Source organism: Coloeus monedula, assembly GCF_965178545.1.
Source record: "Coloeus monedula genome assembly, chromosome: 3".
Classification (NCBI taxonomy): domain Eukaryota; kingdom Metazoa; phylum Chordata; class Aves; order Passeriformes; family Corvidae; genus Coloeus; species Coloeus monedula.
In genome coordinates, this window is record NC_138783.1 from 2272199 (window position 1) to 2416377 (window position 144179).

Genomic DNA, 144179 nt, shown 5'->3' on the forward strand with positions numbered 1-144179 from the left:
ATTGTTTTTCCTCTCTGCTTTCTCCTGGCTGATGGCCAACGTGAAGGCCCCAGACTCCACATCTGGGGCGATGTCTCACATTGCCTCGCTTGCTCTCCCCAGCAGAACAGAAACAATGAGACCAACAAGGCTGGGGACCACCCTGCCTGAGATCTTCTCCTACAAGGGTTTGTTTTTTGGTTTTCTTTTTGCTTTGGTGTAATCCTAAATTCAGAAGCTTTTGCCTTCACAAGAAAGAGATGCTCAAAGTCCAGAAATCTCCACTGGTTCATTGAACCAAAGCCATTCCAGTCACTTGAAGTTTTAAAAGCAGTTTATCACATTCGTAATAAATCTTTGTTATTAGTGCAGATTAGCTCTTGTTGCACAAAAGTAATAAATAAAAACATCTGAGGAGCAGATGATTCCCTTCAGCCCTGGTATATAAGGCGAGGACTCAGTACTCTCAATTGCACAGACCTCAACTTTGTCCCTCTCTGCTTGGCTGCAGAGATTTTTGAAAATCATAAAGAAATGAAAAACCTGCCAAAGGGAGTTCAGAACCTCATGTTTTCTCCAGCAGATGTATTGTCCCAGCACAAGCCTGCTCTGGGTTCCAGCCCTGAGGACAAGAAGGCCCATAATGACCTGGATAATAGATATGAGAAGGGACCAGGGAGGTTACGAATAATCTTCCCCTCAGTCAGCTGCACAGCCAGCCCTCCCTTGGGACTCTGCAGGTGTTTGGGTGACCCCTAGATTTGGGAGGGTTGCTTGGTTTGCTTGTTTCTTTCTAAAAAGCTTTAACACTTCTCAGCAATTTCGAAAGATGGTTTTGTCAACCTTCTGAGGTCATAACTCTTAATTTCTGTACAATAACTGGACTCTGAAATAAAATTCACAACAAAATCCAACCATTTGCTCTTTTCCCCATTTCTGCATTTTTCTCACTGTATCCTACAGTCCTGCTTCTATTATTTAGTGCTTTTCACAGAGAAGTGAACAAATTATTAAAGGAGTTGTTTCGTGGGGTTTCCAGTTGGACTCAATGATTTTAAAGGTCTTTTCCAACCGAAATGATTTTATGGTTTCCATACCCCATAGCTTTTTCTCCTGAACACAGTAACATTCTGAGCCAGGATCCAGGCCCCTCTGATGACTGCGTGGTATCTTACAAGCTGAAGATGATATCAGAATTTCATAATGTTGCTTACCCTTCTCTTTTAATAAAACTAGCTGGATTTCTTGCCTGATGAAAATGGATGGAAAACACAACCTTTTACATAGGTCTTAAAATGTACCTTTTCTGTGTGGCTCTAACAGTGAGGGCCTGAATGGTGAGGCAGCCTTTACTCTATGTCCTATCCTAAAAACTCCCTCTCAGGTCTCTTGTAGGCTCCTTTCGGGTTCTGGAAGGTGCTGGAAGATCTCCCCTGGGGGCCTTCTCTTCTCCAGGGTAAATAACCCCAACTCTCTCAGCCTGTCTTCACAGAAGACATCTTCTTTCAAAGAGTGCAGTTTAGTATAATGGTTTCAATACTTAAATTGTTTAAATAATTTACCAAGGGAAAGAGAAAGCAAGAAAAAGACCAATCTTTTAGAAATGCACAACAGATGCACCGGTGCATGTTGGGACTGAGGCAGAACAGACTGGGAGCTGTCATCACCCCTCAGAGCCACATTCCTTCCCCAGCTCATGTGGCCCACACCTGGGACACACTTGGGAGGCTCCCAGGTTCAAAGCAAATGCTTCTACCTTTGTTCCTGCCTGCAAGTCTTTTTAATTTCAGCATTTTCACTCCCTGTCATCACTGTCCTCTTTCACTAGGAGTGTCTCTGACCAAATACCAAGTCATGTTGGAGGGGATTTTTTATTTATTTGTCTGGTTTTTAGTATATAGAAACTAATGGAGATGTTTTGTTTGTGAGGCATTTTCAGTTTGTGTGGTTGGGTTTTTTATTATTCAGGTCACCCATCAAAATAAATATTAAGAACTAGAGCTAAAAGTTACATAAAAGTCACAGTTGGAGAAAGATGAGTGGAAGCCTGAGGACTCTTGGCAATCCCTGGACATTTGTTACACTGCAGGATGACATTACATTGCAAATTTTTCTTTAAGATGATGTGAAAATAGTAACAAATAATTGCACTAAAAGTGTGTGGTATAAAGTGCAAACAGATTTCGTCTTTATGATTAAATTTCCAGCCCAAATGTGAGTAAAGATAAAACTGAGTCACACATTATTCATTTACCCTTGAATTTTACTATTTTATTAAATATTTATAGACATGACTGAATTCCCATCAAGCGCATCATTGATGCAACGCTGAAATTAATAAAATACTTTGTCCCTTTTTATCCTGATTAGTCTCTACATACTTTTTCTCACTAATGCACCATCAGAGCTGCAGAACTTCTCGTGAGCTGCTGAGTCACCAACAGCTGAAATATCTCCCACAGGCTGCTCTTGAGCAGCATAAATCTATTTTTCCTTTATGGATAAGACAAATTACACAAGAATCTGACAGACGTCCTTGCACTACGAGGACTTTGAAGTGGCAGCACAAATATTGGACAATAACTAAACCATCAAGAGATGAGGTCAAAAAACATTAGGGAAAGGTCTGGTCCTGACAGTGCTGGTCTGCAGTGGGGCTGTACCCATCCAAAAATGCTGCCACTTGGGGTGGACAAAGTGTACTGCAAAGTTCGTTTATATTTGAGGCAAACATGTCCTGGACTGCATGGAAAGCTGCAAGGCTGACGTACAGAGATTATCCCTGCTGATAAAAGAAGCACTCAGGAACATCACTAATTATCCCAAGGAACAGAAAGGAAGATCAGTACGGCTGAAGTGGGAAATTCCAGCTGGAAAACTTGGCAGCGCTTTGCTTTTAGTTTTACTCTACTACGACCTAGTGCTGGTACAAAACAAATGTCAGCTTTCCCTTCTTGCTCAAAAACAGGAAAAAAAAAAAGGGTTGGAAAATACTCCTAATTGCTAAGGAGGTATCTAGACTTTAGATAAAATGTGCAATCAGATTCAAAATAGAGGGTTTGAAGTAAAAACACAAGACTGTACAAACAAAAAAACGGAACCCAGTATTTGAAATGAAAATTGTCCACTATTAATCAATAAAAAAAGTTTAAAAAATAAAAGTGGGAAAGACAATGGAAATAAAGAGAGATATCTACAATTAAGGTGCACTTTAAACCTATGATTAACATTATTGAAATTCAGGATCTTTCAAGTGCCACTGGAAAAGGGAAAATTCGAATGACAGGAGAAAAAAACAAAAGCCAAACAAAACTCATAATGGAAAGAAAGGGAAAACAAAAATTATGAAGAGAAAAGGAGTAGTAAAGAAAATCCTGTCTGCTCCTTCTGGCCAGGACAGCATGTGGGGTGTTTCAGTGGGAACACTAAACTGGAGAACAGCATTCCTAAACCTCAGCAACACCTCTACAGTACTGTAAAATATTGCCCTGGAGCTTAGGGAAGGGAAAAACAAAAATGAATCCATGATTGACAACACTGACATTGTCTGTGTAAAACAGAAGGTCAGACTATAATCCACAAGGTCACTTGAATTGTCAGACTTGCTTTTAATGCAAAATCATTGCCTTTAATGTAATATAAACTGATATTGCAGCAGGCATCACAGGCATGATGGGCTGCTCTGTATCCACCCTGTTGGTGGTTAACAGTGACCACTGAAGCAAGACCAAAGAATGAAAACCACTTGCAATCCTTCTGCTACAATCAAGACAATGAGCCAAGGCAGAAATGCCACAAGAGGACTGCTCAAGTTAAACAGGATTGGGGTCAAGTACCTATAGTACACTGATTTTTTTTTTGCCTGGTGTCTGAGAGAAGATGGGATTGGTGTAGCCTAAAGCAACTGTGAGTGTTGCTAATGCCAGCAGATACCAGGCAGCTGAATTCCTAACATGAACACCATGAAAAATGTCCTACAACACCACAGACACAGCTCATGTGCCTGAACTGGATCCACACTGATTTTCATGCTCTACCTCAGTCCAGGAAACTACAGAAATGGGCAGATGCTCAGGAACCCAGATTACTGAAAGCTCAAACTAGGCTAAATTAGGCAGATTTTCAGCCTTTGCAATGTATGAGAGAACACGAAACAGTCAGTGACCTATCTCTGCCTATCTGATTCTGCCCAGTGGGTACCATTTGAATCCAAGACTTAGGTCAGCTTCGCCTCTCTTTGTGGTAAAGAATTTTCACACTCGACCAAATGAGAAGAGGTGCTGTACTCTAAAAGATGTAACTCAGTTCAAATATAAACACACACATCTGGCATCTAAATATCCATTTCTAGTACCTGACTGCCAAAATAGCTCTATTTGAATACCCAGGGCTGAACTTTGCCCTCAGAGTGTGTTTCCCTCACGGTGTATCTCTCTGCTTACACAATAAAGCTGCCAAAAAATGTGTTCCTGATTTTCGTCTCTGTCCAGACCACATCTGAAATATATTCTGTCTACCTAAGTAGATGCTGTTAAACAGAAATGCAAGGAAGACAACGCATTTCCCTGCAGCTGCCTCGCTGGTGAGAACACCATCTAGAAACAACAAAGATGCTACATATTTATGTTCACAGGAGGAGGAAAGAGATTTATAGTTTATTTTTGAATTTAGTAAGCACTAAATTGCATTAGTAGCAAGCTTTGATTGCAACCAGACAGTGGCCTGGATGATTCACATCCCTAGAGTTGTTTTCTGAATCTCTATGCACCATTCCTTGTTCCCCAGGATAGGTAAACCCCCTCACTTTATAGACTTTATTGCTGTATCTTACTTGCTAAATTCAGTAATAATGAACCTGTGCACCATTCATTTTGAAGTTTAGTGATGAGGTTCATAGCAGTTGCTTGATTTTTTGCCACAGAAGTGTTCCTTGAATGTCTTTATTATGAAAAGGAGAAGGGCAGTGCTTTGGATTAAATGAGCCAGATCTTCAGCTGTGGAAGGATAATTTTGTTCCACTCCAGTGGGACAATGCTGTTTGAAAGCCAATTCCCCTGACCTAGAGGATCTTCCCTGATTTCATCTCTCCAGTTGGACTTTTCCAGCTTGTAGTTAAGTATTCACTGGGTACCAGGGAAACAAAGAATAAAGAAAAAGGGGAAAAAAATAAGCCCTTTGTAGAGGTTCCAATCCTCTGATCCAAGGAATATTTAATTATTTAGGCAAAATGGAAATGCTTTTCTGGAGGGGCTGAGAGGGTTGTCCCATGGTGGTTATGGACAGAAAAGAGAAAAAAAAGAAAATGGACAGAGGAAACCCAGTGGATCTCTACAGGGAAAAGAGGGGCCTGCTTAGCTCTTTCAAACAACATAGTTACACTCACCACATGAGTTAAGAAGGAAAGGTGTAGTTCAACAGCACATTAATTATCTTTAACTAGAGGTTTAGTATTCCTTTAAAATTATTGGCTTATCTTATTATTCAGGTGGTTATCTGTTGCAGTGGGGATACTGCAACATGCATATATCAAACCAGGAGTCCCGTGGAAAGGAAATATCTATGGACAGACAGATTCTTGCTAGATGTTTCAGAGATGTTTATTTCCCCAGCCGCATGGCCGGAGCTCTGCCCAGGAACTGTTCCAGTCACCGGACCGAGGGTCCTTCTGCCCGCGCAGGGAACACAAACCAACCCATGGGAACGAGGCTGAGCAGGGGCAGGGAAACCCCGTGTCTGTGCCCTCAGGGCCCCTCTGCGGGGGCTGCATGGCAGGGGAGGGACCCCAACAGTTATCAAGGAAAGAAAGCAATGGGAAATTCATGAGATTTAAGGTCGAATAGCAAATTAATTGTCTTTAACTACATGTTTAGTATTCCTTTAAAATTGTTGGTTTATCCTATTATTCAGGTTGTTATCAAGGACAGAAAGCAATGCGCAATCATTCCTGCCCCTGCAATAATTACAGGGTACTTGCTGTGATGGTTTGTCCTGAAATTATGCTGCACAAACTTTCCTAATCTTTAACAAAGCTACAAAAACCTGAGGGCAAGGTTCCCTAAAAAGAAGGTGGTGTTTCTGGCACAGGGATGTTTTAAAGCAGATGAATCAGTGGTGTGGCACACACTGTGTACCTTTCCCAGGAACACGGGCTGGCTCCAGCTGCTGGGTCAGAGGCACAGGGCAGCTCTGATAGGAGCAGATGCCTGGAGGATGCCGCAGCAGCTGCGCCTGCCGTGGCTCCGTGTGCGGAACATCTTCCCGTGGCTTCCCAACGCTGGGCTCCCAAGAACCCAGGGGCCTCTTCAAACAAGGCTGGAAGGAGAGAGGCTCGCGAGTCAGCTGGCAGCTTCTCTGCATTTTTGAGCTAGCCTGGATACAGCAGAGGAGAGCTGAGTTTGTGCTGTGTGCCTGACCCCTCTCAGCCAAGTTCAGAGCAGTGTGAGCTATCAAATGTGACAGGCTCCTGGCAAGCAGCCGCAGGCTTTTGGCTGGGATCTCTTCCAGGCCCAGCTGGGATCAATTAAACTAAATAACAGTTCTTGCAATAACTAGTTCCTACCTCATTCTTCAGAAATTGCTTAGTGTTCAAATGTAAATACTGTTAAGTTCATACCTTGCTCACCCTTCCCCCACTTTGGATAAACTGACACCTACAAATCCAAGATTTTTAGAGCGAGCCCTTAAAAGCTGAATCAGGAAGGAACATGGCACGTGCAGGCCTGCATTCTTATATTCTGGTGTGCCATCATGAAATCCATCCTGCTTATCCAACATCCTAAATATGAATAAAACCCCCACCACACATTTATTTCTCTAGACTTTATGTTAAGAGGAGGAGTTGTTATCCATAACTGATTGGCAGACTGGTCCAGCCAAACTGTTATCAAAGCCTGCCTTAAAATTTTGGAGTAATTGTCCAAAAAAAGCCTCAGTTGTGCTGTAACTCAAGCGTCTGCAGGACAAGGTAATGGCCACATTAGAGCAAGGAGCATTTAAAATCAAAATCAGCTTTTCCAACTGATTTTACTACTGTACAGAGATTTGCTGTGAGCAACATGAATAATCCATTTCAACTTTTAAAATTATGCAAACCAGCGTAACTGGAACAAACATATCAATGTTTTTCATTGTGAATGAAAACAAGAATTATTTTCCACTCAATTATTAAAAACAAACAACAACTAATTTTTATAATCCAGTAATCTCCAGATCTTTCCTGAGAGGAGCCTGTGTTAAAACTATGAATCATAATAATTACTTTCTATGAAGCCAGACAGTATTTGCACAGCTTTAAAGTCCCTGATCATTCTCTCATTTACAGAGGAATACAGCTCTCTACCCAAATAAAAAGAAATAGAATACTTTCTTTTTCATTTTAATGAATTTCACGTAGTTTTACTTGTTAGATTTCCAAAACCTAATGTAACAGTAAGAAAGCACTTGTTCTGCTAAGCATTTGAAAGCAGTTGGATCATTCAGCTCCTTAAAGGCCCTCGTGAATGGAAGCCAAGATTTTTATGATCCTGCACAATGTCCAGTACTACCCTGGAATACTGTGCTGTTTTGTCATTGCATTCCTTTAGTAATGACTCTCCCCACCAAGTATTCTCCCCTTTTTTGAGGAGCTGGAATAACCTCCCTGGCCTGGGCTCTCTCCACCACATCGTGCTAACCTGACAATCCTCCCAAGGAGCCTGCAGGGCTTCTTCAAGCAGTCCAATTTTAAACACTGTTCCATTTTACAAGTAGAACTTCTGCAAATAATGTCTTGCTTTAAATACACAGTATGGATAGAAAGGCTGGAATGCCATTTAACTTCAGAAGTAATTCCTCAGAAAATGGCTGAAGGCACCAAGCTTGTCAGTTAAGTCCCTCTCTCTAAAAATATCAATAGACATGACATTGCAAGGTCCTAAATTTATTGGTTTTACACCACCTTGGAGGAAATGCTCATTTCTCTAGAATTTTTTATAGTTGCCAGTACAGAATGGTTCAACAAGAAACTTCATGGGTTAAAATCCAGAAAATCACTTCTGCCTCACAGGAGGAAGCAGCATTTGAGCCTAGTCTCCAGTATCAGCACATTTTAGTGATACCATTCCACCTACCATAGCCTGTCTGCTGGTCCAAGTATTTATTTTAAAAACCATTTAAAAAAAATCACATTCCTTTGTAAAGTAAATTCCTATTCCAGTGAATTTTCCATTGTAGGACACGGCATGCAAAGTCAGTCACCCTTCTAAGGGGAAACCTCTGCAGTGAATTTGTGGGGAAATCTCATCACTACAAAACAATTCACCTGACAGCAACCAGGGAATTCAGTCCCTTATTTGTCACCACAGAGGGAATCACCCTGGAAAGAGACCCCAGCTCAGGGCTGTGCACACCACACCACCTCTGCAGCCTCCTGTGGGATCTCCCAGCTGGGCTGAGCTGCTCTGTATCCCCCAGGGAGGGCAGGTAGAGCAGGAAAGGAGAATTCCAGAAGCATGGAGGGCATGGAAGGGCTTTCTGTGTTGGGGAAGGAGTGAGAATGGCAGAGTTCAGGAAACAGAGCGAGACAAACAAATGGACACCCGTGTGACAGGGGGAAAACAAAACCATATGGGCTTCGAGCACTGAAACACAGATCTGAGATAGCCAAAACAGATCGCTCAGCTGTTTGAAGCATTTAATAAGTTATTATTAGGGTACAGCCAGGAACCATGGAGAGGGAAGGGATTAGATTCTGCTGCAAATTACCAGTGATCACAGAGTGTAACACACTTACTCCAGATTTTCAAAACATGGGAGTGTGTGGGAATGGGGAACAGGGGACAGGGGTGAGGAAATGTGAGAGGACTCAATTCAGGGATGCAGAAATATGCAACAAGTCATCTGCAGTTCACAATCAAGACAGATGGACAAATGAAAAAGGCTAAAACAGTGTGGTAATACCCAATAAAGATGAGAAGAGAGAAATTCAAGGATGGCCCAAGCTACACCTGCTGGGGAGGCTTCTGGAAGATGGGGTGAGGAGGGAGAGGCAGAAACAGCAGGGGAAAACCAGACAGAGAGCAATGAAAGGAGTAGGAATTGTTCAAACCACAGCAGAGCTTCCTCAGACCAAAGGAAAACCAGAAAAGCTCTCAAGCCACTGGGCAATGTCAAGCCAAAGCAGTGCTTTACCTAAGGGAGGTATTGACAAGGAGGCTGGAAATAAGTTGGACAGTTATGGAATACTGCGTATCTGTGGAAAGCAGCTCAACAATATTTTCTAATTAATGCCATCTGTATTGATCTATGTTCTACATTAACTCTTCTAATAAAAGACCCACACGTCACCCTCAATAAAGCAGTGTCAATAATCTCACCGGGTATTTTTATATATTTGCTTATAAAATATTGTTTACGAAAGCAAGAATTTATTTGATTTTAGTATTTGTGCTCTTAAGGTGGAAAATACAAGTCCTGAGTAACAGTGTTTTATTTTAAACATGAACCAGCCAACACAATGCCAAAATACCTTCCTGAATAGCTAAGTGTAGTGTAACTTAAAACATCAGAACCAGAGTCTAGTGGAAGGAGGCAGGTTCCATACACATGAAAGGTATCTTCTGAAATTCCCTCAAAGCCCATGAAGTGCAAGCTGTATTGAAAAAAAAAAAAGATTACAAAACTAAACTAAAATAAATCCATATTTTAGATTAATTTCTTTAAAAACCAGATTTGCTTGTGTAAGATATCTTCAGTGTTCAGAAAAGAATTAGGAGAGAATAGTCAAACATAATCAAAACAAAATAATCACTCTGCTGCACACATATCCTCCCTTTAAGAGGATAGGGGACAACTATTAAAAAATCCTTTGGGAATGACTCAGGTGCCACAGAGGTGAGAGCAGTGCACAAATAAGAGTAGAACAGAAAATGCATAAATTGGGTGGGAATTAAGGATTTGTTTCTGCAGCCTCCAGAAAATTAAAGAGTATTAAATATAAAAGCTTGTAACAAGAAAAGTGTGAGACACTGGCTGCATCGCAGAGGGGAACACACAGATGACCAGGAGTCTTAACCTGAAACTCTGTGACAGCTAAAAAACCCTCAGGAAGTCGGAGTTCCTCTGCCTTTCTCACAGATTTTTTTCATACATTCTCTGTAAAATGTAATTCTGCAGCAATGAGTATTAATTATCAATGCCCTGGTGCTCTAGATAAATAATTTCGTAAGTGAGTTCATAAATAACTGTATCATTATCAGAATAAATCAGTTATTCTGATATGTAACATGCTGAATGTTAAATAAGCCAGACTTTTAAAACATATTCCAGTATTTTTCAACTGGAGTGCAAGTGTGAAGCTTTTTTTCCCCAGAAGTCCTAAGCTCCAAATTCATCTTGACATCTATGGTGACAAAATGAGCAGGGATTTGTTTAAATCGCTGTTTCTCAGTGTTAAGAGGCTCTCATCCAGAACAGGTGGACTCCCTGCAGCATTGCAAGAGACAAAAATATATGACACTGATAATATAAACAGGCGGGTGTTCTAGAATTGAAAAATGTGATTTTTTTTTGCTAAACTTCATTGTGGCAGTGGTGCACCTTCAGCTGTTCAGCTGGTGAAAGTACATTCAAGCTGACACTCACCATTTTACCCTAAAAGTTTTATTCCAGAGATGTTCTTTAATTATTGATGGTTATTACCTATGGATGTCTCACTTGTTTCACTAGTCTCTGGATGTTTCTCTTTTTCATTACAAAAACACAGTAATATTCCTGCTCTGATGGCCGCCTGGAATCCCTGAACATTTCCAGAACACAAACCTGGCTATCAAAACATAGCCACAAGTGCTCTTTAGTGAGCAATAAAATATTCCCAGCATCGGCACTGGATCCAAGCTTTTATACACAATTACAGGATCAAATTGCTGCAAGGCACAAGATATGTTCACAGACTGGCTGGGGCTGCCTCTGTCTGTGAACAGCTACTGGAAATACACCTGGAAGTAAGGAAACACAGGCACTTTCACAAATAAATAAATAAATAAAAAGAAGTTGAAGACTTCTTTGTGAAGCTCAAAGCAAAGTCCTGTCAAAGCCATCAACAGCTCTAAACAAGTATCTTCTTTCCTTTCATTAATAGCTAATTTTTTCATTTCCTTAATGCTATACACTGGAAATAAGTATTTATTCCTGGGAAGGGACTGAAGTATTGTCCTTAAAACACTCAGATTTTTTTCAACTTGATGAATTTATTTCAGTTCTACACCTTTAGAAAGTGAAGAAGTAAAGCTGAGCAGTGGAAGGTATTTCCCAAACAGCATCTTTAGCAAGTTTGTCAATGAAGTACTAACTCTCAAATTGATTCTGAATTTCATGTCTTCATGTTGCTGTTGGATACACAAAGTTACCCCTAAATCCATCAGGATGGTAAAAAACCATGGGGAGATATTCTCAAACGTAAAGAATAATTTTCCTTGGCTGAAACATTTCTCGGAATTCCTCAAAAAGTTTCTTTTTCACATTAATGTCAGATATATGATTCCCAATTGTTTTCAAAGACATGGTGCTTAATCTGTGTCTCCCTCTTCCCCAGCTGAGTGGGTATAGGACCTTTTAGTGACTTAAAACAGGAGTGGAACGACCTAAACAACAAAACTCTAACTGAATTATCAGCACTGAGATAACAGTGGCACATGGATTGTTACTTTCATACTAGAAATACAAGATTTTGGTGGGGTTATTTTGAAATTAAATTGTATCATAACTTTCGAGGTGTGAAAGTTTCCTACCCTTTTTCACTTTAATAAACTGAAGATTTTAATAGAGATCTTTTAGCAACACATGCTGTACTCTGAGGGTGTGAATATTTCCTGACCAGCCAAGTTTACATCCAGCTCACACAGGAAGCTCATAGGCTTCTTTAGCACTGAAATTTAGCTAAAACTGATTAATATTAATAAAAAAAAAATCTTTAGGACATCTGTTCTACACAGTAAAGGGTCATGCTTTAGGGGAAAAAATTTAGGCTTGAATTCCTCATTTAAGATGAGTAATTCTTCAAAGATCCTAAGTATCTACAAATCTCAAAACTATTTCCTTCTCACACTCTGGAATGGAAACCGGTTTCTTTTAGTAGCCATAATATAAAATGAAAACCTAATTTTACGTTGCATTAAGAGCATTGTAAGAGTGACCATCTTGGTATCAAAAGGGAAGTATTAGGAAAGATAAAAGCAGAAAAAAAAAAAAAAGAACCGATTATATATATCCCAAATATATAACTTAAGAAAAGGCAGCATTAGGCTGCCTTGGAGGCCCTGCCTGCAGCTGAGGGTTTGGCTCTGTGTGAGTACAGACACACATCAGTGTCTTTTCTGCTGTACCACAAACGAAAAAAGAACAAATCACAATCCAGGAAAAAGTTCTGAAAAACTCAGGTCAGGAAGGGTGGATGAGGAGGGACAAAACTGTAACTCTGTGATTTTAATGATTTTCTTCTTTTTTATTGCCTGAGCTGTTTTAGATGCATAACCTATTTTCTCAGATCCCATCAGCACTATATTTCGATATTTTACAGAGTAATCAAGCTGGGATCTCAGCGTTATCAACAAAATGCCGGCTGAAACAAATCCATCAGCTGTAAAATATGCTTTGTGTTTAGCTGGGCAAACTAAGTGACTCTGGAAAATAAAAAAGAAAAACAAATAATTCAGTTTGCAATCAGATCTGTGGGGCACCTCAGATATCTCTGGTAGACTTTACTCACCACCATGAGCTTAGAAAAAAGGCATTTGTCTAAAGCCTCTTTGCAAAACATAACAGAAAAACCTGAGCAGAGCTGAGTGGTTTCTGGTGTTGCCCTTATCCAACATTATCTGTTTGTTTCACCCCACAGCTTTCTCTTAGGATCCCAAGCAATCATCCAGGTTAAGCTTCCCAGAGAGGTTTCAAAGACAGTTCTAACCATTTTGCTGTCTCTTAATATGGTGGGGGTGTGGTTTAATTTTCATTTTTTTGGTGCTGACTACAGTTGGAGTCTCTCAGCACAGTTCTCCTAAGGGTGGGAGAGTGGTGCTGCAGTAGAGGACAGGCACAACTTTTTCACAACCCTGTCACCCCTCACATCCTCTTCCACTTTTTGTCCCATGGCCCAAACCTGTGGGGAGGAAAGAGCCACCTTGGAGCCTTATGAGGAGGACTCAAAACAGTCATCTCGGAGTGGAGGAAGTGACATTTTGATATTGCACTTTAGAACCTTAAATCCCACTAAAATGCCATTAAAGGTGTTCAAATAATTTATTAGAGCTGGTCCTACAGTATATTCTTTCTTATTTAGCGGTTCTCCTGCTGCCTTTCCAAAAGGAAAGTGAGCCTTATTTGAAAAGGGAGCGATTTCAGATAGACCAGGGAAGGACTTGCTTTTCAAACATTGTAAAGGCAGCTCTGCAGTCCAAGCAGAGGTTTTGGCAGAAGCCTGATGCAGTGGTAATACTTCCCAATCCAGACTTTTTTTCTTTAATGGAAAATGATGGAAAGTCCTGCTTTAACAGGATTCAGACGCTGGCTCTTGGAAACAGGATTTGGTAACCAAAATAAAAAATATCTCAGAAACTTTAATGGCCTCCTTCACTAAAGCCTGGCCAAGTACTTGCATTTAATAATTGAAGCTATCAGTTTACTTTTAAATAGTGGATCTAAACCCTCTCTCCAAAACACAGACACAAAATCCCCTTGGCTGCACTGTCTGTAGCCAGAATTTGGGGCAATATATTTGTGAAAATGAGATATAGTGATGGCAACAAATAATTTTGTCATTATTTTTCATAATGGTTAGAAGATAAGGTGACAGCTGATAATCCTCACATCCTGGTGTCAGTGTGGTGCTCATAAATGTTTACAGGTGTCAATGAAACCACCGTAACCTCAGGTACCTGCTGGAGTCCCCTGAAAGGGCTTCATCAAGGACCCTGTATCAATCCCCAGCTGTTCCCATGAAATCCCCGGAGCTTCCTGAGAGATGAACTAAAACTTTGCCTTAGACCAAGCATATCTTACCAGATAAACTCAGATTTTGGCTCAGGAGAGTTAGGATCTTGATCCCCAGCCTTTTAGAGAATATCTCTACTGCTGTGCTATAAAATCAAAAATATTTGCATTTTCTAGCTGAAGGCAAATTGGTAAATTTTTTGTTAGAACAGCTGTTTCATATTAGTTTTAGAGGGAAACATTAAGACTCGGACATGTGTTGCACTGACAGCAAACTGGCTCAGTGGGTTGTATAAAAGGGCCTGGTGAGAAGTATGGAAGCTGGACCTCACCTCCAGGAAGTTCTTGGGTAAGTAAAGTGGAGAAAGATGAAAAAAGAGGAAAGAACCATTCTGGAGGAGTATGTAACTCCCCAGACTGTCTTTTTTTTCCCCACAAAAAAGCGTTCTCTCCTTCTGGGCCACAGCACTCATTTTCTGCACAGCCTGGCAGGGTGATTTACTCGCTGCATCACCACAAAATCCAATGTGCACTTTTGTGCTAAGTGTGTGGTAAATCCGTGATGGATGCTCTGGAAGCCACAATTGCTACTGCACAGTAACTTGTGGTGTTGGTACAATATGAGATAATAGCAGGGGGCAAAGAGCTGCCTTACGAGGAGGCTCAGCTGAAAATACAGCTTCAGATTTCAGCCCAGGGCCTTATCACTCTATCAGCTCCAGACTGATCATTTTCCAGTCCTACAAAGGCAAAACAAGGCTATGAAATATTGGAAATGGGCAAAATTAACCCTTGCTCGAAAAGAACATCATGAGCCATGCAGAATTCTCATATCCCAACTTAAATCAGGGTTTTCCATGACATATCTGAGAACTGCGAAGTTTAAGAGTGCAGCAAGCAGGTTTGGGGTTTTTTTAGTAAGTTTTCTTCACAATGAGTACAGTTCATGTTCTGTCACCAAATAATTTGGACCAGATTAACCAGCTAATGAAGAAAAAGACAAAAGAAAATATACATGGGAAAAGAAGAGAATCAGCAAAAGCAGCAGGGATCAAATACTTGTCCATTGTAAACCAACACTGACCTAAAGACTTGTATGACGCTACATCACCGTCACCAATCCACTGTGTTTAACCACTTTCATTTGGGGCTGGTTACATTTGTAGAAACCTGATGGATTACTCTGCTGTTCCTATAATTACTCTTACAAGGTTTTCTTGTTCATATTAATAAGCCTACTTTTAAGAAAGGAAATAATGGGGTTATCTTTGTTAAGCCACAAAAGTGGAAGTTATGCAATATTATGATTCCACTTTAGGCCAGCAAGGACTCGGAAATAAGTATCCATCACTAAAGTTAACACCAGATTTTCAGAAGGAGCTGTCTTGTAAAAAAGAAGGGAATTTCTACTCTACAAAGGATTACATCATGTTGACAATCATTACTGCAGTGCAACAGCACAAGCTCATTCCCCACCCCTTTCTCCATCCCACTTTTCTCTATGTTTAATGTAAACAGAAATTTTCTCAAATATTTTGACCATTAAAAAAAATGCAATGATTTCTTCCACGAGTTCAATGTGGAACTGCATCTTCTTGAAATGCTATGAGCGCCCCCAGCTGCACCCTCTTGTCAGGGAGTTGTGGAGAGGAAAAAGGTCCCCCCTGAGCCCCTTTTCTCCAGGCTGAGCCCTCCCAGCTCCCTCAGCCTTGCAACGGCCATAGAATAGGGGAATCCTTTGTGGAGTACAAAGATTAAAGCAGCTTTTATTATTTTTTTGCTGGATTTAATGTCAAAAGACTGTTAAAAGGAATGATTAGTAGGAACAAATTGGAATGAATAAGAAGTCTCCATTTGTTAAACTAGAGCCAAGGAATAGTTTGGATTGCATATTCCAATGCTGTGGGGAAAAATGAAGAATATGGTACAAAGTAATTACTTGGCTTTGGAGGAATGGAGCTAATTGGGAGACAGGGTAGGAAAAAAAGTGATTCAGGGGATAGAGTGAGCATGAAAAATATTTATGCATGAAAGGGAAATGGAAGCAGAGGGCAGAAGGGAGGAGAAAATAGCAAGGCAGGCATTTTGTCATGGAAGATTATCAGGTTTGTCAAGCATGACATCCCTCCCCATGGTGAATTCATGCTGACCACTCATGACTTTCCTGTCCTTCCTGTGCCTGGAAATGGTTTCCAGGATGAATTACTCCATCACCCCTCCATGGACTGGCATGATGCTGTTGTTCCCTGGGTCCTCCTTCTTGCCCTCAGTGAAGACAGGAGTGACACAGTGCTCCAGTTCCTCCAGTCACCACAGTCACGCAAAGATTGCCAAGAGCAGCCTCATGATGACATCAGCAAGGTCCCCTAGTACTTGGGGATACATCCCATCTGGGCCCAGGGATTCATATGTGTCCAGCTTCCTTAAGTGTTCCCTGACCTGGCTGTCTTCCACCAAAGGTAAATTTTCATTCCTACAAATTATCCCCTGGTCTTTAGGGCCTGGGATTGATGAAGTCCAGTCTTGGTAGTAAAGACTGATGGGAAGAAGGAATTCAGCACCTCAGCCTTCTCCATGTGCCGTGTGAGTGGGCTCCCCACCTCATTTAGGACTAGTGATGCAGGGGCACCTTTCTAAGGAGATAAATCGTAACTTGAAAATCTGTTTCAGTTGTAGGATAGAGTAGTAAATATGCACCTTTTATTGTTCTGAGTGCATGATCTATAAAATCTTACAAGACAACAAATCACAAATATTTCATACTGCTTTAAAAAAGAGGCAAATTCAAAACCTAAACTTTCTTTCTTCGCAGCCTTATCATTCCAAACCAGAACAAATGGATAAGTATTTTTGTGCCTGAAACTTTTCTGACTATTTTAACACAGAAACCTCTTGCAGGATCATGTCTCTCCTGGGAATTGTACTTTGGGTGAATTATACCCAGACTTTTAGCAGCCTGCAGTCCAGTGTGCTGCTTGGTTCATCACAGAGGTGTGATCTTGGCACAGCTTCACTGTAAAAATTGTGCTAAGGTGTGAGAACACACGTGAACCAGAGCTGGGCAAGATAAGAAGAGACAGAGGGCAGTTGTTGAAATCCTGATAGTTAGCAGCTTCCAGAGTCCAGAGGAGAAATGCTGGCACGAAAAGGTGTCAAAACTCACAGGGGAAAAAAAGAAAAGAGCAGAGGATGGAATTGATGGAATAGTCTCTACTATTTTGCCCACCTCTCAGAGGAAAGTAGTAGAGACTTTTATTCTCAGTTATCATCATACAATACAGCAGGTGATGCAGACTGATGTCAGACTGAATCACTTGTGGTCCAAGCAGTCAATCCAAAATATTAAGCTGGTTTTTAGTTTTTCCACTGGAGAACAGAAAAAAAGATTAAAATTGAAATTTTTGGACATAAAAAGACGATGCCAGAGATGCTAGATGCTCAGTGAGAAAAAATTTATGGAAAGTATCAGATTTCCTCTAGTTTCAGGGTGGGGAGGCCCTGGAACAGGGTGCCAAGAGAAGCTGTGGCCGTCCCTGGATCCCTGGAATTGTCCAAGGCCAGGCTGGACGGGGCTTGGAGCAACCTGGGACAGTGGGAGGTGTCCCTGCCATGACAGGGGGTGGAACTAAAGAATCTTTAAGGTCCCTTTCAATCCAGACCACTCTATGATTCTGTGGCTCCATGACCTAATTAAATGGATTTAATTGCCCGCCTCACCCCAAGATGGTCCTTCATCCACAAAAGAATGAGGCTGCAGCAGACCAGCTTCAGCCTCCATCACCAAGCCAGCCTTTCCTGGTTCCCCTCATGTAGAAGTCCAGCCTTTCCCACACTATGGCCTGCTGCCAGCAGGGATTTTTCCTGCCTGGAGCTTCCTGACATATCTGGATGAGGCAATTTGGTGCAAAGTGCAAAAAAAGATGTTTTGTGAGGCTGAAATGAATGGCCATGACAAGTGAAAAAACCAGCACATTGCTGAGACTGGTGCAAGGCATTTAATGAGTCATTATTACCTCAGAAGGATTTTCTTGGGGTTCTGGGAAATGAGGAGCTGGGGGCTCATCTGTCAGGATTTCAGAGCTGCAGGTGCAACACTGCCTTCGATAAATGGATTCCTGAAAGTCCTAACTGGAGGAGGACACACCAAATTATAACTTACTGAAGCAGTTGATTAGCCTTTATTTTGGTAAATCAGTGCCCCAGGGAGATTTGAATGTTCTTTCACTTTCTGTGAATGAATTACATCCTTCATGCTAATGTTAAAAATCTAAGTTAAACATTTTACTAAATGTAGCTTCCTGATCCTGTGCTCATGAACAAAAGTCAATTGCAATAATAAATATTGAAGACACATCAGTAGCTTTTTTCCTCATGTCTTAGGCTGAGTAATTTAAAATGCCAAACATTTCCTCTTTAAAACTCTTTCATAATCTTAAGGGATGGGGTGAAGAGGGCAGAACATCAAAATCTTGTTGCACAAAGTGTACTGCAATCTCACTGTATTGATACATATAGTACAGGCTGGGATGACTCAGTCCACCACAGGACACCAAATTTAGGTCACAACAGAAACCAGAGAAGAAGAAAAAGCCCCTTTCTCAGAGACAGTGCTCTACTGATAAAACAATGACTCTCTGGAGAATTCCTCATCCATGAGCCATGACAGCTCAATTTCAATTCAATTTCTATTTCAAGGAGAAATTTCTTTCTGTACTGCTCAGGGGAGTGGTGGAAGTCCTCATTTCCCTGACCTCCCAAGACAAGGGGGCAAAGCATCATCCTCTGCACTCCAGCCCATGGGGCAGTTCTGTGGATACCGAGTCTGATCAGTGCTGAAACAACTGAACAAAATTATCAGCAAAGCATTTTACAAGTTCTGCTGCCTTCCAGATGTAGACTGTCAAAGGCTAAACTCAAAAGAATTTGCTTGAAAATTGCAAAAGACAGTGCACCAGGCCTTCCTCTCAAATTTGAAGGTCCTCCTCCAAACCCCAGAGGTATGAGAGTGATTCTTGCACATTGGTGGAAGAGCCTCAGCTTCTCTGGCCTAAAAAATGGTTAAACCTTTGCCTTCAGAACCTTCAGCCTAAGGCAGAGAACAATCATGGAAAGTTTCAGCCCAACCCATTAACGTCTGGCAAAGCCATAACCAGCTTAAAACAGAGGTCTGTAATTAGAGCGGGTCAGAACATTCTCAGCTAAATGAAATTTCATTGAAATACGCTGCCTCATCCAAGCCAAAACAACATTTTTCAGAGACATATCTGCTTCCACAAGGTTTTTGTTGGGAAAGCTGAGAGGCAAAGCATACTCACACACTATAGCCTGAAGATGAGGTCACTGGTTTGGGATGTATGAGAATCCAGTTGAGGCCCTGACTCACAGAGAGCTGCAGAAAAGAGCACTGCTCTTGCATCACGAATACAAACTATTCAAATGCCACAGCATCTCCCTGGCTGGGTTATCCACAAAAAATGGCTTAGCATGAGATACATGCCTTGATTACAATGTTCAAGAGATTTTATGTCTTCAAGCACCACACACAAAGTTGTATTTTTGAACATTATAGGTTGACCTTAAAGGGATCTGACCAATTCCAGAAGTCTGTGCTTCTAACGGGAAAGTTAGTCACTGTTTAAACTTAAAAGGTCTCATCAGTAAGTGCAGTTCTTGCACAGATCAACAAATACTTTTTTTTAAAACTACAAACCATAAAAAGGGGGAAGAAAACATTAATATTACCAGGTGGAAAATCCTTACTTTTTCATTCTTACTGTTTTCACATTTTATACATGCACATGAAGCAGGCAAAAGCAGAAGAAAATATGTTTGCAATTAAAATGTATTTCATACTGTGGTAGGTCCTCCCATCAATTACACTGAGGTTTGAGGCCTACAACTCTTGTCCGAATAAAGGAGAGAAAATAATTTTTCATTCCTGAAGGTTTAAGCAGGAATTCCCTGCAGTGCTGAGTTGAGCTGATGCAAAGCTTTGCTTTCATGCACTATTACCTGTCTTCAGCTTGTGCAATTACTTTATTTCCCAAACATCAGGTTTGGTGAACACCTGCTTTTTTTGAAGATTATCCAAAGGTTTTTTGACAGAAATGTTGGGCTTACAGCATTCACTGCTCTGTTATTGCACAAGTCAGCAGAAAGGAGTCATGTGACACAGAAGATTGGGATCATATTGAGATAATTCAATGTAAAGAATACTGTGAGCACATATTTTTCTAAACACGTTTTCTCGCTTAAAAGCACAGGTTTTTCTATATTCTTCTTCAATTCTTAGCACATCATTCTCAAAAACATTTAATTTCTGTGATTCATACAGTCTATTTAAAAACAGAAAACAAAACCAAAGACTTAACTTCAAAGAGACAAATAGATGAAGTACTGAAAACCCAGGACTCTCTTCTCAAACCACTGAGATTTGTGGTTTTCCTCCCTGAATATCAAAATTCTGAATTCAAGTGATCAGCAGCTGAGGACTGAATCTTCCAAAAGAAAGTGCAAATTTTTCTTCAATAGCATTTATGGAAATAAAATTCAATGCTTATCAACTGTAGATTTCATCTTTCAGTTAAACTTTTACCGGAAAATCTCTGAAGTTACTGAGGTCACACCTTAAAATGCAGCAGCTGTGTGTTAATAATCAGATTTTGCTAGCTAGGAGAAATAGTACAGTAAATTTTTGTTCAATATTTAATTTAACCTATCAAGAATAATTGCATTAATTTAAATGATGGGCTGTTCCAATTCTCCCCATGGGATGCAAATTAAAATGTTTGAGGTGAAAACCAGAGTAACTCTCAGATTTCAGAAAACAAATAATTCATTTAATATTCAGGTTAATAGTCTCTTGTGCTTCCTGGTGACCTCAAAGCACATTTTAATTTCCCTTTTTTTTTTTTAAGGCCATGCACCCTCACAAAATTCAAACACAGTAAAGAGGAATTCAATATCCTAAGAGCCCTGTGATACCACAAACTTTCCAGAACAAAAAAAAAAAGCAGCTTTCAAATTTTAGCATGCTGAACCAGATTGGTGTGGTTTGCTTTCCATTACTGGCTGGCACTTCTCACATGAAGTGAGGACAATGGATATAAATGAAATCCTGGTGTCAAGCCAATGATTTCCTTGGATTTTCTGGTGATTCCACTATCTCCAGCTGTACCTTAATGCATCCAAACAGGCATCCCTGCTGCTGGCGTTTTCCTGGCTGTCAAGTACTTCCCTTTGCAATGGTAATGATGAATTTTAACAGGGACTATTTCCATTTAATAAACGATTAATCTTAATACATTAATAAATTAAAAATAAAAGGTGAATTGCTATGTAGTGACTAGGAGTATGAAAGTTATGTAAGTGCTAAATATCAAAATTACAATATTTCAACAATCCAAAGAGTTCTCACATGTTCCTGAAAACAATCTGAATTTTCTGACTTAAATTTTCTACCAGACCCTTCTGACTTTGTATCAAAAAGGAGGTGAAAACTCCTTTCACATGCTGAGCACATGCATAAGAAGAACATGTGTTACTTATTAACAGAAGAAAGCATTTATTAAAATCTATCCTGGCTTTTGCAAATAAGATGACTTCATGCACAGGAAAGAGGTGTATATGATAAGTTGTTATTTCAGGGCTGTTTTGAAAACATTAAAAAAGGGGGCTGAAACTATTTTAGATGCCACTTTTAATTCATCTAATTTCCAGAAGGAATTTGACCAGTCACAAAGCAAAGCATTATCTTTGGAAAAACCCTAAGCCCCACTCATTTAAAACCCTTTATGGAATAGTAATGTTTCTAGTTCAATATTTTATGAACTGCAGAAGTGTCAAAAGCTTTTTATGGTTTGCATTGAACATTCTGAAGGTCTATCTCAATTCTCACTGTAAAATGTCAATATTGTCTGGAGCAAGACCAGCAAAGTATCTCTTACTGCCTGGTCTTAATGTTCCAGTCCATTCTGCCAAATGCTAAGAGGAGAATTTGAGAGTAACTCATAGTAGTCACAAACACACAAGTCACTTCATCTTCCACTGAAAACTTACCTAAAGTGAGATATTATATCATATTTTCCTTACATTAATATCCTGCTCAGATCACCATCAGACTATTTCTAACTTGGCTATTTAAATTTTTTCCATTTTATTCGCCACCTCCCTCACCTAAATGATGGGTAGGGTAGGGATTTTCCCGAGTGTTGTAAGGGAAAGCTGAACTCAGCAGAACCTTCCATGCTCCAGAATGTTGTGGAAAGCATAAATGGAAGTGCTTGAGCACAGTCAATGAAGAAACCAGCGAGAAAATGAAGTAAGAATGGGATTAGAAACACAACATGGACCAGAACAACTCAATGCACATATGGACCTGATCCGGACACGGGGAAGAACAGGGTGTGATCAGTCACCTGAAAAGCAGCTGCATTCACTCCCTGCATAGTTCATGTCTCCATGTGCTGGTGACAATCAATGTCTCCTCCTCTTCAGGATGGACCTCCTGAAGGTGTCATGCCACAAATGGAACAAACCAAGTATCTTTGAAAACATCCAGGGCTATGGAATGGCCCCTTTTGCTCTCCAGGCCATGAATTTTCAGTGAGCACATCTATTTTTCTCCTCCACCTATTTCAAGGTAAGCAGAAAATCTTTGAAAGAAGGGCAAGGGTTTTCACGGATGAGCACAGGATCAGACTGGAGTCCATAGTTGTCATTGAAGTCAGATATTGAAGAAAATAGAAGATGACACAGGAGCTGGTTGGTTTTAATGCAAATGCCCCAGGCTATTTTAATGCAAATGCCTATAAAAAAATCTATCATTAACTGCCATCAGTACTATTAGAACGTTTCATTGATCTATGATGAGCTAGCACTGAACAGTACTTACCCTATCCAAACAAAAAATGAATTAACAAAGTCCTGATTCCAAGAAAAAAGACAAATATTTATATCAACTCCTGCTTTTCACTGCAAAAGGGCAGAGTCACTACACTTGACTCTTCCTCTCAGTTTTGCTTTGCAGTTAACCACAGAAGCCATTCTGCACTCACATTGCCTTTATTTTATCTGGCCATATTTTCTCAAACCACGCCCCAGTACACAACTCACTGGTTTGTACAATCAGCTGTGCACTGTAGAGAAATTAGGGAGCGCTTCTCCAGCAAACTAGCCTGGTGAGGGAACTTTTAAGCTAAAAATGCAAAATAATCTTTTAATTTAGCAAACCACTTCATAGGCAGTGCATGGAAATAGACAGATAAAAGACAACAGAAAAATAATGTATATTGAGGGAACAAAAAGTACAGAAAAGTATCCCTCAAAGTCATGTTAAATCCAACTTTTCACTGGTTGAAATGAAGTGAAATCAAGTGATATGGCAACCCCTCATGGCAGAGGGCTGGAATGAGATAATCTTTAAGGCCCCTTTCAACCCAAACCATTTCCATGATTCTATATCTTATTGTTGGGAAAACACAGGTAAGAGATATTAAACTTTTTAAGTGACTTTCTGGAATTCTTTAGCTTTTCCTCTGATTAAATTCAAGTAAATTGCAAATCAACTTTTTAAATAAGTTCAAAGTCTGATTACTCAGTATTATGATTCATTTCCAGTCAGAATATTGTTGAATTAGTGACATGTTATTAGATCACCATATTATTTCACAGTTCAGAAGTTTTCCTCCAAAGATACACAAGTTCTTTCAAATAATAAAAGAAATAGTACATTTGCAAACAATTAGAGATCAAATTATTAACCAATGAATGTGTCAGAGGAGTGCTGGAAGTGCAAGTTGTGCAAAGAAAGGGAATTTAAGAAACAGTGCAGATGAAAACCAAGGGTCTACTGGAAATATCCTCTAAGATATTACTCAGTGCCATGAGAAAAATTCTATTCTGGCTCAAACACTGAGATTGAACACTGCATTAAAAATATGTTCTCCTATCTCTAGTCTGCAGCAAAAGGCAGCTTGGAGCCCTCAGGCTGAGCTTCCTGCTGGTGTAAGCAGCACAGCTGGATTTTCTTCACCAATACTTGCTTCCATGGATTATTTTGTGAAATTCTTCAGATTTTCTAAAGAGAACTGACAGATACCCAGCATTTTCATCACACAGGAAATTCCATTATTGAAACACTTTGTCCTGATATCAAATCAGGACAAAACCTCAAAGTATCCCTTTGGGCTTTTTCACACAGGAAAAACATTCCCAGCTCTGTTTTTAAAAATGCCAACTGTTTGGAGTTGGTTTAGTAAAGAATGTTAATATTTTGTGACAAACTCTCACTGGGAGAAAAAAAATCTACTTTCATGTCCCACATCTCCATTTTCCCTTTTGACTTCCTTGTACGAGTTTGGTTCCTAAAGTGCTGCAGAACTACTTTTCCTTGGTGACTGGATATTGGATGTGCTAACACAAAGTAGTGGATTTTGGTAAGGTGTTTGCTGTACTGCAATAATTATCCTTGATTTTATTAGTAACTAAATAAAGCTGACTACAGAATTCATGAAAACAGTCACAAAATAGTTCAAGACATTTCTTTCTAAATACATAAATAAACTGCTGTTTATATCTCAGCCCAAAATATGCATTAGCTAACTACCAGTACTGCTTCCATGATAATGAGATTTATTTTAACTTAGGCAAGGTTTGACCAATGAATCTACAAAATACTTTATTAATGATGACTTACAGATGTACTGTGCTTCTGAAATGGGCTTTTCCTTTCCACCTATCACCTGTAACTTTATTTATTATTCTCCTGACACTCAGTTTAACTTTTAACTCAGCACATACCTTGCATATGAAACTAAAAATTTTAAGTATCTCCTTTTTGAATATAGTGTTTTGAATAGTTTGCACTTCCAGAATTTCAGTATTTGAAATTATAATATGTGTCAAAATTTACTTTGCAGTCACTACAGCTGTGTTAGGCATAGATTTACAGTATCTGGTGCTTTTCCATTTGGTTGGGAACAGTTTCATCTTGGAGAAGCATAACTATTTAATATAATAATTTAATTTCTTGCCTTCCTAACTTTTCTGAGTTTAACAATATTCTAGATCATTATAGTAACTGTTACTTTTAACAGAATGTGTATTTTGGGAATAAAAATCATAGCAAAAAAAGACCACAAAAAAAATGGGATTTCCAGTATTAAAAACCTTCCTACTTAAACCTAATCCCTGTTAAGAACTATCAGGAATTTTACAGAAATCCTGTTACCAAGAGGGGAATATACCATTTGATTTTTATAGGATCAGATGTATGCTCATTGCATTTGTCTGGTTTTCAAAATTAATTAAAAGTCTTAAACACTTTCCATGAAAATACTGAAGGTGAACGGCAAAGGGAAAGTGAGAAGTTATTCCTGTGCAATGTCATGTCTGCTGTGATGGGCAGAGGGGTTTGGAGAGGTGATTTATTTTATATTTTAGCTTACTGGGCTTCAGTTCATAAATTCGTTCATTTGGCCTTAAAATTTTATCCTGAATCATTTTGCAGTCAGTGCTGTTTATCACAGAATCATGGAATGGTTTGGAAGGGACCTTCAAGATCATCCAGTGCCACCCCTGCCATGGCAGGGACACCTTCCACTATCCCAGGCTGCTCCAAGCCCCAATGTCCAGCCCGGCCTTGGACACTTCCAGGGATCCAGGGGCAGCCACAGCTGCTCTGGGCACCCTGTGCCAGGGCCTCAGCAGCACCCTCACAGGCAAGAATTTTTTCCCAATATCTAATTTAAACCCAGGCTTTCTCAGTTTGAAGACATTTCCCCTTTTCCTGATGCAGAGTCCCTCTCTAGCTTCCCTGTAGCCCCTTCAGACACTGGAAGGTGCTGTGAGGTCTCCACACAACCTTTTCATCTCCAGGATGAACAGCCCAAATTTTCTCAGCCTGTCTCCACAGGGAAGGTGCTCAAGTCCCTTTACCACCTCTGTGGCCCTACAGAGCCCTCACACGGCTCCAGTATCACACAGCACATCTGGAGCATAGAAGGGGCATTGAACAGCAGCTGGACATGAGCTATTTCCTGAGATGTCACCTTCTTACAGTGGTGAAAACCATACAGCGGGCAAGTCAGGATACAGCTCCCTGTGAACAATCCCTAGGGTGAATTGTCATTCCATCATGGGCTTCAGAATCACAGGTTTCTGTGGGTAGGAACTGGTTCTCACCTGATCTCTTCAAACAGCCCAGCACAGGAGCATTCTGATCTTGCTTGGAGTCTTCCAAGCAAAGGCCTGTTGCCAAAAATAGCTAATTATTAATCTCTCCTAGCATGAATTTGAATGACTGAGAATATGCAATCTGGACTAACACAGCAAAAATTCTTTTTTATCTTTTGGTTGTTCTTTGCTCTTATATGCTTAAATAATTCAAAACATAAGTGCCTCCCCTTGTTTCTGACTGCAAATGACATCTGATCCTCATGAACTCACGGAGTGCATGCATGATACTTGCTGTGCCTGGACACCTTCCTTTGAAACATGCACTAACCAAAGATGAGCTCTTATTCTGAGACTAAACAGAAGTTGTGTTCACTTAGTGAACAGGTCTGCATTGGGCAAGATTTGAAGTCAAGAGTCTGGGCAAGATCTCTGGGGTTTTTAACTGAGAACGTTTATCTGAACAGAACAAGAGGAGTACAAAGATACTTTACTGACTCATCACAGCCAGTTCATCCAAGAACAAGGTAAAGCTGCTTTCATTCCACATTTTCCACAGCATTCTTTATACATTACTCCCCTTACCAAGTTTTCCAAACCAAAGACTCGGAAAGAAAACAAAATATGTAGTCACAAAGCACAGCTATTTCCCCCTCCCCAAAACCCCACGTGTTTAGAAGTCATACATGTCTTATTCACAACTCAGGCTGTAATCATAAGAGTGACAAAACTGCAAGGGCCAGGGCAGGAACAATTTTTTAGCTCTCATGTCACACAGCCCAGAGTCATCTGCTGCTGTCAGCTGAAGGTCTTGGATCCCTGGAATTCACCCCTGTGGGCAGTGATAGCAGTGCCTGCCACGCATGTAAAGGTGGCACAACTGTGTCTTTTCCTCCTCAGGATACCCAGAATAAATTGAGTGTCTTATCTTGCATTCATGGGAGATCTGCAGCTCATGGTACTGCCCAGAGCACTCTCTCTTCCACAAACTGGAAATACATGGAATTTTAGATCCAGCTGGCAAGCACAGACTTTGCAAGTCCCGGCTTTTTTTCCCCGGGAAGAAGGGACAGCAGTTCATCTTACACCAACTCTCTACTTCTTCAGGAACCATTTATCCCACTGCCAATTAAATAGATCTCACCAGGTTCCTCTCTTGTCATTCTCACTTCCTCCATAGTCTCCTTCATCTACAAGCAATTTTATGTAACTTACAGTTTTTGTTACCACACTGCTCTGAGTTGGTTCATACTGGCACCAGTGCTCATGAACCACCCATTACTATCTCATCTGGGCACACTGGTTTGTTTTTGGAGTCCCACAGGCAAGAAATGCCTAAGAGTTATTAACTACTATTTCCAGAGCAGATGAAAAGTGTAATTTTGTCCGCAGTCACCTGCCAACTTAGAATTGTCAAAATTGCAAGCAGCTTTTCATTTTTAAAAGTCCACATTTTAATGATAGTCTATTGCAATCTCTGTTTTCCTTTGCAATTATTTAAAAGCCAATTTTCCACCATTCATTCTTCACTTGGCACTCTCTCTTCCAATGGCTGGCACAGAGAACTGTAGTCTTGTCATATAATTTCATTCCATGGGGGCACTCCCAGCTTTATGTTTCATAGCTTTATCTCTCCATTTTGTTTGCTTTTAAGTTGTTATAGGTAAGAAGCACTGTTGAAAAGAGGCAGTATCATAGAACAGCTTCGCCATCCACTCAAGATCATTATGTTATGGAAATAGTAGCACAAAATTCCTCTGGGTCAAGTTCCAGTGGAATTAACAACGAATCTCAAAATAAAAGCAGAGCTTCAAGAAACAGCTGAGCTGTAAGAGCAGAGTTTCTCTGACATTTTGTTATCCAAGACTGCAACTTTTATGACATGAAAAAACAATATAGCCTCATTCTGCCTTCTAAATCAGTCTGGTGGTGTAACGGAGTGCCCAGCTGTACTCATTTCAAACTCATTAATTATATGGTATCTAGTGACTTACTGCTACTTCTTGACTGGTTTATATTTTCTTATATTCATCCAGGATGTCCCAAATGCAACTGCTTTAATCTACTTTCTTCCCTGGTAAATCAAAATTCAAGAGCGGGTCTAACTCCATTGTTTCTCTGTCAAGAAAAATGTCATTTACATGACACTGACATATAGAACACAGTTTTTATTAATGCCATGAAGCATCTTGGATATATATGGCTTTTGTAATGCCAGGAAATAGTTATTGGTTGCCTCTGTAACTGCAGTCATACCACTGTGTTTTCTTACTTGAGTCTCATTGCTCTGTTACCATGATTATTCTTCCCAAAATAACTTCTACAGAATTTTTACTATAATCACAGTGCCCTTCTCCTGACAAAAGCTTAAGCTGGCCACATGCACTGAAATTGGGTTTCTATCTTTGCAGAGAGGAACTCCCTGCTTCATCCCTATTACCAAGTTCAAGGGAGCTCAAGAGTGTGATCCCCCAGCAGTGCCTCATAAAAGACTGCAGAATTAATATTATATCTATTATTGCCCTGCAAGGTGCAGTTTGAGCATACAAGAAAACATATTTTCAGGAATTCCTCTTATAGCAGTACATGTTCTACATAGCCTCAGATGACTCTGGGAAAGAGATGAAAGGTAAGAAAATAGAAACATTTTGCATGGGTGTCTTCACATCCTTCTGCAATTTCCACAATTTTTATCCAGATACCTTGAAACCAATACATACCTACTACAGAGACAGGTGAGGGGAACTTTGCCTTTAGTTTTTTGAGGATCTCACTGATGGTGGGTCACAGGTTTTCTCCTGGCTCTGAACTTTAAACGGGAGTCTCAGCTCATAAAGCATCAGGAGCAATACTGCAACAGCACTGCTGCCTCCTGATGTCAGGATGCAGCGTCCTTCAGACACTCCCCACCCACTCAGCCTGCTGGTACGTGGCATTCCACCCTCAAAACAGTGGCGGATGCTCTTCTGAACAGGTATTTCCATGTCTGGCAGGAGGCTGAGACAGGTTCTTTATTTGTCTTGTTTTTCGCCCGGATGCGAGAGGAACAGACTGTGATCCTGGAGCTGTCGTTTTGCCTTAGAATGTGTCTCAAGCAGCAGAAAACGTGAAAGCAGCAGCTTCCCATTCATCATTTGCTACCCAGACTGAATCCTTGCTGGCTGCCTCATGATCTACAGAGATTCCTACGGAAATGGAAACCTCTGATGACATCGAAAGCTCATTGTGGGTGTGAGAGGCAGCTGGGCCTTCACTGGAGTGCTTTGGAAAGGTTTTTAACATGACAATGCTGGCAAAGCCCCCTTGATATGTCCCCGTTTCACTGACTCTGGGACCTTTTGAGAATTACTTGCGAAGTGTTTAACTCAAAGTACAACAGTTGCAGACATCTGGAAGGCTGCAGTTCTGCTCAAACTTTCCAGTGGGATAACCTAGCCCGGGGAAATCTGCCTTGAGGACTGATTTGCAAAGAAAATAAATTTCAAGCTTCTTTCACTCCTAAAAAATGATACCTAAAACCTTTCTTATTTTACCATGGTCTCTTTGTGGAGTGTCTGCAGAGAAGCAGGTGTGTCTGCTTTATAAAATGTTAATAGAAGTATTTTCTGATTAAGGTATCATCAAATGAAGTCCACACAAAAAAACTGACCCACAGAGATATCACCAATCTACGACACAAGTCAGATACAACTCCTGTAAACAGTGAAACAATATTTTCAGATCAGCGTTTTCTGCAGACACCGCTCACACGAAATCCTGCTTGTTCAAAAGAGCAGCTTTTCTGCAAAAAGACCATTTTAACTTGCCCTTTTAATAAGCCAAGCTGCCTTAAAAGATCAAAGACACCAAAAAGATTGGGAAGGGAAAACTTGTAACAGTTGCAGACAAAATGAGGCTTCTTAGCTTTCACCAAGCCATCAACAGCATGGTTTGAATGTCAAACCACAGTTTCCCCAAAGTGCTTGGAAGGAATACAAGTCTCCTGGGGTCGAACATCAGAACTGGTTCCACACAAAACTCAGGGCAAGGGACAAAAGGTTTAATCTAAAAATGAATTGCCTGCTACCAGGAGGCTCTGTGCCTACATTGCTCCTGTTCTGTCCTCATGTTTCAGCAAATTCTGCAGTACTGTAGTGAGAATATTTTTTCATGCAAGGAGATTAAGCAATCAACAAAGAACTATCATTGTAGTGCAGAACTTCTGAATGACATTTCTTAGAACAATTCTCTGTGGTTGTCACTCAAGTGCCCTGTACTTTGACAAGAGATGTCTGAAACACCTTGTTGAGAAATTATTTGATATCTTTGTTAACTCAACTACACTGTATACAGCTCCTACATTTTATACAGCTCAGCATACTTATGTTACCTAGAAATGATCAAAATTATTATAGAACAGAAAAAATACACTGTATTTCCATTATTCTTCAATACACATTTGAGTTCAGAAGACCTCAAATTAGAAAACTAGAGCTATGAAGCAATTATATTTAAATAAAGTTAAGAAAAATAATTTTCTGCAATTAGCAAATATTTTAGGCATAATCAAAGCTATCCTTAAATCCTCTCAAACACATAGCTGCTTTAAAGAAAATTAGCAGATTTTGCTGATCAAGTTTTTCAGAGCCAAATCCCCATGACAGTCTTCTAAGATACCTCTCATGATGCAACTCATGATGTCAGAAAACTAACCTTATGTTTGGAATTATTTTATCTTACAGAAAGCTGTAGTCAAAAGATAAGAAAAACCCACATTCCTGGAAAAGAACAAAAGAACCTTACATATATACATTTCCTTTATTTTCTTTCTGGAAGCAGCAGTGGCTGATAGTAATTTTTTTCAGGACTTTTGCAGGGATCTGCAGTTATTATTTTTTGCCATGGCTTTCAGATTACGCTGCTTTCATACTTTTCCTACCTGTCAAAGGGTGAGCCTCTTTAATTTGTAACCCTTTTTGTAGCTTATCTCTTGACACTGAACTCACAGAAGTGCCTGTTCCTAATTTCCTCTGCAGTATCTCCCCTTTGTTTGCATCTATAAATGGTTCCAGGACAAAAACAGGGTAAATCTGCCCTGCTTTAAGTGAAAAGAATCTATTTGTATGAGAAACAAGAAAGAGGGGGAGACGATTTACAATGTCTGGGAGCAACAGGACAAGAGGGAATGGCTTCAAACTGACTAAGTTGAGCCAGAAATGCCACCAAAAACTCAGGTGGCTGAGCCACTGCTGCTGAGCATGAACACTTACACAGAGCTGTGCCTGCATCTAATCCAGCCCTGATTAAATATTTAGCAATATTCTCTGGACACTTCTGACAGCCTAGAAAATCCAAGCCAGAAATACAAAAGATGTAGCTGAGCAAGGGAGTGTGGCTGAAGCACAAACCCCAGCACTGGCCAACAAAACAGGCCTAGAGATAGACTGCAGCCAGAGCTTCTAAGAGGAAAAGTATTCCCCTCTGTGGAAATTTTAAGAGGAATTCCAGGAAAGGGAGAAACTGGTCGTAAGAGAAAAGCTGGCCCAGCTGGGCAGCTGCATGATACACACAGGGGCCTCAGGTCAGGTTAGTGGGGTTGAAATACAGGAGGAAATGCTAACTCAGTGCTAATTAAGGCTCTCCTGCACTTTGTCACCTCCCATACACGATTATGAGGAGCAAATATACACTGTAATTGTCACGGACCCTTGAGAAAACATAAAACTCTCCCAGCTGTACAAATGGGACTCAGACAAATTAAATTCACAGGTGATACAATTCTCTCACAGAACAAGCCCCACACTGAAAAGTGACTCTAATTAATCCCTCTGTTTTTAACATGGGCATCTCTCACAACATTAGCTGAGGAGATCTTCATCTTTCATTGCTGAAACGTGAGTAGCAGAGAGGAAGGTGGGGACAAGTTTACCCTGGAGTAACACACCACTTACTAACCACCATGGGCCATGCTCTGACCTCATCTGGAAAAGTCCTGGGCAGCTGATGGCCATGCTTGCCGTGATCATACTACTGCTGGCAATCAAACCAATTAATTAGAAGAATTACTCACAAGTGTCTTTATGATTACAGTAATAATAACTCTTCCAACTTAGACTCTGCATTCTGCTACAAAAATAAATAATACTGCAGCTTCCTTCTGGTTTGACACAGAAGCATCTGGCAAAGTGCTGTTATTTCACAGACACAACCCCCCTTACCCTTATCTGTGTCCACTTAATCTACTGCTTTTTAAATTCCATTTGCATTTCTAATAACTTCAGTGTCAGTTTGACAGATGCAATAGCTTGGTCATTAACTAAAAAATACAACAAGACTTGCCCCAAATCCAGTAAATTCCACTATTATCATGTGCAAAGCTGTCAGTTTGGTTTGGTACACTTATCTCTGGTGTTGGCTGAAGCCAAACACTGAATATTTAATTAGCCAAAATGACTGTGGGAATGCACTTTTTTTTTCATGTAACAAGTAATTTTCCATCCTTTCATAGATGGCATGCATTTTGTGCAGTTTTGCACTCTTAGAAATAGAAAGGAAGTCGTAGGTTTTCAGAGAGACACAGAATGGTACCTCTGGCTGATTGCCAGAGATGGGCAAGACATTTTTACTGAGGTTGCATTTGGCAAAAGCACTCAAGGCACAGTTCGGACCCAAAGAGAAGCGTTCCCCTGTTCCTGTTGATTATTCCTATAAAGCTGTGGTCAGTGACCTGGTCCTCTGCATTAGATGCAGCATGAGGAGATGGAGTGCAGGTGGAGGGATTGCTTCGAAGTTTTGCCCCTCCAGAGCTGTGCATGTCTTCAGCATTGAGAAGAAATGGATTCCTGCTGTGATCTTAAACATGAGTCTAGGGAGCATAGAATCATGGAAGCAACAAAATGGTTCAGACTGAAAAAGACCTTGAAGATCTTCCAAGCCCTCTGACAAGGGCCACATTCCACTAGACCCCACCCAGCCTGTCCCTCAACACTTCCAGGGATGGGACATCCACAATATTAAGGCAGCTGTTCATTGTTTCGACTTCCAGCATCCCATAACTGGTGGCTGTCCAGAGAGGAGCATACATGTCCCAGCCTTGCTCAGAGCCCAGGGCAAAGAGAGCCCTGCCCACCCCGCCCCCTGGGTTTGTGGAGGCCACAGGTCAAGAGTCCATTCCCTTTCTCTCAAAGACACAATTCAAACAGGTCCTGTGCCTCACATGTCCAGCCTCCAGGACAGCCAGGGGTGCAACGGCCCCATTCCCAGAGGAAATCTGATCTCCCCCGGGATATCCAGCCAGAGGAGCCAGGCAGGACTGCCTTCCTGTCCAAATGCCTGTAGCCCAAAGCTGCGAGTGAGTGCTCAAGCTGGAACTAGCTCTTGGTGTGTGTAGTGTAAATCAACAGGGGAAGGCCTACAACAATCTGCAGCACACAATTTATTCTTTCATGGGCTTTTATCTTTCTAGTTCCCTAAGGTAATGGAGCAATTGCAGATAATTATTGCAGAGATTATTATCTAATTCATACTGGGAATCTACCTGACAGATATTATTCATTTGGCCAATGAGCACAGCTAAATTTAATTCCTATCTGGTCTCAGTTCAGTCTTTCAAAATAAAATAGCAATTCCACAATTCTTTGTTGCTACTGGCAAGGTACTGAGAAAATTGATGTGGATAAAATGCCTGTGCTTAGCAGAATTATGAATGTGCTTTACTTAACTTGCTCTCCAAATTAACATTAAAACTTAATGAATGTATTCACACGGAGGTTTTAGAATTAAGAAAACAAGGATGAAACTGTATTTCATTTTTGACTCCTGAAGGCAGAAATAATATTATATTTATCTATGTCTTTTCTACTTCTATTTCCAGGAATTAAGATAAGTTTGGACACTTTCCTCACAATATGTCTTTTTAGTTTTTTCTCAAAAAAATATTTATTTTGTGAATGACGTTTTTATCTAGAAACAAAGCCGCTTTAAAAATTGTATTACAACAGCTATTTTGACTCTATTACCAAGATGACTGATTGGTTTGGCAAGCAGAAGGCTTTTGAACTGATGAATTTACTAAATGTAAAGGATAATTCAATCTATTTTAACAGCTTTCTAATTTTTATATGATAACTATTTTGGGTTACTCAGAAATGTTTACTTAGAACTCTTAAGATGTCCTTGGCTTTTCTTTTTCTAATTACAGTTGTTTCATCGCAAAAGAATTCCTTCCTTTAGTGGGTATAAAGGCTACCCCAAATTCTCCTTTTGCATCTCAACTACGAAATGATGTTGAATTTAAAAGAGCTTTGAACACCCTTCCTTCCTTCCCTCCCTCCTTCTTTCCATTTGAATTATATCCTGATGCAAATTTTATTTTTGATTTTAATGTGGGAGAGTCCTGAAGCAACTGGGAGGGAATTCCCAATGACAATTTTTGCAGCACTGACATGAATTTGGGAAAATGTCAGTGTATCTGTACATTCCAATGCGTACTGGAAGCACATACTACTTACCCATTCTATCAATTAATAAATTAAGTATTTAGTAAATAGGTACACATGTAATGACCTGGAAAAGCCACGTCAGTCTCTGCTTTCTTTACATCACAAGTAACATAACAGTGAACAGGACAACACTTTACACACTGAGTAGAACGTGGTGCTTTGCTGTCCCAGTCTACAAAACACCCAACAAAACCTCTTTTTGAGTGGATTAAGAAGTCGACACACTCTGCTCAGATGCAGTGCTTCACTAAACCCAGCATTTCCTGGCTCCCCACTCCACTAAGCGCATCTTTCTGATGCACATGAATGTGTGTGAGCCCACCCTCCTTCCCAATCTCTTCACCACAGTCAGCAAAATCCTACCCAAACTGCGGCTCCTTGGCACCTTGCCAGTCCCTTGGGGAATGTGTCTTGCTTGTGCACGCTCCCTGTCATCCAAAAAAGGAGGTCTAGCCCCAGAGGCTGCAAGTTTCAGCAAGCAACGCTCCATTTTGGGCTCTGTAAGAGATATTTTACTGTACCTGTTCCTCTCAGTAGCCAAATATTCTACAGGAGCACAGGCCTTGTTCCCCCATTGATTTATTTCTCTTTTTCTATGAATTTTCTTAGTCGGGGTTAAGTACCTCCTCACCGCAGTATTTTAAGGCAGTACGGTTTCTCTGGCTACAATTTTTCCTCATTTCACATCCAAAGTTCAGTGAACAAAACCTGCAAACCACATTGGTTTCTAAGAGCTTTAATAGAGAATTTCACCTCTTCCCCTCAAGCTTGGTGCTCTGCACACTCAAGGTTGTGTTCTCTTTTGACTTATGTCCATGCACTGAGGCATTGCCTTTAAAACCTATGCAACCTATAGATAATCTCTATAATAATATGTATATAACATGCACTGTAAAAACATTCCATTAATAACGTCCCCATTATGAGGTGACAGAGTTTCAAAAGTGACAAAAGTTGTTTAAAAAAAGTCTTGTCTCTAAGCTCCTTTTATTGTCACTGGACAAAGACAGATTTTTGTGTCCTTTAAGATATAATCCTTTATTACCTCTACTTTTGAAGAAGCTTCTCTCTCTCCACTGACTGTACCCTCCCTTTCTCTCTTTACTACTGAAATATTGAAAAGGTTTTTTTTCCTTTCCATTTTAGAATAGAAGTAAACTGTGAATCTTCTAAATGCCTCACATCTGGTTTTTGAAGAAAGACATGTTCTAGTGAGAGGTTATGAGCACAGAAGCTGATCCAAAGGAACAAGGATGTCAGTCTCCTATTCTGCCACTCTGAATTTCAGAATTATGCGTGATCAGCATCCCAAAATCAGAGTGCATCAGGGAAGAAACGGCTCAAAGGGGAGTGCCCAAATGCAGTGTGAAAGCACCAGCATGATGCTCCCTAGTACCACTATACCACTATCAGTTGTAGAGTCAGATTAATGATGATGATTTGGTGTCATGGGGGAAGTAAATCTGTATTTTCAAAGGTTCACTTAGACATTTTTAAATGCAAAAGGCAGAGAGTTTTCATGTTTCACTCACTTCTATCTTTAACCTGGCCTGATATTTTTTTCCAAGCAGACTTGCTTCCAAAAGCACCTGAGGTAATCTGGGCAAGTGCAAAAAGCTCCAGTCCCTCAGCACCCATTAATTCAAAGAGCAGATGAAAAGCCTTACACACGATTTCTGCTGAAGAGCTCCAAAGATTTAGGGGACTCCCAGCTGGGTGGTAACAATACAGCCCAGGTTACTCCAGTGAACATATGACCTACTTATTTCAGCAGTGAAGTGGGAAAATGCTAAACCTTTACCAGCTGCAATGGTAATTTATTGTCCTATTAATATCTGAGTTCCTGAAGTGCCCAGTGCATGTGTAGGTGTGTCCATACGTGCCTAATTTGATACATCTCTAAGTACATATACACATACAGGAAAAATATCCTGTGTATATATACACACACATAAATCTGCTGAATACTTCAGTTTAAAAGAAGTTTGTCTACTCCTAGTTGACACCACTGATAGAGAACAGTCTAGCACAGATTGTATTACACTATATAGAGGACAAGGTTTTATAACTACTAGACCTGTTCTGGTTAAAATTTAGAGCCAGAAACCACCACTGGTTTTATTTTACACAGTTTTGCTTTTGATTTTAGGGAGCTCTTTGGGACAGGAGTGGTGTCATCTTCTATGTTTGATTTCCATATAAACATCCCTGAGCACAAGGCCAGATTTTAAACAAATGCAGGGCTTTGGCATTCCATGGACAGCAGGACTTTGTAGCTGAGCCTTGCACACAGCCAAGCAGTGGTACAAAGACTGAGCATTCCCTCTCCTTATGGGACCAGAACCCTGGTTTAAAAAGACCAAAGCTTGATAAATAACCAGGTGAACAGCTCTCCTTTCTTCGCATGCAAGTGAAATCCAACATTTTATGCCACTAGGAACAGGCAAAGGACAAGCATACGGATTTTGATTTCCATGGCCTACCCAAAGAGTACTAAGTCATTAATTACTGCACCTCATCAACTTGCAGCTGCCAAGTGGCACTGAGTTTGGGAGTACAGGCTGTAACTTCAATTTAAATAATTGCTGTTAGTGTGAAGGCTTTATTTTTTTTTTCCCCCTTTTTCTCTTTTCCAGCCAAGGAGAATCACTCTCCACAACTTCATCTGTCAAGGGCACGCACATCAGGAAAATAAGATGGAAACAATGTAGAATATAATGCAGCCACAAGGGGTTCCAGATGTCTTCCTTCATCAGTTCAAAGTGTTTTAAGTGTGTTTTCTCAGATGCTGTGTAGAGATAAATCAGTGTATTGAACTATGATAAATTGCTTATTGAGTGGAACTACTTTTTTAAAATTCAACAATAACATGAACTTGTAACATATTCATTCATGCAGCAAGGTGTATGAACAACTGCCCATCCCACTGCATCATAAAGCACAAAATTTGGAAAAAAGCATTTATTTAGGAGTGTTCATGTTCACAGCACATTCTGAGCCAAAATGCTTCAGTTTTTCTTATATAAAAGCTCTTGAAGAAGGCTGGACTTTACTAAGAGGGCATTTAAAGGACATGCAAGTGATCAGAGTTTATCCCTTTTGTTGATGCTTTTTTCAATGACTTAAAGACAGAAAACCAACATGGATCTTTCACATGATCTACTTTGGAATACATTTTAAAAAATTTTCTTACTTCCAGTGTATAAACAGTTACACTTTTCTATTTGACTTATGGACTATACAAAGCACTTAAACCGTTTGGTTTTTCTAGTTGAGACCTGAATTCCAGTTTTAATCACCCAGAGTTGAAAGTGTAATGTTCCACACAAACATCTGGTGACAGTGGCAGGAAAGAAACAAGGAGGAAATGAAAAAGCACATGAGACAGAGTTAACGGAAAACCTCCTGAATCACATTTCTTCTAAAATTTAATTTTGCTTTGCACTGGAAGAACCCAAGAGGTATTCTTGAACTGTAAACAACTGTGATTCCAATGCAGCAAAGATGTCCTGAATTTGCTGGGTGTTTTCACCAGAAAATCACATGGACAGGGCAGTTTTCAGCATTCTTACAGCCCTGTTGTGAAATTCCTGCCACACTTCACACGTGAGCATCACATTTACCTCATTCACTCCAGTGGGAATGTGTGACCTTCTTTTCCAGTAGATCACCCTCAGGAGCCCCCAGTCAAAGGAAAACATTGCATTCAGTGGTCTAGGTTTTGCTGATTAAGGCAAATCGCAGTCTGTCCCTCAAGATGATACAAAAATTCTAGATATAAGACACATTAACAGCTTTTTTTGGGCAGTAGGTGAATTCCTTGCAGTGAATTTGTTCTCGGGAGTATCAAATTTTCCTTTTTTACTCTCAACTGCCACCAGCACACTGAAAAACAACAGATGATTACATTTTGGCACCAAATCAGAGAATAAGGACCAATATGTGCTTTGTAGCCTCCAAGGAGCGTTCATGAGATTGAAACCTGAAACTCTCCGCATTTCAGAGTTGCAGCAAACAAAAAGTACTGCTTTAAAGCAGTGACAAATAGTCAGAGACAAAAATGACTAACACAATATTAACCCCCAAAAAGTCAGTGTGAACATCAGCAATTTTGTTATCAGCAATTTGAATTATTAACTCTATCTTCAGAACAACTTAAGAGGTCCCAAATCAGATTTTAGCATTTGGCTGGTTATTGTAACTGAGAAGGTTCAGCCTGGTATAGTGACAGAGGATAGGAAAAGCAGTAGACTGCCCCTCTTTTATAAATGGGACTTGACCGGCAAGGAGACCAAGATGTACAACTCTGGTCATGTGAGACGGTGTCAGAAAACCGACTGCCCAGGAAAATTGAGGATCCCCCATCCCTGAAAGTGTCCAAGGCCAAGCTGGAGCAGCTGGGATAGTGGAAGTTGTCCCTGCCCATGGCAGGGGTGACACTGGATGGTCTTTACAGTCCCTTCCAACTCAAAACCACCATCCACTAATGTAGATAAATTAGTATCAATTTATGGCTTGGTATTCACAAAGGAGATACTTAGCAAAAAACATTTTTCTCTACTGTGTGTTTCTTCCCTATAAACAGTCAAACTTCTACTGTCTGTTTGGTTTATCTAAAGATATTTTTAAAATATTTTTCCTCCTACTTATGAAAAAAAATGATGCTATTGTTTGCCAGAACCTTTGCTGGTAAAACACATGCCCACATCATCATGAAATATATATGACCGGTAAATGATGTGCTAGTGGAAGAAAATATGGTGCTGACGTATAAAATTTAACTGTTGAGTGTTGCAAGATGGAAACACTATCAAATCATGATAATGTTTTAAATTAAAAGAGTTTAGAATCACTGATTAGGCTTTTACTGCATTGACAGAAGCGTCACACATCCCTTTTTAATACTTTGTTAACTGCCTGCTTTGTCAATAGGAAATCACAGAAAAAAAAATTAGTATCAGGAAATGTTTGTTTATAAGATATTGACAGCATTTCTATTGCTAAATATCACAATTTCACTGATAAAGTGTATTCCTAAACTGGTACAGCAGTATCCTACTGTAAACTAAAACACACACCAGGGGAAGCAGAGTATCAACCAACAAAGAGAAAGGAAACACCCCAAACACAGCCTTTTCTCTCTCTCTAGGACACTGTTACCCACTTTCAGAACTACTGTACATCACCAGAAACACACATTTTGTTATGCTGACTTCCACAGCCTGTCACTCCTAGTCTGTTCATGCAAAGCTGCCAGAAATTTAACAAAACATGTATTCATTTGAACTCTGTGTTCCTCCAGCCTTTGTTGGACAAAAAACCACAGCCAATACTACATGTTCCAGCTGCAGGGATTTTTAGTCTCCAAATATATGGGAGGATGACTACAAGTTTAGCACAGACTGAGCAAAGGGGATTGCAGATTCTCCACGTTTAATAAAACAAGACAGCACTGATAAATTATGGCAGCTCTGAATTGTAAGCACAACACGTTGAAAGGTGAGGCTGTCCAAAAGTACCAGCCACTTCCCACATCCTCTCCTCTCCTCGGCAAAGACAAAGTTATTTCCAGCAGATTCAGGCCTTTCTGTGCATCTTGGTTTCCCTCACACATTGCTGGGCCTCAGATCACAACAGGCCTTCAGCACATCCTGAATATTAGTAAAATATATTAATCATTATTTCATAAGCCCACCAGTACAAAGTACCTGCTTAAACTTATGCATGTCTCATTTATTAAAGAAATAAAGGCAGACTCGGGAATATACGTAGGTGGTTTCTGGAGTAAAGGCCTGAGACTGTCACCTCAGGGACCTGAAGAATTTTCCTTCTTCCATTCAAGTTAAATGAACGATGAGAAAAAGGAATTGAGACAAAAAGGAATTCAGACAAAAAGGACTTCAAGGTATGGCACAGGAGGTCTCTGAAAGATTTGGTTTATTTAGCAAGCAATGAAATTAACGTGATGCACCACCATAGTGGTGTCTGCAGGAAAAAAAATATTTAAGACCTGTGAAGTTCCAGTAGCTATTTAGGGTTTTTTCCATTTTTTATGCTACACATTTTGCTTCTACGCAGTAACATCGCACGAGGTTTTTATTGCACCTCCAGTTTATTGCACATCATTGCTTTCAACATACTTATTCCTTGGAGAGGTCTGGGACTTTGTGGGCAGTGCAGCTACTCCTCCCTGCCTAGAACACCCTCTCTGGCAGAATGGCTGGCAAATAATCCCTTCTTAAATGAGAAAGATGACAAATGGAAGGAGAGCCACAAGAGCAAGAGGGAGATGCATGCTGTAAATGTTCACTGAAAAGCTGGGATAGCTCTAGGTGATTCTTGTACTTCCTAAGCTAATGGATAAGCAGCTGACTGGAAAGAACTGGGCATAATGAGCGGAACAAACTACCACAGTTTCCAAATCCCCTCCTGCTGTCAGGCTGCCAGCAGTAGCACTGCTTTCTTTGGTTCAGAAAGACCTGGGAGCTGCACTTTCCCTCCCACCTCTGTCCTCCTGCTCCTCCAGGAACAGCACCAAGGACACATTCAAAACCCAGGATGGAGACTCCCTGGGTTTGGTGACTCACAATGATCCCTGAATATCACTACAGCCTCTGTGCAAGCATTTAGAGCGGGGACAATGCCAGACAGTGTTTCAAGGACATTTAAGTGTCACTCAGGCTCTCTGTGCCCTTCCTATCAAAAACGTGATAAGCTGGCCACTGCCAAGTTGTGAACTGAACTGCCCTCAGTCAAAAATGAGCCACCTTTTCCCTACCTTACTTTCCTCTTGTCTTGTGATCTAGCAAACTTTACAGCTGAGCCATGACAGGCAGGAACAAGAACAAGTCCTCCAAGTTATGCACCAGGGATAACTGCTAAAGTTTATCCTTTCCAGCCCGATCCAGACTATTCTGACACAACAGCTTTCACCCCAAAGACACCTGGCTGCAATGTGAGAACATATTTAGCAATATAAAGCAAAACAGAAAGAAAAAGAGTTCTCCAAAGCCTAAGAAGAAAATCCTACTTGCACACTGCAAACCAGTGAAGCTCCAAAGACAGAAAAATATTTAATGAACTTTGAACATCTGACTCCTTCCAGCGTTATGGAAACAAAGTTGTCATTCCCTCTACAGTCCCTATCACAGCCAAGTCTATCCAGCACTGGAAAAAAATCCGTAGAATGGTACAAAATGAAAGCAATTATATTTCCAGTTGTCACAATATTTTCTCAACATTTTCTCCCTGACAAGCAAGAGAGATTTCTTTCGTACAAGAACTGCTTCCAAAAAGGCAGAGAAGCCAATACTATTAGTTCAAATCATAGTAAATTTAATGTTAAAAGTAGTTCCCACACTCTGAAAGTGGTCAGATTTTTGGTAGTTAGTTAGTTTTTGTTTTGTTTTTTGAGCTAATTATAATGTGGTATAGATGATTATATCCCAAATAATGATTGGAACATCATCTCCTTGAACTAACAGCTATGTGTTGCTTAACACTGCTGAGCACTGATCACAAGGCCTGGTCACACAACTTTCAGTAACTCCAACTTCTCAGCAATTCTGGGGAAACGTTTTCTGACTCAGATAATTCTGATTTTTATCATAATGTGAGACTTAAAAAATGAAACCCCTACGAGAAAAGAACCCAGAAGGACTCTCCAAACAGGGGGAGGATCTACAGTAAACAGATATTTACAGAACTTTAAAGAACTGAGGATAAATTGCTGTCACTGTGGCTCTCTGCAGGAAACACTGCAAGTTTTGTCACTGCTGCTGGTGCACCAGCGCAGTTTTGGATGGATGTTCTAGTCATACAGTCCTGCACGGAGAGCCACACTTCAAACTGCTCACAAGCAACACAGAAACCACAACCTGCCCCGGGTTTAAATAAATTACTCCTAACAACATTTAAACACTTGCAGGGAATGTGATTCTTTCAGGGAATTGCTTGAAAGGATAGCAGTGGGTAATGAGAGCACAATGAGAACCACAGATTACACATATATGGCATTAAACGTTTCCTATATACCTGTAAGAGGAAGATCTCTGAGCACACAGTTTAAACCTGGCACAATAGTACCAAAAAACAAACAAACAAACAAAAAAGCTAAGGGCAATGGAAAATAGTGCATATTTTTATAAAAGTACTATTCCTTTCTGGTTGTTTCCATGTATTGTGCTTCAAGTATGTCCTGGTCAGAGGAGTATTTAATAAATGAGATAAAAATTGTGATACACAGTAACTCCACCACCTTCCTGGACAGCCTGTAAGAATTTGGATGATGTTAACACCAAAGAAGAACTGAACAAATAGCAGAGAATGACAACTCCTTAGTCCAAGCAATAGAGTTAATTTATTATGCTTCCCTGAGCTGCGAACGGCCAACAAAAGCTAAACAAGGATGAACAGGAATAACACGCCATGCCAATACAGCATTAACTGCTTCAGCCTGCTCCAGTCAACCAGAATTTTAAACTATGCTTTATGCTTCCCTAAGCTGCCAAATCTTCTTCATTCCTGAGTAAAAAGGCATACTGAATTTCCAGTATACACCTGCAGAAGTCTAGAAACCCACAGCTCTATCTAGGATTTCATCTCTACCGCAAAAATACATCAATCTTTATAAACAGATTGAAAACCAAAACAAAACAAAAAAGGAGGGTACTCCCCACATGTGCAGCCTCAAATATATTGAAACAACAGCCAGGAAAATGAGTATTACACCTCTGTTTTGCAGGTTTTTCTTCCAGGTACTTTTGTGTCCTGATTTCTTCCAGTTAGTTGCTTTCTGCAAATAAATGAATCAATTACTGCCAAGTGACCATAGCTTGACATGCAGAAAATGTAATCTTTTCACTCCTAGGATTTAATCCTAATGATGAACATAACATACTTGAATCTCTGTATGTTTTTCAATGCATGGAGCTTCCCTGGATTAACACAAAAAAAGCAATTAGATGTATGTGCCATTGTGTAACTGTTTCATATACCAAACATTCATCAATAATAAGGGCAGCTTTCAGTGAAGAAATATAGACAGGTAAAGTGTATTTTTTTTCTGCACAATAATTAGTAGTATTGTGATTTTTCAGTGATACAAATTTAAACACTAGGAAAACAGAACACAGATGCAGAATCAATCTGGAATAGGAGAGAACATAAATATAAACAGTTCTCCCCTAACTGCAGATGAATTCTAGCCATGCAACTGTGTCCAGAAGTCACACAATCTGCTGTTATGACTCTTCTAAATCCTTTTTTAAGGAAAACTGAGAAAGCAGCTCTCAGAATGTCTTAAGTCCTTAAAAACTGTTTTAAATTGATAGACCTCAGTGGAGGAAAAGGAAAGACAAGTCATAAGTGAGGTACTTCAATATTCTCAAGGCTTTTTGTCAGCAAAGCATTTTGCACTTTAGTTTGTGGAAAAGCCAGGGAGAGCTGGTAGGTGTTGTCTGGTCAGTGGCTGTTGTTATTATGGAGCTTGCCCAGGGAGCTGTGGCCCACACCGTGGAATTCCAGCTTAGCTGGGATTTGCTGCTTGCTCTGGATGCTCCTGTTGGTTTAAACTGCCTCTTGCTTGGCCCCTCTGTGTGTCCCCCTCTGGAGGGGTCCATCACACCTCGTGTTGCACTCCAGATGTTGGGCAGCCATCCAGGCTCCTTTACAGCAGGAAAAAGGGAGCAGCATCTCCAGAGGTGACTCATTTCCCACAGCAGACATTTATCTTCCAATGGGATGGGCTGACCTGTCATTGGCACATAATTCTCGCTCGGATGCTGAAGGGCCTGGAGCAGCTCCGTGCCCAGCACAGGCTGAGGGAGCCGGGGCTGCTCAGGCTCGAGAGGAGCCCCAGCTGAGAGGGGCCCTCAGCCCTGGGTGTCCCTGGGGGCAGGGAGGGCTCAGGGCAGGGCCCGGGCTCTGCTCCGGGGCCCAGCAGCGGCACCAGAGCCACGGGCAGGGCCTGGGCCCGGCAATTGCCCTGCACAGGAGGCAGAACTGCTGCCCTGGGCAGGGCCAGCCCTGAGCAGAGATCAGAGAGGCTGTGGGGTCTCCTCGCTGGGGATATTGCAGAGCCCTCTGGACACACTGCTGTGCCCTGTGCTCTGGGATGGCCCTGCCTGAGCAGATGCCCCACTGTGGTCCCTTCCATCGTGACCCATTCCGGGATTCTGTGATTAGTGAATTTCCTTGTCTGCATTATGTTGACACTGATGTGTTGTATTTTACAGAAATAATTTTGGGGGGTTTTTTTTGTACCTTTACCAAAAGCCCAGAGCAATCAGGACTGCTAGAAAAGGTTACTCTCTAAGACACATTTCAGAGGTGGCATTAACGTGTGAGTTCTTAATTTCATTAGAGCGAGCTCCTTTGGCTTCCCACATTTCTGTTCTAGATGTCTGATCACAGGGACCTTTTAAATAGAAAACAGAAGCTTTTGTTCTTCTTCCAGCTCTCAATGCTTTCAAAAGTCAACCACCTGCTGTAGGACATTTGCTTTGATTTAGTATTTGATTTAGCTTGGATTTAAATTTACTCCACCTGCTTATTTTTCTTTTTTTACAAAGCAATAAAGCCCAAAAATTCAGGCAAGTTGTCTAGCAAACCCCTAGGGAAGATATTTCTGAAACTCTTCCTTTCCTTCTCTTGCGTTTTTCTTGATTCCCATAAAGAGAATTATGTAATTGTTTACATTATGATCATTGTGGTGAAGCCATAGTTATGATCACCAGAAGAACAGATCTTTTTTGACATAAATTCTACAAAACTGAAATAGTAATTATTATTTTTTTTAAATCTAAAATTTATGGCACTGCAAGGATAAATGCAAATTTTACTATTTCCAGAACTATTGCCATATCACACACCCACCAAAGAACGCCATGTTTTTTCATTTTGATGGTTTTGTGATTTGTGTATTCTGCCAATTCTCTTCTGTCAAGGAGCAGGGTTGTTCTGTTCCTTCCTTCATCCTCCTGGTTGCTGTATAACCTCTGCCCTCACATATTTTGGTTTGTCTTTCTCTTCACTGACAAGTCCAAAGAATTTCTAAGGTCTACTGCACATGAACTTTGCAAGTTGAAAGAATTTTTACTTCTACCACCATACCACAAGGAAAATCTTCATGACTGATTTTGGATTAAAACATGCTAAAAAAGTAAAATTAATCTTAACAAAGGCATTTGCAGAACATTTGTTCCGGAAGATTTTTTTTTTTTTTTTTATTAAATTCAATAGGTAAATTTTGGTATGCCAGAAGAGTGAAAGGAATAAATAATGAAGTTACAGAATAATTTCCTTTAATACCAGGAACTTCTAGCCATTATTTCAAAGCTCTCTGTTTTTTGAAGAAGTCACTTGCTAATACATATCTGTCCTTTTATGGCTGAATCCTTTTTATGACCTTTGCTATGATTTCAGACTTCATTATGTTTGCCTTCCAAAAAAAAGAAAGCATGTTTTCAAAGGAAGCATAATCACTAATAGAAATAGGTTTCCGTGTTTTTCTGGGAAATAGTTGTCTTTCCTTCACAACATGATTCTATTTTTCTTTTTCTCAAAATCCTTGAAGACCTAAAGTGCTTACAACCCATTTTACAACTAAATCATTTTTCCTTGCTCTGTTAGTAAGCTAAATGACATTAGGCCATGAGTAAATTAGATGGGAATTGAACTGGGAGAGCTGTTTTTCCTACAGTATAAAAGGGATTCTGTGTCTGCTGTGTGCATTTAAACCTATGTGGGACAGGATTTTTCTTCTCTGAACTTCAAACCAGCAGCTTTTTTCGAGAGACATCACTCAGCAATGCAGCTACAAGACTGAATGAAAAAACCAGTCCCTCTCATTTCTGAAGAGTACAGGTCTGTTTAGACCAAAAATGCCAATTAGCAAGAAAATGCCCTGATGATGCAGGAAGGATTGAAAGCAGAACAGTTCCTAGTGAGACATCCGTGTAAGCACACACATACAAAGCTGAGAGAATCTCTACAACTGATGTGTAATTTGATTTTTGAATTCCAACACCACTAGAGCACCTTGGAAAAGAAGCTCTGAGGATAAAAATGCTAAATAAAAATGAGGATAAAAACGGAACCCGTGCAAAACTTGCTGAGGCAGAAGCAGAGCCAGATGCTTTTAGAGAGCTGGGGAGTTTGCCTCCCTTATCTCGAAATGCAAGGCTGCATTATACAGTGCTAACACATGCAAGCAAAACCTTAGAAGAGTGAAAAAACTCACACCTTCAGTCCTGGAGCTGGGCTGGGTGCCACAGATCTATTAATAGAGTTCTCAAAGCCCAGAAGGGTCTCTGCACTGTCCTAGGCGCTGCTCTCAGAGCTGACAAGGTCAGCTAAAACTCCCGTGTGAATTCAGTGACTACAACGACAAGGGCCAAATTCCTCCAGGCACATCTGAGGTACACTGGCATGAGAAAAGTGATAAAAGAGCCACAAAACCCATCTTATCTCCTTCAAACCTGAAAACAACCTTTGAAAGTATATTTTTTTTTCCGCGTTGTGTTCCCTTTCATTTGACCCTCAGCCAAATCACTCCATAATCTCCACAGCTCCTATGAGGAGTAAGTGGATTTACGTCACTGCTTTCCCCCGAGGAAACCAGATCCCAGCAGTTTGCTCACAAGCTTTCTCAGAGCTGATGATCAGGTCACACACAACAAAGAACACCTTCAGATTTTATTCAGATTTCCCCTTTTCCTCCTTTAAAGTTTCTGCTGAGTTTACAGTGTTTTCTTTCAGTAATAATGAACATCTGTGACAGCGGAGGAGCCAAAATAAACCCCGTCAAGGAAATTCTATGTAGTTATGCTAAACAAGTTTTATTCACAGGTTTAAGTTTCGTACTAAAAGGGGTACAGTGTCTTCCCACCCTGACATTACTGAAAGTCATGTATACAATACCAAAGGATTGCCATGTTCTTAAGATGATTTCTCAGTCGTATTGTCCCAGAATAAAAAGCAGTTGTGCAGCTTTCAAGTCATAACAAGGGGCTCAGAGGTTATTGTGTGAAATGCTTCTTTTATCACCATGATGAAAACCAGCCCGTGCTGGGAGGGAACCCACTCTAAGCAATTCAGGCATCAACCATTATCTGGGGCAAGTGTTGACCTGGCCTCAAACAAAATCCTTACAGTTCCCTTTGTTGTTCCCCTCAGTCTCCCTCGCAGTGTTTAGTTAGGATATGCAAATTGTACATGAAAAGAAAAATCACAGGTAATTCACTCCTTTTCCAGCTTCAACAGCTGGAACTGGCAACAAGTCCTCATGAAGTGATGTTGTGCTTAAGCCTTTATCTTGCTGCTTTTGCAATGTAATGTAGATTTAAGAAGGGATCAGTGGTCTGTACAGCTCTGTAATTCCCTCAGAAGTACCAATATGCTTTCCTTTTTTAATGCTTTTAAATGCTTCAGTTCTTTTTGTCCATGATGACCACTTCAGATTTTTAATTCAAAACCCCAAAAACTTATTTCTCATGTCCTCTGTTGCAATATCCAAGAAAAAGAGTCCCAGACATTTCTATGGGCTTTTTAGGAAGAGTCAATGCAGCATCTAAACAAACCAGTTATTATTATTCCTATTTATCGCCAATAAATTGACTTCAGACCATGTTCTTAGAACACAAAAAAACCCCCCAAGAATATAAAGGAGCAAAGGTGTCTCCTACAGTTTCACCTTTCTAACTGCTTTTCAGAAGCAATGAAAACCATGGAAATCCCTTAAATGCTTAGAAATCTCACCCCCTGGTAAATGTAACCTTTCCATGCACTGTCTCACCAGGGCAGAGCTCTTCCTTCTTGCTTTGCCCTCAGTCTTTGCCAGTATTTTGCTCACCAAGGAAGTCTGTTAACAAACGTGTTTCAAACAAGACGGTTTTTTGTGTGCTTTTCTTAAGTTTAAAGAGCTCTTATTCTTATCCTAGAATTCAATGTATCCAAAGAAACCTCTTGCCTCTGACGTGAGGTCTTTCGGAGTTGGTAATGAGAGACCAACCAGAGCAAAGCAGAGAAGTCCATTCATGAGAAGAAATTTGGGGAGTTATTTAACTGAAGGCCAATCCACAAAAAGCAAAAACTGTTTTTCACAGATCTCAGAGGAAAAGACAGAAAAGTCTTTTTTATTGTTAAATGCTACAGAAAGTGTTGATTCAAAATGCTCTCAAGTACTGTGGGAGCACTGGCACAAAGTAATTGTTTCATAATGTATACTAGTGAGTTTAGGTGCTCACCTACAATAATGCTTAGAGACTGCCAAGAGGAACTTATGGGAAAACATAGGAAAAGACAGCTTCTGCCCTCGAGAACCTAAAATATATATTGGAAAGAAAAATTAGGAAACTTGACCTTATGGATAATAATCTAGAATGAGCATTCCACATTACTCAACTTCCAGCAGTTACCCTGCCAGTAATATATACTTGGGGTGCTTTGGTCTATACAAAAGACATGAACAGATGACTCCCAAAGAGTGTTTTATTTTGGAGATTTTTTTCTTTCTTTTTTTTTTTTAAATATTACTTTGTCCATTTAAAGAAAAAAAAATTTCCTATTTAGGATGAACTGAGAAAGTTCCCCTGACACAAAGCCAGCAGTCACTGCTCACTGAAGTTAACAAAGCTGTGGTTACACAAGACAGAAACGAAGCTGAGTCCTCTGACTCTGTTTCAGCCCTGGTTGGTTTTCTAATGAACAAATTAAAAGGTATCATTCTACACCACGCTCGCAGGAAGACTTGTGTGGATTATGTAAACCATAAAATCCACACGTTCCAGAGTATCAGCCAACAGGCCCTAGAGTGGAGGGAAACAATGCCTCTCTTTGAAGAAAGGAGAAAATGAGGACTTTCTGCACCTTTAAAACATCTTAAAATGAAAGCTGAGATTAGGAAGAGAAAAAAAAGGATCCTTCCCACCCCAGAGCTGGCTACTGATGGACGATTGGGTGCAAGGAAGAGCTGCATCATTATCCATAACAAACACAACCCCGCTTTTTGAAATTGTCTTTCAGACCACACCCACAAAAGTAAAGATCTTCGTAATAGGAGAGAAAAAGTGTCATATCTGCTGCAATGCAATTTGACTGAATGAATTCCAGAGATCTGCAATGAAACAACAGAAATAAATGTAACTCTCCCATCTCAAACTCTACCTTTTGTGTATGAAGTGATTGATTAAACTGAAACAGTTAATTTTTATAGTTAGCTCAGTTCATCAGTAAAAGAAAACCTAATTAAAACCAGGCTGACTCCTCATTTAGTTCCTATCCAGAAAAGGATTTAACATTAGGAAGATACTACAGTCATTGCTTATCAAGGCTTTTGTCCTAAACCCCAACCCAATAAAAACAAACAAAACCATTTGATATTAATCTTAATTTTGCCAAGCTAGAGTCTATTGGCAAATGGAAAAATCTCCTACAGGGATGCGTAGAAGTTCCATATATTTGACATGTGGCTTCCTTGAATATCATGTTTTCTAGACCTCCAGTATTGAAATAAATAGATTTAACCTTTTCTGCACAAGCGATAACTGTTTTACTTTGTGGGGACTCCAGCAAACTTGAGGGAAAGGGGGCAAATTTCCCAACACATCCATGAGGTTCCCATAGCATTCCAGCAGGATGTACAGGCTGGAAATGCTAATAATTTCATAGTGGAACAAGAGATGATGCAATTTCAGGGGACTGAAAATGAAATAGGTTTCATGACATATGCCAAATGCCCCCTGGGGTGCATCCCTGGGGTTCATGGAATTCTGTGGTTTTCCTTGTAGTTTGCTTTTAAACAAGACTAAATTAGAACCATGGCTCCTGTAAGGAAATTTGGCATTACAAGATATATAATCAAAGTTGTATTATGTTCTTTAAACTCTCTGCAGAGAGCAGGATTTTAGTTTTTGATAATGGGCTCGATGTTCATCAGCATGCACTGCGTATTATTCTTGGGCCTGTCTCCGCAGTTCTTCTGAAATAGCCATGAGTATGGAGAGTTATTAGGAAAATAGAGAAGAGTTTGAATAATGGTGCTTCAAATATGCTGAAGACATTGCATGGTCCCACACACTCACCCAAGACCAGGATGATCCTGCGGTTACAGGATTAGTTTGGGGATCTCGGAATTTTGTCATGAACTTCTTGTGCAGATGGGATGAAATCATTGGTGCTCTGGGCCTTGATTCTCACCAGGAGCAGCATTTCCTTCTCCCACCTGTTCCCTGTTCATTATCCACATGCTTCCAAGTAATACAGCCTAAAAATATTAAGATCCCTTGGTAGCCAGTGCTGTTTGGACCTACAGAAATATCCCCATGCTGGTCTGGCAAAGGCAAAGTAAGACGAATTTTCAGGGACATTTTCAGGGGGAGGAACTAACACACACAGGAACCAATCTTCAGGTCCAATCTTCATCTTTGCAGTACAAAGCTGGTAATAAGAAAATAATATTCCTTGGATGAATATTAAGGGCATTTAAGCAGCAGCCCAGGAGCAGCAATCCACTCCCGGTCGTTTAGAGCCACAGAAAGACAAAACAGATCTGAGCCAGGGTTAAATGACAGGACAAGCTCTAAAAGATTGGTTTTCATTTTCATATGCTGTTGAGTTCCCTGCTGCTGAATGGCAATAACAGTTGAAGTGGTGAAATATTACGGGAAAAGCCACTCTTGCAGTGTGTCTGGCCCAAGCAAAACCCAAAACGACTGAAAGAGTCAACATTGCTTTTTTTTCCAAAGGAGTGACTCTGCAAATCCAACACATGACATGTGTGTAAGCAACAGGGTCCAAGTTCTGAGAAGCGCTAAGCACCCTCAAATCTCCCCCGACGTAATGGGAATTACAGGTGTTCCCAGCAATGGCAACACCAAGGGTATCAGCACAAGGAAGGATTGTGGGCTCAGGCCTGTTTCCAAGTCAGACCAAATCTCTAAATTCCTCACGACAAAGTTGCTGCTAAGTTAAACTCAAACTTTTCCTGTGCTTTTGTCCCCTCCGTTAGGAACTTCTGCTCCCTAGCAACACAACTGGTGATTCAGGGAGCAAATTATCCCCTTTTCCACATTTCAGTGCTCTGGAAAGCACTGCAAGCTCAGCACTGAGCTTTGCCACGCTGCCTACTAAAGTCTGTGGAAACACTGCCTGTGACTTCCAGAGGGTCACATGAACTTATGTGAGCTGGCAGATTTTTATGGTCAAGATCCTGAGCTGCTGAAAGTTCACATGCTCTGTACATCCAGAAGTTCAGCACAATCTGCCAGCCAGGAGCACCATTTTCATTGCCTCCACACACTATACGTTAAGAACAACCCCCTGTCTGTTAATCATAAATTATTTCCAGAAAAAGTACCTTTGCCTTGAGCTTCTGTATCTCTGTGAGCAATAAAGAGCTCTGCCTTCCCTCTTTCCAATCCCTTAACCCTGAGAGTTACACAGATCTGTCAGACTTCAATCCCTGCAATTTTTTTATTCCTCTAATTCAAAAGAGGTTTCATTGGTAACTTCATGGAAACCCTTCTGCTTCTGACAGAAAAAAAAACATAGCGAAATGTGCATTATTATAGCCAGTATGAATTTACCAAATTACTCCACGACAGTACAACAGAATTGGAAGTTACTCATACTCACTGAGACAACCAGACAACAACTTGATGATGTGTGGCCTCCCCTACACACCTGATAATGCACTCCCTGCCCACAATGTTTTGGCTTTTTCTTTGGAGCAAGCGAACCCCCCCAAAAATTTCATCAATACAGATTAGATTGTGCAAACTTCCATAACCTGAAGGATGTGGTTTTGTGTGTTTTATTTGATTGTTTTTACTGCATGGCTAAACAGTTTTGAAGGTTTTAACCTAGGAGGAGAATAATGTTTTTCATAATTTCCCAGTGTTTGCTCATTTCTAACGTGCTAGCACAGGAAGGACAGCAGTACTGCAAGAAATATAATCTTGGCAGCATTTTCAGCATACCCGACTTATTAGGATTTTCTCAAACACGGCAAATACTTATATTGAATAAAAATTATTGGTGCACAATTCAAATAATCTGATCATGCAATGTTGACCTGAAGTTTGTATTTCCACTTTTACACTTGGTTGCGATTCAGGCTTTTATCACAAAGCGCCTGAGATTTCTCTGTACATTGTAAAACACTGTCCAGTGAGGAACAGGATACCTTGTTTGCATTATTCATAGGACCATTACTTTCTATTGTGACAAATTCAGAAGAGTATACTTACATAAAATTTAAGTATTTAAATATAAATTACTTATGCAGAATGTGGCCCCAGGCTCAGGCCTTAAAGTAAAGCAGTGAAAAGGAACATGCACAAATTGAATTTCATAATGTTTAGAAAATACTCTGAACAGCAGCTACTGAGGGGTTTTTTTCATGTTTATGAAGGAAACTTTCAATCCAAATTTGTTAGCTCTCCTGGGATAAGAGGACAATAAAACAAGGGTCATTCTAACTGTACCCAACTCTTAATTAACCAAGGTAAGTGAAAATTTGCATTTTAAGTTGTATTCTGTACTTTTAGTGCTTTTAAATTCAAGTATCCACAAAAACAAAAGGAGAGTTTGTGTATCACTTCAATTTTAAGGATTTTAATAGAACTTAGGAACATAACTGAAAAAAACTGGCAATCTGGGGCAAAAATCCCATTAATCACAAGGAGGTTTAAAACAGACCTCACCATCAAAATTTTACCGATTCTTCAAATGTCAAAACTGATGTTGGTACATAAGCTAAGCTTAGAAGTCAATACCAGAAACATTTTCGTGTTAATGTGAGGACAGACTGGGTAACCAGCGCAGATTTAGAAAGCCCAGCTGGAGCAACAGGCTGTTAAACACAATAGTATTAAAATAAAACAAAACAAATAGAAACTATGGCAAGGTAAAGTTACAGCTTTTGCTGAGAAAGGAAGTATGCATACATGAATGTTACATAAAAATTAAATAATTTTTCTTTGATCTGTTAACAAGAAAACTAAACAAGCTGGTGGATATTCTCCAAATAACTTCTCATGATTAGAACTTTTTCTGATGACTGAATTCCTTCCCAAAAAGAACAAAGATGGGTCCCCTCTGGGACAGGAGACCTGAAAGCCAGAAATAATCACTGTCTACACATCCTATTGTTAGATGGTGTCCAAGGTTAAGAGTTTTGTAGGACTAAGGACAAAGACCATTTCCCTCAAATGACTTCCCATGAATAGCAACAGGACTGTGGTTTAAGCAGGTAAACACTGTCCTCTTTGGGTTTGGGAATTCTGATTTAGTGTTCTACTCTTGTGGCCTACTGTCCTTCACTCTTCATTTAAAAATCCAGGTTTTAAGAAACCAGATTAAGCCCTAGTGTTCTACCATCATCAGCCAGAAATGAGTGCAATTCACTGGTCTCAACGTATTTTACAGCTGAGAGCTCTAAGAAAGGACTTAATAAGAAGAAAATAAAGCTCATATCTACAGATCACAGACTCTCAACTGTAAATGGTGGGTTCTACATATTTATTTCCCTCTCCTCATCTCAGCCTCCATCAAGAGGACAGGTGAGTTCCATACACAGGAACTGCATGGACCAGAAAATGGCAAGGGAAGTGGCCACCTTCTCCTGGAACTTCAAATTAACTGACCAGGTTTGATACTTCAGAGTTCACCTAAGGAAATCTCACTCTTGGTGAGTTATCATTCAGTGCACATGTCTGACCAAGGCCCTTGGCAGTGAAAAATATTCCCAAACACTTTCAGGAGATGGATGCTATCACTTTACAGTCTCGAGTGCCAAACAATATATTTAAAAAGACGTTATATGCAACTAATTATCAGTCAGGAATGTGAGGTTAGGGAAAAAGGTGTTGGAATGCAATAATGAGTACAGAAAAGGCAGCATTTAGTCTGATAGAAAAATGAACCCACCAAAGGTTCAGTTCTGCAAGGGTGGGCCTAAGTGTCTTAAACACACCACTAAGTTAAAAAAAAAAAAAAAAAAGCTGTATATAATTCCATTTGGAAATTGTTATAAACAGGAAAAACTCATTTATGCAATATGTTCTACATCAAAAGAGTAAAACTAAATTCACAGATGCGTACAGAAAGGATACTTCCATAACCTGTGTCTTCCTTCATACATTTCCTATCTGTTGCCAGTTTCAGGTGTGCATGGACAATTACAGAAACCTTATTTGATGAAAAAGCAATGAAACTGGGAAGGAAACTGTCTTTGTAACAATGCTCAAGCATTTCACTCAAAACTTAGAATTTTAAATAAAAGCCATAGTTTTCCCTTTTGAAAAAAATGCTGAGAATTACAGTACAGATAATGAGGATTTATAATTCAGCCTCATTTTATATAATCAAGTCAAAAGCATAAGTCATCCATCAAGTGAAGAAAACACTACATTTGACTCAAAAAGACACGAGTTCTAAATACACTGCGATTCGCAATATTTAAAATATTTCCAAAAACTATCATAAAAATCTTAATAATACCACTGCCATCAAAAAACCTGTAAGACTTTTCAAGTTGTATTGAAGACGATTAAAGTATTTTAAAACTTTCTGTGAGTCTTGCAAACGTCCAGCCTTTGTTCAGCACAATATTTCAGTGGTTTTTTGTGAATTTACAATACAACAGAGTAACAACAAAAATGACAACAAAGCCAAATCCTTGAGGCCTTTGGGTCTTCACTTTTAGACTAACCTTTAATTGCCTCCTTATCCCAGCAGAGTACACAAATTCAAATAAAAAGTTTCCTTCGTAAAAAATGGACGGCTAATTACTCAACATTTCTCATCAGATATTTTCCTTCAGGCTAAGAAGGTGTTAATTTTTCTGCAGTCTGTCCCAAAAGAAGGCATCTGAGGGGTTTAGCAGCCACTGGGAGGCGGCAGACGAGGGTTTACCCCTCGCGCGCCGACACAAAGAAGCCCGGAGGCCAACGCTGGAACCCCTCTGGAAGGTGGCACTCAGTGCCCAACACACAAGGAAAAGAGGCAGAGCTCCTCACCCAAAGGGGCTGTACCCTTCTGTCGCGGCAGGCACGCAGGCGAAGGCAAAGAAGAAAGAGAGGGGACTCTCCCTAAGGGTTCCACGCACACGCACACGCGCGAACAGGCAGAGACGAAAACGTGAACTGGTAGGCGGGTCCAGGGCTCTTATAATGGGTAGGAAATAGGCGGGGAAAGGGATCTCAGCCAATGGGATCGAGACAAGCGGGGGGATTGACAGGAAGGGAACCAATGGGAACAAGACATAGGCGGGACTCAGGGAAGGAGCCAATGGGGCGTCGAGGTACAAAGAACTTTCTAGAACTGATAGCTATTAAAGAAGAGCAATGAATATACATAACTTCAAACATGAAACAGGGAGGGGAAACGTGAACCAATTGGGAGAAAACATGCAAAGACAGAACAAGGGAATCCTGGGTTCTCCCCGTGACTGAAGTTACATGCTAGACTTGGGTTGCTGACCACCACAGCTAGTTGTCTGAGTTGTCCTCAGGAAACCAAGTGGGCAGAGTCCCCTGCACCACCACAGGCATCATCCATTTTGTTTAGGCCAGGATATGATCGTGATCAAGAGTCTGGGGCATGGTGGGGAAGAAGCCAGTCTTAATATAAATGAGCTTGAAATACCATCTCAACCACAGAATCAATATTATTAAATTCTAGGGAAGTATCAAGGAAGACAATTAAAAATCATATTCAGATTAATTAAACCAACCTTGTTTGGGTTTCTCTTATTTCATGCTTCAAAGTTTGTGATTAGCTGGCAACATAAGGAATAAGAGGATTTTCTGTTTTTCTTCAGTGACTTTCTCATGAACCTTAAATTGCCAGAATAACTATGCTCAACATAACAAAAAAATGACTTCTGTGGTCATCTCAAGATCATCTGTAGCATCTTAATATGGCTAAATTTGTATTCCCTTGGTGCTTTCTTCTAAATTTAGCACATTGTTTTGCTGTTAAAAATAAGTTTCTTTGTTGCTCACGTACTCAGCGCGATGGCGACACACTGTCTGTTCTGGTGTGCTTGAAGTGTCGTGTCTTCTAGCAACCAGCAGACTTGGGGAGAAAATAAACCTGAGGTAACTATTTCCAGTGATTGGCAGCAAGCACTCCGTGGTTCTTGTTTATTTCCACGACAGGAAGAATATTCCCTCTGCTCCGTGTACAAAGGGATTCCTCAGAAGCGATAAAACTCCAGCACTGGAATAACATGCCACTGGAAATACAATGTACAGCTGGAGAGCACTGCCAGAATCTCAGCTGCTGTCACTCTCCAGAGCCAGCGGAATGATGCCAATTTGCAATTTTTAGGGATATGGTCCCAGGGTGTTAAATGCTAGAGGATAAAATAAGACCTGGTATTGTTGATTCTTTTTTTTTTCCTGTTTGGCTAGATATATAATAAACAGTAACTTCTCCAGAAGCCTGACAGAACAGCCATTTTGCTCTAGAGTATGTAGTCAGTTTTAATTTAAACACAATGTCACCAGAAGATATTAAACCAGTGAATCTGCCTCTGCTTAGCGTGTGTGAAAGGAAAATTATGTGGAAAACATCCAGGAGTTGTAAACGTCTAAATTTTTTTTCCTTTTATTACCAATCATTAATCTGAGAGATGTCACCCTAAAAGTTGTTTACTTAGCTCTTGATCTTCAGTGAAGTGTCATAATTTTATAGATTATTTTTAATTTCTTTTTGGATAGTGTTTATAGAGTTACTGAAGTAAATGCTGTTACGGCATTTAGGCCTAAGAAATCTTTGCCCTGCAAGCAATTATATTTCTGTAAAAACACCTGCAGGACTGGAGACTTGAGGATTTAGCTCAGATTCTTTCCCAAGAAATCTAGCCCCCAAATAAATCAGTTTACCTCAGAAGAAATGTGTGCTTACTCCTGATCAGGTTTTTGTGCCTAATGCTAATACTGAAATACTTGAGTTTACCCATAAAGCAATGGAACAGAAAAATTTTATATTAAATACAAGAACACCTGTGTTATATATAAGTATGCACAAGAAATACATATAGATATGGAAATGTTTAAAAAATGGTTTGCTAGTACGGTCTATGAAAAATTTAACCTAATATTGCTGTAAGCGTGTGCAATATATAGGCTAAAAAGGGAATATCATTGATCCATTAGAGGATCTTCTTTAGAAAAATAGAAGAGGTGGGAAAAAATGCTGCAAATTTTGGGTTCAGCCTTTGGTTTTTTGTTGTGGCAGGGCCAGGCTCCCTCTGTGCCAGGGCCTACTTGGAAAGGAAAGATGGTGACAACCACAAAGCACTTGGATTTTCCAGTCTGAGCCAGGGCCTTCTGCCAGGGCACTACAGAGGAAGGAAGGGGGAGGAAGCTGGAGGAGGGACAAGGATATTTACACAGAATCGCAGAATATCCTGAGCTGGAAGGGATCCACAAGTATCATCTAATCCAGCTCGTGGCCCTGAACAGGACACCTCAAGAATCCCACCCTGTGCCTGAGAGTGTTGTCCAAACGCTTCTTGCACATGGCAAATGTTCTCTTGATGGAACTACTCTTGGAACCCTGGACTAGCAAAACCTTGAGACAGAGACAGCTGCTCCCACATCACAGGGGAAAAGACTGCCTACGTGTTGTGGGAGAGGGAAAAACCACACCTGGGTAACACACAGCATTCCTGCAGGACACAGGTGCCTCAGCAGCTGCCAGGTCCAGGAACTGCAGCTGCAAAAATCATCAGTTTCTCCATCTAACCTCAATTTAGTACCAATTTTTTAAGACTAAGGTGAATTCATGCTGCTGAATCTTTGCCTGTTTAGTGTGTGGGTGCACAGGCATAGTAGAGGAGTACATCCTCCACACAGCCAGCCAGCATTACATCACTGTCCTAAAGCATTTGCAGCTTCATGAAAAGGAAGAAATGCAGTATCTCTTCCTTTGGAGCAAGAAGCCAACTCCTTGCTGGCTATTTTTCACAAGAAGAATCTCTGACAATCATGCAGAGCAAGCAATTCCTAGTCAAGTAAATCCTTTGGAGACAGGCAGTCTATAAGCATCACCATGCATGCCCTGATTCTCTCTGCTCATTCTTCCCTCCATTCCCCTGTAAAGGCTGTTGTGCATTTTTGCCACCATAGGTTGCTCCGTTTTTCCATGGTAGTGTCGGTGTAAGAACAAAGGGGATGTGCATAGGGAAGGAGTGTTGGCCACTGTTAGGATAGGGAAGGAATAAATAGTTGCTTTCTCGGAATCTACAAACCGTACTTCTTTAATAAGTTTCCCACAAGTCCAAAGTTTATTCAAAATGCACAAACTGACCAACAGTGACTCTTCTAAGCAGAATTTGGTTGTCCTTATTTGGTGGGAACTGTGACTGCCCCTCAGTTTAGTCCCAAACATGTCCCTCTACCCTTGACACAGGGAACGGCCTCTTCCATAACTTTAATGATACATTTCCTGCTTGTTGCTTTAGTCTGCCTGTCCTTGCTGTGGGTTTTTCTTGGCAAAACACTCAAGAAATGTATAAATCTCCTTTATACACAAATATTGAGGGAGTTTTATGGCCTTACTAGGCCAAATTTATCTCAGGCAGAGCTCTTTGTGTTCACACAATAAAAGGTTACTGATACTCCACCAATTTGCCTGATGAAAGGTGAATTGCTGGGTCAGAGGACACTTTGTCTACAAAGAAGATGTACAAAGTAATTCTGAAAGCTGCAGTACACAGCTTAATTTGATAATTACTTGGAAGGATAATGTTCCTAATGAATTTAGGCCAATCTGGGAGTTCTCTTTGACATAAATACTCCCACAAACCTTTGAAAGGAACATGGTGTAAACCCTCCTGACTCTAAACATGGTGTGAACTGCTCTGAGGAGACATAACAGACAAAGCAATAAGAACAGGCTTTCCTTAACATCCAAAGGGAATTCAGAATTCCCAAAAGCTGTTCTCACAAGCTTGAAGGCAGAAAAGGGAGTGAAAAGCTGGGGAAAATCCTCCTTCCACTGTTCCCCCACATGTTGGGTACAATTATTAAAATATAATACATCTCAACACATGCCAAGAAAAAAGCAAAACCCAGACCAAGCTTCTGCAGCTATTGCCACTACGATAGAATGCAGAAATTAAGAAACGTTTATTAACCAGTAAATGGAAAAGTATTTAAAAAGTAAAGCTAAATTTTGTGCCATCTTCCAAACTGAAGGTTATTACTAGGAATTACTAACTAGGAATTAATAATTACTACTAGGAATAATGAGGAATTACTAATGTGGTGTTACAGTGAGGCCTATGCAGCACTCTAAGAGCTACAAAGGGCATAGAATCATAGAATCACAGAATATTTGACTTGGAAGGGACCCTTTAAAGGTTTTCTAATTCAACACCCTTGCAATGACAAGAACATATGCAACTAGACCAGGTTGCTATCCAGCCTGGACTTGGACACTGCCAGGGATCCAGGGGCAGCCACAGCTTCTCTGGGCACTATGTGCCAGGGCCTCCCTCCCCTCACAAGGAAGAATTTTGTTTGCATGTGTATCCTAAATGTCCCCTTCTTCAGTTTGAAGCCATTCCCCCTTGTCCTGTCACTACAGTTTCTCATGAAGAGCCTCTCCATCTTCCTTGTAGGCCCCGTCAGACCCTGGAAAGTGCTGTGAGTGGTCCACACAACTTCTCTTCTCCAGGCTAAACAGCCCCAACTTTCTTGTCCTGTCTTCATAGATTTGCTACCATTAACTAAAGAAAGTGGTGCCAAGATGGAAATAATGCTTTGCATAATTGTTCTTGTTTTGTCCAGGAGAACCATGCCACAATATCTGTGCCCAAATTTCCTACCTCCACTTTCTCTGGATGACAGATGCTCCCATCTCCTGTTTTCCTTTCACTGGGCACACACTGCAGGTCAGCCTCTGCCTCCCCAGCTCCCGTCAGTGCCTCCTTCCCACTCACAACTATTATCTCTGCAACAAGCCCTTCGAAACCCAGCTGGAATGCCCACAGGAAAATAAACAAATGAGGCTTGGCTATTAAGGCACTGTCCTTTTCAGCCAAGTCCCTATCGCTACAAACTCTGTCTGTGTAAAGACCTCACTGGAATTTAGTGAGATTTCTTACTGACCTGGGGATATGCCTGATTAGGGTTTTTTTTTTCTGCAAGATCAGGACTCTTAGGTCAGTTTACACTTAGTCCTGAGTGTGTAGGAGTCCACCTTTCATAATCCAGCTCATTAAATGATATTTTAGCCTATGTAATAATCCAAAGTGCTCTTTTCAGCAGGAAATACTTAATAAGGTCCACATCCTGCCATCAGACTAGGCACTGATCTCCCACTTGAAAACAGTGGAGAGGTCTGTGTAAAATATCACTGTCAGGATATGGGTAATCACTGATCTTTTTCTGGCTTGTAGTAGGAGTAGAAATATGCTGTTTTTCTCATACTTAGCAGTTATTTGGTCTGAACTCATTATTTACCTGTATGTTATTAAGGGTATTTGAAAAGGCTTGTTTTCTTCAAATCCCTAAAGGGGAAGAAATCCACGCCAAGTTCTACCCACACATAATTATATATTTCTACAGCAGAATTGTTTGAAAAAAAGTCCCTTGTTTCAATACAGGGATAGAGAAAAATCTGTCTCCTTGCCAATTCCAGGGATCTGAAAAAAAAAAAAAATTTGCTAACTTGAGTTCTAACAAAATATTGCTATCAAAATTCAATATTCATTTACCAACTTCTTACAAGAGGTAAGAATAAAGCATTGCTTCCTTAGACCTGAGCCTCTAGTAATAAATAAATTGTAATGGAAACACTGACAAGACCGGGTATGAGGTTATCAAGGCTTTTATGGAGATATATTTCTCTAAAGGCACTCTGAGGTTATCCCTGTCCCCTGTTGGTTTGTGTGAAATCGCTTTGTGAAAGCAGAAAGAGAAGTGATCAGTATCTAATCACAGTGTGTGATCTACATTTTAAAAAAATATTCAAACACCATTTAGAGTCAGAAAGGGTAAAAGAGCAGAGAGAGGGAAAAGGTCCCAAACCTTAATTTCAAGTCTATAGCACTAAATTATGATGTGATTTTAAGCTATGCTTAATATCACTGCTTATTATGAGCTTCACAGCATGAAAGGGAATATGTGGAGCTGGAAGAGCAGAGAGACTTCTCCTGTTCCTTTTCTGAAGGCATATGCTTACTTGAGAATATCACCTTTCATTTTTAAGAAGTTACCAAACCTCAGGAATACAGAAAACCCTTGGAAGTGTGTCTTCAGTACAAAGAAGGAAAATTAAAGGCATCCCCATGTTTAAAAACTGGGTTTTTACCAGGGAAATGTAGAGGAGGGAGTAGCTGACAGATGTTTACAGGGCTGGGGTTAACAGTGCAGGATCTACATTCAGCTCTCTCCATCTGCAAAATTACCCTTCTGAAAGCAGACTACACAAAGGAAAAGAAGGGGGAGAAGGTGATAATTGAAGGAAACCTTACTCTTATATTCGAGAATAGAATCACAGAATCATTTAGATGGGAAAAGACTTTTTAAATCACCAGGTCAAACCATCACATAGAACCAGTGGTATCTTCTGTTCTGTCCTTCCCTGACAAGACACCCTATCCTAAAGCTGGCACCAAACCATTTGGAGAACCAGTGTGACAAAAGCAGTGCAGATCATGAAGAAAGAAAAAAATAAAGGAGAATATTTTAAACTAATTTTTTAAATACCCATCCGTGCATCAAAAATAGAATCAGCTTCCTGCTACATATGGAGTTTTACTCAAACACAAAACCCCTGTGTGTGTTTTAACATACAGTCACCTTACTGTAAAACAGAATAAAACCTGTGGGAAAGGGGGAAGGAGAGATGGAAGTGCTTACATCACATCATCATCTCATGCCTCATAATAGAGTCCAAAAACTGAATTAACTTCTCTTCCTACATACCTCCTTCTGGATTTTCAGCTGATTCAGGGAACAGAACTGCCTCACTCAAGGTTGGAAGAGGTTAGGCTGCACAGCTGCAAACAGAGGATGTTACAGGTCCATCTTCTAGTGGCTCTGTTCATCTAACCTGATTGAAATGCCACTTCTCTCACAGTGCAGGAACCATTTTCCTAAACCACTTGGGCCGTGAAAGTTTGCATCAGTGCCTTTCCTATGTGACCTTGAATAGCCCAAGTTTAAGCCATTAAATGAACATTTGAGGTAAGGAAATCTGGCCAGATTGAACTCCTCTCACCTTGCAACACTGCTAGCAGAGACACTTTTTTAATCAGACAGAGAGCAAACACTTAAAAAGTGATGGCATTTTGAACTAACTCGCAGGTTTATTGTATTGAGGCTGTAAATCTTGTTTGCCCAGAAAACAAATAATATTGTTCTTTCCCATTTAGTGTGGGAGATTTTGCAAGTCTCACAGATTTGAGATAAGGGCCATGTTTCCTTTATTAATTTTCCAGGCTCCCTCCCCAAAACTCTTACGGTTTGCAGAAAGAACTTTGACCCCCATCACCTCTGGCTCACTTCTGAGCCTTGCAGTCCTACCTCTCCCCTGAAGTAATTTGCAAAACCATGACCACCTTCCTTTCTCCATTTAATTGGGTGAGAACAATCCCAGCCTACAATGTGAACTCCCAGGTTTTGCTTTGATGTTTTGAATTAACTGATTTTCAAATCCAAGTCATTTAAAATCAACTTTTCAGTTGAGTAAATTTTATGATGCTAAAAATCAACCAACAAAAACCCACCAAACCCCACAAACACTGAAGTCACTGTTGGTACAAAAGTATCACCATGACATATCTCTGGTATGAATTATCCACAAAAAGGGACCAACATGGGTATTTGGAGTAAGCAAACCAGTTAAATAATAGAAGAACTTCCATGAACACTCCAAATGAACCGAAAAGACCACTTAAGTCTGCAGGTTGTTCTGAAGCACCTGGCCTAACAAAGCTCACTTTCTTCCTGGTTTATGTTTTATGATGGTTTGGCTTCAATGCAGGGAAATTTCTGACCCATCCCTGCTTCCCTGAGCTCTTTCCCCACAACTTAACATTTAACTTTTGTGTGTGGACTTGTCAGTGCCTGAGAGAAGAATTTGATCAATTTAAACCAACATCAGGAGTGGAAAATGCAGTCCCAGCCTTCTCTTGTATTGGTACAAACATCCATGGCAAAACGCAATGGAAATAGTTTAAAATTAACCTTTTTTCTCTCATTGTTTGGTGGGTTATAGTGTTTTTGAAGAGAAGAAAGTGAGTTCAACTCTAACTTGTACATTTAAAATAAATAAACCTGGAGTTAATCAGATTTTAAGAAAACCTGATATAAATAGATGGCAATCACTATGAAATACATCAATTTTCTTGTTTCCTTGCAGAAGTATTCAGAGCATGTGAAAATAGCAGGCATGTGAGATTAGAGATAAACCTGCACAGTCACACACATTAGGCTGAAGGCCATTTTCCAGTCTTAAGAAAAAGATACTTAATCATTAAAACAAACTTGCCAGGGCATTACATGCAAATAATCACAATTAACAAGAGATCCATGGTTGGATTTCTGTACGATGCAAAGAACAGGGCAAAAGTGGGGAGATTTGTCCTCTCCAGCAGGTCACCAGCAAGATTTTTATGGTGAGAATTTAAATGGCTTGTTGCCTGTGCTGAATACTGTAGGTATCTTTTAATACGTCTCATGCACCATTGTCACCTTTCACCATCAATAACTTCATAATAAAAATGGATAACTTCATAATAAAAAAGGGAAAATAAAATATTATTATTGTTAATATTATTAATATTATTGTTGTCATAACACACAATTCCTGTGCATGACCTGAACCATTATCCTGCTTTGTCTAACAAAATTCCCAATAGACAACATGAAATGATCCTGTGTGCACATTCATTAATAAGCAGAAAGAAACACTTTCCAGTAGATGGGAATTGTGGAACTTTTTTTCTCCTGGCAGGCAATAGATAGGAAAAATTTAACTGAGCCAAAGCAAAAATGTCAAGCTGTTGTTATCAGAATTATAAAAATGTTATGGAGAGATGGTTTTCATTGATTTATGATGAGGAATGGGATTTTTTTTGTTGCTTTTTTGTTGTTGCTTTGGAAATTACAGTGTCAGGAAAGGATGTCCACATGAGTCCATGAATCTCCCCTTCTTCAACAACCTTTTCATTAGATGCAACTTAAAGAAAGTCCTCCAACACAACTTGGAAAATTCATTGCCTGAAACTCTCTGAATTCATGGCTGTCAGTAAATGCTCTGGGAAGACTTGAGCTTCTCTTTAATCTGCATGCCAATCAGTTTCCTTGGCCTCAGCACAGAATTTAATTGGATTCACTCTCAGGACGGAACAACCTTTCCACTCACAGCCCTGAAAATTCCTCCATCCTTCATACAGTTTTGCATTCGTATATATTTGTGTCTTTGTTGAAACGAGTTACTCATGTATGTGGCAAACAAACTTCAATACTGTCATGGAAACTTCATTTGTAAGAGTCTAAAAAGAATAACACAAAGGTACACAGGTACAGTAACTATTGGTATTATTGCTTCATGGCAGAAAAATTCAGATCAGATAATTCTTCTAAATTCATGGTTTTGATCAAGCTTCCCACAAGCAAACTTCATTAACGTGTTAAAAACATGCAGTCACCCACACATCTCTGCACAACCCATTCCTATTTCCACAAGGTGAGCTCTGCTGAAGGGTGGATGTATCTGCACAGAACAGGTCAGTTTAGCCCACAGTCACACTCACCAGCAGTCATACGATTGTTTTAGCCCAGTATGAACCCTAAGATTTAAAAAATCCTTGTGAGAGGGGTTATTAATTAATGCTAAATGCCATTTGTTTGGGTGCTTTGAGGTTTCTTTTACCAGCCTTGTCCATGAGCAGAACTGTTTGTTCCAGCACCACCCAGAGCAACACTGTGGCCTTGTGTAAACATCGCATACTTGACAAAATTGCAAATTCTGTGAAATCTTAACACCTCAGCGAGATTTTTTACCATTGTGCTTGACTGAGCACAGGTTATACCAGAATTAGCACTACTCCTTGCCAATCCTATGGATGAACTTTCCCCAGGAGTATTTTGTCTCTATAATCCGTTATCCCAGTCCATAACACACCTTTTCAGAATTAAGACCTCTAACTCAAATATACATTATCTCATTCTTCCAGCAAATTTTGTTCTCTGTGGCATGCAAAGCTTCCTACAGACACTCAAGTTTCCACATTGATGTGAAAAATTACGTAGTTCTCTTTCCAAATTTGAGATTAATTCTGGAGAACTCTATTTCGTCAATCCCAGAACAAATCTGGAAAGGAAAAAAAGGACAAGTTATGACCAGGGCTGTGTTTCATCCCTTTCAAGCACCAGCTCTAGAAAGGTTTTATGATACTGAATACTGAGCAATATTGCATATTTTGCAACATATTTTTCAGAAAACCAAAAGCAAATGAGCTCCCCTTCTCCCTGGCCCTTATTTCAGTGCATAAAATATCTAATTCTTTCAAGATCTCTAGCTTGAAGTACAATTTTTGCTTTCCAGGTTGTCTGGAATTCTCATTTTTTGAAGGATGGACTTCAAGGTAAAGCCATTGCAGTGTGAAAAGATTACCTTGTGTACCTTAGACCATGCTTGTTCTGCATTTTTAGGATGACCATAAAAATAGCAATTTGCCTGATTATTCAGTTCTGTGTGTAAAATGTCACCACTTCTGGCTGTTTGGCAACATTAGGTGTAACTAAATACCCAACTTCATAGCAAAGTAACATTAAGTGTGCAACACCTTGACAAAAGTGATGAATTTGTAAGGATTCATTGAGAAAATGCATTAGGTTTATACTGAAATTTGACAAGTTTATCAATTTGTTTGATCCTTAGTTAGTCAGAAAATAATTGTATTTACATATGACTGGATTTATCCAGTAAGTTGGGAAGGGTTCAATGTACTTGGCAAGAAGGGAAGCTTTTGGCAAAGAAAGATTGCATCTGCATTTGTAGATCTTATGGGGAAAAGTTGTGTCATCAGGGCAATATAATATGACACATTTCAGTGTTTCATTAGCACCAGTACAAACACATGCAGGGCAAAGTTGCTATTTTTCAGTTCAGGCATTTACACCTCTCATTTTTTTATTTCTTTTCCTTTTCAAAGAAGCCTTTCAAAGAAGTATTGATTCAAATCCATTTGTCATGTGTCTCAAATCCCTTTGTGACTTGGTACATGACACAGAGAAATGTTAATAAACACACACGGGGCTGGTACTCAAAAGCTGCCACACCCCCAAAACAGATGACACCAAACGTAATTGTTTCTTGTAGTTCCTGCAGAAATTAAACACTACATCCCTGGAAGTGTCCAAGGCCAGGCTGGGCAGGGTTTGGAGCACCCTGGGATAATGGAAGTTGTCCCTGCCCACATGTTCCCTGCAGGGCCATTGGAACAACATGACCTGTAAGGTCCCTTCCAACCCAAACCATTCTATGACTCCAATTTTTTCTTTCCAGAACAGTACATTATTCACACAGATAACATTAAAATTTAAGGAGTGGGTTAAAATTCAAACTAGAGAATGTACAATATAAAAAAGCATTTTAATGTAGAAGTCTCCAGTGCTTGTAATAAGGTTCTTTGCCAAGATGTCCCATGTGTGAACCACATGAGCAAGGAAAACCACATGGAACAAGAGGCTGTGTCACATTAACTTTAAGTGTTTTTTCTGGTCCCTAGTGATATTTAAAAAATAGCTTTAAATATAGTTAATTTAGAGTAATTGTGAAGATATCTACTGCAAAAACTTTAGATAAGAAAGGTAAAGGAATTTAGGAAATAGGTGACATGATACAATCATTTGAGAGGGAAAAAGAATGGGAATTAATCCTAATGAGTTACAAGATCATTATACAAAAATCTATGGATATTCTCAAATGTTCTTATGAAAAAGATTTTCAGTTCCTTTTCTCCCTTCATCATTGTCCTTCCCATAAAACTTTACCATGACCTTTCTGGAGATCCCCAGCAACGGCAACCCCCCAGTCTCTCAGGGAAATCCATGGCAGCACTTAATCACTTTCATTAAGGAAAGAAAATATTTGTAGCAGGTAATTTGTTTTGATTATGTGATCCAACAGATGAGTTTATCTGTTCTCAAAAAATCCTTCTCTTACATAGACTAACAGCAGCATAGGACCCAGAAAATTGCCATTCAAGTAAGATTTACTGATTTAATCTAATTTTAGGCTCAAGGTCACAGTATTTCATTGCTTGCCTCTCCATGTTTTACACTGGGTGGGCATGTAGTGGGCGCCACACACAACACAGCCAAGGAAGGAAAAGCTGAATATTAGGATAAGGAGTTGGGAGCTAAATGATCCTTAAGGTCCCTTCCAACCCAGGCCATTCTATGATTCTGTGTTCAGAATTAATCCTAATTAGTAGTAACTAATTAAGTAATACCACAGGGCTTCCCTCACAGTGACATTGGCAATCCAATGCTGGAGCTCAACCCATGAGGTACTGGGCGATTTTTCACCTTTATTTGAGTAGCATGAACAAAGGCCTGGCCATTCCCCCACTCACCCAGAATGCACAAAACCTTAATGACTATGAGTTCTTGCTTCCCACCCACACAGAGATCCCTCTCTGATTTCAGAGGGATCTGCAGGGAGAGTCATCATTTGTGCTCAGTGTCAACAAATGAACCTTTTCATCTCCTTCAGTTATGATTTCTCCTCCCAAAAGCAAAGTCCTCCCCCAAACAGGCACTAATTATCTCCATGCCCTTCCCAGGAGGGGAGTGGGTTGATGACTTCCCCTCTGCTTCTGTTTCTCCTTGCTGTGCTTTGCCTTGCAGGACCCTCAGCTGCTTTTCCCATCTTTCAAAGGGCCACCAAGAAATCTCCTTTGTGCCTTCTGCTCACACTGCCAGAAACCTGGGATTATGTCCTGTCCTCCTCCCTTCAGGGCTCATGGGATGCAAAAGAGGAAGGCTGATGGAGACATCTGGCAAGGTTCTACCCACCTTACTGCTGCTCAAAACAGCATTGGTTCAAGGTTGCATAAAGTGTATTTAAAGAAGCAACTTAGTTCATTCAAATAGACTAATTTATATTTCCCATGATTAAAAAAAAAAGAAAAAAGAGAAAGGAAGAAAGGGCAATAGATCAGTTTTACCCAGATTAAAGTGAAATTAAATGGTATTTTTTCTGTGATTTCAGTGTGTTACACTTTCAGCATCTCAAGAACTGAATGTTAGATTAAATCCTAAGGAAAGAGAAAAAAATAAAAATATGTGTTTGTATGGAGAGAGAGAGAAGGAGGGGTGTTCCTTTCTTGAAACAAAGTACATCACACAAAAAATAGCACACATCCAATGCTATTGTTCAGACAGAAATTTTGATTTCTCCTTCTATCCTGTGTTTTTAGTGGATTTAGTCTTTATTCTAGAAGTCTTGAGCTAATCACAACATGTTGAGAAGGTTATCCTTAGGAAAATGTATTGACAGAAGATCTGGGAGCTCTTTTTGGCATAAATACATCAGCATTTCAAGTGATCCTGTGAGACTGGAATCAGTGTCACTCCTTATAAATTAAAATTCCTAAGATTTCCTTCAGACCATCCCTCTGCATGCTCAGTATCTCACCTTGATGCTGCTTTATTCAATACTCCAAAATTACCATAATGCAGACACTGGAACTCATGGATATGTTATGGGATGCTGCAGAGAACGTGAGCCCAGACAAGGAGCACTGCAGGTCATCCTGCCCTGATTAAGAGATCATAAACATCCCCCGCTGGGATGCCCTAAGGACACATAAACTTTCTCTTAAATGAGAGGATTTTTGGTGTAAATGAACACCATGAATCTGTTCTAGAACAACTGAGGTAATTCTGCACAGAAAGTCCCTAAGGGTTACCCTTTCCTTCAAGCAGAGCTCCTGCAGAGGAAAACCTGTCCTGATTTCCCTTTTCAAAGTTTACTATTATCTTTAAAATGGATTTTAGAGTTCAAGCAAGATCACTGAAGAGCAGCCAGAATTCTGACATTTCCAGTGAAGGATGCTTCAGAACAGAGAAGGGATCATTACGTCTCTTTTTTTTTGGTACATGACAAAGAAAATGGAAAAGAAAAAACTTAAAAAAAATAAGACACTCCTGGTTATGCAAGACTCTGATTCTTGGCCAGCTCTGGATCATAATCCCTATTATTTCAAAATATTTTGCTGGAAATTCTGCTGGAATCTTACTAAAGAAATAGCTGCACTGTTGGACTGCAACTTCCCTGCTTCTGAGTGCAACCTTCTCCATCAGACTGGGGACTAGATTTCATCAGAGTATTCACCAGTATTTTTATGAAAACCCTGAAAGGAGAAAAGGTATAACTGTAAATAGAAAAAACCCCAAAACCAAACCAAACCAAACCAAACAGGTTTAAGGATTCTGTAATTTGTAGACAGTTCAATGGCATTTTCCATAAAGTCTGTTTAAATCCTAAATGGTCTTTCTGAATTCTGCTGAGAAGCTCAATATAAAATAACTTGGCAGTGAAACAAAAACAGACTCAAGGTTCAGTTCTGCAAAATTCTCTCTCCTGTGAGATCATCAGACATGACTGTAGCAGAGAGCAGCATGTTAATCTGGAATGACAGGGAATTTCAAGTGTTTGCCAAATAAAACCCAGTAAAGCACCTTTAATGAGATAATTCATGGTGTTGGGACTACTTCAAAGTACAATCTTGGTGAATAAAATCCTTATCTAATTTTGAACACAAATGCACCCAGTGCATTGCTCTAATGCCGCTGTCCACAGGCTTCAGTGAGGAAAAGGTTTGTACTCCAGTCAAGACTTCTACAGAGCCCTTTGGCACAGCAGAAGTCTATCTGAAATGGATGAGAAATATAAAACATGTGTTATACTATGACTTTTTAAACAGTGCCTTTATAGTAAGAATACTGATAAAAATACTTTTTTTTTTTTATTTTCAAAATCAAGAAACTTCCATTTACCATCAGCCAAGCAAATGCTATTTGGCTATCAGAAGAGTCAGTATCATCAAAAGCAATGTTTTCTTGTGAGGAACCTTTGTCTTCCTTTTCAAATTGCACATTTTTACCTGATTGCTTCCTCATGAACAACCACAGTCAAGTTGGTTGCAAACAGCACAAATATCCCAGAAGTGAATCATAATTCAGAGAAAAAAGCAAACAAACATACAACTGAAAATAAACTTTTTTCTTGCCTTGTTTTTTCAGTCTCAGAAGATGGAAGCATTGTGACACAAACACATACCATTAGTTTCTTCAGGTGCACAAAGCCTGATACTAATTTAATTGAAGCCACATTACTGCACAAGGGGCCTAACCCAAGTGCAACATTGGGGATAAGAATTATCACGGTCACTTCAGGTCAAAATTTAGCTCCTCAAATCACTGTTATCTGAGGACACTCTCCCACATCCTCACTGCACAAATTTGCTTTAAGGTGATTCATGCAGCCCAAAAAGCAGTGGCACAGGGTGCCTAGAGAAGCTGTGGCTGCACCATCCCTGGAAGTGCCCAAGGCCAGGCTGGACAGGGCTTGGAGCAGCCTGGGATAGTGGAAGGTGTCCTTGCCATGGCAGGGGGTGGAACTGGATGGGCTTTAAGGTCCCTTCCCACCTAGGCCATTCCATGATCCAATGAACACACAGATATTGAAACACCTAAAAAACTGTTCATGTGTAAGTGCCCCCCAGAGTCATGTTCACTGTGGATACAGCAAACCTTGTGTTTTCCTTCAGGAAATATCCATGCATGAGCAGCACACATTCAGAATTCCAACACAGCTGCTCCAAACAGTGCTGCTGTAACACAGAAGATGATCTTGGCTGTGCAGGAGGATTTTTCTTCTGTGCATAAGGACTGTATGTGCCTGAGTCTAAATATGCACGTAATACTCCTGATAAAGTCAGCATGCTGGGCTCCCTTCCAAATGAGTTGTTTAAAACACACGGTATTGATGGATTGAGGATGCATGAACTGAGAACTATTTGGACTCCAACACATCTAATCATTTTCTGCTTGTAACAACATGTCTGAAGCAAAGCTCTTTTGACATCACTGAGTGTGCATTCTAGAATGTGCTGTGCAACAAAATCCGATAACAAAAGATGAAGACAAACCTGGAAAAAAAAAGTTTACTGCCGTTTCTGCTCTGAAATTGAAAAAATGTGTTCCAGAGAAAGGCATTCTGGCTGATGAGCCGGTGCACACTTTCAGTCCAAGAACAGTACTGAAACTGGAGCTAAACCACAATAAAGATTTTATAAGAAAGCAAATCTGCATGATTGTTGACGTGGACTTTGCAAAACATTAGAAAAAACAAACCTTCCATGCAAAGTTCTGCTGCTTCTTAAGTATCTGGCAAGCAAGAGTTGCAGGAGATTTGATGATTGATACCTATTCAGACACCCTCTTTATGTTTTAGCCCTTTCCCTAAGTCCTTTAAAAATACCTGCTCTACAAGTTTCAACATAGAATCTGAATATCCAACTATATTTGCATTTCTTTATGAGACAAAAGCGCAAATATTTGAAATAAAGAACCCTCACAGTTATGCCTACCTGATGCTCCAAACCCTCTGGGCTCATTATCTGATCCTGGTTTCAATCAATTAAATTTTATCAATTAATTTTGCCTGTGGAATATTTTTATAGTTGTTAATGTGAAGAACCTCAGGTGAACTTTTCAGTCTCAGGAAGAAGACACAAGGCTGTTCTTGTAAATTAAGTTATGCTTGTAAAATAGCCAAATTGGACATAACAATGGGTTAGAGGGACCGAGGGAACATTAGAAGGAAAAAGGAATTCCACAATGTCTCCTCTTTTTTTAATAGTGGAAAAAAGGTACCTTTTCCAAATAGAAATATTTTATCAAAAAGTCACTTGTCAAATTATGTACCTTTTTTGGATGTTATTTTGTATCCTGTTTTCAAGTCCTTTTTCACAGAGGTCCTCTCAATCCCTTCATTCCTCAGTCTGGATAGGTGTTTTGCTCTATTTTCACTGAATCACAGAATATGCTGAGTTGGGAGGGACCCATCAGGATCATAGAGTCCAACTCCGGGCCCTGCACAGGACACCCCAAGAGTCACACCCTGTGTCTGAGAGCGTTGTCCAAACACTCTTTGATCTCTGTCAGGCTGGTGCTGTGACCCTTCCTGTTCAGTGCCCAACCACCCTATGGGGGAAGAACCTTTCCCTGATTTCCAGGCTAAACCTGCCCTGGCACAGCTCCAGCCGTTCCCTCGAGTGCTGTCACTGGTCACCAGAGAGCAGAGATCAGAGCCTGCCCCTCCTCTTTCCCTCATGAAGATGTTGAAGACCACAATGAGGTCTCCCCCTCAATCCCCTCCAGCCTGAACAGGCCAAGTGACCTCAGCTGCTCCTCACAACCCTTCCCCTCCAGACCCTTCACATATTTTATTTGCCCTGTTCTAAACCACCAGCCTACCATGGCAGTCACGCTTTATTTTGAAGCACTCCCTGTTCCCTTACTGACCTTGTTGCACCAGTCTGGCAGCCTTGTAGCCATAAGTGAGTTGCAGAAATGCTTAATATATGTCATAGAATCGTGGAATGGCTTGGTTCGGGAAGGACCTGAAAGATCATCCAGTGCCACGTCCGGGCATGGGGCAGCCACAGCCTCTGTGAGCAACTTGTGCCAGGGCCTCACCACCCTCACAGGGAAGAATTCCTTCCTAATAGCTAATCCAAATGTTCTCTCTTTCAGTGCGAAGCCGTTCTTCCTTGTCCTATCGCTACATGTCCTTGTCAATAGTCTCTCCTCATTTTTCTTCTAGTCTCCCTCCAGGTACTCAAAAGCCACAATTAGGTCACCCTAAATCTTCTCTTTTCCAGGCTGAACAATACCAATTTTCTTTGCCTTTCCTCCTAGGAGAGGTGTTCCCTCCCTGCATTCCTCAATCCTTTTCATGGCTGTCTTCTGGACTTGCTCCAGCAGCTCCATGTCCTTCCTGTGCTGGGACCCCAGAGCTAGATGCAGCTCTGCAGGTGGGGTTTCACCCCAGAGTGGAGCAGAGGGGCAAAATCACCTCCCTCAACCTGCTGGCCAGGCTTCTGTGAAGCCTGAAGTCTTCCCTGAGCAATTATCCTGAAAAGTCAAACTTGGCTAAACTGTTTCTCCTGCCTCCTTGCTTCAGCACCTATTAAGTTGACTTTGTTTTCAACACATTTGGCTCCAGCAAGGCCTCATCCCGTTACTGGTCATGACCTGGTACAGAGCTGACAGGGTACATGGAGCTGAACATCTGCCTGGAGACTTGAAGGAAGTGCTAATCCAGCTCTCCATCCCCTGTGTTGTGTGCTCTCTCCCAGTTTGTACAGTCTGTACACAAAGCACAATTGGCCTCAGGTAGGGCTTGTGCTCCACAGCTGCATTTTCCCTGGCTTAATGTTTTTCCAGAACGTGTTCCATATGGTTTAGCAATGAGCTTATTCCAACTGCCCTCTTCTGGTGTGTCAGGGCAGGCATTACAGACACTTATGGAGAGAAACATCCCCAGGAGTGTGATACGAAGAGAGGGAAAAATGAAAAAAAATTCAAAACATCCACAATGAACCAGGTATCAACTAGTACCCAAATTTTAATACAGAACATCCTTCTAGCTGGGGAAAAACGTTGAACAAATAGGTTAAAATAAAATGCAAAGCTCAGGATTTAAGTATCTTACCCTTCTCAAACAAGAAAGCAAAACCCAAAAGTTTGGAAGCTGGTTGAAATGAGTATAAGTCATATTCTATTAAACACTTGTAGCGCCAAAATCAGGGTATTGGCATGAGATGCAGTAGAAATAGGATTGTGTGATTGCCTTTACTGAAATTGCAATCTCAATAGATTAAAACAATTGAATTAGATAATAGGGCACTCTAGCAGTGCAAATAAAATAGTCAGGGGTCAGTACCATACATCATCATTGCACCATTTTAATACAAAAGTCACATTGAAGCCACACATGAAGTCTTATTTGCCAGAAAACATGTTGGGGGGGGAGAGAGAGAGGAGAAAGAATACTCCAGTCTCATTTAATTTTGTTCTTTAATGCCTGATTAAAATGATACTGTGACAGGTGTTTTATAGAATAAAAATAATGCTTTCCCTAATTAAAGGAAAACAGGGTTCTGGGGAGAGAACAGTGGAATCACACTCTAGATTTTCTGAACACCAAACAAAATTTTTGTCAAAAACTTGAAAAGGTCTGTTGGATTTGCCCCTCACCAGAAACTCAGCTCAGGGTAAGGAATTCCTCGTACTTTAAAGACCACTGAGATTTTAATTAAACAACAGTCAAGACTCTGTTTTAAAAATATCCCAAAGGCATACCTCTCGGAGTAAACAAAATAACAAGATAAGGTGCTGACAGTTGACAAATTAGCGATGGTACATCCTCATTTAATTCTGAATTGTGTTGTTGTGGTATTGGGAGCCACCTTGTTGCCTGTGGTGATCAAGAACACACAAAATGGACTTTTCTGACCTAAGTGTCAGCATAGGAATGAAGGAATTGTCCACAGAAACACAAGCTCTGAACTACTGCAGGAAGAAGGGACTGGACATGTCAGGATCCAGCTGTGGATCTGGAGTGTTTGACAAATTCCCTGCCCATGCTCAGGCTCTGATTTCATCTCTGTCCCTATCACAGTGAGAAAGAGTTGCTCACCATGTCCACCTCCTATGAGGAGGAAACCTGAGCAAGCAGGCTGGGAGGAAGCTGCAGGACACACTGGCCAGGCTCCTGGAGCTTTAGCCCAAGGGAACAAGTCACAGGGTGGGAAATGAGTCATGCTGTTGATTTCTTGAAAGGAAAAGAAGGATCGTGGGGGAAGGCAGAGAAAACATTTAGACAACTTTTCTCCCTTCACCAAAAATAAAATCCCAGATGGAAAGTAGTGTTTATAGGGAAACAAAAGAGTCACAGGATTTGGGTAAGCCTTAGAAATCTCGGAGAAACTGTCTTAGCGTTGGAAAGTCCACTGATAGTCATTCTCCTTCAGAGGCCCCAAGACAGTTCATCTTTAATTTGTCCAACTGGTAAAATTGGCTTTTATTGCTGTCAGCAACCGCCCAATAGTCCTGTACTTCATATCACTAGGAGTTATTGCACTACTTTGCTAGCTAGGTTTTACTATCAGAAAACTATCAGAATACTCAAAAAGGCTAATGAATTTATAAAATATTTCCCGTTATCCCTTTGTGCTGGTTTTGGCTGGGGTAGAGTCAATTTTCTTCAAAAGATCTGGTACGGGGCTGAGTTTTGGATTGGTGCTGAAGTGGTGAATGAATTTGTTACTTTGCTTTCCTTGAGTGCACAGCTTCTGCTTTACCTGTTAAACTCTTCCCTCCCTGAACTATCCTTACATCGGGATGACAGAGTCAGGGATTGGCTGAGGATCGAAGGGACCTCTGGAGTCATCCTTTCGGACTGTGCTGCTCAAGCAGAGTCACCTAGAGCAGGCTGCCCATGACCACATCCAGACAGCTTTTTAATACCTCCAAGGAGGGAGGCTCCACAACGTCCTTCAGCAGCCTGTGCCACTGCTGGGTCCACCTCACAATAAAAACGTGTTTTCTGATATTCTCCCTGCATAGACCCCAAGACATAATTGCTGTGTTTTTGGACTCTTTTAGAAATACATGAGCCATGTTAGAGATGTATCTATTTCAGGGCCTGTGGTGGAGGGTTAATCAATACTAACCATGTGACAGATTCAGTCTGACTTAAAGGAAAAGCGTGCGGCTTTTAAATTGAATTCTTCAGTAATCATAGTTGTCCCTGAAAAAAACCACACAGTATTCATTTAGAAAGAAATTCTTCCCTGTGAGGGTAGTAATGCACTGCCACAGGTTGCCCAGAGAAATTGTGGATCCCTGGAAGTGCTCAAGGCCAGGTTGGATGGGGCTTGGAGCAACCTGGGATAGTGGAAGGTGTCCCTGCCCATGGCAGGGGTAGAATCAATTGCTAAGGTCCCTTTCAACACAAACCATTCTGGAATTCTATTCTGTAATTCCTACAACAGGAAGGACATGAATCCCAGGAAATACAGAGACTTCAGGATGGCTTTGCTCAAATGAGGAGTGAGAGGGGAGATTATCAGGAGGGTAAGTCCTAGAAGGCATCAGAGCAGCCCTGAAACATCAGTCGGACATACATAAATTCAGTTTCTACTGAAAATAAACTACATTTCTTCAATTAACTTCCAAATGGAAAGTTGGAAGTTTGGGAGTTTCAACAAATGTCAAAATATTCCATGGTAAGGGAAAAACGAAAACTAAAATACAGCCAGACCAAACAATGTATGACCAATTTGATCACTTGATGCCATCAGAGATTAAACCATTCCAAAAGTGAGATCTGCACAAGAATTACATGCAGTTTTGCCTTATAAACCTACTGCAATAACTGTAAAAAAACCTGATCAAGTCTTATTTGATGCTAAACGTGATGACAAATAGAATATCAATTTTCCAGTCAGGCTACAGGTTTAATTCCCTAATGATTTATACCAGAGCTGGTTACAGAAACATCATTCCAGTCACAGGATTAGAGTCTGACTTTAATAACGTGAAGTAACTCTCTGGAGCAGTCACGGTGGATGACTGAGCTCTAGAACACATTTGACATTTAGGCTTGATTTTACAGTCTTGTTCTTACAGAAATAACCTGTATTCATGTAGGCTTTTGTATTTTTTAATCTATTTTGTACATATTTATCTATTTTATGTATGTTTGACTGTTACTTACAGCTGAGTCTGTGTTTACCTGTGTGTGCTGCCACAAGAGACAGCAAAGCCTTGAAAACACCCTACAGCAGAAGTCAATTCATTACACACACAAATTAAAGCTCCCAAGATTGTATAGAATCAGTTCCCTTATATTTCAACCTAAAGGAGTTATGACCCCCCTCACATTTTTCAGCTGAATATCCAGAGGAAGCACAATTCCCGTGGAAATCAGACTGCGAAGCCTGATTGCTGTCTCTGTTTCCTCATCCTTCTGACATCACCATCCCAGGCACTCCTCCTGGTGCTCCAGCAAGAGAACTTCTGTTCTCTGCAGGACAGGCATGCTTCACCTCTCAACCTTTTGTCAGAGTACATCCCCTCCAGACCACTGCAACAAAATCTGATAGACACATACAGCAACTCCCCCCCTACATCCTCCTTCAAAGCAACCAGTTCAGCCTCCGTCCATCCTGAGACTTTGATCTTCCATTGATTTCCTACCCTCTTGGCATCTCTCAGCTCCTTTTGAACTCTCCCTTTCGTTAGTTTAGGCAGATGTGCAGCTTCCCAGTGCCTGGGACTGGGATCTGGGTCCAAAACTATCACTTAGCACCAGTCTCCAGCTAGAGCATACCTGCACACTGAGTTGTCTACCCCCAAGCTATCAACCAGCTCTTTCTTCTATTCCCAACTGTGCCAAAATCTGTTTCTTTTCCTTGAATTCTCCTTTTCCACCACTACTTTCCTTCACAGTTTGGAAACGAGTGGTAGAGGGTCCCATGACTGCTTGAGTCTCACCACCTGGGGATTAGGCAAACCAAGCCCAGTGCAGAACTCAGGTTCTTTTTAGGGTCAGCTTCCTTAATGAAGTCACTTTTCTGGATCAAGAACTCAGTGAGGTGGGTGCTCATCCACTAAGACCTGAACTGAGACAACCAAGTCTGCCTTGTTCAGCTGTGATAAAATCATGTAAGATTTAAATCCCTTTGTCAGTGGGGTAAGGTTCACCCACCCCCCTTGCAAAATCACTGCTTCTCCTGAGTGCTATAAATCACAAGAAAGTGACATATCAGGGGACTAAACCTGAAGATTAATAATGTAAACATAAAACATGAGCAGTGCTGTTCTCAGCTGTTAACTCACGTAAGCAGTAAAGAAGAAAGTACAATGCACCTTCTGTTCAGGCAACCCCTTCATAAACATAATATTTTAATTATATGACTATTTAGGCTATCTCAACTTTCATTACTGACAGCGGTCTGCTCTTCAGATCTTCAGAGTGCTGTCATTGTCCCTATTTTCCACTGCCTGAGGTGTTTAGGAAGTGCAATGCTGCCATCTAGCAGCCAGAAAAAATGATGAAAACCTCCTTTCATCCAAAGTCCCGGGTTAGTTCTACCGGATTTTTGGTGAGCTCAGCTTATCACGATGATTCCAGTGGCCTGGAAACCACCTGCTTTCCCTGGAAGCACCGGGAGAAATACACGTACACACACATACCTACTGCATAAATATATATATACACACCTATATCTATACACACACACATACATACATTCAGGTTGTATATATACTATAGTCTATGTGTATAGAATATCTGCTGTGCGAACAAGACATCTGGATTTATGGTTTCATTTCATTTTGCCTCAGTTCAGATGTATATAATACACCACTTATGGCTGAACCACCTGTCTAGACACCTTGGTGGGGAAAAATAAGCACCGTTTCAGATGTCTACATTAGGGTGAGATGAATCATGACCTAGAGGTGTTTATTCATTTCCCAAGTTATAAAGGAATCCTGGACAACCATCTTCAGCATGGAGTTCTGCAGTGTTGATGTCTAGATGGGAATAATTTAATCCTGGGGTTTAGGTTTTTAAATCCAAGGGGACTGTGAGCTCAGTTAGTCCAACTCTTGTTTAGCACAACTGAGAAGCATTCCTGAAGCACTACCTGATTTAAGCCTGATATCTTCTTTTTGCATAGCAGGTTTTTTCCAGAATGGCATCTGGCCTGGATTCAAAGATTTCCGTCAATGGACAATTCAATTTTTCTGAACAATTTGTTCCAGTGGTTTATGACCATCCCTGAAATGATGTAACGTGGTAAATAAACACGTTATCAGTTCTCGTTTTGCTTTAGATTTTGTCTTTGATTCTGGCAAATACGTGAGATAGTGAAAAATCATGTAAAAATGTACGGATTGCATAGCAGTTAAGTGCTTAATTAGCATTTCATTAAGTACTTTCCTACAGAGTTATTTTATGGAACTTCTAAGATCCCTATCATTCACCAACAGCAGGCTCAGGCAGCAGCAGCCCAACTACTTTTAGCTTTCGGTAGTGAAAGGGTGGAAACTGAATTTCTAAACACAATATTCATGAATTATTCACTTGCTGGGAAAAAAAAATTAATTGGGTTTTTGGTGGGATTTTCTTAGGTGATTTTTTTCTTAGTTACAGAGTTAATTATAATCAAAGCTATTTTAGTAAACCTTAAAATCACTGTTGTAGTGATTGTACAAAAGACTATTGTAAAAACACATAAATAGTGCTACAAGACTAAATTTCTTTTATATCCTTGTGACTTAAAGATATTGGATTTACATAGGACTTGAAAACTGATAAAAATCAATACTCTGGATGTTGAAAAACACGGAGCTTCGTTTCTCATTAGGACACATACCCTACACCATCACTATAACCATTTGCAAACTTCTTCCAGAGGTTTATGACTGACATAACTGATCTAAACTTATTAAACACTCCACATTTTAGGAAAAAAACTTTGTTTTCCTTAGTTGCAACCAATTTTGTGTGATCTCAGATCTTGCTCATCTACTTATCTCTCTGTGGCTGACTTGAAAATATTTATTGAGATGCAGTAACATGAGAAATAAATGTCAAATTCTTTCAAAATGTTTAAAAACTGATGTTCAGCAACCTCATCTTCCTCCTTAAGTACTGTCTATTCAAGACACGTGATGACATTTACCATTACTGTCAAAGTAGTCTTTCAAGTGATGAATTCAAGTCATAAATTCATGTCTGCAGTCCACAGCAGACTTCAAAATTGCCACTCAGTTAGAATCCCCTGCAGGGGAGCAGGAAGAAATACTCCATTTCGTATTTTTATCAAAGGAAACAAAATACAAGAAATCATCCTTTTCTCCCTCTTGCCCCCAAACCCTAATATTGAGATAATTTTGATGGAGCAGTGGAAAAGTGATTTGTTCTAGGTATAAATTCATAAAGCAGACTGGATATGGTTTAGGATGAGTTATTGCACTGAGTAGAGATTATTTTGGTATCTGTACCAATTTATAATGATTAGCACACATACAGAAAACTATCAGGAGTTGAAATGAGGCTGAACTGCCACACAAGTCACCTCAGGCCCCAGAATGTAACACACAGATACTGCTTCCCATGTGGGAGAAGCCAACAAATTAAACAGGAAGAGAAAATGAGTGTGAAGTAGAAGAAAGTAAAAGCATTTAATTAAAACTGAAAAACGCAATATTGAGAGAAATAATCCCAGTTACCAGGCTGCTAATTTCAGGACTAACTTCAGCCTTTCTGCATGCTTCCCAGCAGGTCTAGAGGAGATTCCTTGCTTTTCTTTTTGGCAGCGACCTTTTGATACGGAGTGGTGGGCTGGCTCCCTGATTTATGGGAGCAAGACAGAAACATGAACAAGACTTTATCCATAAGGCACTCCAGAAATCCCCCATGCTTTCTGCAAATCGGCAACCACACACCCCTGTTGTAGGTGATTAATCTGTGAATATGGAAGATTAATTTATTTTTTATATAAAATTAAAAATAAACCCCAACTTTAATAACAAGAAAAGAAAGCAGAGAGAGGAGAAAAGAGATTTCTATTTGCTTGCTGTTAATACATGCTCATATTAACAGGCCACATAAGGTGAAATAATGAGCAGCAGCAGGTTGTATGAGCCATTTGGGAAAGTCACAGCAATTTTTAAATCTGGTTCTAGTTTTGCCTTCACAGAAACCATGATGCATTGGGGTGGCTTTAAACTACTGTTAAAACACTAGTTAATCTTCCCTAGCATAATTCAGAGTAGATTTAGGCCCACTGCAACTCATCCTTTCCTTCTAGCAAAACCTGACCATATTCAGAGGGCCACAAAATAACTTTAAAAACCTTCAGAAAACCAGAAATGGCTGAATACAACATAGGTTTTCATTTAAAATGTTGCCCTTTAAACACTGGGAAAGATCCTACATCAATATCACCCCTACTATCTTTACCCGTGATGACTCTGAAAGTGAGGGAGCAATAATCACACGCAGAAGTTTAACATGGCTAAGAAGTCAAGAAAAAAATTGAAGAAACCAGGTAAAGAGCTAATTATACCTCTAAAGAAATTCACAAAAAAAGAGAGAAGTTATCAGTGTAGGTAGTTTGTAGCTTGTAGGTACATTGTAATTACCTAAAAGTTTATTTGCTTATAGGACAAGTCTATTTGCTTAAAATTAAGCACAGGGTTAGTGTTTCATTAATGGACATCGTAATATTGACTTCTCTCCATCTTAAGCCCATCTAAAGTGATTCAATGGACTCTGCTTTTCCCTGAAAGTTGCCCCCTGATGAGGCACTCACTTTACCAAAGTGCATCTCAAGTTCTTTTCTGTAGTGTAATATAGTTTTATATAATCTCAAATATATGGATTCTAAAAGTTAGCACTGGATGTTGCTTGAAAATGAGAATTCTATATACTGACTCCTGAAGTTCCATCAGAAAGAAAAGAATTGTACACATACATGCACCTATCTATGCTATACTATCGATTAAGAATGTGAGGGGTTTATGCAGGAATATTTTCACAGACATTCAATTTTAGACACCTAAAAAAGATGTATATTCATAAAAATATATTCGGGGTTTTTTATTATTAATCAACAAATAAGGTCAAAAAGTAGGACTTAGACAGTGACATTTTGAACATCTTTATGCACATTTTGTATACATTAAAGCTACAGCTTAAACTTTGCCTGCAGGCCATTTGCTGCTAATGAAATAAGAATGTTCTGCCTCACTTGTTTTAGTCAATGCAGAATTTGAACAACCACAAGAGAGCAATAGCAAGTGAGAAGAAGGCATTGCACGTAGCTCTCAAATATGCCAAGGAGTCTGGAGTCCTGCCTGTAGATTGCTTACTGTTATTGATAGGGATATGGCTAATTTAAGGTAAAGTGTTCCAGAGTAAAATTCCATTACTGAAAATTTGCTGGCTCTTAAAGGCTTTGAGCGACTGCCAACAATCTGCAGAAACTGTCGTGAGGTGCAGTAGCTTCCAATGCAAACCTAATCTTTCTTTCACTTAAAGGATATTCTCATATTTCTGACTCCCCCTATGCTTTATATCTGTCCTGATTAATTAGTGTAGCTCAACTCTGAGGTTATTGGATTCCCATACTGAGACACACATTCAAATACCTTGCTGAACTGAAGCCCAGGTTTCAACATGTGTGCTCATAAAGGAATGCTAAATTAGTATGAATTGTTAACAGAACAGGAAATGTTCGTGTATCAAATGTTCTATATATAGCACAGTAAACAGGAAACAGTAATAAAAAAAAAGAAATAGCTGTGGTGGCAAATGAGCTTCCACATAGCTTGAGATCCCCCAGGGCATGGAAATATGGAGTGGTTAAACCATATACTGCAAATAACACAGTCATAGCAGCCATTCCACAGATATCTTTGACTTGCCTTATTTCTCACAAACACAACTTATTCCTGAGTTCTGATACAGGAATTAATAAATAACTTAATTACAGAGACACAAAGGAAACACAGTAATAGGCAGTGAAATCAGTGAAGCAATAGGGAGAATTTTTTGGCTCAAAAGGCCAAGATAAAAAAAAATCTCATTCTGATGCTAACTGGAATGAAAGGTGCTTTGAAAATTCTCATTACTGACATTTCAGCCACACAATGCTTTTGGAATTAAATCTACAAGTACTGACTGATCTGAATCTGCTCCTGAATCAAATCTCTTGAAGGACGAGTATGTTTATTCTTAAAGTAGATTCTTTATTCTATATTTTAATACTTAATTAAGTGGCTTTATATATGAAAGATATATAATGATGGGAAGACTGATATAAATCAAAATATCAGTTGGGTCAGCACATCAAAAATTGTTGCATAGCTTAAAAGCTAATTGAGGCCCCAAGTTTGAAAATGTGGGCTATTACAGTAATAAAATACATAATTTGCCAGTTTGGCTGGAAATGCTTTGGTTTGTTTAAGTAAACATATTTATAATGGAGCAATTGCAACAAAAAAAATAAACCCTCCAAAGAACATAAATCAGAAACTGTTCTCTTGAACAAAGGCAAGCCACATATACCTAAAGCATGGCTTCAGCTACCAATGTCAAAGACTTTTCATTGGCATAAGTTAGAAAATGCAAAATACTATTTTTTGCTTGTACAGAAGTCCAGTACATACCATCAGTTTTACAACTTATTCATAAAAATGGAGAGAACATTCTTAATAAGAGAAAAAGCAGGAGGAAGTGACCCAAACAACCAGAGATAAAGCAATAAGCAATTGTGGGATTTATTATTCAAACTCAGTAATTCTGTCTCTATTGGTCTGTTTCTATCACCAGGTATGTAGCCTGATTAAAAAAGGGAAATATTTATCTTGTTATCTTATTAATTGTGCATATACACTTTTGTTAATGATCTTCAATTCCTGCTCTCTTTGATATGAATAAATCTGAGACAATTGCGAAACCAGGTTTCCGTGAAAACAACTAATAAAGATTAAATAGCTAATAGCAATTTAAACTTTTTTTCCTAAAGAAGTACAGCATTGAACCATTCCCACATTTCCTGTCACAGGGTGCCAAGGTGAGGTCAACACATTCCTCTCCAATTCTGTCCTTAAGAAGCTGTAGAGAGCAATGAAGTCACTCCTCAGACTCTTTTTCTTCTAACAAGCCCAGAGGCCCCAGCTGCTATTCTCAGGACATCCTTCCAATACTTTCACCATTTTTTGCCTTCCAGCCACTCCTGCCCCAATTTGTACTTGTGCCTGGCTTCTTTACTCTGCCCTACTGCAGAATTTGGCATTTCAACGTGTTGCATTTCATCCCATTAATCATTGTTCACCGCTCCAATCTATCTAGACAGGCCTCTGCAAGGCACCTCCCAGTTTCATATTTTGCTCTTCTTTCCTTATGATCTGGGTGTTGTCATGGAGCAGATTCAGAACACACTGTGTTCACTGTGCCCACTGATCCAGTCAGAATTCACTACAGAGAAACTCCTTGTGGAGAGCAAGCATTGTTTCTCTTCCTTTTTGTCACTCACACCACTCCTGCTGGGCCTAAATAGACATTTCCAAAGGTAGCATGGTATGAGATACTGATAGAAAACAGTTCCTGGTGCAAAATGTCCTAACTTGATCATCATGTCACCCCTCTTTGGTATGTTGTCAATATTTGTAATACTTTATATGACATTCTAATCATCCACATTGTCCCTCCTCCACTAAAACACAATCAACCCCCAGGGTAAACCACACAGATGGGTTTAAGTCGGAAATTCAACTGAATGTCCTCTCTTGTCCTAGAAACCTCAAAAAACCTTCTGTGTGATCTCTAAAGGATGTTGTTCTGTTAGGGCATGCAGACAGGAGAGCTGCAAAGCGACAAGACAACAACCCCTGTCCTGCAGAGTCTATGATTAGGCAAGATCTGAAAACAGTTTAAAAAAAACCTAATTAGCTTCCCTTTTTCATGTGGCCCCTTTCAACTATGTACATATGGTTAAAATTTTCCTGAATAGCAAATTTTAAAACCTCTCCTGATGTGGGCATCCTGTGAATAGTGCACTGTTCAACCAATTCTCTTTTTCTTCGCCTGTTGCCATATGACCTCTCAAACCTTTTTGGAAAGGGTTGTAGCTCCATATTCTTAATCTAAGACATAAATATGGGTTGCAGAAGAGAGGGGAGGTTATTTTCTCACATGCCGTTTGTTTTGTAGATTTGTTTTGCAGATACCTGTTTTATACCTTTCTTGATGCTCAGGATTTTGAGCCTGTGTCTCAGGATGCTTCTGCTACACTTGTATTTTCCATAAAAACCACGAGGAAATAGTTTCTGTGTATAATATACCTTCTTTCACAAAGATTCACAACAATCTCTTCTGAAATCTTTTCCAAAAAAAGGTTGGATAAAGTACCCAGGTTTGTGTTCTTAGTCATGATGTCCAATCTGAAGACAATTAAGCTTAAGAGTGAATTATTTAGTACTCTATTCGACAAGAAGAAACATGCTTTAAATGGAATACCTTAGGAGTTTAAACTATTCTCCTTTGTTTTACAAAGCATAACTGGAAAACTGACAAAGAATTTTTTTCCCCACAAAATAATTTTAAAAAAGATGGAAATCAGAACTTTGCATCAAAGTACTTCCTCAGCCTCAACCTAAAACCTAATCAGCTGGTATAAAGTATGTTTGTGTTGGCTGAATTCATTGTGTATTGAGGAAGCACAAATGTGCATACAAAAGTAGGAAGAGGTGGAAATACCACAGAGTACCAGTGCCTTTGTGGGAAAGTGAGAAGCTGTGAAGTGATATACAAGTTCAAAGACTAATTATGTAATCACTCACTGAAAGGTCAAAGTCAGCAAAGTACAGAGATAAGCCTTAAAATACTAATAAAGAAATGGGGCACAAATTTCAGGAAGAAAAAAGCATTCAGATACTTTCTGCCCTTTAAATGTGAGTTTTCCGAGAATACATGTCACGGTTATGTGAGCTTGGATCCAAGAAGCAAAGTGGAGAGATCTCCTCTTACCTGCCTGCAGGACTTCCTTCCCCAGATGGTGAAGTCACAGAATTCCAGGATGGGTCAGGCTGGAAGGGACCACGGTGGGCCACTGGTGCCACCTCCCTGCTCAGGCAGGGCCATCCCAGAGCACAGGGCACAGCAGTGTGTCCAGAGGGCTCTGGAATATCCCCAGCGAGGAGACCCCACAGCCTCTCTGGTCTCTGCTCAGGGCTGGCCCTGCCCAGGGCAGCAGTTCTGCCTCCTGTGCAGGGCAATTGCCGGGCCCAGGCCCTGCCCGTGGCTCTGGTGCCGCTGCTGGGCCCCGGAGCAGAGCCCGGGCCCTGCCCTGAGCCCTCCCCGCACCCAGGGACACCCAGGGCTGAGGGCCCCTCTCAGCTGGGGCTCCTCTCGAGGCTGAGCAGCCCCGGCTCCCTCAGCCTGTGCTGGGCACGGAGCTGCTCCAGGCCCTTCCTCAGCTGCGCAGCCTCCGCCGGCCCGGCTCCAGGAGCTCACTCCTGTCCTGAGGATCCAGAGCTGGACACAGCACTCCAGATGTGCCTCCCAGGGCCGGGCAGAGGGGCAGGATCACTCTCTGACCTGCTGGGAATGCTCTTCCTGATGCACCCCAGGATCCTATTGGCCTCCTTGGCCCTCAGGGCATTGCTGGCTCACGGACAGCTCACTGTCCCCCAGCACGCCCAGGTCCTTCCCCTCAGAGCTGCTCCAGCAGGTCGCCCCCAACCTGTGCTGGTGCCTGGGGTTGTTCTTGCCCAGATGCAGGACTCTGCATTTGCCTTTGTTGAACTTCAAGCAGTTCCTCTCTGCCCATCTCTGAATCCTGTCCAGGTCCCTCTGAAGCGCTGCCGAGCTCTCAGAGGTGTCAGCCACTGCTCCCACGTTTGTGTCCTCAGTGAACTTCTGAGGAGGCATTTGCCCCTTCATCCAACGGGGCCCAGTACTGAGCCTTGGGGGCCACCACCAGTGACAAACCTCCAGCTAGGCCCGGTCCTTTGTGTTTAGAGCTGGTTTTATTACTGTTAAGTTTTGGCTGGCTTTAAGTGTATTGTTTGATCTGGGACTGTGTGAACCTCTCGAATTTGGTGCAGACGCCAGGCCTTGTGGACTCACTCACCACCTCAGTTCACGCAGGGCCGACAGCGGCCTGTTTATATCCCACAGAATGGGTCTCCATAGCCGGAATTACTGTGAACGTGTCATGTGTCCTGTCACCCTCACTGAGCTACGAGCAACAGGCAGGAACAGTCACATGGCTGTCATGTTTAAGATACAAGATTCATTGTTGGCTTTCACCTTGCTGAGCGCGGCCTTGCTTAGTTTGGTACAGTCAGGATATAAGCCAAGGCAGGAACAGGTATGCACGGACAATGCAAATCCTGGAATGAGTATTGGGACTTTGTGAGTGTCAGAAAATCCTGTCTCTTTTGACATAGGACATTTTTGGAAACAGCAAGAAGCAATGTTTGATCTTCCTGAGGAATAGTAGCCACTTCTTCCCTTGTCCTACTGACTGATGCATGGAAAAGGAACAGAGAAGGCAAATATTTTCTGTCTTTAATACAGGCATGAGCAGTGTTACACTGATGGAAATGATTGCCTTACTTGATATTCATTCAGAGCAAGGACTGGTGAATTTCAGTACCTGGGCAATGTGAGATAGGAAGGTGGCACAGACACAGGCCAAAAATCCTCATTTATGGAAATCCATTGCTGACAAGTCCTGACAGCACTGGCTGAGTTTCCTCCTAGGGCTGGTACCAGACTTCGAAATTTACATTTTGCTTATACTATGATATTATTACTTGTTTTCCAGACCACTGCACATGGTGTCCAGCTTAAAATTGAAATACGGCCCGTGCCTTGGCAAGGGCAATGTTATCTGTGAAAGTCACTCTGATACTTACTTCACTTACGTGACTTCCTGGGGCTTGTGGGTGTTAGATTTGGGTTTCAGCTGCTTATTTCTCCTTTGGGCTTTCGTGGCTGAATCTGCAGAAAAGGTTACAGTTTACACAGTGCCCTGTGTGTATTTGCCAGTTCCGCAAAGCACAATGTAACTTGATTAAGGAAGGCACTTTTGACTTCCTGATGGTTTTTCAGTCCTGCACACCAGAATTTTTATAAATGTTTTACAGAGGAAATATGGGATCTTTTTGTCGGTTGTGAACATCATTATGTCAAATGGAAATACAAGAGAAAAGGGGTTTTTTTTATGTTAGATGCCTAATACCATCAAAAGTAAAACAAAGAAATTTTTAAAATAGCAAAACTAAGGACTGAATTTTATTTTCTGTGAGACTTGCCATCTTATTAGAAATTTGTTTTATCATTTTAATGACAAATACCAGTGTCTTTCACTGAATCATACAATAATTTCACCTCACAAAAGGCAATGCAAAAGGACTCACACACTCAGCAAGTTTGGGCTTGTTGTCAGGACTGCGGTCTGCATCTGAAATTCTTATTTTATATATTAACTGATCACTACTCAATAATGTTCAATTATGATATCTATTGAAATTCTATTGAACAGGGAGCCTATTACTCAGTGGGATGAACAAACTGCCGCATGTGGGAAGGAGAACATTAAACTGAGCCCAACTTATTTGAGGCAATCACACAGTTCAGCCATCTACACTCTGCAAGAACTCTGACACCGCTTTGTAGTGCTGTAAACTCCTCGTGTGCAAAATCTGCTCATTGAAAAAGAATTCTGCTGCTCTAAGGATTTGTACATAGCAGGCAAACCCACAATTTCTCCTCTGAAAACCAACACCCCTCTAGTTTCAGTCTTCCCACCTTTGAGGGTGGGAAGAGCCCTTTGCTGAAAAATTAAGTAAATATATGCATATATGGAAATATTTACTAAAAAATGAAGATGAAAATCTTCTTTGATGACTATGGCACTTGACATGTGAAGTTGTTCTCACTATCAGGAGAGGAAGTTTCTTCTTTGCCAGAAAGCAGTGATATTACATGTACACTTAAAGGAAACTTCCCCACAAAGCCTGATTTCTGTGATTAAAAGAGTAGCACAGCCCGTGGTTTACATTAAGAGAGCTGAACCACCTAAAGTATTTTTAAGCACAGCAAGCCCAAACCTTGAGCTATTTATGTCAGTTCTACCTTGCCAGTTATTACTCCCTGTGATAACTCCATCTGAATTCCTCAAGGAACCATTTTGTGGCTGCTGTCAACATAAACATGTATAGATGACTTTGTTTTCACCACATTCCAGCAATTCTCAGCTTTTCCCATGACCCCATTTCCACTTGCACTTCCAAGATCATGACCTCCACTTTGGAAATAGCATTTGCTCCAAGATATACTCTGCCAACCAATGCACTATCCCACAAAAAATGAGCTCTGTGTTGAGCATGACCAGGAAGAAAGGTTCTGAAATAACAGTCACAGCTCCAAAACCTTCCTCTAAGGGGAAATGACCTGTGAAAAAACCAAGCTCCATTCTGTCAGCTTTCTCAACAGCCCATACATTATGCCATGAAGTTATGGGCTGATATCCCTTATGGGACACCCCCAAATCTGAGCCTGCTACTTTATGATGATGAAGTCAAGACCAACTGTCTACATCAGAAGGTATGACAAAAATTGGTGATGAAAGTTATTCGGTGCCCTTCTCATTTCCTCAAGCAACATATACAACAGGATTGCTGGTTTTAATTAAATTTAGCCCATGAGGTAATGTTATTTCCCTAAAAAGTGTGATTTATCATGTCCATCATTACTCTGAGCTCTTCAAGTGAAGCTGTTATACCATAACACTTTTTATTTTTCACTGCAGTTAATCTCCCCTATATTTGCAAAGTCTAGAAACAAACCCCTTTTTTTGTGATTTCCGAAATGACAAGTTTTCAAAACACTGTCTGAGCCATTAAAACCCAGAAGGTAATAGGGAGCTGAGTGACAGACCTTTGTTTTCCAGTATGACTCTCAGAAATTTGCTCTGAGGAGGCCCAAGTACTCCCCAGCTCCAGTTATGCTCGTTAAAACTGGAGTGATTCCATTCATGCCAGCTCAACAGAAATCAAAACCTGGCCTGAAGCCTTGGATCTTCATATTTCAGCTGCTCACAGCAGAAGAGGCCCTTGGAAATTAGTTCTCTCAGCATGTGGTCTGGATGGAGTAATTCTACCTCTAAAGCAATAAAAGACAAGAAAATGGCTGCTTTGAGCTGAAGTCATTGAGTTGAACTGGCATTGTAACCAAAGCCACAGGCAGGGACAGTTTTCACTATCCCAGGTTGCTCCAGGCCCCACCCAAAGCTGGCCTTGGACACTTCCAGGGATCCAGGGGCAGCCACAGCTTCTCTGGACACCCTGTGCCAGGAACTCAACCTCACAGTAAAAAATTTCCTCCTAATACCTCATCTAAACCTTCATTGCACATCCATAAGTGATGACCCCAGTGCTAAATAAGCCCTTGACCTAGAGCAGGAACAGAAGGGAGAATGAACATTTTGATCCAAACCAGCAAAACCAGCTAGTATGGCAGGCAGCCTTCATTTTCTCAAAGGATCTATGCTTTTTCTAGTTTTGAGCTGGACAAAGTGCCATTGAAGTAACAGGTACTGGTTTACTCTTCCCTGCAGACCTGGGAGGCTCATCTACAGAAAATTCAGGCCAAAAGTGATAAAGCAGACAGCTGTTTGCAGCAGTCCCAGCCTAAACTGGAAGGGCTACATAAATCAGGAGCACTGGATGCCTCCTGACTCGTTGCAGAAAGGATGCACAGTCTGTCTGAGTGGGCCTCTGGCAACACCACAACCCAGTTTTTACAAGCAGTCTTGTAAATCATTGTCTTCAGCAATTACTTGGTCCTGTGAGTAACAGCAAAGTTATTTGAAACCAAACCAGCTCAATCTTCTGAAATGGGAAGGGAGGGAAGTATTAATGAACTTAGAGAAAATCTTCTGTGGAAGTCGTGGGTTATCAACACCAGTGGGAGATTAAGATGTTCAGTAGGCTAGACATAGAGACTTTTCCTTCTCCCACAGGTTGTTGGTATTAGTGAGGGCAGGGAAACTCTTAAGTCAATTCAGTCAATATTTTCCCTAAATTTTACCCCGGAAGTAGTTTTCAGGTAGACACTCCATGGTATTAAAACAGTGGCCTTAATTTAAAAAAAAAACATGAGAGTGCCAAAAATTAGCATATTTTGCTAAGATCAGAAAAGAAGTTGTCTCAATACACCCAGCAAAGATCTCTTGGGAAAGATTACCAGCTCTCCAGGTGAATCTCTGGACTCCTAAATTGGAGCTGCTGAGTTCAGATTATTGAGGCTCGTAGATGGTGACAGACAGAATGCAGGTGGGTGCTTGAAGTGGTGGTCAAGTGCTCAGCTGGGCACACTGGAGCCTTGCCTTCTTCCCTCCTGATCTTCTGAGGAGCCCTGGAGAAAAGGGGAATCCAAAAAGTGGCACAGTCACATCAGTTTTCCACAGGAAAGGAAAGCCAGTCAGGAGCCCACCACAGCAGGGAGGGCACTGAGGACACTCAGCTTTCCGTCCCTGTTCCAATCACCATTGAAGAGTCTCAATTTCAGCATTTTTAATGTTTTTCATCCCATTTTCCTGTTTAATTCCCAGTGTTACACCAAGACCATTTCTGGTTCTAATGGTTTAAAAATGAGAAGAATCAAATCTCCTTCCATACCTCTTTTCTAACGGCGCATAGACTTCAGAGAGACCCAAACCTGTATTAGCTCTTTGATGGTTTATATTAACCTTAGATTCAATTTTACATTTCCTGCCTTTCCAGTATTTTGTACCAGACAAAACTTCACCTAAATACCTTGTGTTACATATATATCTATATATAGAGAGAGACAACTACGTATATATATCTACATATATACAGAGACAACTATGTATATATATCTATGTATATACAGAGACAACTATGTTTCCTGCAAACTCCTTGCAAGTGTTAAAAGGAAAAATTAGAACAATTAGAGCAGAAAGCCTTTAATTAGCAACAACGGATGGTTCCAGGGTTCTTCTTAGCCAGATGAATTAACATGGGAAAAATCTAGATAATGTCAATATATTGCATCTCCCTTCAACTCTTATTCCCCCAAACTTCCTAAGAAGTCAGTGAAATATCCTCTGAAGTCAACTGGAATAGTTTTTTGGTATGTTTCTTCACAGCATGCCTACTTCTATAAACAACAACAACAATAACAACAAAACTATTCACTGGAAAAGTTTAAAAGGCACAGAAAAATGGATATTAGCAACTTTAATATATATATATAATTATTGAGGCCAGAAGCCTATAAATAAAGCATTGGAATAGAGAGGTGATCTTCATGAGATGTAATTTTACAAATATCTTTATGTGGCCATCGGTGATTTTCAACAGAAATGCTGCTCTGGGTGCTTAGGCAGACCTAGACTGCAAATAGAGATGGAGGCCTCTACAGGCACCATCACTTCTGCTCATATCCTATACTCACAAAATCTCTGTTACCAGGTGTGACCTCTGGGCACAGGGTTCTGTACCCACCAACATCACCCAGGGGTTTTGAATAAAGGGAGAGATCTAAGGATGACCTAAGTTAGAAATATAGCTTCACAAAGTAGTTCTGCAGGAGAGTAACTCAGGTTTTCCTACTTCCTTGGCAATAGCTGGAGGCTGTAATGTTAACTGCTTGGACATCTGTATCCTCAGAACAATTTATTCCTTTAGTAACCAGCGTAAACAGTTGTGTGCTGCTAGGAACCAGAATATATCACTATTCAACAAAGGCAACTGAATGCAAGGAAAGAACTCAATCTACTCTTAAATTTAATAATCTTGATTTTAATGCCTGGGAGAGAATGACTTTTTTTGTTACTTTCTTTACATGAAACTGAGAAGGATATTTTTAAGGTCAGGCATTTCCTGAGCTTTGCCCATGGTGGGTGTTTTGAGGTCTATTACATGCACGCTTCCCCAGTGCTCCTATTTTTTATTGTTCTTAACCTCAAGCACGGCACCTGATAAAGGTTAAACCCTGTAGGTTGTAGCACAGTGCCAGCAGTGACACAGAGCCCACACCCCAGATGTCCTACTCCCCTCAGAGGACACAGAGGAAGGAAGGAAAGGAAGGTGCCAAACAGCCTACATTATTCTTTTTCAATTAGCAAGACTGCTTGCCAGCCGTGTGGAACTGGTACAGGCAGAGCAGGAGGATTATGCTTTGCCTGTAACTCTGAGCCACTCTAATTGCTGTGACAAGTGAGTAAGGCTGAAAGAACTGAAGAATTTTTTTTCCAGGTAAGAAAGACAGAAGAGGACAGTAATTTACATATCTAAACATATAGAAGTCCTCCTGATTCATGCTGCAGAAGTAACTAGATATATCAGAAATTAATATGTGGTGCTCTGTGTGAGTCACATACTCTGGTACTAAGTAGTATTCCCATGAGAAATGTGGGAATGGGATAGAGAAACTGTTCTAGGAGTTGCCCTCTCTTAATTCCTGGCCACTCATCTGCTGAAAGGCACTTCTGATTCATAAGGGAAATGTTGGGATGCTAGAAAAAACCTCAGTCAGTTCTGATACCATGATTGCTTGCTTCTACCAGCAGCAATGTCCCCAAGATGCCAAGGGAGTGAGGGATTCTGGGTTGGAAAGATAAAACAGGCCTGTTTTGCCAGGGAAATGTGTGGCCAGTTTTTCAGGAATTAATACACTAAGGACTCTTGTAAACTTTTTGTAATTTTTTCACTCATACGAAGGCAGGCTCATCTTGGCTAGGCAGCTGTGCCTTGCTCTGAGAGGATCAGCTAGGGAAGTGCAACTCAAATATTCCATAGCGGTACCAAAAAATGGAAAAACCGTTGATGGTTTTCTCATTTATTGTATTCGTGTGCTTACTTCTATTTTATTCACCTGTGTCCTCTGAAGTACATTTTGTGCTGCACAGCCTGGAGAACATAATATCAAGGGAGCTGTGCCATCAGCTGAGGCATGCTGGGGACACACCACTTCTCTGACCTTAACAGCACAGTGCCATGTTGGTAAATTGCCACTAAAAATAAAACAGTGATGAAATCTGAAGACATGATTCACCTTATGCAGTTTAAAGCAAACCCACTGCCGCTGGAGAAGGGGTTGAATAAAACTCGGTGATCAATCCTTTACTGTTCATATGCTATCACACAAAATAATGGGAAGAACAAGCCCAGGGGAGATCTGTGATGGGAACCACCAAGTAAATAATTTGTTGTGAGTGCTGCATGACTGCAGACCCCATCCTGGCCGTGTTTGTTCCAGCCTGAAGCCACAGTAACTCCCTTGTGATTTATGGGGTAACAGCAGCAGTCAAGTGTTCCCATCACTGGTCCAAGTGCCAAGATCGTACATAAAGACTCTTTAACGGCTCAGGTCTCACTTGCTAAGCTTCAATACTCTGAACTATGGAATAAAAGAAACCTAAAACCAAACAGTAACAGGGGAAGATTTAGCCATGAACTTCTCAAAGCAATTTTAAGGAAAACGCATTAAAAAGCACCGCTAGTTCACAGGTCAGCTGTGCAATGGTTTTTATTCCCAATCTGTGAAAGTGGATATTTTCCTTGTAAGCAGGATTCGTTTTCCATAACCAATGTTTTTTTTGTGCCACCTGTTCTGGAGAAGCATCTGACATTTTTAAACTTACTGAAAACAAGGCTGCCAATACACATTTGAGTTTACTATAAATTTGCTCCTGACGGGTTTTTCAGATGCCTTAGGCCAAAGTAGCACTGAGTTCTCTGCAATGTTATTTAAAATTAGCAAACACTATCTGAAACGTGCAACCTTTATTTCACAGTATTTAGTCACATACATACCTGACCTCTTAAGGTACGCTTCACGTCAAGTAGAAGATAGACATAATCATAATTCATTTCCAGTTTAAGAACCTTTTAGCCCACTAAAATGGCTTAATAAGGTCTGATTTTGATAAGAATTAGGCCTGAGATTTTTTAACTTTTATAATATACTCGGTGTACTTAAGTGTGAAAAAATACACATGCCCTAAATTACTTTGATTTATTGTCTGTTCTCAAAATTATTTACAGTTCTATCCTTTTGCTATTCTTTTGGTCACCATATTTATCCCCTCTATTTTTTGAGTCACTTCTATGAGCTGCACACAAAAGTCTGATTTCACTCATATATCTAAGGGAAGGCAAATATTTTCAAAACTAGATCTCTATTTTTACTTCTTAAGCTCTTTATATTATTATTAGTAGTATTAGTATTTTCCTAACATACTTGATCTGAAAGTAGTGCTAAGTAGCAAACCATGCTGCCTTGGAAAATACTTCCCATCAGAGTGTGAAGCAATGTGAATATAGGGAGAGAGTAAAACCCATGGTGAGATAGTCCAGAAGGAAACAGGCAGAATTCTTTTGTTCTCTTTGAAGATGAACCACTAAGAATAAACATTTAATTGATATTCACATATTTTAGGGAAATTAGGAATTATACATAGTGCTGGCTGTTTGAGCTCTTAAATTCTTCCAGAATAAGACACATGAGATGTTCTACATCACAGCACAGCAATACTCTCCTGAGAGTTTTTAAAACCATGGGAACCAAGGATGGTAGTAACACAAAACATGAGCTGCCAATGTGAGTTTCTGTGGGGTCTCCTGTGGTGCCAAGGAACTGTCATCAGTGCCCCAGGCCTGACTGGGGACATGTTACAGCTAATACCTCTGTGGTTCATGCTGCATGTGGGCCAGAAATTATTTTTCCAGAGCTATCATTGAAAAACAAAGATGAGCTGAAGTGGGAAAAAGCTTCTGCCTGTCCACCTTCCCCCTCCACATCGTTCCTGTTTGCTTTGTACAGTCACAGGGCTGGCAGGGAAAAGGACAAGCTGGTGGCTGCAGCAGATGATAACCCTTCGAGAGACCTCCCTTCACGGATCTTCCTCAGCTCTCCTGCCATCTTCAGGCACATCCTTGTGTCCATCTCCATCTCATCCTTGTGAGCACTGCACTCTCTCCCCTCTGCTCAGAACCCAGCAGGCTGATTGCAGCAGGTGATGGGCAGGTGGGAGAGGGGCAAACAGGGACACCCAAATCCATCATGGTCATCTCATTTTTGAAATATTTATTCTCACATTAGTCTGTCTTTTCCACAGCCCAATGGACCAAACTGAAAGCCAGAAGGTAAACCAGGTGGCCCACAGCTAAAGATATGATTTCCTCTCATATGTCTATTTAAAAACTCTCATAGTGCTATTAAAATCTATGCAAAGAGGTTTAAAAAAGGGGGGGAATTAAGAATCCATTTATACACAGAATTATTGTAATGGAATTAATCAAAAGAAATGTTGATCATATGTGCAACTTCCAAGAGGAGACTGTATTTGAAAAAAGAACTTGAACTGGCTATAGGCAAATGAGCAACAGGAAAAAAACCCATAAACTGATTATTTTAAGATGTAGGATTTTCATGATCATGTACACATCCCACATACTTCTTTTTTCTTTTATTTGTTTAGTTTTGCCAGAGTTTTTTTTCCTGTAAATTGACTGGCAATGACATCACTTAAAAATCCTGTAAATTCTTACATACAATGTCATTTAACACTGTCATGTGGCTTCCTTAACCATGCAGGTTATACATCATAGTCTGGATTTCAACCACATAAATTCAGGCAAGTGAGTTAGTTAGGAACATTTTTTTCTTCCAATTTTGAATTATGCAGAATAACAGAATAATTATAAATGTTCTTCCTTTTTTTTATTTCCAGAATGAGAACAAAAAAGCACCTGGCAAATGTGCTCTAGCACCCCTGAAGTAGAGATTGTTTTGTGCACTGCATAACCTGGAAGCCACTGGTTCAGGGACACTGCTATTTAAGAAGGGATTTTGAAGAGCTGGATTGGAATGCTTGGAAAGCAACAACAAAAAGTAATGCAAGCTATGCAAACTATGGTAAAATGGGAGACTAAACCCTCATGCTTAAATTTTACCTACAAGGGAGGGAGGCTGGGAAGCAATTTTTCTCCTAATCACACTGCATAATTGAGTAAGTAGACAGTGGGTCTGATCTGAAGCCTGCTGCTGCTAATGAAGCACTTTGCATTTATTTTCCTGAGCTCTGGCTCAAGCCTGTCACAGTCAGAGAACTGCTCATCTTCCCTTTGGATCCGTGTGAAATTTTCATTGCTGGAGGCAACAACGCAGACAACAGCACAGTTTGATCAGCAATCAGGCTACACAAGAAAAATGCAAACTATTCTTGCAAACTTAACTCCTGTGAAGTTCCCAGCCTCTGCAGATGTTCAAAGCACGAGCACACATTTATGATTCCTGAGCTTCTTGGCTGCTGAATAAAGTGTAGACTCTGCTGAGTTACTTAGAGATTTTTTTGTCTCCCTAAAGCTTGGCTTCCTGAGCCTGGCTCCACCTGAAAAGCAGAGCTCAGATATTTTTTAAGCTCTTGCTAAGCTTCTTTAATTGAGAGGATGGGCTGGAGGGAAATGGTGAGTTCTCTCAGCAGAGGTGCCAAAACTGTTGTTCATCAGGCAGACTTCCTCAAGCCAGATCTCCTTTCCATCTGCAGATTGTGGGAGGTCATGGATTCATCTGGGGCTGCAGAGGAGATGAAAGAGGAAACCAAAGCTTTCGTATTAGTGCTGGCTGGTGTGACACATTCACCTGCAGCTGCTCCCACTTCCAATGCCTATGGCTGTCACTGTCCTGGAATATGGATATCAGCTGCAGAGATAAATACATTTTATTCTCAAAATATAAGGTCATAAATGAGGTTTGCGAGTTGGCTTTTTTTCCCCTTTGTCTCTGCACAGAGTGCCCAATAACTAATAAATATTTCCTATCAACTGGGAACCTCTTAGTGGGAACAATAATCATAGAATAAGCATTGCAAAATCTTCCATCACCCTTCTGCACTGTTCCAGTGAAAATAAAGGAAGTGCAGAAAAGGGGTATTCCTTATTTCCTTATTTCAGTGTGATTAAAATTGTTGAATGCCTTTCCCAGACTACACAAATTACTCTCATTTTGTATTTTCAAATTGTCACAAGTCAAACCTAGGTGATGAATTAATTAATGATGCCTGCAAGAACGAGTCTTCCTTCAGTTTTTTAATTATACTTTTTCACATGCTTTCACAGGATGCTTCAAGGGAAGCAAACAGCTCGGTTGTGCTTTTACTTTATAGCTAGGAAATGCAGAGTGAAGTGAAAGGGAGTGACCTCCAAAGCAGAAATCCTTAAGTTAAATTAAAATTAAATATTTCACCATAGCAGCTGGGGTTTCACATTGGTCATTGCTGCTCTTTGGGGCAAGAAAGTGCCTCTCTCTTACCAGTCCTTTGATTATTTTGGGACATAAATTGGGTGCCAAATGCTCCTTTTAACATTTTCAGTTAATGCACAGTCTGCGTCACACTTAATGATTTTTTACGTCAAGTGTACTTTGTTCTTGGGAATAATTAAAGAAGCTGCCCATTTCAGGGAAAACAGTAAGACAGATTTATGTGAGTAAAAACAAATGTTAATAATGTCCTTTATTTTGTGTCAATATTTACAGAAACATCTCATTCATGTAGAAAAAAGGGGGGGGGGGTGGGGAGGCAAAAAAAGTATTTCTTGATTGAAAAAGCATTTTCTACCCCTAATATCCACAAAAAAAGTTTTCTCCAATTGTAGAGGAGTCTGCAAATGATCTGGCATGGTTTTCATTATTTATACATAGATGTAAGCACTTGGAAATAAGCAATCTCTTATAGGCAATACAATTGGTTTTATTTAACTTTGCATCTTACAGGGCTCTAACATTTTCCCTAAAGCCTTTATTCCTTTCTGAGGAGGAGATGAACTGAAGCATCGGGGTTTAAAAGTGGCCCATGACAGAGCTGCAACGTGATCAGCCCCAACACTGGTGAGGGCTGTGAGGCCATGACTCCACTGTTGCTCATCTGCTTTATGTGATGCCTGCGAGCTCCAGAGAACAAATTAACCAAAAAAAAAAAAAAATTTAAATATTTTAGTCTGCAGCCACAGAACAAGCAGGAGCCTGCGAGAAGGATACTGAGAAACAAATGGTCAGCAGAGTTTCCTGCTAGACAGGGACAGACAGAGCAACCTGCAGCTACCTGAAAGGACACAATCGTGTTGTCTTGTGCCAGACTCACAAGTTGTTTTCTCCATTATTTTCTCAATTTGACAGCATTTGCAAGAACTGAATTAGCTCTTGGGTTGTTTTTCCTTATTAAGGCAGAGAGGTTTTTGCCTTTATAAGGAAAGGGACTTGCCGTTTGTTTCAGAGTAGGAGCCTTCTCGGGAGATACCAGAGAAAACCTGGTCTCAGTTGCACCAGTGTAACTTTGGGATGCACTCACACACAGGGGCAAGCAGGGAACACTTGACTCTGTGGGGATCCATGGGAATCTGCAGGGACTGGGGAACAGAAATTTACAGGGCTTGCAACAGAGCTGTCCCTCAGTGGAAAGTGCCACCCTGGGGAGATGCTCACAGCCCCATGTGATGGGTGAGTGTGGGTGAGACCTGGCAACCCAACCACAGTTTTCATTTTGGCCCGAGCTGCCAGGCTGACATGTGACAGCTGAAAAAAAAGTTGAGAGATCTGGGAGATAAAGGGAACAGAAGGGATGTGAGAAACAAAAAGCAGAGCCGATAAGCAAGAATTTTCCAACATACATTTTACCTTTTCTGTTCATACAATAAAGCAACACCATTATAGAGAAAAGGGTTAAAAGTGACAACAATCCTCCTTTCATGCCAGACTGTAAACATCCACTTCCTTTGGAAATGAACCAGGAACACAAGATAGAAATACTCTAAGCAACTGTCTATGCAGTGACCTGTTCATTAGCTAAGAGGGCCTGCCATTTAAGAAACAGTCTGATGAAACTTCGTCAGAGTAAAGATTACATCCTTTTGCTTCATTTAAAGTACATTATCCATTTATTTGGATTGGTTTAGTTTAGTTTGTTTTGCTTTGTTTTTTTTACAAGTGTGTACAGATTTTATTTCTTGTCTCTTTCCTTGTGTACACATGCTCGTCAGAGGAACACATCAGCTCTAAGCAAGGAAAGAGCAACTTAAGAGCTATTTCATTTGTAAATTTAAGGTAATTACAATTTACAGCCTACCTTAACATATAGGTAGCAGTTCAAATGGAAAGATCCCTGTGAGTTTACTGGAACATCAAAGGTCAGCAACACTTAAAAAAACCTGTGGCTTTCCCTCAGCTCCTTCTCTGGTATCAGCAGTACTTCAGATAATAGTGGGTACTAAACTATTCTGCTCAGTAACGACTGCTTCATAACTATCCCAAGTTAGTGTTTCCCTCCTTGGAAAGGGTTAAAGGTGAGAAAACTCTGTGACTTCAGTCCCTGACATGAGAGCGACTTAGCTCTCACAAGAGCTACAATCATGGCTTTGAAACCAGGGCAGTCAAGCAGAGACCAAAAAAACAGAGGTTTACTCTTTCAACAGACTAAACCTTGCCCTGAGTAACACTAAAATGATGTCTCCAATGAAATTAAATACTTTAAAATTTGGCCTGAGGGTTTTATTTGTGCTTTACAGGAAGTCAAGGGACCACAGTGTTAGTCAGAGAAGAATTAATGACCATTTCTTATTAAACACAGAGAGCTTTAAAGTATAAGTGGAAAAAACCAAGTTTACTGCTGTTCCTCTAAAAAAGACACTTACTTAAAAGGGTAAAATAGGAGTCCAGAGGTATGCAATAAAAGCAATTTAAAGAGAACAACAAATACCAAGTTACTGCTTGGTCAGTACTATTTTCATTTCCCCATGTTCTGCTATGTCCCAGCTCACAAATAAACTGAGGTGAAACAAATCAACGTATGAGGGCCTTACAGGGGTGTCCATAATGCTCTGTTGAAAACATGTTTATGTACATGTTTAAAAACAACATCCATGCAAAGATACTGCAGCACAGTTGGTGTACTAGTATTTTCTTCCCTGAGGCCAAACTTGTTTTAACTTATGAGTTGCCGCCCTTCAGCCAGAATTAGTGGGCATTTATACAAAATGACAGCACTTTTTAACTCCCTGCCTGGTCCTGCATGGCTCAGCATCCTGATCACCCTCTGCAGGCACCCTGAACTCTGCCTCAGTGTCACAACCTCACTCCTTACAGGGGACTCGAGTCTCTCAATTGTGCGTGTAACTTTTCAAAAGCTGCTCTTATTTTGTTGGTGCCACGATGATGGTGATGATCAAAGGCTTGACAAGTTCATACTGAAGCAATAATATTTGGCTATCACCAGCAGCATCTCCAGATTTCTTGCTTCCAGATGAGATCAGTAAATTCAGCAAATTTATTTTAGTTTTAGTTTTAGTTTTAGTTCAATCTCTCTGTGTTATGCCCTGCCCTGCTCAGCAGGTTTAAGTGGAAGGTAGTTTGATTCACTCTGACTTCACCCAGTCAATGGAATATAGGCCACTACACATCCCATCCTGTAGTAAACACCTAGAATAGGTCAGGGAAATCCTAAAATATCCTCATTCTCTCCTTTGACAGTAAAATGAGCCTGGTATTCCTGGTTAGGATGTTGACTCCACTTGATAAACAGCCAAGGTAAAATGACATAAATGTTGACCCTTCTGGGATCAGGAAAAAATAATTTCCTGATTTCTGTGCATAGATTTCAATTTTTCTGATTTCTGAAGTCACATTTAGACTTTACTAATTCTACCAGTCGCAACTTATAGTCACAGAAAATCTTCCTTTCTGATCTTTATCTTTCTCATCGTGTGGACTATTAGAGCTTAAAAATTTACAGTGCCAACTGTAACAAACTTCTTAAATGCAAAACATTCATTTTTTTTTTCTCTTATGAGAGGTGAACAATTTACCCAATTGCTCACCACGTAACACAAGCTGGCAGGGACCACTCCCCCCACCCCCAAAAATGACGTGAGGTGGTATAAAATAAGCTGCAGGTCATGGCCATGCCCCCTCTGGACTGCTGGGAAAATAGACCCTGTTTCTCTACCACTTGTTGGAGTTCCCAGTTAAAATCCAGCTTTGCAAAATTCATGCTGCCTACCCTCTACTTTTTTTTTCTTTTCTTTTTTAAAGATAATTTTCATAAATTAAACATAAGGAAAAGAAGAAAGGAAAACACCTGGATCAACAACCACATGGGCAAGAAATCGAAAGGAGACAATTAAACCACATTTTCCAGGAAGCCTGCTGAGCCAGGAAGAATATTGACACATTAATTTCTTTTATAACAGAGCACTGGATGTGAAAATAGTGACTCAGAGGCATTTGAACATGGGGATTATCACTCAGCTTTCCAATGGGAACAAGCTATCCTGCTGCCTAATGTCCGCTCTGGTTAAACAGGAGTCAAAGTTTCTTATCTTTCTTCTAAAATTCTAGCCCGTAGTCACAGATTTATCAGGAAATAGTGACTTATGAACATATTACCCCAGTTATTTGTAAGCAGAATTTCTCAGAGTATTAAATAAAAGAATTTTATTCGAAATTAGGTGTTATGGTCTTCCTGAGTTAGTTTATACCTCCCCGTGAAAACTGACTTGGAGACAGTTCCCAAAATTTACTAGATTTCAGTATTTTTAGTGTAATAATTCTTCATGTTAGAAGAAAGGCTAAATACCTGATGTTCACATAGTTTAGAAATATAGAAAATGACAGCAGCTCTTTGACACCAAGCTGTGATGAAATCCCAGCTATCACATGTGCTCACAGCAGCTACTGGAGCACAGAAGTTATCAATCATCCACTTTTCATCATTAAAAATTAGAGCTTTGCTTCATATGCCTGCCTAGAAAATGTAAACATTTCATAAACAGGTACCAGACACCTGGATAACAACAGGACTGAAAAAGCAGGTTGCATCAATGTTCCTAAAAATGAGATTTGTTCCTCACACTTAATACATAAAATTTACCTCTCTTCTTTCACTGGCAGCATGGAAACAATATATAAGATTGGGGGTTTTTTCCACTGGGAAAGAGGAATTAGATTTATTGGTGTAAACTGTATTTGTTTAATTAATTAATGATTTATTTGTCTATCTATTAAAGAGCTGTTAAGGAGCTTCCATGTGAGCAGCAGGCTGAAATCTCCGTGCAAAGGAGCAGCTCTTTTCCCAATTCCCTGTCAAACTGGCACATGGGTACAGGCTTTTTCCAGCTGAACACCCTTAGAACCAGGTGTATTTTCTCTCTGAGCTCTGGTGTCCAATGGAATCACATTTCAGAATCAGAAGAGTGGGATTTCCTCTGCTCAGAAGTGAAGGCTGCAAATGATTACAGCTCTGTTGCTGTCAATGTTTGGACTGAGTCAGAGGCACATGCTTCGGCAAATCCAAGCAATTTACTGTTAGCACTCTTAAAACGTGGATTGTACTCCTGCTCGGACAGAAAAACACATGTTGTCACCGTATGTAATAAATTGCCCATGTACAGATCACATTACAGAAAGGACAAAAAGCTGGCATCACACCAGCGTGGCCTCAGTGAGGGCTGGCAGAGAGAAATTTGGTTACAGCCACACTAAGGACCAGCCTCAATGTCCTTCAAAGGTGGTGTTCCTCCTACTTCAAGTGAAGAGAATGGATTTAAAGGCAGATAACAACACAAGAACAAGATAATCAGAGATTTGTTTCTCTTCAGTCATCATTAATCCTCCACCAGCCATAAGGAAGAATTTTCTCTGAGGCTGTTCCAAGACCTTCTTCTCTCACCCCCATTTGCTGAGGCCACACCTAGAGTGCTGTGTCCAGTTTTGGGCCCCTCACTGCAAGAAGGACAGTGAGGGGCTGTAGCGTGTGCAGGGAAGGGAACAGAGCTGGGAAGGGGCTGGAGCCCCAGGAGAGGCTGAGGGAGCTGGGAAAGGGGCTCAGGCTGGAGCAAAGGAGGCTCAGGGGGGACCTTGTGGCTCTGCACAACTCCCTGACAGGAGGGGGCAGCCGGAGGGGGGGGTCGGGCTCTGCTCCCAGGGAACAGGGACAGGAGGAGAGGGAACGGCCTCAGGCTGTGTCTGAATCTTACTGCTTTGCCATTTTTATTTCTTTGTAATCTTATTAGCTTCTAAGTTTTTTTCTGTTTCAGCCATTGATCCACTGTTTAAAAATCCAAAGCTCTGACACGTGTACTCGATTCACTGGCAGTTCTGAGCAAACAGAAAGAAAATGCTTTTCAGTTGGACCAACACCAGAGTTTTCAAATTTTTTAAGGAAAGGACTATTTTAGTACTGCTGGATTGAAAAAAAACCTTTTAATTTTCATCCTGGCGATTTCAAAATTGGCTTTTTGTTTAAATCAAGCTTATAGATATTTTGTAGTGAAACAATTGCTTCAAAAGAAAAATAAAGAGACTTCAAGAAGTCTCTGATCTGCCATATCCTTTACCCTGGCAGCCAGCACCTGGATACTTGGCTTGCACAGCTTCTACATTTATTTGCCAGAGTCCATATAAATTATTTCACCTCCCCTCCATCCCCCAAATAGACACAGGAACACACAGGAGCTCTGCTTGCATGCTTATCATGGCCAGAGGACCTACAAAAACATGCACGAAAATGGGATTCAGATCTTTCCCAGTAGATTTAGCCTCTGAGGAGGATGAGAACAAATCTGCAGGAGGACCTGTTTTTCTCACCCTGAAGCTGGAAAGATAACAACACACTCTCTGCTCACCTACTGGGGTAGTGAACTAGTGAGACCTCCACTGTAACCTGCAGGTAACTAATAAAAGTAAAAAAAAAAAACCCACAGGTTTGCCTCACAGATCCCAAAGGTCAGCTTGAAAGGCCAAAGTGTAGAGCAGAAATCCCTAAACACCTCCATTTTGTGCTCTCACTGATGCTCTTTTGGACCACATGCACAAATCCTACAAAGTGGTGCTTGTTGGGGAGCTGGCCCTGAAATCATGTGTTCAGAAAGGCCCTCCAGACACTGACTTAGACTCTTCCCCTCCAGCAGGGAGGCACTCGCCCAACAGGAGGCTGAAGCAGCTTCTACAATATGAGAGGGATGTTTTGCAGCCCAAAAACCACATCTGAGTGTATCTATCCATCCATATATCCATATATATATATATATATATATATATATATATATATTTATATTTATATCTATATCTATATCTAGATATGTATATATATATACACACCTGCCCATAGATATAGGGAGATATGTAGGTGGCTGGATTTAGTAAAATTCAGGATAATAGGTTCCAGGATTAGTCAAGCCATAGAAATACCATTTGTTTTGCATCTGAAGTTCTATTTTCTAAGGTACCCAGCACCCAGTAAACTTTTGGACCTGCTAAAGTCAACTCAAACACTTTTAAAATATGTCCAAGAAAATCCCTGTACTGCATTTGTCCTGCATTCATCTTGTTTTTTCTGCAGTTTCTGAGAACCTTAAATTCAGCCCATTCTCTGCCTTTTAAATACAGTTTTATTGCTTCTTTAACAGTCCCATCCTACCATTTTCTTCTATTTCCATGTGTAAAATACCATGTGGTCCCCCTGCACTTTTTTTGCAACGAGGAATGTTCTTTGTTCAAAGCCTTTCAGACTTCTGAGTCAGCACATTTTAGAGGAAATACTGAATCTGCTGAGGGCTCACGACTTTACTCAGCAAATGAGCACTTCCAGGCACAGTCAGCAAAATTCTGAAACATTAATGTAATGTTTTTATTTCAGGCTAATGACCAGTTTCCTACAAGATTCTGCAGTTTCTCTATATCAAGAACTCCCTCAAAACTCTGAAAATTAACTCTGTGGACTTTTTTTATCATGAGCACAATAAATTTGGATTGAATGTTGCCATTCCTGAAATGAAAAGTCATTACTTTTAACTAAACTGAATTTTGCCTTAGCACAAATGTACATGCTTTATGGCACCACCTACTGAAATATTACATATTAAGAATATTAAAAATATTGAGACCAGCTTAAGCATTAGCTTGAAATAGTCTTTGTCTTTCACTTGTACAGTTTCAAAACATAGATTGTGGCAAATCTTATAAGCGAAGGTTAAAATTTAATTTTGAACTTCAGCATTTTGTTCTGTCCTGTAATCATAAAAACTTCATTTGGCTTAACTCTTCAGATGACTGGAAAAAAATCCAGCTTTGTGTTTTTATATGCTGACCTTCATATGCAACACCTTTCTGCAGAAGGCAGAGGTCATAAATCACCTCGAAACCACTGGCAAATGCATGCCAAATTTCCTGCAATTATTTTTAAGAAATATCCATTTTATTAAAGAAAGACATAGTGAACATTAAATATTATTTTTAAACTTAATTTTGTTGGTAAGAATCTGTTATTTCCTGGCCAATTAACAATTCTGAGGGAAACTCTCAAATAACTGTGATGTGTACATTCAGTAGATTTAAGGAAAACATAAGTGTTAATAAAAATCCTACAGAATTACCTGAAAGAAAATATTTCTAAAGGTGTTTGCTTTCATTTTTTCCCTTTTTATTTACAAGCAGCAATACAATGATGAAGCTTGCTGATGATCCAATGATCACTGAATTTAATCCCACAGCACCATCGTGCATTCTGACACTGCTCTTTGCCATGTTTTAATGAAGGTTTAAATCAAAGTTTATTTTTGCCTTCTCCCACCCTTTCTGCTTTACTCAGGCAGCACAACGTCCTATAGGAATGCCTATATGTTAAAATGTACATGTATAAATATAAAATACCCTTTTAAAACTGATTTTATTAGTCCAGCTGGTCCCTTGGACACCCTCCTAACCGGATTGCTGTTATGCAGGAAATTTTGTTTCTCGTTATAGGTAAATAATTTGGGATTTCAGAAAATTCTAATACTGGTAAGAGTGAGGAAATGCTTTTCAACCAGAGTTGTGCAGGTATTTAAATAAAGTTCAGTGAAGAGGAATCTGGGACAGATGCAGAGCTCAGGCAGACCCAGGTGAAGACAGTGTAGTTGTTTCCCTCCCACGTATATTCACACAGAAGCTTTTTGCATGCTGAGAAAATACAGCTACAAACCACATCACACATCCATTATATTTACAAAATATAATTTGCATAAAACATGGGTTAAAAATGCTAATTCCTTTGATGTGTGAATATACACATGTCTACATGCTGTTTACAAATGTAATGGCCCAATTCTGTCCTCAGAAACCCACACGAAATTCCAAAGGAAGTGTTTGGTCACCTCACTGGTGCCCAGCCGAGTGAAAAATACTTTGGTAACACAAACGAATGCAATGACACTTCTTAAAGGCAAGTCTGTGTACACAGCAGAGGGAGAAGCTAATGAGAAGCAGATGCACATGGAGAGGATTCTGAGTGAAATGGTGCGTGTGGTTTCACTTTGGGCACGTGTTTCTCTAGCACGTGGGGACAGGGAGTATATATAGCAATGCAAAGGAAAATATTAGCTGTTGAAAAATGTATATGCTATTGGGGAAAAAGAGGCTTTAAAGGGGAAAGTATTCGGATTGAAAAGCAAATTCTGGAAGTCTCAGGAGAGCTCAGAAGGCTTAAACTACAACTAATTAAATTATTTTTTGCATGTTGGGAGGCCAAAACAAATGAAAACAATTCTTTTCTGTCCCCACAAGATAGTGTTGGCTGGAGCTGCAGTTGTGCCAGCCGTGAGCACCTCTGATGCTAGGTGCAGCACCCAGCTGGCAGCAGCAACACCCAAAATCCAACATCCTTGCATGGCCACCACTGCCCCAGCTCACCCTTACTCAGCGCTGGCATCCAGCACGAAGCTCCACATGCCCAGTTTGTACATCTTTTGCAAACCCAACCACAGCACCAACATCTGCTGAGTGCTCAGGAATCTTGGCTGGAAAACCAGGTAACAACTCCTCCCTCCCTGTAGGGAAGGAAGGATTTTGCTTTTTTGAACAAAATACAAGACTGTGGGTTTAAATAGTGTGGTAAGGCAGGAATAATTTTTATGAGGTACTACTGGAGTGAATGGAGCAGTGAAATGAAATTATCATGGCCATCTCAAGGGCAGACAAATTTTTCAAGGGGACGTTAGGTTATAAACAAATACTTTACTCACACTTCTGTAGAACTGTACAATATGAAATGCCTACAGGAAGGTGCAATAATTGCAAGGCCAAGGCAGCTTTGGTTTGTTGTTTTCATTTTTTCCAATTCCCTGCAGAAATGCTCTAATTCCACTAAAAATTAGTTCTGGGAAGGCTTCTCTTCCTTCAATACATTTATCTCAGCCTGTGGACAGTTGGTGTCCATCATCCAACACTTTAAGGGTCTTCATCCACCATGAAGATTCACACTACCAAGAGATTAAGATTTACCATAGACTGCTTCATGCATATGTTCTATAAAACAGTTCTCTTCCTCTGAACAGAACTTGAACTACTTCTAGGGCAAGACCAAACAGAAAAAAGTGAGAAAAAGGTGAAACTAAGGGAGTATCTTTGTTTTTTCAATGGTCTTTCCTGCAGAGGAACTGCTTCCACGGACGCTGGATGAGGCTCTCAGAGCACAAGAAAGAGTTCAGCTTTTCCTGAACTGATGTCATTAAAGCCAACAAATGGGCTGGGCTGCTCTGGGAAATTCATTCTGCATATCAGTATGAGAAATCATTGTTTCAGAGCTGCAAATGTCAATGGGATCACAGCAAGAAGTCAATGAATCATTTAACATGTGTATATCAGCATCACTGCCTGTGTTCTGCAGTAGCTAAAAAGGTTTAATTCATTCCTGTTCTACTGCCTGAAAAGGTCCTTCTTTTTTTAATGCCTTGCTCTCCCTGGATGCAGAAATTTGGTGAGCATGGCTGACAGATCCTCTCCTGGAGCTGCAGGGCCAGAATCATTTCCATGCAGGGAAAGAGGGGAACTGCCCATCTGGCTGATGAAAAGGCTACAGCCTGTCTGCAAAGAGACAGAAGATTTCAAACCCTCCTGATAACCACCAGCCCCAAGAAAACACAATTGCAATCTCAGTTTTCTGTTGGCCACACGTGTTCCACATCAAGGGTCTCAAAAGCAAAGTGGGACTGCACCCCTGGCCTCCTCACATAGCACCTGAGTTGTATTTTGGAGCAGCTGAAGAAGAAATAATTTGCCGTGCACAAACTTGGGCAAAAGCATCCGGAATAGATAGCTGTTTTTATAAGACTTAATCCAAAAATTAGATGCTGCACAGTAGAGAATAGGGTAGAGATTAAAAAAAATTCTGCAAAAGAGAAAAGGAAGCAAAAGAAAAAAAGTTAACCTTTTTTACTGGAAAGTATTTTCAGTAGTCTCAGCCGGTGTCTCATTCTATAGAAACACTGAGACATTTTGGTCATTTTTCCCACTATTATATGAAAAATATAATCCCTGAAAGTCCTCAAATTGTTTTAAAAGCTTTAGAATTAGGCCCTTGGAAAACAGAAAAACACAAAGGAGGCCCATTGTCTGAAGTAATTAAACAAATCAATCCAGAGTACCTGATTCCTCTCTTATTCTTTGCCTAACTGTTCTTGTAAAGAACATATTTTATCTTAACTTGCATATTGAAGGCAGGATTTTGCCAGTCTAAACTTTTTCTTCTCTGTCTTTCATCCAGTGGCAATTCAGCACATAAACACTGATGCTGCTGCTGTTGCTGCTGCAAATGCTGGGACAAAACCCTCAGTCACTTTTCAGCTGGGGAAGCTGAACGTTGTTCCTACACATCCTGTGATTGGGAGCATGGTGCTTTTGGAAAGGACTGTCCAGGAGTGGGCAAAGAAATGCAATGATTTCCAAATGCTTCCTCCAAAAAACTGAGCTTAATGCTTGTGTTTAAATTCAGAACTCTGAGCTGAATTTGTGACTCAGTGACTTTGTTAAAATATTTTGCTATTTTTTCTTTTTACTGTCGGGTGTATATAGAGAAAGGGGAATGAGTATTCGTAAGGACCACTATTAATATTTTTAAATCATGCTGGTTATTCCATTTATTGCTGTGGGCATTGATATCTCCTCCCCAAAAAAGCTTCAGGTAAATGTAAAGCCCTCAGCTGGTAGAAGTGTAGTCTCACAGATTTTTCACAGGCAGGCTGTGGTTGGGTGTCTTTGCTTCCCAGTGACCTAATTTTCCTGCCGGAATTAGAGAGGAAGTGGGAGGGGTGCATGTCAGAATGTCCCATTCTCACCAGGTAACAGAAGCCAGGCTGAATGGCCTGCTTAGGTTATAATTAAAGTATCTGGCATGCACTGAGCTCCTGGACCAGCCAGGCCAGGGATGAACGTGATGTGTGCTCCTGGTTGGGCTGGATTTCCTTCCCACCCCTCTCATTAGGATGTTCCATTCCCGTAAAACACAAACATTTCTATTCTCACATGTACGTCAGTGGTGAGGGATCCGTTCTCAAAACCTGCCCCATTTCCTCGATGACTCAGCTGCTCAGAATGTCACTGTTGGAGTGAGGAGAGTAATCCCCGGAGTAAAGAAACCCCCTATGTGTAGAGCCTACAAAATTTATGTCATTAAAGGTCATGCAAAATCACTTGCTTCCTTATACACTCCTTTATGTTGTCCCCTGTGTGCCCTACATCCTTTTTTAAAGTAGGGTTTGTGGCACATGACAGTGAGAACAAGACAGCAGTGGCAAGAGATGTACTTGAAGGCGGCTTTGAAAAGAGAATGTTACAGACATTCAGATGCGCTTGGCACTACTCAGTTTAGAGAGGGAGAAAGAAAGATAAATAACTGATTTATATAATATTATTTTGATGTATATCTTCACTTTATGTTGTAGGAAGGCACTCTCTGTACTTCATGTTCTATTATTTATTTATTCTCTTTTTGAATATTTTTCCTCATCTTTACCTCACCTCTCCATATCTCAGCAATCTACCTTTTTCAATACCAACTACAAAACTATACATCAACTGATTTTCCTGATTAATTGGTCAAGAGATATCCCCATTTCACCAAAAAACCATCTTTCACTGGAATTTCCCAACCAGTCCCAGCCTAAGTATGCCCGTGCATTAATTTAAACTCCAACAATTTTGTTACTGAGTCACAACATGACTTTTCAAACTTCTCCCAGTTTCCCTTTCTGAAATTGTAGGGTTTATTAATGCTGGTTGTGGGAAAACAAAAGGGATTCGTAAACAGAGATATAGTTTTATTTTCCCCTGAAAATCTATGCTGGCAAGGAAAAAAATGTCCTGGCCTTCAGATATCTCCTGGAGATTCTTACTGACAACTTTTTAAGAAGCACAGAGGGAAAGAAAAGAGCAAAGGTATGTGCTAAGCAAGTCCTCAAGTAAATGAGATCCAGGAGTCCTAATAAATCTCAGTGCTGCCAAAAGATAATTCAGTCCCAAAAAATCTGAAACAGCAACACCAGTCCTTCTTTGGTCACATCAGTTGCATTTAAAGGATAAACAAGTGTCCTGAGTTTACAGAGAGCAATTCCAATGCGTGCTGTCATTTCTGTAAGGTATAATGGGCTTTAGAATGTACACACACAGGTTTCCAGCAATTCCTGGTTTATTTAGAGCTTTATTATATTTTTTCTTACTTTGGTTATCAAAATGTCTCCTGCCTTTTAGGACTTGGAGGTGCTTTTGGGGACTCTGCAAAATGCTCTTATCCAATACCAACTTTGCTGCTCAGAAGGAGGAATTAAAACTGGGTGGGGCCTGGCATAATTCAGAGACCGAGAGGGTTTGGAAATAAATCAGAAATCCCAAAGGGATGAGGCCAGGCCACTGGCAATTGACTCCAACTACACTGTGCAGAAACACGAAAAATATAACCCCCATTTCTCTCTGCTAATCTTTGGGATCTTAACTAAACATTGACATCTTCTAACATCTTAAAAATCCAGCACTCAATGGCAATATGGCAATAAAATGGTGGCCTTTCTTCATTCCCAAGTTCATAGACAAAGACAAACATAAATGTACTCCCAGTCTTAGTCAATGCAGCCAATTTCTCTGACTCTGCACAATTTTCAACAGAGCAAACAAAAAATCAAATAATTTCAGTTCTTTCTTCAGAGATAATTTGCTCATTTTATAGTGTAGGCTGTGATTAATGATGTTCTTTGTCTTTTACCTTGACTACAAATATTTCCTACACAAAGAGAAAATGTGATTTTCGTGATGAAGGCAAAAGGAGAATTGGATTCATTTTTAAGAGCAGATGCAAAGTACATAATTTTTCTTTGTGGCAATAAATATTTTCACAAACACCAAAGCACTCAGTGGCATTTATAACAAATAGTTTGAAATAATCCTCAATAATTTCTATGCTGATAAGGGACCTTGCATGTCCTTCTGAAACACTTCTAGAAAAGCCTTTCTTTCTGAAAAACAATGGCCTCCAGTGGCTGTCAAACAGGACACACAAAATCAAAATATTGCAACCAGATTTCCCAAGTGTTTGCATGTTCCTATCAAGTGGAATGTGTTCTGCTCCATATGTTCAAGTCAATAACCAACTAAAAGGCTGAGCATCCTATGCAAAGTGATAAATTATTGACATCCACGCCCACTTTGGATGTTGGCATCTAAGAAATTCTTTCCTTAAAAATGTTGCGCCTTAAGACAGCCCCTAACCCAGGCAAAGATTATGGGTTTTTAGAAAAGCATAGAAAAACCTTGAAGTGTGGGAGGTGGTTCATAAAATAAGAAAGAAAAGAAAAATTGGTTTATCCAGGGCTGGAGAACAGTGGTGAGGGGATGTTTCCCAGAAACCAGGGGGAAAGTTCTTCCAGTACAAATAATCTCTTCTTTTCCAATATCCTTTGAATCTAGAAACTCATTAAAGTTTAATTTCACAAATTGTAACTGAAGCCAAAGTTGTTAAAAAATCTCTGGTAGATCAGCAAATATGGCGTCTACCATTCATCAATCTTTTCAAAATGATGGATTTAAATTATGAGAGCATAAAGCCAAACTCCATGAGGAGGACATTTCATGTCCAGTTCTAATATAATCCATCACTTTTTTGTTTGTAAAATAGAAATACCTAAAATGCTTAAGGGAAATATTTTAAAAATGTGATTTTACTTGAATTTAGAACAATACTGACCACATGCTGCTGATGTTACTTGTGATGACTGTGCTGAAACTTCAGCATTGCTGAAGTCCAAAAATAAAATGGGATTATGGGAGCAACAGGCTTTGTCAGAGAGATCTTAATGTATTATTCAAGGAACAGACTAGGAATGCAGAGAAGAATTTAAGGAAGGGGGAAAAATAATCTGTTCACAATGCATTTTTTGTATCGTGTTCTTTGGACAACAAGAATCCTGGGATTCAAGACCAGATGTCTGTGCATGAACAGATCATCTTCTGATCAATACAGAAACACAGGGGCTTGGACAAAAAATTAATTATACGTTAAATTAAGGCGGTAAATTCAGGTGCCTCCCTCTTGGACAAAAATATCTCCAAGAAGATAGCACAAAAATATCTCAAATCACAAAAGTTCTCTTTTTGTTTTCTTCTGCAAATAAGTAATAAACTCTGTGACTTAAATACATTCATTAGATAAAATTTGGTCTGGGCTTAATCTTACTCCAGAATAGATATTTTTAATTAATTTATATAAGGTGAAAACTGGATATATGAAAAAATGACAGCAGTCATAAAACATTTTAAAATGTAAAAAGCTTGTTGTCTTGTTTGGTGTTTGACAAAGTCCCTAATCTCTATCCCCCAATAATAATTATCCCACAGGATCAACAGAATGAATTCTGAGTTTTAAAAATATGTCTAAAATTGTGTTTCTATACCCAACACGTAAAAGTATGCCCCTATTAATTTTTATAAGCTCTCCATAGTGCCACAGGTGTCTATAGGGGCTGAAGGATTTAATATCTCTGGAAAATATGATTCCTTCAGCTGCACCAATATCTCAATAAAGATAAATTAGGATCCAGAAGGAAATGAGGGTTGCAGAATTTGCCCTTTAATAGGTGAAGCCCACAGAATAAAATCAATTAATAAGCTTGTCCACCTTCAAACATACTGACAGCAAACACAGCCAATTAACTTTACATTTCAAAGGCACATAAAGGACAGATTGAACATTTTGTTCAAGTGTATTTTTGTTCTATAGCATTACAGAAAAGGAAATAAAAGGAAAAATGTGACAGCTGCAGTAGATGTGATTAATCAGTCACAACCATCAAACAATGTGTGGAGGACACAGACAGGCTGCACTTCAAACTCAAATTCCACAAAACACCACAGTCTGCACTATATCTGCATCCCAAACCCCTCCAAAACCAACAGATGACATTAATCATTCTTGGCCATCCACTATAGCCTGATGAATTTGCAGTTTGTATCCCAGTGCACTGGAGACTTACATATAATAAAAAATAGGCTGGAGCAGCAAAAATACCAGAGGCCAAAAGAATAAATAAAGCACAGTGACTCCACAGCCCAGAACAAAAAAACCTCTGACTGCTAAATGGGCCTTTGCTATATGTACATGCACTTTTCATTACAAACTCATTAAAAATGAGTTTGCATAAGTTTTCTGTGCAAGAGAGTGGGGATGAAGTAGAACAGAGGATAATGTCCCATAAAAATATCTCAAAGCACTTCTTGAACATGGCTTGTCACAAGCAGCTTACTTGCAAGGGACATAATTGATAATTAACATTGCCATCCTATAGATGTTGAAAATGGGATGCCCCATTAAACTTAAAGCCTGAAAATTTGGTTTAAACTCTTCATTAAATCTGGTGTGAGCAGTCTCATAAGTGTAATGCTTAACTATAGTATCTGCCAAAATCAGAAAGCTATCATGCATATGAGAAGAATTAACCTTAAATTACACAAGAAACAAGGTGGTATTTAAATAAAAAAACGTATTTGTATGTGAGACCATCTTAACTATTCAAAAAGGTCATAGTGACATTATCATGCAAATCATCAAAATTACTTTCAATCCATTTTTAATCATCTACATGGGAGTTGAAACAGCTACATTGTTTTCCTTTTTTTTCCCTGAATTCTCAGTACTTTACAGGAAAAATAGTCCAAAATACTGCAAATACTATAAAAATATGATCTGTATTTTTATGTACTTGGCTGTAGCAGACTGTAAATGGAACACAAGATTTCAGCCCATTACACACTTTGATCAATACTCAGGCACAAAATATCAACTCAAGGCAAAATTCACTGGGCAACCAAAAGGTCTATTGAAAAAATTCCCTGTCCACAATGTGGATTTAAGCAGAATTTAGGCAGCATTACAGGCCCTAGGTGAGCCTCCAGCACAGAGCTGGAATTTGCCTACAATAGGAAGAAAAAATTGCCTTTAAAGACTCTGGAAATGTGAAACAGAGGTGGAAATGGACCTGGAGCAGAAGAGAGGCTTCCATTGTCTTATCTTTGCATTTTTGGCAGAGAGATTAAGTACACGCATAGAAATTTGGCTCTGGTTGCTTAAAATAGACCCACCTTTTTTTTAAAATGCTGATTTCTGTTTCAAGGTGGAAAAGGTAATTTATGCCTTTTTTCAAAGCAAGGAAACTTTGGTTGTATTAAAAAAAAACCAAAGTCACAAAGAATCTGGTTTACAGATTAGAAAGGAGATTGGATTTTCTTAAAACAGTTGAAATTATTACACACAGGGCTTTGCTTCAGATCCTTCTTTCTGGGAATTATAATGGCTGCTGCCAAAACCAAATCTGTTTAACTGGTTAAGCTAAGAACCCAAATCAGTGCAAATGAGATCAGTTTATCAGGGTTTAATAGCTATAACACAGACAGAGAAATAAAGGAATAAAAACAAACCCTTTCTCTTGAAACACAATCTTCCTCCCACCGTCATTCAGATGCATAGCCAAAATACTTTTCATTTTTTAACTCAGGAAACATTGTGGGCCTCATGTTAAATGGGCAGTGCTGCTTCCAGATCCCTTTTTTGAAGTCCACGGGGAGCTCTGCTCCAAACTGGGTAACTTCCCCACGTTATTATGGCTGCTACTCAGAGTGTTGAGGAAAGGTCAGATCCTGGAAGATCTGCTTTGGAATTCAAATCCCATTTGCTTGGCAGTGAAAAAAGGCATTTTTAAGCAATATTGGGTGAAATTTTATTTCTCAGAATGTCTCCAATGCTGTAGGTGGCCCATCATTGGCAGGGGGATTAGAGGAAAAGATGTCCAGAGCTCTTTTCCGGCCTACACAACTCCATAATTTTGTGATTCTGCCGAAGAGCGTGACACAAAACCACTCCCTGACAACTTGAAAAGAGCTGGGGACAGCTAAAAACTGGATGCTATTGGAAAAAGGAATGGATAAATCTATTTCTAGAGGTTTTCTGTGCCCTCACCAGAGGGAAAAGGAACATTTGAAGCCAGGTCTGGATGAGGGCAAGGGCAGAAGCTGAGGGTGAGACACACTCCACGAATGGGTAAAACGAAATGGTGGGGAGACCAAGAACAGAGGAATAAAAGGGAATCAAGATTTCAATGCAGGACTAAAAAGGAAGGCAAGACAAGAACAATCCTATCTGTACCATGGAGTGGCAGAACTTGGAAAAAGGGATGGGAAGAAGGGCGCTATAAAGGAGAAAGCACACTGCTGTTATAGAGGTCGATTGGAAAAGATTATTCCTTTATGCCCATTTCACTGATTGGAAAGTGTTATTAATGAAATTATGGAGCGGGCTTTTGCAAGGTTGCATGTTTAGATTTTTTTAGGTTTAATTAATTAAGATAATTTAAAAAAATAATCATTTAAGTGGTTAAAAAGGGTTGATAATGGTTGTTGAACCTTGTTATTCCCTAGTTACATGTTGGATGGCGATTACTGTTCACATCTTTTTTTTGATTGCCAAGTTTGGTGGCTATGTTGAAAATTAGTGATGAAGTTGTGTTGGTCGGGTCACTCCTTTTATTAAATCAGTTATTGATTACAGTTTTAAATGGTAAACTTAATCCTTTGTGTCTCCCTCCCCAGAGATTTCAAAGCGTCCCCACAGGCAGCACCCCAGAGCTATCCCTGAGGGACTGCAACTTGACTCCGTGGCAACCATGCATGCCAATGAGAAAGCCTTTCCCGCCACAGAAGGCGGTGACATCGCCCCTTCCCGCTGTCCCCGAGCGCCAGCGAGCCATTAGAGGCAAGACCTTACCTCAGAAATCCCCTCACGAACTATTTGAAGCCTTGGAGGCGGGACTGTGGGCGGACTGAGGGCGTATCTGGGAGGCCGCAGAAGATAGGAAACCCCGACACAGATTGAAAACTTGTCGTTTCTTTTCCGGTTAGCTGTTGGAGAGATCCGGCGCTGGGGCACTCGGTCCTGATCTTTATTAAGAGAATCTGTTAAAGAATTTTGGCCTCAGACCAGCTGAGGCCCACCCGGCGTCGCTGGATCGCTGCGTTGAGGCACAGAGCTGGTTCGGCTTAAAGACACCTGCGATACAGATACAGAAAGGCTTCAACTGCTGTGCGTGTTTATCTCATACAAAATGTTGCTTTTTAGCACTCACTGCTTCATTTTCTCCTGATCTACCCAGCAAAAAAAAGAAAAAAGGAGGCGAGAGTTGTTCATTTTTAGTCAAAGCACCAAGTAAAGCCAGTGCTGGCAATGTCACATCTCACACCATCAGCACAGCCCAGTGAGCGGACTGCTACTGGCTCGGTCCACTCTGGGACTTGTTTCCTTATGATTACCTTGTCCAAGCCAGGTTGGCTGGACGAGGAAATACTTGGATTAGGTGTGGGATCACATTCCAATGCCTCATAACTCGAAGTATATGGTATATTTTCAGTATGAATGCCATACACAAGCCAGGGGTTTTGCACACACTGCAGCCTCCAGCAGGTCGGAACACCACCAAGTTAGTCAGTAATTGATGCCTCTGATTTTTTTCACCAAGCTCTCAGCGCTGTTTTGTTTATCTAATGGTGTTGATTCATAAGGCCACAACTTGAAGATGAGGTAGAAATCCATGGAAAAGTGCAGCTTTCCATTGGCAGGGAATTTGGCGTTCCAGCTCCCAGTTTTGGAGAACACCTTGCACAAAGACAGAGCCATTGCAGTGCACAGGCAGGGCAACAAAGGTGCTTTCAAGCAAAGGTGAGTGTTGCTCTCTTAAAAGCTTAAGCACTTTAGATTTGTAAGCAAGTCAGGCCTGTAAGTGACTGTTGTGCTTACAGTAAATTCTATATGAATTTCTTGTTAAATTGACTTAAGCTATCAATTAAGTGATGCTAAACCTTTAGGCCCAAACTGTTTTTCAAGTCCAGGGTTCAGTTTGGCAAAAGGGTCCACTCTGAATCTTGTGACACAAATGGGAGGGGTTCCCTTTGTCCTTTTTATCCTTATGCTTTCCTATCCTCACCGTTTCCCCCCAGCAGCCTCCAGGTAGATAATTTTGGGGATGATTTGGGGTTTAGATTGATTGATTTTTGATTTTAGTTTGCTTTCCCCTCTGTGCTTTAACTGCCTTGTAAGTGATAGAGTGAACCTTGACAACAAACTTTATCACACTTTCACGTTTATATTAAACCTGCTTTTTCTGATACCTTTGCTGGGGATTCAACCCAAAAATGAGCTAAGCAAAGCAACAAGCAGTGCTCCAAAGGCTTCCCTGTTTAAGAGAAATGACTTGTAAGAAACATATGACTTTTAAAAAGAAAAGCCAAAAGGTAAGGCTTTAGAATCTTCTTTTTTAATCTCCCAAAGTAACAAGGTAGGCGCTTCAGACAAACAGTTAAGGAGTGGTCTGTACTTGTTGCCAGAATTTTAACACACACCCCCCAAAAAAGTTAGTATTAATACAAAAAAGAAATTATATCAGTGAAAGATGTGAAGGTGTCCTGAGGCTGGAAATTGAGGGAAAATATTTTCAGATCAAATCTTTTGTTTTGTAGGAAGTATTTCTTTGTTTCTTCATCTCAAGTTCAAGCAAATAAAAACGTAAGCATTTTGACTTCACCAAAAATACATTCGGTATTTATTTCCCAGATAAAGGAATTCAACAGGTCAGAGGCACGTGACTTCAGGCAAATTTTTTTGCCCCAGGCAAAATTTGCGTTGCTGCGGTAGGAAAAAGGTGTTGTCCAAAGGATTATTAATTTTCTCATTACACTGATTCAACTCCTGCAGCTTTGAAAACAGGCATCTGGAATTAAGTGAAAGTATGAGTTGATTTTAGTCAGTATTAATGCCTCAACATGTTTGTGATTTCAAACTCACATAATATCGCCCCTGGCTGATTTTAAACAGTAAGATATTTTCTAATGTTATTCACATTAATGTTTCTATATTAAGAAATGGAATTTAAATATTTATCCAAAATTTCTTTTCAATTATACACCCACTGAGAAATGTGGCCATCCCATCTACCAAATAATTCCCAAGAAAAACTTGCATCCACACAGTAGCTGTTTAACACTTCTTAGTAGCAATTCTTTTGTGCTTTAAGGAAGAAGTTCAAAGCTGTCCGCCCCACAGCAGAACAATTAACAAGTCACAGGTGTATCTGCTTTCATCACTGAACTGCACTAATTTGCTTGGAATATAGCTTCCTGCCTTTTTTGCTTTTCCAGACCCAATGCTGAACGCAGAGGAGTTCCTGTGAGCTGTCAGAGATTTTCTCTCAGCTTGCCAGGATTCTCCTTGATCCTGGGTTATTAATTTAACGGTATCTCAGGATTATTATTATTATTTCTCCAACCCTCTGTAGGCAATTTTAATTTGAAAAAAAACCCAAAATGGCTGCTTTTCTCCAGGGAGGAGCTGCAGCAGTTTTAAGACCCCTCTTACCTTCCTGTAACCTTTCTTGAAGAGCGCAGAATCAGCTATTCAACATAAATTCACTGCTGGAAAGTAGTTTAAATAGGTAGATATACCTATTCATATTTATACCTGTTTAAGCAGATTCCATGGACCCTACGTTATATGTATGAATTATATTATTCGAACCCCTCTGTGCATTTTTGGGGCAATAAACTGTATAGCGTGGTGAACTTGCCAGCCCATTTTTAAAGGCCAGTAACACCAAATTACAACACCAATAATCGTAATGTTGTTAACTTTCAAACATTTACTTCATTCATTAATCCAGGAAAAGTAGTAAATTTAGGCCTCATAACTGTCTTTCTCCTGTCAGGGCTTGCACTGGATGACTCTGTGAGTAGAAGCATTGTGGTGTCATCATTTTGGCTTCTGTCACTTTGAACCTTTTTAAAAAATACGTATTTTATACAGAAAATATACTCTCTTTGCTTTGAGAAGAAGAGCTGTTTACATGCAATTACGTATAGGTATTCCAGGTTAATATTTGACAAGGACATATATAAATGTACTCGAGTCAGCCAATCGAAACTTTGGCTATTTGTGCATTTCAGAACTGTAAACAAATCATATAAATAACTCATGGTTTGTGGCAAATCTGAAAAGGTAAATAGGTAAAAAGGATAAATCTATCAATGAAGAGATGTAGAATTACACATTCTAAAAAACCAACTACCAAAAGCATTAAGGAAAAAACCAGTGTATTGATTTTGGAGATGACTTTATTGCACAAGATCAAATCCAAACTCGAATTATTCCATGTGTTATTAGGGAATATGTTAATTGAGGTTTGTATCTATTAACATAAACAATTAGCTCAGTTCAGCTTCCCTGACAGAGGCACCAGGTTTCATTTGAGATGTCCAGAGTATCTGAGATGTGACCAAGAGGGTGGCAGATGTGAGACAAGACCTCCAGGAGACCCTTTTGACCTGGCAGCTGGAGCCAGGTGGGTCCCCCGGGCCTCTCAAGTGGCATCAGACATTTGGGAACTGGATTGTACCAAGGAACTCCGAAATTTCACTTTGCTTAAGATTACAGGAAAGTTAAAGTTCCCTCTTTGGGTTTTGCTACAATAGAAAAAAAAAAAAAAAAGCCAACAAACCCCATGAGAACGTCAATTGAAACAGATCAGGATTTTGTTTGAAGTCTGCTCCTTTGAAGTCTTTGGGGTTGGGATTGGCATAGATCCACTTTTAACCTTACAGGGCGATGTTGCTCTCCCTTAAGGCAGTGGAAGGGCTTCCCTTTGCTCCTTTCCAGAGCTCCTTTGAGACACAAAACCCATTACAGGGATTAACAGCAGGGTATGTGGGGACTAAACTTGGCTAAAAGCTCTTCGGAGGTTCACTCGTAACTACAGGACAATTCAAACAATGTAGCTGAACTCCCCTTTCCCTGAGTTCTTTCCTGGAAGAGGCCATTTTCTACTGCTTGCTGTTGTTATGATCTGATTATCAGAGAGAGGTGCTTTGGCCCAAATTAAGGTGCAAATGATACCATATGCCAAATTCTAGAGTACAGATTTTATTTAACAGTAAATGTGAGGGAGAGAGAGAAATAGGAGGAAATAGAAAAGAGGGAAGAGAGAGAAAGAGAGTGAGAGAGTGGCTGATTCAGTGGAAAGATAATCACCACCCCTGTGGATCCAGTGACATCTGTTGGTCCTTTTCTTCTGATCTTCTTAGGGGTGGCAGTTCCAAGAAAAATAGAATTCAGTGGATGTTCAGGTATCCCTGGGAATGCCCAGGTATCTCCCTGTGGGGGGGAGTTTTACTCTGGTAGAAGGCCCCAGGAAAAAGTCTGGGGCTGCTTTGAGGATCTTTGTTCGTGTTGCTTCTTTCCACAGTTTCCTACAATGTGCCAAGTCCTGTGGTGATTTTAACAATGTTTGAGCCATTAATTATTTCAGTGCCTCACAGTTATGACGGGAAATTGTCACATAAGTTAGTCAGAGTTAGCTGTTCCCAACATTCCTGCAGCGGCCATATCTCCTCAACATGCCCCTTACCCTCGGCATGAGCAAACAGAATCCATATGTGAAAATGATGACTTCACATCCGAGCAGGCTGTCATTTCTACAGGCATCAGGCCTGTGACTTCATCCTTCCTCTCTGACACTGGCAGGGCACCAGACGCCCAAAATATGAAACACTCCTCTGAAATAAAATACCACTTAAATGGTCTCTTTATGGCTTAAAAGAAAAAACAGAGTATACAAAGCAGAAACAAATGGGACATTCATACTTCTGTCCAATGGTAGAGTTCCTTTATTCATGAAACTTATTTAAAATCTTGCCCAATTCTACAAATATTATGAATATTGAATTCCAGATCAGCCAGGTAAGAGCTTTTTTGGTATTAAAATAAATGTGCACTTGTATGTCATTTGGACATCTTTGACAGATACAAATGAGGCATTAATAAGGTGCTTTTCATGCTCAGTTTTAAGCAATGACATTTACAGGTGAAAGAATTCAAAGTTTTGACATGAAAAAGCACATGGTTAGCATGAAGGAAAAGTACATCCACACATAAATTTCAGCAAGATTTTCTGCACTAATAACCTAAACATGCTAATATTAGCACAAGTGCTGTAGTGCTAGGTTTTCACCAGGATAAACGTGACAGAATGGGCAATGCCACAACTACATTGCTCAAATCATGTTTCTAATCTGTAAGGACATTACATCATGAGTCACTCAAAGGAAAGGGCAGAGTTTCCTACCAGATCCATTACAAGAAGAAAGTGACATTTAGAAGGCAGAATGTGGGAATTGTATCTCTCAGGTAGAGTTCTTTTTTGTTCTTATGAAAATTCTTTCATTTAAATAAAAGAAAATTCTGGAATTCTGTCTCACTAGCTGAAAATCATTAGGCTTGTTTCTTAAAGGTGTAGGGCATCTAAATGGAAGAATCGTTGACAAAATGTTATCCCATCCTAGGTAATTCATGGATGGGAGGTTTTCTGGGTTTGTTTTAGCTGTTGTTTAAATACAACTTGTACCCTTCAGTGCATCTGAACAGCAAACCCATTACAGTGTGAAAAACATTGTAGACAGGATGCCAGACCAGCACTGGAAAGATTGCTCAGAGATCACCTTTTATTTACATGGACTAAACACTACTGGTATTACTGAGAGGCAAATGAGAGGGAAGTCTGACCCTGTAAGGATGATGGAAAATGTGTGTCCTGTTCTAAGCATTTAAACACTTAACAAGATTTTATAAACTCAGTGAGTTGGGTTTTTTGAGGACTATTCCATATCAGCACATTACTTCCCATCTCGTCCCTCAATGTGGGTTGTTGTCACACTTTCAGCCTGCCCTCTGGCCAAGTTTGCCACAGTGGAGTTTCAGAAACACCAAACCAGTTTCAGATGATGGAGGCAAACTTGATCATGTCAATTTTGTCATGGTTTTAAATGCTGAAACCAAGCACCGTGGAGAAGCTAACCAAAAGCTATTTGAAACCCAGAGCATCCCTTTCTGTGCATTCATTGTCCACATCCTGCTCCATTCTGTTTATGTTTGGACATAAACAGAATGCCAAAAGCAGGATGAAAACTTGAGCGCTGAGCACGTGGATCAGTAACTCACCTGACCTCTTGTCTGTTAAACAAGGATTTAAGAGATCAAGACAGCAGCTATCTGATACCTACAGAGCACCAGGCATTCCCTTCCCCAGAGAATATCCATTGCTTTGAAAAGTGACTCCACAGGACAAGCTGTAGGCCCTTAGATCTAAAGGGTCAGCCAGACATCCATAGTTTGGCTTTGGCTCACAGCAGCTGGGAGATTTAACACTGTGGTGCTTCCCATAAGGAGTTTTCTACTACAAATTTCGTTTGAACGTCTTGGAACAATGAGAAATAACAGCCTATCGACTCCTACCCCACTGCTCAGAGATGTTTTTGTGCCAAACCTTAGTTTAGTGTTGCCTCATTGCTTTCCCAAGTTTTCAGGACTCACTGGGGTAGGAATAAAGCACTTACGAATTGGGAAGAGTGGTTTCCCTGCACGCCAGTAACATCATGGAGTTATATCAAGTACAAGAAACAAGGATGGCACAGGGACTTTGTTCCCACTTGGAATTTCATAATTCCCTGACTTTTGGCTTGGGTTGCAGACAGTTTAACCACCCTTGGCTTCCCTGCAACCCAGGAGCAGGCGCCAGCCCCGCGGCCTCACTGCTCTGCCTGCGGTGGGGCTGGGGACAGGGGGTGGCTGCATAAGGGACAATCTGAGGGAAGGGATGAGGGAGTCCCAGGGGAGGGAGGAGCTTTGGTTTATATGGCCTTGACAGAGCTCTCCCGATCTGCATTATTTGGCCAAAACCCAGAGTTTTTCTATGGCAGATGCTTAAATTGAGGCCTCTGTTATGAGGAGGATCTGCCCCACGATCTTCCCAGGCACAAAGCTGAGGCTGAGCTGTCTCCTCCTTTCCACCCTTTCAACAGATGTTTCTCTTTTTCCAGTCACCTGGGGCTTCACCTGACTGCCAGGAGTTTTCAAATACGAGCCTACAATAAAGATGAAGAGGGACTTTCTGCAAAGGACAGGACAAGGGGGAATGGCTTAAAAGAGGAAGGAGTAGGTTTAGGTGAGATGATAGCAGGAAATTCGTCCCTGTGAGGGTGGGGAGGCCCTGGCATAGGTTGCCCAGAGAAGCTGTGGCTGCCCCATGCCTGGAAGGGTTTAAATCCAGGGTGGATGGTGCTCTGAGGAACCTAGGATAGTGGAAGGTGGGAGTGGATGATCTTTAAGGTCCCTTCCAACCCAGTTCATTTTGTGATTCTATGATTCAAGACAAGAGAAAGAGAGGAGGTTCAGCAGTGTGTGGGCTTGCTTTGAGCAGACTGCCCTCTGAAGCTGGCAGAAGGCATTTCTTCAATTCATAACCAGGATTTATGATATCAAAAGGCAAAACTGACTATTTGTGCTGAGTAGGGAATTCTTTTGAGGTCAGGTCAGCAGAGCTACTTGTTGACTGGAGGAGGGAAATGCAACCTGTGGAAAACAGATTCAGGGGGAGAACTTCTACACTACAGCACATATCTTCCTTCCATGAATTATTTTTTAAACCCTTTTGAACTCCTGTTCTTATCACCATGCTTATGGGACAATTCCTAGCTCACATAGAGCCTGCTGAGACAGTGTACAGTTACTTTTCAGTGCCTAAGTGCTTTGCAAAATTGAAATCCTAGAAAGAATCTGGCTGTTGAATTTGTCAAATGCACAAATAAAAAACACACAGCCTCGTTTTCTGTCCCAAGCATGGCTGTATATGCTTAGAAATGGGATTAGACTTTGCCAGATGACTCCGTTTAACAACTTCCAGGACGAAAGCAAACCAGCATCAGATTATAATGGTGATTTCCTGAATCTAATAATGAAAAGGAACTGGTTTATGCAAATCGTCTTTCTACTGGAAATGACAGAATAGCTCTCCTGAGGAGCTGGGGGAGGTTAAAGCAAGGGTGGGCCACTGGAACTGTACAATTTGTATGATGCTGGGAGGAAGGAATTGCAGCAGTTTTGGAGTTTTGTTTTGGATTGGGAGGGATTAATTCTTCCTGTCAACTCCCTTGCCCCTTTTTAAAGCTCATTAATACCTTTGCCAGTAAAGCAGGGTTCTTAAATACTTTCAGAACTGACACAATCAGCCTGTCTCTATCTCACAGGGGGCTTGAAAAATAGAAGGCTCCAGATGTGCTTTTTAAACACAGCTTTGAGCACAAGAGCATAGTCCCTCTCCCCCCTTCCCCAAAGATAAGGAAATACTTGAACATGGAAAAGGCAGAACAAAGGGAGAACTCCAGAAGAATTATGTCACTACTTTTTTCCTTTAAAGAGTCAAAAATCAGAATATCCAGGAGGATGTCTGTATGAAAATACACAAGTTAAGCAGCAATGACTCACTAATGAATTAAAATTGCAAACTCTTATAAGAATAAGGCTTTTCAAACTTGGTTTAAACCATGTGAAAATGAAAAGTGGATTCTTCTTAAAAAAACCCAAAACCTCTAGATTCCATATGTGCATTTTTACACAGACCAATTAAGAGAAATTCAGTAAAAGGGCCCACTGAGTAGAAAAGACCATGTTTAAGTCAGCATAAGTGTCCTTCGCTGGCCTTGTCTCTCTCCCAAAATCTGAATGAGTATTGAGGAGTTACAACCACACAAATACAGAGTTGGGCTGCCAGCAGGAAGCACTTTTGCTTTAATGGCATTCACATTCCCATCGGTGAAATTACAGAGCTTTGTAATCTGCTCTCTCCATGGTTATTTTTTATTATTATTATTTTGGAATGGGTTCAAGGGGAAAGTAGGTCAAGACTTTTGAAGAGTGATTGGCCTGCATTTTGTACATTTAGCAAATTTGGTTGCCTAAAAAAATCACTGTCAGCAAAATGTTCTGGTTGCAAGGTCAGCCTTACAAAGCTGCAGCTACTCAGTTTTAATGCGAATGCAGTGGATTTACCATGTAAAATAAAAAACTATGGTTCCGTTTGCAGCAATTCCTTTCCTATGGCACTGTCATAAAGAAAGTAAAAACAACAATATGACATGTATGAAGTAGAGGAGCCGTTGGAATTGGAGGGGATACTGCTTGTTGTGTGGACCTGGCCCAGTCATGGGTTCTGGGAGCCCAGAAACTGCCCCAGGCTGCATCCCAAGCCCTGTGGGCAGCAGGAAAGGGGGGATTCTGCCCCTCTGCCCTGCTCAGGTGAGACCCCACCTGCAGAGCTGCCCCCAGCCCTGGGGCCCAGCACAGGAAGGACATGGAGCTGCTGGAGAGAGGCCAGAGGTGCACCAGGATAATCAGAGGGATGGAGCAGCTCTGCTGGGAGGAAAGGCTGGGAGAGCTGGGATTGTTCAGCCTGGAGAGAGAAGGCTTCCAGTACCTAAAGACAGATGGAGAGAGACTATTTACAAGTGACTGGAGGGGCAGGACAAGGGGGAGTGTCTTCAAACTGAAAGAGGGCACCATTAAATAGGATATTGGGAAGAAATTCTTCCCTGTGAGGGTGGGGAGGCCCTGGGACAGGGTGCCCAGAGAAGCTGTGGCTGCCCCATCCCTGGAAGTGTTCCAGGCCAGGTTAGATGGGGCTTGGAGCAACCTGGGATAGTGAAAGGTGTCCCTGCCCGTGGCAGGGGTGGCACTGGATGAATTTCATGTCCTTTCGAATGTAAGCCATTCTGTGATAGATTTTAGTCTTGTGACTCTCTAATGATACCTCCTGCTGACCAGAAGCTACAGGATATTACCCAGCAATCTGAAAAGGGAAGACCATTGATCCCAATAATTCAAGTTCAGTTGCCACAAAAACCAAAACCAAACACTGCAAACACACATCCACAAAAACAACAACAAGAGAGCACCCTCACACGTGACAAGCAATGTAAAGACCAAGTGGGAGGGAAATATAATAAAAAATGTTTTCTTTTGGACAGGAACACATCTGCTGGCAGTTTGTCACAGAAGTCCCTGACAGGACAAAACAAAGACAGTGAGAAGGCTTGGAGGGCACACGACAGCACAGAGAACAAAAAACCCCTGTGAAAATGATGATATTTGAATCTGTTCTTTCTGATGTCTTGTGACCTCAAGCCATGCTGTATCACACAGTGTAGATGTTTTAATGTCTCTAAATCCACGTTAGCAGCAAAGCATTTTAATAGACATTTGTCATAGCATTCCGGTGTTTCAGGCAAAGCAGCGACTGAATAGTTTCATTCAGCTACACATGGGCCATGTGTGTGACTTTATGAGCACATCACCCAAAATGGGCATGGAATGATGATAAATTTGTGCTGGATTGCCCTGCTATGCTGTGTGAAATCTTGTCAAAGCCTTGAATTATGTCCATTACTGTTTCCTGTAAAAGTATAGCTCTTGGCAAATACTGACATCACCGCTGCCACATCTCCAGCTAGACCAAACAAGGTTAAACTGCAGAAAAAACAACAAATCATCACCAGCTCCAAACTTAGGTGAAAGCCTACAAACAAACTTACTTGTGGCTTTGCTTTTCATGTCATTTCAGCAGCACAGCTTGCTGATGACAGGTTGTTTCATTAACTGCTGATTAAAAAAAGCTTTGAGAAAATAGATACACATCCTGTGTTTAAATTTAGTTCTTGCTTTTACATGCAGGGAAAGTAATTACATGCATCAGGTAAACATTGTCTGATACTGAAATGAAACACCCCCAGGACAATTGGATAATATAAACTCTCTGTCAGTAGGAGAAGTGTGAAGGCTGATTTGTTAGAACTCAAAAAATTTGCTGTCTTTACCTTGGGGCTGGAACAAATATTCTCAAGTGTCGCCAGGCTGGAGGAGAGATGGAGAACAGAGAAACGCAGGGAAGTGCCAGCAGGAAATAATTTTTTGGGAAAGTCATGTTGTAGCTGAGGTGTGCAGATGGAAGAGGATGACAAAACCTACTGGTTCTTTGCTGGGAATAGGGACATTTGGCCAGTGATTTGCTCTGGCATGAGGTGCAACAGAAAGTAAAGATAATGCCATCAGCAGCATGGTTCCCAGTGTACAGATTTCCATTGGAAGGAAGTTTAAATGAGTTTAAACAGTACACGAAGAACTGCAGAGTCAAGCAGCCATCCTACAGCAGGCTCTATGTCCATTAGAAAGGCAGAACTCTCCAAGTTCCGAAGGTGGGGAAGTGAAGAGGGATGTTCTGAGCTCTCCTCCTTGGTATCCAGTGGCAGGAACATGAGAATGGTTTGAAGCCGTGCCAGTGCAGGTTCACACTGGATATTGGGAAGCATTCCTTTACTTTAATTCCATTTTAATTGATAGTGTAACCCGCTACCATAGCACACACCTCCCAAGAAACAGATCAGATCATGTGCGTGGTCAGGGAATTTTTCTGGAACCTCAGAACAGCCCCTGCTTCTCAAGCAACTACAGGGTCAGTTTCACTTTGCTGCTGAGTCCTCACTGTGACAAGTCCATGATTTCATGGGAGAGATGCACAAAAAGAATCCATTTCCATAAATACTTATGAGAATAGATAAGTTTCTTTTGATTTTTATCCTTTCCCTTCCTCCTATGCTTAATCCTACAGAGAGATGGTCATTTTCATCACCGGTTGATGCTTAGTTGCAGTTTTGCTTTCCATGAGCTCTTTGTGTCTTTTGGATGACAAATCATGGAAACTTCTGTAAACATGACATGTTCAGCATGAGCTCCTGCTGCTCTGTGGAAAAACACCATTCTAGGCATGGCCACACAATGTTTATATTTACCATGTTAGCAACATCCAAAAGCATTGTCTGCTGCTGTGGCTACAAAATCTGATTAACACAGAATGGGGGTAGCATTGAGGCAACAGCCTACCCTGTCTCATGGCTGTTTATATCAACCTCTCATTATGTTCTTTGCCAGCAGCCCAATACCTTGCAGCAAAAAGTCCCATTCCTGAGCAAGTTTTAGAGGAAAATACCCCTCAGCAGGTACAATCCCAGCCCCAAGCAACTGCCTGTGGTATTGCGAGCTTGTTCTTCACACCTTCCCACTGACTCCCTGCTGCTGTCACTCTCCAAATACACTCCTTTCAAGTCTAGAGGCAAAGAAAGTAGAAGTCCTGCTGTTGGAGGTGTTTCACTACTTCTCTGGACACACTTGTCAAACCTTCCTGTAAAGGGCCTCGTGCCCCACTGGGATATTCTGAAACCACCCACGGACAGTGCCTGTGACAGCACAGGAGTTAAGCTCCCATGTGCAGAAATGTGGGTCTAATATCTGATTTACCCACCAACAAATGCTCTTAATTACCTCACAGATCCCAGATGCTGCAGAGTTTTGGGGGGTTTTTTGCATCCTCTTACAGTAGTTTAACACATTTATCAAACAGGCTGTTTCACGGGCATTAAACTTGCTCACTTTAGCAGAAGACAAGGAGCAAAGCAAAGAGTTCAGGGGAATTTATTTCTTTAGAAACCAAATCACACTGATTTCATCCACAGAAAATGCTCATGCACTCCCCAGCTTCTTTAAACACAAAGAACACACGTTGCACATGATGTGTTGCCCCTTCTAGAATTCACAGCCCTCACAAATTATGAGTTACAGTGGTACTGACTGGGGCTCTGGAGGGGGTCCAAGGAGCAATTCCTCACATTTCACCCACACTCAGAGCCTGCAGGATTGCTTCATTCCTGAGGCTGTGCTGCTGCAAGTCCCTTGGAACAGGTCACCTCCAGCCTCCCTCCCAGAACCACAGCATCCAAACTCTGCATCAGTTTGACTGACACTGCACAGGGCACTCACTGCACAGTTTTCTTTGCAAAAACAATGCAGCTGCTGGGTTACAGCCCTCAAAATCTCAAGGGCAAGAACCCAAATTATTTTAAGAAACATGAGACTGAGTGAAGAATGTGGCTTGCACAGCTGAAAATGAAGGTCGTCTACTTTGAAATTTAGCTTGTGTAAATAAAATGTTTGGCTTCCTTACATTTTTCTACTTAAATTCCTGCAAGAGTCAGTGAATTCAGATGATTGCTGGTAGAAAGTCCAAATTCTTCTAATTGTCTTCCAAAACTGAGCCTCAGTTTGACAAAAACAAAAAACAAACAAACAAAAAAGAAAATCAAATGACTTGGTTATTTGCCAAAAAACTTGTTACCTGTGATTAATTTTAAATAACCTTAACTGTTTTCCTAGACAATGCTAATTATATTTTAGCTTTATGCTTCAGTAACCATGGAAAATGGAGTGAAAATTTAAGTATATTCTTGAAATAGCCATCCTGGATGTCCAGATATGAAGCTGGCAAAACAAAGAGTGAGATCCCTCTTTTAAATACATTTCTGCTTCTTTCCATGCATATCAGGCACTGAAATGCACAGCAGATATTTTGAGACATAGCTCAGGAGGGAAAGTAGAAAAGTTACTGCCTTTCAGGTCCTTTCAGATTTAAACAATCAGATCAAATATTCCCATTCCACCTCAAGAGCTGTTCCACTTTGCCAGGCAGAGAGACACATGGGAATGAACCCAAAGATTTTGAACCAAATCCAACAAACCAGAATTGCCCTCACAAATACAGTAGGATATTTAAATAGATTTTAAAAACTGCTTTACGTAGCACACAGTGAATCTGTGGGAATCAATGCCTCAGGAAAACTGAATTATATCACCAGGTTCAAAGAGGGGTTGGACAAGTTCATGACCATTAGTTCCAGACACAGAAACTAAGGGGACTAGAGAGCAAGAAACCCCGTCCAGTTCCTTGACAGGAACCTGAACAGCAGCACTGGAGAGGACAGGAATCCCAGTTCAAAGGGAATTTCAGTTAAAAGGTCATGCAAGTCCATTAAATGGAAAAATTTGTGTGATTGTGCCTCCAAGTGAAACAGGCTGCTGATAGCAGTGCCCGAAGTGGAACATATAAAGCAAGTGTTGTCAGCTCATGTTTTATCTCCAGAGGTGTGTAAAATGGGGACAAGGCAGCCATTCAGCAGAGCAGGATGTCTTGAGAAGTGCAAGGTGCTGCACCTGGATTGGGGCAATCCCCAGGCTGGGGATGAACAGATCCAGAGCGGCCCTGGGAGAAGGATTTGGGGGAGCTGGTGGGTGAGTGCTGGACATGCCCCATCCCAGAACGCCCCCTGTGCTGGGCTGTACCCAAAGCCCCATGGGCAACAGGGGAGGGGGGGATTCTGCCCCTCTGCCCCACTCAGGTGAGACCCCCCATATTTATCTGTGTCTGTCTGCTGTATTGGACAGTATCATTTATATTTGACACAAAGTGTTGAAATCATAAAAACCAAAACCTGTCAGTTATTAAAATAAATCCATCCTTAATCAAAAATATATCAACAACAAAACACTGGCTTTTTTTAATCAAGCAGACAAACATGTAAAAGTGAAACTTAAGTAGGCACTGGACAGGGATAATTAAATTCAGTTTTATCCTGGCAGTAGATGTTGTAAATGCTTGAACAGGTCTTGCAGTGCTTCAGTTTCTCACCTGCAAAATGACACTAAAAATCCCCATCTCACACCCAAGACAGAAATTCCCTTAAACTTCTGCAAAGCAAAGGTACCACAGCACTGGGAAATTGTCGAGTCAATGGGACTGAATTCAAGTCAGATTGAACAAACGAGATCTGCCACCAGAGTGTTCCCACTTCCAAACTGTGTGTCATACACAGAATTTATCTTCACAGCCAGGAAACTCCTTGGGTTTTCAGCTGCAGAGGTTCTGCAGCCACTGCCATAGAAATCAAGGTTAAAATACCGTGTTAAAAGGGCACTAAATGTCAGTGCAAGGCCATTGGCTCAGCACGAAGCACTACAGCACAAGCAGATGTTTTTCACGTTGTTCCTTCAGATACAAGACACAGATTTTCAATCCACAGAGCACTAGTGAGAGCCAGGATCCCAAAGGACATCTGCACCTTCAAAGTCAACATGACTCCTTTAGAGGAAGGGAGTGAGGTAATGGCCCAGGGACTCAGCCATAACCTTGTGATGGATGTTATTAGTCCTTGCTTTTATAACGAGCTCCTCAAAGACAACCAAAACACTTTAAAACTCAAAATAGCCAAGAAGACTCGAATACTTAACTTTTTAAACAGAGGAAATTCAAAGTGGCTATGGGAAATAGAATAGAAATTGGAAGGATTTATACACAGCTTTGGCTGTCCCCTTGCAGGTATTTTGCTTCCAGGTAGTAGATTCAGCAGATTTCTGATTTGCATCAGCCTCTACCCCCTGTTCCCAGGAAGGTTTTCATGTCCCCTTTTAAGGCTACCTGGCAGCCTGCAAGGTGCCTCAGACACATGCCCACCATTGCACCAGCTCCAAAGTCTTAGAAAAACTTGACATGTTTTTGAATAAAAAGGCAGGTGAAAAAAGAAATATATATAATTTATCTAGCCTGGCAAAAAATGCCAAGGAGGTGGCTCTTTCACATACTGTGTCCCACTTCTAACCAAGCCAGAGCTTTCCCAAAATGAACTATGCCAGCAGCTTGTGTCTCAAAAAGCTGCAGTGATCATGAGAGCAGCATGCTGCCCTGAATTCTTCCCTATGGACTGAGCCCAGGAATCAAAGGAACAAAAGAGCCCTTCGGGTCGGCACGTCTCTTATTGAAGGATACAACGAGCCCCTCATGCAGCAAGATTCCCTGGGAGGGTCAGATGTTCTGTGTCCCTTCTGATGGGCTCACAAACTGGTAGCCACAAGTGCAGCAAGGAGGTCCTTTCCTGGGGGAACCACTCCAGCAAGCAGGAGACAACAGCCCCAGGCAAAGGAGAGTGAAGGAGCTGCCCAGCAATGCTCTGCTGGATCAGTCTGCCACTGCTTCTCACAGCTGGCAATTCTATTTTAGGGAATAGGCCAAAGGCCAGCCAAGCCTAAGACCAAATGATTCACAAAGCAGGACAAAATTCAGGTTCTCTATAGCTCCCACAGCCTAATGCCAAGCTCAGCCAAACCATCATACTCTGGCTGTAAATCACCCTCCTTGTCAACAGTACTCTTGTTAATGTTAATTATTGCAAGGATTAGAAAGAGGCATTCAGTAATTAAATGCACATCACATTAATCAGCAGTCTGTTAGCAAACTTCTCAAGAGCTGAAAGAAAGCCAAAGTAGCACTGACAGATCCAGTCTGCATTTGCAAAGTACTGCTACTTCCTCCTGGTGCTTATACAGAGCCTGGCAAGTTTGCATCGTTACAAATTTATCAAATTTGTCCCCCACCAAAATTCCCAGTTGAATGGAGCAGTAAAGATCTTGCTGAAGGAAGTTCATCCTACCATGAAGGGTTTCAATGGCTATATATATATATATATATATAAAATTTAAATTTATTTTGCCAGGTTAGAGTAGAAACATTGTTATGTTTATGGATAACCATTCTCAGTCCACTCAGTTCTTACCACCTATTTTTAGATTCTAACCTGGTCATGAACCAGAACATCTCTGAACTTATTCAGTATTTTTGTCAAATCATAATCATACTTTTCTAGATGCCAAACCCAGCACTGGAGGTTTGTTGTGTATTTTGCCTTGGAAGCACCTAATTAATAATTACCTGTGGTGTCAATAAACCCTGACTTGCAGAAATGAAAATGTCACATCCTCTGACTCTGTTTTGGAAAATACAGAAGGGCTTCTGACGGATGGGTAGATATTTGTCCTTTTATTCATAATCAATTAAAATTCACACAGAATAAAGGTAAAATCCTGAAGGAAGGAGCCAAAATTACAGGAGAAGCAAATATTAAGTAGAGCATAAGACAAACACCCTCATGCTGCTATCAGTCACCATTCCCCACTGCCCATGGCAGGGGGGCAGCAGAGGGGTTTTACCTGTGGGCCCAAATTATGTTGGATAGTGTCACGAGCAATTTTGCAGCTCTAGGAGACTGCTGGATGCAGAGAAAAGCCACCAGAGTTGCCAGCAGCAGCAAAATTTTCTAACTAAACCATGAGCCAAGGACCTGACTGCTCTCTCTCCACTTCTTTTGCGCTTTCCCAGCTGGAGCATAACCTGGGATTCAGTTTTGTTCCTTCTCCCTGAGTGTCTGCCCCAAGTTGTCCAGCTGAAGACACCAGATAATCCTCCTGCTAGTCATGGATCCCTCTTAAATTATCTCCATGGTGAATACCAAACATTACCCTGGGCCAGAAAATGTCATGGCCTTCACAAGGCCTCTGTTTCTATCTTGGTTGTTTTCAGGGACCTGATCTTCAAACTGTCTTCTATTTTTTCCCCCTGAATTTCTATTTGAGGTACAAGAGAGTCCCAGAATACTCTTCCTTTTTTTTTCTTTTCTTTTCTTTTCTTTTCTTTTCTTTTCTTTTCTTTTCTTTTCTTTTCTTTTCTTTTCTTTTCTTTTCTTTTCTTTTCTTTTCTTTTCTTTTCTTTTCTTTTCTTTTCTCTTTTCTTTTCTTTTCTTTTCTTTTCTTTTCTTTTCTTTTCTTTTCTTTTCTTTTCTTTTCTTTTCTTTTCTTTTCTTTTCTTTTCTTTTCTTTTCTTTTCTTTTCTTTTCTTTTCTTTTCTTTTCTTTTCTTTTCTTTTCTTTTCTTTTCTTTTCTTTTCTTTTCTTTTCTTTTCTTTCCTGTTAATAGTCAGGATATTGCCACTGGCTTTGAAACACTGGGGAAAAAAACCCCAAAAACTCAGTCACACTTTTCTATGTGTATCTGTATGTCTCTCGTGTGCAAAAATGCCTTTTTTCAGCCCATTAACACATATCAAACTGAACTTGAAAGCAAACAACAAACTATTAATCAGAACATAACTTGTCACAGTGCTATGTCTTGATTAAATACCCAAGGATTTATAGATATCTGTAAAAAAGCAGAAAGCTTAAAAATAAACGAGTTTAAAGCCTGAAGTACATCTGATGGATTTAGGTAGTTATGTCTGAAAATTAAGCCTCCGTCCTCTCCAAGACCCATAACTAAAGCTGCTTTGTATTTCAGTCCTACAAAGAACTAAATAATTCACTGGCTACTGTCCTGCAAAGTCATTTCCTCTCTTTGTTTTCCATACTTGAATTTTCATATCTTTTCCAACCTTTTGTGCTTAGAATGAGTCAAGTCTGGCAATTTTTCCCAGAATGGCCCTTTTTTTTCCATAGATACAGTCTTTATTATCCTCCTTGACTCCATCTAACACAGATTCCTGTCAGTGCTCTCATAAATTAATCTTTTGTGCAATTTTAGAACTGGTGACTAAAATTAATTCAATGAGACAGTTTGTGCTAAATGAACAGGTACTGCTGAAGAATAACAGCATCTATTTCAAATTTTGAATGTAGTTCTGTATGGAAAACACAGAAAAAAGCACTTGTTAATCAGTTTTAATTACCCTGCAGAGAAGAGAAATTCAGCATCTCTCTTATAATTGGTCCTCTCAGCAAGGAATGCTACAGCTAATTTTAAAGCCAATTTTGCTGTAGGACCCTTCTGCTCCTACTCTTGCTATCATTTTGTAATCAAGGTGATAAAAAGGAGAGGAAATAACCCAGTAGCAGGTCCCAGACATTCTGTTTGGGAAGAGCTATTCCCAGATTAGCTGTGCAAGAAAAATGACTGGAAATACTGTGATTTGTTGATCGCATCTCCAATAGGCCAAGTCAGGGGTAAAGGATGAGCAATTCAAAATGCAGAGAGCACAGCCAATGTGCAAGCAAAGGCTTCTATTTTCAGGAAGACACATTTTTAATGCAGACCAAAAGAGACAGGAACAGAGACAGAAACAATCTGTTCATGTCAAAACAGAGGCACTTTGTGAGTGCCCAAATGAAAAGTCAAGGCAAGAGGAGAAAGGATACAAATGATTATCTATCACTTCATTGTTTATATTATTCAAAAAGCAAAGAAAGACGGATTTGAATTTCTGTGGGGCTGAGACAGGAAACCAGTACTTGCCCATTTCTAGGATAATTCAGACAAGTTCCATGCCAGCTGCCCTCTGCAGAGAAGGGAAAGTCCCTATTTAATAAGGTTGCTGTTTTTCATCCCAAAGCTTCTCCTGTCCCAATGTTCCCCACTCAGAAGGCATTACTGCCTCTTCTGTCCCACACAGCATCTCTGTCTGCAGCTTCCAGTGATATCACAAAAGCCTGACAACACCTGAGAATGTTCCAGATCCACCAAACCCCATGGGAATTCTGTCACTTGTTCCAGCAGGGCCTAGAAATTATCCTGAAGTTTCTTAGTCCCAGCGGTTTTTGTAAATGTCCAGTTCCATCTTGGGCCTGTCCCAAGAGGGAGATATTAGTCATGAGTGGTAAACACATCCTTGTACCTAATGCTGTTCCTTCCTCAGAGGTAAATAATATGGATAAACAAGAGATTTGGGGTTATTAATGTCACTGCCCTGAAAGATGCTGTTCCAGTTTTGGGAGCCCTGACATTCTGCTGCCATAATTAGATTCCCAGAAGTGCGGTCTGTTGCTGGTGCCAAGTGCCTGGTGCCAATTAGGCTAAATTCAGACCCAATATAAGCACGTGCAATGCCCTCAGAGAGGCACTCTTAACTGAATTTGTCCCAGGCAAAAAGATCCCAAATTAAAATACAGTGAAATGGTCCTGACCCTTCCTCATCTTCTTTTGTGATCACAGCTCTTACCCAAAGAAGGCTTTTTAACACTTGTGCTACTACCACTGGTACCAAAGCTCTGTGCCACATGGCTGAATGCACTTTGGTCCACTGGGGCTCGGACCATCTGGAAAGGAAACAAAAACCCTTTAGAAAGGAATAAAATACATGCACACGTGGTCACACAAGTCAGACTGGGCAGGTGAAGTGGCCCACAAGGGTGTCAGTGGGACACTGGGCACAAAATTTGGTGTCAATATAATGGCAGGCAGTAGAAGACAGGTGGAGATTTTAATCCTACTTTTAGAGAGTCTCTCTCCCTTCTGGATAAAGGCTGCTGTTCTGCTTTGATTTAATTTGCATCTAAGGTGAAATTCCTGAAGAATCCTCTGCCACTTAAAAGAATTATGCTGGTAATAATTAATTACTTAACCTACAGTTACTCAATATTTCATACTAGATCAGTTCTCCTGTAAAACTTCAGAATTCTGCTATGTAAAATATTAACGTAATGATTACTGATAAAAATCCATGATGTTTCCATGAAGAATCCAAGAGGTGTTGTGTCCTTTGAGTTCCTTAGTATAAATCTGTACATGGAAGCATATTATAGAGCAGAGATAACAGGTCCTGTGGATAAGTTTTTCTCCTTCAGCTCTGCCATTCAGGCCCTTTCCCTACCACTTTGGCCTAGTGGTCAAAATCTAGAAATCTGTGCCCTTTCTCCATGTCTCAGCATTATTTTAAATTCAGTTGATGAAGTGCAGCATCGTGAGCCAAAGCCTGATCTCATGGAAGTGGGAGGTCTCTCTGCAACTGCCCTGTAAGGAACCACTTGGTCCTGACTTCATTTCCCATTCTTTCTCCAATAAGATATTTTTATTTTTCTCTTCCCTGAGAGTCTAACAAGCAATGAATTTGTTCCACATGCATTGTATTTAATGTCATAAAGACAAACTCATATTCAGCCACATCCAAGTAACAGTATTCAATAGTGTTGTTGTGCTAGGCAAAATTTCACCAGTCTTTCCAAATTTCTCCCTTCACTTATTTTCTGTCACAGTCTCCGATTCCCCCCTTTACTTTCACTTCTAGTTTTGACCCAGTTTTCAAGGCAACTAATCTAAATATGTTGAATTAAATGTTTTAATGGAAAATGCTTTTTTAACAGCATCATTTTTTATTTTATGTGAAATGATTCTTTTCACAGTTGAAAGGTTATAAAGATATCTGATTGAAAAGACAACCCACTTCATTTGGAGCAAGATAAAACAACGAAGAAAACAGATATTTCAGACACTTTGGAACAACAGAAAAAAACCCTTTACATTTTCTTTAGTTATTCAAAAGTAGTTATTTGGCAAAAAAATAAAGCCACCACGTTTTCTTTATTTATTCAAAATCAATTATTTAGTTATTCAAAAATTCAGAGGTTCCTATTTAGAAATTGTTCATGCTTTAGGCTTCTCTCTCTTTTTTCATCCTTCTTCCATATCCAGATAAAACTCTGTCAATTCTTTGTCGTCCTGTGTGAAATTGTTCCTCCCTCCCATTCCTACCGTGTAAAACCCAGTAAAGACAGATGGCCCTTGTACATGCCAGGTGCTTCCCTGTCTCCTTCTCTCCTTGCATCACCACATCACACTTGGTTCTTCTCATTTCCCATTTAAAAAAATTAACTCTGCCCCAGCCAAACCCAGCACAATGTTGAAACTTGAATGATAACTGCAGACACAGACAGATATACACAGGGATTTTTTAATATAAATATACATATTTCTCTATTAGCTCAGAGTATGGGTTAGATTTTTCTGGTTAAGCAAATTAAGAAAAATATTAGAAACTCTAATAAAAGCAACGGGATTCAGTTCTGCTCTTGGGTCCAGCAGCCAGACCCTGGTCCTATTTAGGGTGTCTCAAAGGGCAATGGAGCCAGGCCATAAATACTTTAGGAGATCTCACGACAACGATGGTGACACTGGGTCACAGAGCTCAGCAAGGATTCAGGCTGCCCTGAAGAGAAGCCACAGAAGCAGAGCAACTGTGATTGACCTCTATAAGGAGAAAATATCCGAACCGTAGGCTCAGATCAGTATTCTTATATCACCCAGGCACGGAGTTTTCAGTTGTGGTCACTGGCGCTTGTGCAGGAGCGTGCATTGAGAAAATGAGTCTTTGTTTTAAACACACCAACCACTTATTCCCTTTCAACCTCAGAACACTGCTTCTTTTTTTTTTTTTTTTTTCCCCCCTCATAGCTCCCTGTTGCACTGCTGCATGGATTAGCTTCTGTTGGAATCAAATATAATCATTTTTTTAATTATACACCACAAACTGCATACATGCATAGAAAGAGGAATGTGGCTTATGGCCGAGCCTTAGTGGCCTCCAGACTTTCAGGATGGTTTTTCTGATCAGAGTGCAACAAAGAGGGATAGGAAAAAGAAATAAAAATGGCCACCATATAGGCAAATCCTGATTCTGTCCTATACTAGATACAGACTTTTTGCCCCCAAACACAGGGCTAAAACTATATTGTTGTATTTTTGTTTTCTCTTTTAATTGGACTAATTAACTACATGGGTATAACAGGGATGGGATTTCAAGGGGTACAATCTGAATGGCTCTGAACAACCTCAAAACAAAGCTCATCTTGTTCCAACCCTCCTGCCATGGGCAGGGACACCTTTCACTATCCCAGGCTGCTCAGAGCTCCATCTAACCTGGCCTTGGGCACTTCCAGGGATCCAGGGGCAGCCACAGCTTCTCTGGGCACCCTGTGCCAGGGCCTCCCCACCCTCACAGGGAAGAATTTCTTCCTAATATCTAATCTAAACCTACTCTATTTCAGTTTAAAATAACATGTAATAACAACACAGAGGCTTTGGAATTCATTCCTACTCAATAGGTGTCATTTTGGTCTCCCTCTAGTTGTTTCTGCCAACATACTCAAGTATAAAATCCATAGAAATGACATGCAAGATGCTAACTGTTAGATATATTTTTCCTCAACCATTAATTTCTGTGTACTAAATTGCATACTTTGGCAGAATCTTTAAGTGTGCACAATTTAGAAATTGCAGTATAATATGATCTGGCCATGTGAAATGGCAACATTTGGGACAATGATCAGACAAAATCAGTAAATGGTTTAAAATAGGAGTTCCACATTTAAATATAATACAGAACATCAACCATATAAAATTAGTCCTAGTAGGTTAACAAAAGAATTCTTTATCCTCTTTGTATGCACGCAAACACATGAATCCCCTACAGCTTCCATAAAATAAACTATATAAAAACTACATCTCTCATTGAGTGGCTGTGGGACTTTAAAAAAGATTTTCATGATTTTGCTAAGTCAGAAAGTTCTCCTTTAAAGTAAAAACAACATATGGATAAAAGCATGCAAAACAAAAATTCTCAGTTAAGATTTTATTTCAATATTTAAGATCAAGTGTGCATAGATCAGGAAATCATTATTCTGGAATAATAAGTGGTATTTGTTATAAATGTATCAGGTAGATATGCCTACATTTTAATGTATTTATGTAATGTGAGCTGCTGCGTTTACACATTATAACAACATGGATATACTCAGTTACATAGGTAGACACACAAAAGGGAAAAAAACCCACTTTACTGCAGCTCCACTTGTTTTTCAGAATAAGGAAAGGTTTTTGCTCAGGCTCCAATAATTCTGGTGGAAATACTTTGCAAGGCAGGCATGTTTTCCATTAACCTAAATTCTGTCAGCCCCCCCCAGAAAACACACTGCTGAGAAATGACTTCATCATGCACCATTCAAACCCATCACCCTCCATATCTGCTCGGGGACCTGGCTATTGTAATGTGCTAATGTTGAAACACCAGCCTAATTACCTTGTAAAGTTATTTGTTTGTTCTGGAAAACTAATCCACAGATTCATGTTAATTCACAGACAGCAAGTCTGAGATCCACAAGACAAGCTCGAGCCAGAGCACATTAAAGTCAAAGAAAGTTCATTGACGTCAAAGGATTTCGGATCAGAAGCTAAAATAAGGTATGACAGCTCTGCATTGAATAACACTTTTGTTAGGCCTTCATTTGTCTTGGTGGATGAGGGGAGGGATTGTCTTTTTCTCATCCTCTTTCTTCTTCCCACTGTCCTTTTTTCTTGGTTTTCCTTCCTTCCTTCTTCTTTCCTTCCTTTCCTTCTTTTTCGCATCAGACTGGCATGAGCACAACTTGCCTTCACTGAAATTGAGTGGAGTTGTCTTATGGACACAATAGAAGTAGAAACAGCTCAAATATGGCCAGCTACTGAGCACCCCTGTGGAATAATCCCAATTCCAAATTGTGCTACCCTTAAACAAACGCCCTCAGCTGATTGGAATTTCTCACAGGCTGCAAAGCAGAAGAGCTCAGACATTAAGGGCTGAATTTCCCTGCAGCCACACATGTCTGAAGAGATATTTGTGTATTTAGAGCAAATCCATAGGCCTAATGAAATCCTCACCAATTCCAAGGAAAACACTGGAGTTTATGCAATCCTGGCATCATACTCCGTTACACAGCGCAAACAGGGGCCAAAAATATCTGAAATAGTGCAAATATTAGCTGTGAGATCCAGAGGGCACCTTGCAGACTTCATTCTGATGTTTGCAGTGTACCTCTAATGACTTCTAGGGCCAGAAAGGTTTCTCAGCACAGATTTGGCACAGCTCAGCCCTTTCCTGATAGCATCCTGCAAAGAATTGCTGAATGTAAAAGAAGAGTATTGTTTTGTCCTTTTATATTAATCTTGCAACTGGTAAAATTCCCCTTGGCCTTCAAAGGAGTCTCTTTGCTTTGAACATGTGAGTAAAAACATTATCTTTTCTATCCTCTTCCAGAGCTGTCTGACAATCCTGACATTAAATATCTAAACCACAGTGCTCCAAAACTCACCCCTTTAGGGCTCTTAGTAACTGCCTCTGTGAAGAAACAGATACTCTCCCAATCACCTCTTGGATTGTATTAAAATGCAGCTCTGATTTTCATGCTATCTCTAACATAAGAGAGCTTTTTTGAACTGTGTTTCTCCAGGTGTGAATATAAGCATTGATTTCTGCTCCTATAATTGCATTTCACTTCAGAAACAGTATTTTCAGAGATGCTTCCAGAAGCTGAATAAAAAGTATTAAATATATTAAAATGAACTCTCTGCACATATCAAATATAGTGTCTTGCTTTTTTTTTACGTATTCTCCATAGTTGTGTCTAATTGCATCTATTAATTATGCAAGCCACCCAAAACCTTGCACATAAATAATTCCTATTTGCCTGAAGAGAAGTTACTCATACCCTGCAGTAGAAAAAGACTCTTGCTTACATTTCGCTGCAGATTTTTCCTCAATAACTCAAGACAGTTTGCTCCTCTTTAACATAAAACAAAGAAAACCATCATTTTGCATTTGGGGCAAGCTTGCTTTCTGACCTGGCCTTTGGCTTGGGGTACAGCAGTGTAAAGGTGGTGTGGTAGTGATGCCTTAAGAGGCCACCTAAAAACAGAGACTAGACAGGGGCAAGGGAATAAAAGGGAAGTATTTATTTGAAGTGCCTTCAAAGGTACCCCTGGGGAGCCAGAGGCCACTGCCCAGATGGACCCCAAGGTGGACGGCAGGTCACGAGTTCTTCACACTTTTATAGGTTTGGTTCATTTGCATAGCAGGGTTAACTCTCCAATTAAAACTTCAGTTTAATGATGTAATTCCCCTCAGCTTACCCCCCCTTTAGAGGCTTTTGGTTTATCCTTTTGGGCCTAGGGCAGTCTGGGTGTCCTTGAAGAGCAGGCCTGGAGAGGTTTTGTTATGTCTGCCTGGCATGAGAGAGCATAATTTAACAGGCTACAAGAAACTTCAGAGTTCCACACTAAGCAGTATACAATTTGAAAAATATAGAAGTTACAACCTAAGGATCATTTCCCACCTTTAGAGGCTTGACAAGGCCTGTACCTTGTCGAGACTCTATTCTACGGGAATAAGTAAAAAATAATGTTTATTTACTATTAACAACACAAAGCTAGCTTCTTATGTGGTTTCTCTGCTCATTTGGGGAAGCATCTCACTACACAAATACATCTATGAATGGCAAGAAATGATGATTTTCAATCTGTTCTCAATAAAAAATAGACTTCAGCTGAACAACTAAAATAAATATTATGTATACAAATATATTTGTACATAATTAAAGGCATATGTATTATTTGCCTGTTAAGTTTGCTGAAGTCTCCCATCACTTTTCTCTGTCTTTACTCTGGGATTCTATGATTTCCTGAAGAGTCAGCAATCACAGGTTTTGAATTTTATTGAGTGGGCAATTTCTTCTTAGTTTTAATTCTCTCTTGATTAAATCTTTCGGATATTAGATTTGCATGCACTGGGATGGAAACCAGTTTCAAAGACAGATGTCCCTTTTCTTTCATCCACCACGAAACTCTTCCATATGGAGAATGTCAGTCAGAAGCCTGGCCACCATTTGAAAGGCACTGGATTTTATGAAGCAGGGGCAGAGCGATATTTAAATAGTGCCCAGAGTTATCTCTGGCTCCTTCCAAGGGAACAATTTCATTTATAATTCTTTATTCATCTTGTTCTACTGATAAATTAATGCTGAGTCCGAATTCTTTTAATACAAGGAACAGGTAATACTGCTGAGTGAGGAGTTTTCAGCTTCTTTGGACTGGAATTACAGTGTTTCTCCTCAAGTGGATATAAAATACATAGCAAGTTTAAGAAGCTTCCAACATTATCTCTCAAGTTCTCCCTGGCTCAATGTAAAAATCTATTTGAGTGATTTCAAATAGCTTAAAAGAGAGATCCAGCCTCCTACTTCTTATCTGTGCTAACATCATTATCCACCATATTTAGGAAATGATTATTTTGCATGAGGATATTTTCTTTTAATGGATTAAAAAATACATTTTCTGGCTGGGATAATAAAGTTTAATAAGGAAGAAATTTTTAATTTTTTTTAATCAGGGCTTCTCTTGATTCTTATTTTAAATTCAAA